Source organism: Colletotrichum scovillei, assembly GCF_011075155.1.
Source record: "Colletotrichum scovillei strain TJNH1 chromosome Unknown Contig00001, whole genome shotgun sequence".
Classification (NCBI taxonomy): Eukaryota; Fungi; Ascomycota; class Sordariomycetes; order Glomerellales; family Glomerellaceae; genus Colletotrichum; species Colletotrichum scovillei.
The window spans coordinates 3,237,188-3,359,083 of record NW_023336259.1 but is presented as its reverse complement, the minus strand read 5'-3'; the positions used below and the strand labels follow the sequence as shown (position 1 = coordinate 3,359,083).

At 53.6% G+C, this 121,896-nt stretch overlaps 37 protein-coding genes across 37 annotated transcripts; 19 read left to right on the top strand and 18 right to left on the bottom strand.

Annotated features, from left to right (window-relative positions):
• Positions 1-1,022: 1,022 nt before the first annotated feature.
• Positions 1,023-1,862, bottom strand: HER10_EVM0004554 (carboxymuconolactone decarboxylase; the record flags this gene model as incomplete). The annotated part of the gene is made up of 3 exons (XM_035474195.1): positions 1,023-1,187; positions 1,230-1,535; positions 1,590-1,862. 3 exons carry the CDS (start codon positions 1,860-1,862, stop codon positions 1,023-1,025), a joined length of 744 nt encoding a protein of 247 aa, XP_035338278.1.
• Positions 1,863-2,470: 608 nt separating this feature from the next.
• Positions 2,471-5,145, top strand: HER10_EVM0001123 (uncharacterized protein; the record flags this gene model as incomplete). The annotated part of the gene is made up of 4 exons (XM_035470881.1): positions 2,471-2,494; positions 2,603-2,707; positions 2,767-3,451; positions 3,503-5,145. The coding sequence occupies 4 exons, from the start codon at positions 2,471-2,473 to the stop codon at positions 5,143-5,145; spliced, it is 2,457 nt and encodes an 818-aa protein (XP_035337956.1).
• A 421-nt stretch (positions 5,146-5,566) lies between these two features.
• HER10_EVM0001726 (glycosyl transferase family 8) lies at positions 5,567-9,724 on the bottom strand. The gene is made up of 6 exons (XM_035482869.1): positions 8,549-9,724; positions 8,436-8,463; positions 8,272-8,378; positions 7,619-8,203; positions 7,042-7,562; positions 5,567-6,986 (listed from the first exon to the last, which is right to left on the bottom strand). Exons 1-6 carry the CDS (start codon positions 8,585-8,587, stop codon positions 5,825-5,827), a joined length of 2,442 nt encoding a protein of 813 aa, XP_035338012.1. The 5' UTR covers positions 8,588-9,724; the 3' UTR covers positions 5,567-5,824.
• A 2,075-nt stretch (positions 9,725-11,799) lies between these two features.
• Positions 11,800-13,104, top strand: HER10_EVM0003349 (uncharacterized protein; the record flags this gene model as incomplete). The annotated part of the gene is made up of 3 exons (XM_035473029.1): positions 11,800-11,913; positions 12,426-12,978; positions 13,037-13,104. The coding sequence occupies 3 exons, from the start codon at positions 11,800-11,802 to the stop codon at positions 13,102-13,104; spliced, it is 735 nt and encodes a 244-aa protein (XP_035338168.1).
• Positions 11,891-15,916, bottom strand: HER10_EVM0006690 (cation efflux family protein). Its single transcript, XM_035476269.1, has one exon. The coding sequence runs from the start codon at positions 14,746-14,748 to the stop codon at positions 13,342-13,344; it is 1,407 nt and encodes a 468-aa protein (XP_035338476.1). The 5' UTR covers positions 14,749-15,916; the 3' UTR covers positions 11,891-13,341.
• A 314-nt stretch (positions 15,917-16,230) lies between these two features.
• On the bottom strand, positions 16,231-17,628 carry HER10_EVM0001267 (hydrolase). Its single transcript, XM_035471022.1, has 2 exons — positions 17,417-17,628; positions 16,231-17,334 (listed from the first exon to the last, which is right to left on the bottom strand). Exons 1-2 carry the CDS (start codon positions 17,480-17,482, stop codon positions 16,486-16,488), a joined length of 915 nt encoding a protein of 304 aa, XP_035337971.1. The 5' UTR covers positions 17,483-17,628; the 3' UTR covers positions 16,231-16,485.
• A 403-nt stretch (positions 17,629-18,031) lies between these two features.
• Positions 18,032-20,863, bottom strand: HER10_EVM0011253 (ABC transporter). The gene has a single exon (XM_035480689.1). The coding sequence runs from the start codon at positions 20,668-20,670 to the stop codon at positions 18,271-18,273; it is 2,400 nt and encodes a 799-aa protein (XP_035338900.1). The 5' UTR covers positions 20,671-20,863; the 3' UTR covers positions 18,032-18,270.
• Positions 20,864-21,164: 301 nt separating this feature from the next.
• On the bottom strand, positions 21,165-23,599 carry HER10_EVM0006535 (uncharacterized protein). The gene is made up of 4 exons (XM_035476118.1): positions 22,869-23,599; positions 22,703-22,794; positions 22,415-22,615; positions 21,165-22,364 (listed from the first exon to the last, which is right to left on the bottom strand). Exons 1-4 carry the CDS (start codon positions 22,964-22,966, stop codon positions 21,514-21,516), a joined length of 1,242 nt encoding a protein of 413 aa, XP_035338459.1. The 5' UTR covers positions 22,967-23,599; the 3' UTR covers positions 21,165-21,513.
• Positions 23,600-24,126: 527 nt separating this feature from the next.
• Positions 24,127-24,960, top strand: HER10_EVM0012273 (clathrin light chain; the record flags this gene model as incomplete). The annotated part of the gene is made up of 3 exons (XM_035481671.1): positions 24,127-24,169; positions 24,222-24,445; positions 24,499-24,960. The coding sequence occupies 3 exons, from the start codon at positions 24,127-24,129 to the stop codon at positions 24,958-24,960; spliced, it is 729 nt and encodes a 242-aa protein (XP_035338990.1).
• A 355-nt stretch (positions 24,961-25,315) lies between these two features.
• Positions 25,316-25,780, bottom strand: HER10_EVM0006734 (uncharacterized protein; the record flags this gene model as incomplete). Its single annotated transcript, XM_035476312.1, has 4 exons — positions 25,316-25,377; positions 25,432-25,492; positions 25,567-25,651; positions 25,776-25,780. 4 exons carry the CDS (start codon positions 25,778-25,780, stop codon positions 25,316-25,318), a joined length of 213 nt encoding a protein of 70 aa, XP_035338483.1.
• Positions 25,781-26,055: 275 nt separating this feature from the next.
• Positions 26,056-30,688, bottom strand: HER10_EVM0011084 (SNARE domain-containing protein). Its single transcript, XM_035483138.1, has 3 exons — positions 30,078-30,688; positions 29,390-29,949; positions 26,056-29,336 (listed from the first exon to the last, which is right to left on the bottom strand). Exons 1-3 carry the CDS (start codon positions 30,098-30,100, stop codon positions 28,849-28,851), a joined length of 1,071 nt encoding a protein of 356 aa, XP_035338891.1. The 5' UTR covers positions 30,101-30,688; the 3' UTR covers positions 26,056-28,848.
• Positions 26,183-28,636, top strand: HER10_EVM0002134 (pentatricopeptide repeat domain-containing protein; the record flags this gene model as incomplete). The annotated part of the gene is made up of 1 exon (XM_035471859.1): positions 26,183-28,636. One exon carries the CDS (start codon positions 26,183-26,185, stop codon positions 28,634-28,636), a length of 2,454 nt encoding a protein of 817 aa, XP_035338056.1.
• Positions 30,689-31,169: 481 nt separating the features above from the next.
• On the top strand, positions 31,170-33,305 carry HER10_EVM0002471 (calmodulin). The gene is made up of 7 exons (XM_035472180.1): positions 31,170-31,572; positions 31,705-31,761; positions 31,844-31,859; positions 32,011-32,136; positions 32,205-32,275; positions 32,326-32,467; positions 32,530-33,305. The coding sequence occupies exons 1-7, from the start codon at positions 31,570-31,572 to the stop codon at positions 32,562-32,564; spliced, it is 450 nt and encodes a 149-aa protein (XP_035338089.1). The 5' UTR covers positions 31,170-31,569; the 3' UTR covers positions 32,565-33,305.
• Positions 33,306-33,883: 578 nt separating this feature from the next.
• HER10_EVM0003353 (uncharacterized protein) lies at positions 33,884-36,953 on the top strand. Its single transcript, XM_035473033.1, has 5 exons — positions 33,884-34,085; positions 34,148-34,271; positions 34,337-34,525; positions 34,579-36,685; positions 36,747-36,953. Exons 1-5 carry the CDS (start codon positions 34,076-34,078, stop codon positions 36,831-36,833), a joined length of 2,517 nt encoding a protein of 838 aa, XP_035338170.1. The 5' UTR covers positions 33,884-34,075; the 3' UTR covers positions 36,834-36,953.
• Positions 36,954-37,145: 192 nt separating this feature from the next.
• Positions 37,146-38,704, top strand: HER10_EVM0004380 (uncharacterized protein). The gene is made up of 3 exons (XM_035474028.1): positions 37,146-37,358; positions 37,427-37,519; positions 37,684-38,704. The coding sequence occupies exons 1-3, from the start codon at positions 37,194-37,196 to the stop codon at positions 38,485-38,487; spliced, it is 1,062 nt and encodes a 353-aa protein (XP_035338265.1). The 5' UTR covers positions 37,146-37,193; the 3' UTR covers positions 38,488-38,704.
• A 602-nt stretch (positions 38,705-39,306) lies between these two features.
• HER10_EVM0010647 (uncharacterized protein) lies at positions 39,307-41,078 on the bottom strand (the record flags this gene model as incomplete). Its single annotated transcript, XM_035480100.1, has 3 exons — positions 39,307-40,381; positions 40,439-40,802; positions 40,874-41,078. The coding sequence occupies 3 exons, from the start codon at positions 41,076-41,078 to the stop codon at positions 39,307-39,309; spliced, it is 1,644 nt and encodes a 547-aa protein (XP_035338854.1).
• Positions 41,079-41,398: 320 nt separating this feature from the next.
• Positions 41,399-42,414, bottom strand: HER10_EVM0012668 (NADH:ubiquinone oxidoreductase 11.5kD subunit). Its single transcript, XM_035482058.1, has 3 exons — positions 42,298-42,414; positions 42,102-42,241; positions 41,399-41,995 (listed from the first exon to the last, which is right to left on the bottom strand). The coding sequence occupies exons 1-3, from the start codon at positions 42,323-42,325 to the stop codon at positions 41,849-41,851; spliced, it is 315 nt and encodes a 104-aa protein (XP_035339028.1). The 5' UTR covers positions 42,326-42,414; the 3' UTR covers positions 41,399-41,848.
• A 460-nt stretch (positions 42,415-42,874) lies between these two features.
• HER10_EVM0010156 (secretory pathway protein Sec39) lies at positions 42,875-45,764 on the top strand (the record flags this gene model as incomplete). Its single annotated transcript, XM_035479625.1, has 3 exons — positions 42,875-44,354; positions 44,405-44,561; positions 44,612-45,764. 3 exons carry the CDS (start codon positions 42,875-42,877, stop codon positions 45,762-45,764), a joined length of 2,790 nt encoding a protein of 929 aa, XP_035338811.1.
• A 1,731-nt stretch (positions 45,765-47,495) lies between these two features.
• HER10_EVM0006968 (RNA recognition domain-containing protein) lies at positions 47,496-48,808 on the bottom strand (the record flags this gene model as incomplete). Its single annotated transcript, XM_035476536.1, has 5 exons — positions 47,496-47,899; positions 47,987-48,064; positions 48,127-48,482; positions 48,564-48,687; positions 48,757-48,808. 5 exons carry the CDS (start codon positions 48,806-48,808, stop codon positions 47,496-47,498), a joined length of 1,014 nt encoding a protein of 337 aa, XP_035338514.1.
• A 1,781-nt stretch (positions 48,809-50,589) lies between these two features.
• HER10_EVM0003627 (uncharacterized protein) lies at positions 50,590-53,712 on the bottom strand (the record flags this gene model as incomplete). Its single annotated transcript, XM_035473294.1, has 4 exons — positions 53,125-53,712; positions 52,966-53,057; positions 50,936-52,914; positions 50,590-50,852 (listed from the first exon to the last, which is right to left on the bottom strand). The coding sequence occupies exons 1-4, from the start codon at positions 53,287-53,289 to the stop codon at positions 50,590-50,592; spliced, it is 2,499 nt and encodes an 832-aa protein (XP_035338203.1). The 5' UTR covers positions 53,290-53,712.
• Positions 53,713-54,654: 942 nt separating this feature from the next.
• On the top strand, positions 54,655-55,477 carry HER10_EVM0012976 (short-chain dehydrogenase; the record flags this gene model as incomplete). Its single annotated transcript, XM_035482350.1, has 2 exons — positions 54,655-55,102; positions 55,167-55,477. The coding sequence occupies 2 exons, from the start codon at positions 54,655-54,657 to the stop codon at positions 55,475-55,477; spliced, it is 759 nt and encodes a 252-aa protein (XP_035339060.1).
• Positions 54,669-56,611, bottom strand: HER10_EVM0006054 (acetyltransferase). Its single transcript, XM_035475651.1, has 2 exons — positions 56,012-56,611; positions 54,669-55,956 (listed from the first exon to the last, which is right to left on the bottom strand). The coding sequence occupies exons 1-2, from the start codon at positions 56,178-56,180 to the stop codon at positions 55,553-55,555; spliced, it is 573 nt and encodes a 190-aa protein (XP_035338408.1). The 5' UTR covers positions 56,181-56,611; the 3' UTR covers positions 54,669-55,552.
• Positions 56,612-56,839: 228 nt separating this feature from the next.
• On the top strand, positions 56,840-58,894 carry HER10_EVM0006554 (uncharacterized protein). The gene is made up of 2 exons (XM_035476137.1): positions 56,840-58,146; positions 58,199-58,894. Exons 1-2 carry the CDS (start codon positions 57,479-57,481, stop codon positions 58,704-58,706), a joined length of 1,176 nt encoding a protein of 391 aa, XP_035338463.1. The 5' UTR covers positions 56,840-57,478; the 3' UTR covers positions 58,707-58,894.
• A 570-nt stretch (positions 58,895-59,464) lies between these two features.
• On the bottom strand, positions 59,465-62,712 carry HER10_EVM0002975 (uncharacterized protein). The gene is made up of 3 exons (XM_035472666.1): positions 61,805-62,712; positions 60,966-61,741; positions 59,465-60,906 (listed from the first exon to the last, which is right to left on the bottom strand). Exons 1-3 carry the CDS (start codon positions 62,338-62,340, stop codon positions 59,639-59,641), a joined length of 2,580 nt encoding a protein of 859 aa, XP_035338139.1. The 5' UTR covers positions 62,341-62,712; the 3' UTR covers positions 59,465-59,638.
• Positions 62,713-67,952: 5,240 nt separating this feature from the next.
• HER10_EVM0008262 (WD repeat domain-containing protein) lies at positions 67,953-71,233 on the top strand. The gene is made up of 3 exons (XM_035477790.1): positions 67,953-69,128; positions 69,187-69,314; positions 69,367-71,233. The coding sequence occupies exons 1-3, from the start codon at positions 68,788-68,790 to the stop codon at positions 70,731-70,733; spliced, it is 1,836 nt and encodes a 611-aa protein (XP_035338636.1). The 5' UTR covers positions 67,953-68,787; the 3' UTR covers positions 70,734-71,233.
• A 302-nt stretch (positions 71,234-71,535) lies between these two features.
• HER10_EVM0008819 (F-box protein) lies at positions 71,536-73,915 on the bottom strand. The gene has a single exon (XM_035478328.1). It carries the CDS (start codon positions 73,307-73,309, stop codon positions 71,627-71,629), a length of 1,683 nt encoding a protein of 560 aa, XP_035338689.1. The 5' UTR covers positions 73,310-73,915; the 3' UTR covers positions 71,536-71,626.
• An 873-nt stretch (positions 73,916-74,788) lies between these two features.
• Positions 74,789-79,624, top strand: HER10_EVM0005549 (RecF/RecN/SMC N terminal domain-containing protein). Its single transcript, XM_035475162.1, has 5 exons — positions 74,789-75,255; positions 75,316-75,409; positions 75,470-78,428; positions 78,484-79,161; positions 79,213-79,624. Exons 1-5 carry the CDS (start codon positions 75,225-75,227, stop codon positions 79,228-79,230), a joined length of 3,780 nt encoding a protein of 1,259 aa, XP_035338358.1. The 5' UTR covers positions 74,789-75,224; the 3' UTR covers positions 79,231-79,624.
• A 378-nt stretch (positions 79,625-80,002) lies between these two features.
• On the top strand, positions 80,003-81,747 carry HER10_EVM0006147 (TFIIE alpha subunit). The gene is made up of 3 exons (XM_035475740.1): positions 80,003-80,449; positions 80,501-80,596; positions 80,658-81,747. The coding sequence occupies exons 1-3, from the start codon at positions 80,343-80,345 to the stop codon at positions 81,679-81,681; spliced, it is 1,227 nt and encodes a 408-aa protein (XP_035338413.1). The 5' UTR covers positions 80,003-80,342; the 3' UTR covers positions 81,682-81,747.
• Positions 81,748-82,350: 603 nt separating this feature from the next.
• On the top strand, positions 82,351-84,270 carry HER10_EVM0009738 (uncharacterized protein; the record flags this gene model as incomplete). Its single annotated transcript, XM_035479214.1, has 3 exons — positions 82,351-83,215; positions 83,280-83,459; positions 83,513-84,270. 3 exons carry the CDS (start codon positions 82,351-82,353, stop codon positions 84,268-84,270), a joined length of 1,803 nt encoding a protein of 600 aa, XP_035338773.1.
• Positions 84,271-85,358: 1,088 nt separating this feature from the next.
• HER10_EVM0002422 (MAPEG family protein) lies at positions 85,359-86,124 on the top strand (the record flags this gene model as incomplete). The annotated part of the gene is made up of 4 exons (XM_035472134.1): positions 85,359-85,393; positions 85,504-85,661; positions 85,768-85,942; positions 86,040-86,124. 4 exons carry the CDS (start codon positions 85,359-85,361, stop codon positions 86,122-86,124), a joined length of 453 nt encoding a protein of 150 aa, XP_035338082.1.
• Positions 86,125-86,467: 343 nt separating this feature from the next.
• HER10_EVM0001515 (zinc carboxypeptidase) lies at positions 86,468-88,154 on the bottom strand (the record flags this gene model as incomplete). The annotated part of the gene is made up of 2 exons (XM_035471260.1): positions 86,468-87,502; positions 87,558-88,154. The coding sequence occupies 2 exons, from the start codon at positions 88,152-88,154 to the stop codon at positions 86,468-86,470; spliced, it is 1,632 nt and encodes a 543-aa protein (XP_035337993.1).
• A 2,209-nt stretch (positions 88,155-90,363) lies between these two features.
• HER10_EVM0002777 (Sec7 domain-containing protein) lies at positions 90,364-95,638 on the top strand. Its single transcript, XM_035472472.1, has 2 exons — positions 90,364-91,292; positions 91,384-95,638. The coding sequence occupies exons 1-2, from the start codon at positions 90,689-90,691 to the stop codon at positions 95,382-95,384; spliced, it is 4,605 nt and encodes a 1,534-aa protein (XP_035338121.1). The 5' UTR covers positions 90,364-90,688; the 3' UTR covers positions 95,385-95,638.
• A 336-nt stretch (positions 95,639-95,974) lies between these two features.
• HER10_EVM0010681 (SRP72 RNA-binding domain-containing protein) lies at positions 95,975-98,373 on the bottom strand. Its single transcript, XM_035480133.1, has 2 exons — positions 97,291-98,373; positions 95,975-97,234 (listed from the first exon to the last, which is right to left on the bottom strand). Exons 1-2 carry the CDS (start codon positions 98,031-98,033, stop codon positions 96,049-96,051), a joined length of 1,929 nt encoding a protein of 642 aa, XP_035338858.1. The 5' UTR covers positions 98,034-98,373; the 3' UTR covers positions 95,975-96,048.
• A 46-nt stretch (positions 98,374-98,419) lies between these two features.
• HER10_EVM0004371 (uncharacterized protein) lies at positions 98,420-100,919 on the bottom strand. The gene is made up of 2 exons (XM_035482951.1): positions 99,570-100,919; positions 98,420-99,512 (listed from the first exon to the last, which is right to left on the bottom strand). Exons 1-2 carry the CDS (start codon positions 99,769-99,771, stop codon positions 98,941-98,943), a joined length of 774 nt encoding a protein of 257 aa, XP_035338263.1. The 5' UTR covers positions 99,772-100,919; the 3' UTR covers positions 98,420-98,940.
• A 2,750-nt stretch (positions 100,920-103,669) lies between these two features.
• Positions 103,670-106,662, top strand: HER10_EVM0011269 (uncharacterized protein). The gene has a single exon (XM_035480705.1). The coding sequence runs from the start codon at positions 104,614-104,616 to the stop codon at positions 106,096-106,098; it is 1,485 nt and encodes a 494-aa protein (XP_035338904.1). The 5' UTR covers positions 103,670-104,613; the 3' UTR covers positions 106,099-106,662.
• Positions 106,663-106,728: 66 nt separating this feature from the next.
• On the top strand, positions 106,729-109,138 carry HER10_EVM0009045 (uncharacterized protein). Its single transcript, XM_035478547.1, has 2 exons — positions 106,729-107,193; positions 107,257-109,138. Exons 1-2 carry the CDS (start codon positions 107,119-107,121, stop codon positions 108,439-108,441), a joined length of 1,260 nt encoding a protein of 419 aa, XP_035338712.1. The 5' UTR covers positions 106,729-107,118; the 3' UTR covers positions 108,442-109,138.
• A 581-nt stretch (positions 109,139-109,719) lies between these two features.
• HER10_EVM0004619 (uncharacterized protein) lies at positions 109,720-111,194 on the top strand (the record flags this gene model as incomplete). Its single annotated transcript, XM_035474255.1, has 3 exons — positions 109,720-110,107; positions 110,202-110,258; positions 110,317-111,194. 3 exons carry the CDS (start codon positions 109,720-109,722, stop codon positions 111,192-111,194), a joined length of 1,323 nt encoding a protein of 440 aa, XP_035338283.1.
• Positions 111,195-121,896: the final 10,702 nt, after the last annotated feature.

Genomic DNA, 121,896 nt, shown 5'->3' with positions numbered 1-121,896 from the left:
AGCCACGGACAGACAGAAATGCAGGGGCTCTAGGGGTGCCATTCTCAAGAGGGAAAATGCCTGGGATGATGGTGCTGTTGCATCCAGTGGCCGTATCCGGCTTGGGGCGCGAATCTTGGTGTGTGTATCAATCGCACTCCTCGGACTTCGGCGTCGGAGCTGCTGGTGATGCCCTCAACTCCTTTCATGGGTGTGTATACACTATGCGTGTGGTTGGTGTTCATGGGTAGAGTTAGCTTGGCAGCCCACCATCCCGGTCAAGCTACGACCTTCCCTACAGAGTATGCTGCTGTACGCGATGTACTGATCTCCACGGCGCGAACCCATTGTGTGGCCCGGAAACCCAGCGCCAATCTTTGGGGATGGGGGAGGGTTGCACGACATAGGGAGCCCGTAGCAGCCAGGTATCTCTTCCCCATGCTGACAGCTGGTTCGCTTGGAGAGGGACAAGGCTCTATACAACGGGTTTCAATAGGTATCCATGAGAACCCCCCCGTCCGTATCCAAGAAGCTTGCCTACGGCCGTATGTGAGTGTGTATGGGTGATGTATGTATGCAATGCAGGCAGGGCAGGGCCACCGTCCACGACTGACCCCCATGCCCTGCAGCGCGGCAGCTGGCTCCGTTCGTACTACGGTCTATCATATCACGGGAACACAAATATCATAACTCAACTCGAACACTTGGGTGCCAGCGTTTGTGGGCCAGTCAATCTTCGCCGTGCTCTCGTCGCTAAGTGTATCGCTTCCGGCCTCGTCTATTGCGGAATTGTGACCGCGGCGGAACCTCTTGATTGCCCGCCGAGCCTCATCCCCAGTATCGCGATGTGTGATGTGTTGCAGGAAGCATATCATTCTGCCTACCACGAGGCTTTCCTCGGTGCTGGGAAGCCTCGTGAGGGCTTTTTTACTGTCACACGCTGTCACTTGATGTGACTTAGCCACTCTAAAGTCTCTATATCGAGATAGTCTTCACTGCCATACCGTCGCCCCGTCTATCTCGCCTTGTAGCATACATAGCCATCATACAGTTGCAACCTCGCTTCGCCAGCCCCATCCACCAGGTACACCATCACCGAGTTGGCTCATGCCTGAAGCTTTGCATATGTCCATGACGATGCCTCTCACAGCCCTCACCTCCTCGGCAGATGCGCCGCCGTTGAGAGCGCCTTTGAGATGACCCTTTAGCTGAGGATTCACATCCTGCGGTATCAGCCCGGCAATGAGAACGTAGGATGTCTCTACTGGAGACAAAACGTTGGTATTGCTGAGTATGTACCCATACATCAGCCGGGCGGTCAAACCGAGGTCTTCCGTGCCCGAGCGGTCCATCTGACTCATTACCCGTCTCGATATCTTGCCGTAGATGTTATCCCAGAAGCCCTGGCCGCGCTGCAAGATCTTGGAAGAGGGCGTGTGATGTATGTCCACATGCCGTGCAGTTGGCGATGAAGAAAGCGGATCATTCGCACCTTGCGGCTCATCCAGTAGGTGCTCCGGTGTCACTTTCTTCAACTCCATGAGAGAATTGATGGTCTACTTCATGTCAGTGACTGTTTTCAATAGAGAGATACAGTATGAAATCGGTACCTTGGGCAGGCCCCCAACTGCAGAAGCCTTGACGAGTGCTTCACGTAGCTTCCTCAAAATTGTGAGCTGTTCCTCCGGGCCCGGCTTCACATCATCAGGACCGAGGCCGTGTTTCATGACATGATTGTAGACTTGCGGTATCTCATCTGGCCGATTCAGTATGGTCAGAGTCGTAGCAGCAATGAAATACCAAGCATGCTTGGGAACATGTGGCTGATTCCTTAGCGACGTAAGAAGCGCCGGAGTAGCAATGGGCATCAATGCAGCTGTCATTGTGACCATGAATGAAGCACGAGGGAGGCAGAAAAGTGAGGTTTACGACCAAGTTGTCATTGTCGCATTTACCAAGGCAGACAGATAACTTTCCAGAAAACCACTTCAAATTCCTCAGCATGGAGATGGGAAACGACTCCGGCGTCTCCTTTGGCAAGAACTATCCGTTCTCAAGCGGACATGAGAAGAGCGTCGTCCAACTCATCGCGGAAGACGACCACTGTCATCCTTATCGGGGGCTCAGTGAGCCAGATAAGGAACGGCGGGGCCGGCCTGTCGTTCGAACCGTGCCCGGAGTCGGCTTAATGTAACCCCGATTCGAGTGCCTTGTGTAACGAACCATCACGTGCTCCACCTCCAACCTTCCCGCGCTACTGCGTTGAGGTAGTTGGATACTGTGGCGTCACTGCTCTGCTCAGGTAATCCACCGCAGCAAGTGGATGCTTGTCATTAACGTGGCATCAACTACGGCCTCCGAAAGAGACGTACTACCACGCCAACACCGCGCATCCGGACTTTCTTTGGCCTGCATCAACAACATGGGCACCTGAGGGCTTCCCTCACTCCACATCACCAATTCCCGTGCTAACAGCCCATCAAAAGTCAAGATGAGGCTCGCGTGGTACGCAGGGGTAAGTGATGCTGTTGGAGCTATCGAACAAGCTCCGTTGGCATAGCTCCGTCTCCGCCAGACACGCCTGGCCATCTCGGAGCTGTAACTTGCTGACCCAGAGACATAGGTTTCCACGGCCCTGGCGGCCTCGGTCGTCGTATCAGCCTTCCACCAACGAGCCAACTTTTACTCGGCCATGGTCTACCTCGCGCAGAGCAACTTCTGCTTATTGGTGCGTTATCTGGCCTTCCTCGTGATCCCGCCGCAACCGAAGCTAATTAGTGCCCTCAGGTCCTGGTCAACTTCATTTACCTCATCTACGGTACCCTGATATACGGCCTGCAACGACTCTTGTATGGCCCGCTGCGACAAGTTGAAGTCGAGCAACTTTCCGAAAAAGCCTGGTTCGCTATTACCGAAACATGCCTCGCGATGACGATATTCCGGGAGGAGATTGGCGCGTGGTTCCTCGTCATGTTCACCGCACTGGTGACAGGCAAGGTCTGGGGCTGGATTGGAGATGGCCGCGTTGAGGTTCTCGAGCAACAGCCTCCTGCGAACCCGGGTCTCTTCCACATTAGGCTCAGCTTGTCACTTCTCTTAAGCTTGGTATACGACACTTGGCTCCTTCGATACACTGTCTCTACAGTCATCCAACAAGCACGTCCTAACATGATGGTCATGTTCCTCTTCGAATTCGCTGTTCTGGCAACATGCTCAGCACGAACCGGAATTCGGTATTTGGTGTCAGTGATGGAGCAGAACATTGTCAAGACGCAAACGAGATTGCGCCTGGAGGAGCGACGAAGACAAGTTCGCGAGGAGCGCGAGGAGCTCATCCGACAGCGCGAACAAGACGGTGCGGGTGAGGATCAGCCCGAGCTGCCTCGCGAGGAGGACATTGATGAAATGGACATTGAGGTTCCTGGATGGGAGGCGAAGGGTCAGTGGATCCTGATCCTGGACCTTTTCGCTGGTAAGTTACACCGAATCTCTGCGGCCGTGGCCATGCTCTGACCGTATCCAGATTGTGTGAAACTGGCCATCTACCTAGTGTTCTTCGGTATCTTGCTCACATTCTACGGCTTGCCGATCCACATCATGCGTGACCTTTTCATGACAGCCAGATCTGTCATCAAGAGGGGTTCAGCGCTCTGGCGCTACCGCAAGGCTGTCGAAGACATGAACAAGTATCCTGACGCTACCGAGGAAGATTTGGGACGGGAGGATACGTGTATCATCTGCCGAGAGGAGATGCGTCCCTGGGACCCAAGCAACGGGGCCGTCGAACGTGTGCGACCCAAGAAGCTTCCGTGTGGACATATTCTACACTTTGGATGCCTCAAGAGTTGGCTTGAGCGTCAACAAGTCTGTCCTACCTGCCGAAGCCCTGTTGTCATTACGAACAACAACAATAACGGCGCCGCACCGCAGAATCGGGACGCGATGTTCGCTAGAATTGGTCTCGGCGGTCTCGGAGCTGCGCCTGCCGTCCCACCTGGTCAGCAACCGCCTGCGAACCATGCACCAGGCGCCGCTCCCGGCGGCCAACCAGCTCAGCAACCGCCCCGAAACGGCGCAGCGCGAGTCTTCCAGCTTGGCCCTCTCCGCCTCGGTTTCGCCCAGGGCGAGAACATGCAGCAGTTGGCACAGCAAATGGGCGTTCCCCAGGAGGCCATCCCTACACCCTTCGCTCAGGGGGGTCCTGCTGGCCCTTTTACGCCCGCTGCACAAACGCCAGGTGGGAACAACATGCCAGCTATCCGGCAGCAGATTCAACAGCTCGAGCAGATGATACAGCGTGAATGGTCAACTCTTCAGAGCATGCACCAGGAACTGCAGACACTACATCTTCTTACAGCAGAGCTGAGCCGTATTCGCCAGCTGCAGCAGCTTACAGAACAGGCCCAAAACGTACCCCAGAATCCTGGACCGACCCCGCCGGTGTTCAACCTGGGCCAGCCACAGCAGATGCCACTTCCGGCAATGTCGTTATCGCAAGTGCCCATCCATCATACCCTGCGTGTGAACGGCCCAGTGGTGACACGGCATGGAGCCGCAAACCACTCCAACGCAATTCCGGCCGGCAGTTCTGAGCTCCCAGAAGGCGTAGTGATCCCACCTGGATGGTCACTTCTTCCTCTTCAGCGGATAGAAGGCGCCCCCGGGTCTCAGCCCTTCCCCGAGAGGCCCTTGTCGGCGTCGGGCGAGACAGCCCAGCCTTCAGAGGCGCCTGTCCCGCAAGCTCCAATCGTTGGCGCGACCCAGGATGCCGACTCAACTCACGCTGCTGCGAATGATTTCTCAACGCGCTCTACCACCCACGAGCAAAGACAGGAGCCCGTTGGCTCTGGTCATGATGTCTCCACGAATCAGACCGACCCGCCGCCGGTCCTTGCCCCGAACCCGGTGCTACCTAATTGGGGCGGAGCGAACCAGCTGTTCGGCAACGGACGTGGTATGGCGGGATTGGGCAACAACGCCCCATCGGAGACGTCTATCGATGAGCCCCCGAGATACGATGAGGACGCGCCTAGAAGCTCGCCAGAGAAGACGTCCGCCACGGCCCCCGCGGTGGCCGAGGGAAGTGCCGAGGGGGAAGGCGGTAGTAGTAGCAAGGGCAAGGCCAAGGCTGTCACGGTCGAGGAAGCCGTTGACGACGACGAATAAATACGGCCAAGGAGCAGGCATTACGTGGCGTTTGGGGCGGTATTCTTTTGGTTGAGGTGTAAAAATCATACCAATTTTCTGTAGGATTACTAGCGAATATTAAGTACGCGAGATAAGCGCTCTTCGAGTAATCGTTTGCTGTCCATCGTATTAGGCATCATGACTGAGTATGTCACCTGTGTGCTGGCTTCAAACAACTTGATGATAAACTGATCATTTGTCCAACGTAGTTCGTACACCTGATGACTATGAATCGACATGAGACAACTGCATGATTGATGTTTGGAATTTGATAGCTTTTCCCGAAGCTTTTCCCGAAGCTTTTCCCGAAGCTTTTCCCTCGAAAACCGAAATGTTTGACATAGGGGAAGAAACACGTCTAGACGCAATCCTTGAACTGGCGAGATGATAAAACATATTGCCTACGCAAGCAGGGTTATTGACAAGATATGTATATATACCAATTCATCGAATCCGACTCGCCATTCTTCGTCCCGACATTATGACCTTCACGCCCCGCAAATGAAATGGACGGCACCTCGGAAACATCGCCACCAATATAATACAATGAAGCTCCCCCTTTCCATGCCATATGCCACCAGATCCATCCTTCGTAAGCCTAAAATACTGCTGCTGTATGATGTAATTATTAGACAGGAGTCCCATGCTTCATTACCCATTATGTGTCAAGCACATCGCGCTGTTCCTCTGTAGGAAGTGCAGGCGTCTCCCACAAGGGAGCACCCTCTCCTCTCTCCCAGGCGGTACCCGGACCTTGATACGCCGGCTCTTGGATCTGTGCCTGCTCACCACCCAGATTGCGCAAAACACTCGTAGTCGCGCTGCCTTTCACCGGCTGCGGACTGAGTACTACTCCTTTAGACGACTGCGCAACATAAGTAGGTGGAAACACTCTCTCCGAGCCGAACGGCAAGGAACGTTTCGGGATCTCTCGACTCACACCCTCGGGTCCACCTTCACCACCACCGAGCTTCTTCAACAAAGCCTCTGACTGCTGCTTAGCCAATTCCTGAAGCTGTGCAGAAGGGTCCTTGGGGCGCAAGGGCAGGTTAGTATATTCGCAAAGACAGTCTGCGGGAGTCCACCGAATTCCATGCACACATACCCAGTCAGTCTGCGGCGGCACGCCCTGGGCGACCGGCAGCTCCTCATCATCCTCTCCGTCGCCAGGTTTGGGGCCACCGCCCCAGAACTTTGGCCGACGGATAGGTGCAGGAGTGACTGGAAGACTAGGTCTGTCGACTACGCTAGGGAAGTCTGTGAGCTTGAGCCCATGCTCCTTTGCTGTCTTTCCATCAGAGATTCCCACCGAGCCCTGGCTCTTCCCACGACGATGCTTCTGGAGACCCTCGACGTAACGCTCGATTTCGGGTACTTCATCCCAAGCATTCGTACGTGTAAAAGCGGTCCAAGGGTCCGACGGGCTGACTTTGATAGTTGGAGTGGCTGGGGTGCTGGGCTCGCTCTTTTGACCAGTCGTCGATGATCCTAAAAGAGACGGCTCAGCGGGAGCCTGGGATGTGGAAGACGCCGTGAAAGACGCCGCGTGCTCACCAGTCGGCGTGCTCGAAGATTCTTCGGCTTCCGGCTCGGCCAAATCCGCAGTGAAGACTCTGGTCGGCTTGGGTTGGTTGATCTCCCACGGGAAGAGGTGACGAGGCTTCTGCGTTGGCTTGTCCTTCGGAACCTCATACCACATGTTTCTTGGGGGACTCGGGTATCGTTGGGGGGGCACAAATGGAGCGGGGTCCTGAGACATCTCATACGTCTGTGAAGGGAAGTTGAGTGCCTCTGGTCTTGAATCTGCCGGTGGGGGTTGTCTGGTATCAAGTTAGTATCAGAAGAAAGAGCTAGTAAGCCATATCATTGACGAACCTCTGAGCGTCCCATGCTGGCGGAGGAGTTGGCTCTCTTGGTTGCTCCACTGGTACTGATTCACCCCGCCCCTCATGTGCTGAAATCTGCTCTGATCGAGCCTCAGCTTGCGTTCCAGCAAAAGCACCAAATGAATCGCTCGAAGGGGGTAACGAATGGCCAGCCTGATACGCGATCTCAGGCTGGGATCCTTGACCATGATGGGGCTGTTCGTGATGAACACATGGCTGGGAAGAGCCAGCATCGTGAGCATCATGGTGGGAAGGGCCATGAGCCGGATGACCCGAGGAAGGGGGCGCCGTCTGGTAGTGTGTGCCACCGTGGCTACGGGGCGTTTCCGCCGCGTGAAAATGCTCACCCGTTGATGCTGCTTGCGTAGCTTGCGGCTGGAATTCTCCTTTAGTAAAATACTGTACAATCTCAGGAACCTGCTGTTCTTGATGTGTCTGCTGCTGCTGAACAGGAGGATGCTCCTCCTGAACCTGTGGCTGCTGCTCTTGTGGCGGAGCAGGTGCTGTTTCCTGTGGATACGTAAGCTCTTGTTCTGCAAGAAAGAAAACCACGTTGGGAGACACACGGCAACTCTGTAATGCCGGTCGTAAACGGCCCACCACCTTCCAATCATGTCTTCGAATGGCGAATCTCCTTTGCTCGCTTGTCGACCTTGGAACCACGGCTTATCGGGGCCAATAAAATGCACCATGTTGATGCTGGACTGGAAGTGTCGGTACGCAGGCACGTACTGGTAATGCGCCGAGGGTGTGACATTGTAGGTGAAGCTGATGCGGTTGTACGTATTCTTGAAGTGCATATTGAGGAGACCTTGGTCGGCACCATCGAAAGAAATGCCCCTCTCCGCCATCGCCATGAGAGCATAGTAGTCTCCCATGTTGGGGCTCAAAACCATTACACCAGTGTTGAAAAGATCCGGCCATCCGATATCGGGTGCGGCAGAGAAGGGCGCGGCAATGTCGAACAGTTCGTCAGGAGCTCGGTAGGCGACGACATCGGCATCGATGTAGACAATTTTGGAAAATTGAGTCTGGCGCCAGAGGTTGACTTTGGTGAAGGCCGAATGGAGATCAGGCCGGTTCATGAGGTACAAGTTCGCTGGTCGAGCATTGCGAATGCGCGGCACGGGTATGACATGATCGTAGACAGCCTGCAACGGGGAGGCATCAGTACGTTGTATGGAGAGATCAATTGGCCCCAAAGTTGTCGCGAGCTCACCTTGAGTTCTGTGATAACCTCGGCAGATACGGTATCGAGCGTGACGAGCACGACCAGCTGTTTCGAAGTGCCGGCATCGCGGAGAGAATGAGCAAGAACCAATGCGCCTGGTTACGAAATGGTCAGCAAAGCTTTGAAAAGTAGATCGAGGTCCAGAAACTAACCTGGAAGGTATGTGTCGTTCAACAGAAGCTATACGAAAGTGGCTGTCAGCTCTTTGTTTACTTTTTTTTTTCTGTGCTCTCTGAGCTTTGCGATGGCGGTTGGGAATACGAACCGTCGCATAGACCTGTTCTCCTCCACGAAGCGGCGCCATTGTGTGTGTATGGCGTTGAGAGACACAGAACTAAAGAGCAGGATCAACGATACAACGACAGAGGATCTGTTTTTTTCAGCGAGTGGCCATGAACAGTATATTACAGGTGTTCTCGTAGGAGGTTGGAAGTGTTGAGTGGCACGACAAAAGTTGTTTGCGAAGTGACGGCAGCGGATGGGCGTGGCGGGGATGAGGAGCCGTGCGTCCACGTTCAAGTCGAGGCCCGGTCCAGGTTCAGTCCAGGTGCGAGCTGGTGCGGAGAGAGAGGGAGGCGTGGAGGTGGAGGGCAGCTCTGAAGTGGGTTCGCTGCAGATGTCGGCCAGGGTACCTTGGCTATGCGAGAAGTAAGTAAGTATCCGCGGAGGAGCCTGACAATATGATGTGGTTCTCTTTCGTATTCCGCCATGTGTCCGGACCTACCTGGGAGACGACGTTGCGGGAGAGAAGAGGTAGACGAAAGGTGGGAAAACGGGAGGAAGGAGAGCAAACCCGGAAAGGGACGTCACCGGCACTGGTTTATCAGAGTGAGGAGAGTGAATCAAAGTCAACGCCTGTCGCGAAGAGGCATGCGCAAAATGGGACGTAGAGGGTCTAGACAGCCAAGCGGTTGGTCTGTGGCTCGTAATCATGTCATTAGCGGGAAATCGTTGTTAGTCGCGATGCCTGTCATTTTCCGTCCTGTACGAAGACCAAGAGCTTCGGGTCATTGTGCAGCAAAGCTAGAGTCGCACATCCTGATGGGGACGTACCGGTAAAAAACAAAGACGGGCTAGCAGCAGCTTTGGTTCAACGCTTCAGGTATCTCTACCTCTACCTGAGTGGAAAGAGAGCAGAGCTATTGGTATCGTACTCCGTAGCGAGGTCGATGATGCGAGACTGGGGACCCAGGTAGAGGTTCGCGGCCTTGGATAGGACAGAAAGGGCGGCGTGGGTCGTTGGGAAGCTGCACAAGCAAGGCCGTTGCAGCTACGGAAATTGCAACTGAGCAAATACAGCTGGGATGTTATAATGTAACTGCCATTCTAGCTGTAGATGGATGAGGGCTAAAGGAAGAAAGAACCTTTTTGTTCCAGATAAGCTATTCGAAGCAAAATAGTCCAAGGTAGGCATGCGTGTATTCTTTTTGGCAGATGGAAGGATGGACGTAAAGAAAAGAAGGAAGCGAAAGCAGGAGCTTCGACGAGGTACCTAAGATACCTACTCAAAGTATCTACGTACCTGAGGTAAGGAGCATCTGACGTCTGTGAAGATACCTGATGCGCAAGCTTCTGAGGTACTTGGGCACTTGAATTGCGCCGTTCCAGCGGGTCTTTGCATGCTAAGGTACCTTTAGTCCCGGCGCGTTTGGGAGCAACCCACCTTGAAGGTTCGCGCGCTGAAAAGCAATGGACTCGAACGGCTGCCAAGGAAGGTCAGAGCTTGTGCACCTTTTCGGACTGTGCCCCGGTCTGGTCATACCTCTCACTTGTCGCTGGCGTGAAATTTTCCTCTTCACAAAGGTCTTCTTTCCTGTATTCCCATATTCATTTACTTCAATGTACGAATATCCCTTTGATGCTCAGCTTCGTTGAGGGCCTCGAACCAAACGTATAGTGTTCGTGTTCCTCAATCCATTCCCCTACTATATGAGAATTCCAGAGGTAGAAATGAAGGCTCAACGGCCATACGCGACTCAGATATTTCAGGCCATTCTTGCCGAGGCTCGATACTCGTTCCTTCAACCTTGTCTTGGGTTCGTCAGGAACGTCCCATATAAATATGTCACTCGCCCTTAGGTCCCACAACTTGCAGCACGGTAGTGGAACTGGAGGCACGAGACATTGCTGCAGCTTCTGCTAGCCCGGCACAAGGTTTCTCAAGGAAGAAAAACAGTCCAGCTCCTATGATGAAAAAGCTTGCTTGAGGGTAACAATGAGGCAAAGTAGAAGAATATCAGAGTAGGTAGGAGAACTGAGAGCTGTTGAAAATAACTAGAGAGTGAAACTTTTTGAAATTGAAATGTAGGCAGAGTACTCTAGAAGAAAAAGATTGGCAAGGCTGGCACGCAGACCCCTTTCTTCTCTCAGACTTTGGACCTCCCTGTCCATTTCTGGTGCCTTTAAGCCCCCCAATCACTCGATATTTCTCTTCAGCTTTCGTGACGCATTTCCTGAACGTCTCGGAGCTTCTTGCTGTTTCTCAAGGGATATGCCTCTCAACTTCTTGCTCGTCTCAACAGCAATTTCCCTCCATTGCTGGGCATTCAATGAGCATTTCAGTCGAGCAATTCCATCTTCATGCTTACAGAGGCCAAGTATCAAACCGTCTGATGTATTTCCTCGGACATCCTTACCATGGAACCCCTCGTGAGATGATCTAGGTTCTTACGTGCATAACCATTGCTAGCCGCCACAGTCATCCTGGTTCATCACTCAATCCTTTTCTTGCTCCGATAATGGGCATTGCACTTTGACCACCACATGACGGCGATCCAACCTGGGTTAGGTTCCTTACCCAGCACGCTCAGATAGTGTAGGTATTCGGAGGCGGAAAACTGCCCGTGGGCAGAGGTCACCAACCCCTCCTTCCCCACCCTCCAAGCTAATGAAGCTGTCAGCCTGAAGCTGGGAAAGTCTGCGGACCATGTCCGTACAGTAGGTAGTTCCTCCATCTTATAGGTAGTGGTCTAAGGTAGTTGAATGGAGGGCGGATGGTTTCATGACATAAACGCAGCTTCCCCGCATCTACCGGCTGCCTTCCTTACCCCCCGAGACCCAGACTCGCATTGCCTGCCATTGGGAAGTTGCGAGGTTGGGAAAAAAGGATTATCAGGAGAAGGAAATGACGTGAGGTGAACTCGGGAAGCTCCTTGCACCTCCCCTCCCGCATGTCTCGCCCACGGCTACTGGACCTATCGTGCTGTCCCATCTAGCAATCCGGGACATGGGGGCTTCCTCGATCGGAGAAAGATGCTTCCCATCAGGAAAAAAGACAAAGGACCCTTGGAAACGCGAACCGAGCCATGCGCCGGATTAATCTACACAAACTCTCCATCACCTCTCGTCGGGTCCTCTCTCACCTCATCCGTCCACCGGCACCTTTTCCTCTCACTCTTTGCCCCGCCTTACTACTGCATACCACTGCATGCCTGACGTGCCTCCCCAGCTCGCCTAATATCCCGTCAGTTCTAGGTATGCTGCAGACAGACTGCTGCATCACACTCGTCATCCGCAATGGAAGGTCCCGGTGCTCATGACCACCACCAATACGCTATAGACGAGATCATCTACCCGCCCAGTCCTGGTTGGTCAATGTCAGAGCCAGAACTACAGACACAAGCCGTCATTGTGAGTCTGCATCTGATCTTTTGTCCATCACCGAGTTCCGTATCTGCATTCCACCATCGTTGGGGTGGGATGCCAGAAGACGTTGGACACGAGTGTGGACCATCTGGTGATATTCATCTTCTATTACACTGTGTAGTAGCATGGCACTACCTTTGCCTACTCACTCACCCCAACACTTTACACAAACGTCACATGAGCTGAGGGATGCAGTGAGGTGGGCAAAGCAAGAAGGACCCTGTGGACCACCTCCGCATCTCGGTGCGGGGATCCAACAGCTCTCGCAGCTCAAGCTGATGATCTGCATCAAGGGTCTACCCGGCACGGCACTTTCAGTCCTGCAGTCACTGGACTGGTCGTCTTCCAGACTCAGAGCCTGTTACCTATTTACCTACCTACCACATTGGGGCCTCACAGCATTTTGCATGTTCATAGCCCTGTCCGTTCTCTCGTGGAAGCGGTCCTTGCTGGAACCAATCTCAATTATAATGTTCAAACACACTCACTTCTTATAGCCATTACGGCCAATCACTGCGGAGCCTAGCCCGCGCCGCCCAGACTTTTTCAGTCTCCCTTACGAGCTCCGCCTAGACATCTACGAGCTCCTACTCCTCAACCCGGAGCCCATTATCGTGTCGAGCAACCGCCGCCAGCTCCACGTCAAAGTTGAGCCACCGGAGCACCAAGTCGCCTACCTACGGGCTCCCCGCCCGAGACCTCGCGTCGTATCGCTTACCCATAGGAAACCTCACGTCGAGATCCTACAGACATGCAAGCAGATCGAACAAGAAGCCACCCCGATACTCTATGGCCGCAATGACTTTGTTGTCGGGCTGAGGCTACGGGCGACGCAGAGCCACCGAATGGACCCCTTTATCCAATATCTGCGTTCATCGACACTGCTTCAGCTACGCTTGGTCACATTTCGGCCGGGCTGTTGTTGTGATCAGTGGCTCAAGTCTCTTAGTAGTGGCCGGAATGTCGCAAGCGTGATAAGCCGTATGCAGCTCATCGAGCAGAGAGATCACCAGCAAGTATTTTGGGACATCGAGACAGCCCTGTGGCAAAGTGCGTATCCCCCATTTGCCCAGGACAACCTGAGGATGCTAACGTTAAGTGGATACAGATGTTGTGGGCAAGAGCAGAGTCTGTGCCTTTTGCCATACCACTACTGGGGAGCGGATGTTCATATAAACCATACACAGTATATCCGCAGAGGCTGGCCCTCGCATCATACTGGTGTCAAAAACCTAATGAGCCGAAATGGTGTTGTTATATGTTTATGAAAAGCGCTTGTCACTTGAGTCGGCCCCAGAAGGAACATTGGGAACCATCGGCGCTCTGTTGCGGTGTAACTGTCATAATAATGCTCTTCAATGTTTCTTGTGAGAGCTTCGCTATCAACTTTTTGGCGTATACTATTACACATCTTTACAGGTCCTTCTTGAACGCATGCTCCGGCTTGTGTGTAGTCTCGTAGTCGATATGTACGTAGGCCCGCTCCACATCCGGTAGACTCTCCAACTTGACTTGCAGCGCCTCTGCCACATCGTGCGTCTGGGCCAGCGTGTTGGCGGGGTCCATGACTATGTCCACTTCGGCGATGAGCCGTGGGCCCGAGTGATAGACACGCACCGTGTCGATGCCCTGAATGGCAGGGGAGTGCGTCAAGCAGACGTAGGTGATGAGCTGCTGGGTCTCGATCGAGGCGGTCACACCGACGAGTAGCAAAAACTCGGCGATGGCGGTTCGCAACCAGATGCCGGATACAATCAGTGACAATATTATGGCGCCAGTTGGGTCGATATACCACTTAAGTTTTGAACCGCCAACAGATGTGAGGATACCGAAGCCGTTCACCAGCAAGTCGTTGCGGTGGTCGGACCAGAGGATACGAACCTGAGAATACCGGTTTCGCAGGGAAAAGCAGTACAAGAAGAGTACAAACTTGGTCGCGAAGGCGCAACACACGGCAACAATTGGCTCAATGCGGAAAGCCTTTGTCTCGTTGGCCGACTCTCTCTCGGTAGCCAGCTCGCGCGCAGCAAAGGCGATGATGATGAGCGAGACTGAGATCATGAGGAAGCAAAAGACGATGTTTCCGACAGTCTCAAGGCGGGCCTTGCCAGCGGGGAAGCGGCGCGGGTTCACCCTTTTGATCGCACGGCCGGCCAGGATAAGGGTCAGATTGCTCATGGGGTCAAAGATGGCGTCGGCCATTGTGGTGATGAGCGACAGGGAGCCGGTGCTGATGGCTGCGTACAGCTGTAGAGCTGTGAGGAGGATGTTTGCGGCGAAGGAGCCCCAAACGGCAATCCGGAACTGCAGCTGGTCGTCGCCGGCTTCCTGGCGGGCCTCTGCAACATGCTCGTCGACGGACTTGAGCATGCGCTCGATGGCAGCGTTCTGCGTTTCGTAGAACTTCTGGACCTTGTGGCCCTGACGCCAGGAGCCGTTTGGCGAAGTTCTACCGCTGGCTTTGTCGGAGGCGGGTTGACTGTCCCGTTTGCGCGAGGTGTTGGCTCTGATCTGGGCGAGGTCCTCCGGCGTCTTGAAGGCCGCGGAGAGACCGTAAGGATCCGAATCGGATCGCAAATGGGGCTGGCCTTCGACATCGGTAGCGGCAGAAGAGTGTCGGGCGATGGGTTCGTGTTTCTCATCGTGCGAGGCGGGATGATGAGGCGCGGCCTCTATGGCCGTACTAGAGGCGTTAACTGCGGCATCCTCGCTGGAAAGTTGCATCGAGCCTCTGCGGGAGGTGTTTGCTAGATGGGATGGCGTGTGCAGCCGGAAGGGGTGCGGATGCATGGTGATGCTCATGGATAGATCGGGCTCCATGGTGGCGGCGGGCGTCAGATTTATGAACCGTAACTTATGCGCAGTAAAGGATACAAGGTGTTGATACGACGTTTCCCAAATCCCTTTTTTCCAGTGTATCGATATAAGCCAGGCTGACGGGCTGTGAGATAAGAAGAAGGGTGGCGAAGGAGACGTATGGAGGATGATGCAGAATGGAGGTTCGGTGTCTGGGCCATGTCGCCTATGGTATTTCAAAGAGCTTCGAAACCTGTGTCGTTACCCGACAAACAAAGCCCACACCTTCTCACCCCTCTGAAAGCGGGCTTATGGGACAGACATCATGTTTGGTACGGAGAATTGCAAGCTCCTGGGGGCAGGATCGCTGCAGGATGTGCGGGGATAGCGGGTGCAACGGGATGCGTTGTCGTCGAGCTGCTGCCGTGTGAGGCGCGCTTCTTCCCCGCTGGCGCTGGCGTCTCTTGCTTATTCTGCCGTGTCGTTGATTAGCTCGCCAAAAGTGCCGGGGAGGTGGAGGTTAGACATGGAAAGAGAGAACATGTTCATGAGGTAAAAATGATTGTGGGCCAATCATTTGCCCACGGGGAGGAGGAGGAAGAAGAGGTAGACTATCGTCTCGAGCGACGCGACTGAGATGATGGACAGGTCTAGACTTAGTTGCATTAGCATATTGTAGCCACGAAATGGTAAGATGATGTTGCATAACAATAGAGAAAGTCGGTGGACTTGCCCTCAGGACGTATGGAGAACTGTCTGGTCTTCATCTTGAGGTTGTTAGTGACCAATGTCGAAGGGAAAGCATGGAAGATAGAGTATGCAACGCCCAGCGAGATAGCTCAGTGTTTGAGCGCTGTGAAATGGGGTCGGCACAATCTCTGTGCTGGAAGCCATAACAGACAGTTCAAGCTAATGCTTGAATTCTGTACGTTGGCTGGCGATCTCGATGACTTCATCGACCATACTCGTTCCCTTTCTGAGACTTTCGAGCCGACTTGTGAGACAAATGAAGAGATTTGAAAGCAGATGGTCGAAGCAATTTGCTCCGTGGTTCTTCCAATCGATAGGGATAGAAAGCGAGAGCGGCCTTTGATGGTCAGCACACAGTAGAGAGGTGGAGAACTGCTGCATTGTCGCACACACTCCAGAAGCAGTAGCCCAAACAACCCCATCCACGATCCGTAGCTGAGTAGGGTACAGAAATGAATGAGATGAAGTTGAAAATCCCGGGGATGCGGGTCAACTTTATGTTTCGAAACAAGCCGTTACCTGGAGGGCTCCCCCGGGGACCTCGACCTGACGGAACTGGGGCGTCATTGGATTCGGGTCCCCCGTTTCTCATGTGCTTCGGGCACAACCGGAACCGGGTCACATCCCACCCGCTCGGCAACCTTGGCATCGCTTTACACGAGTACACCTTACCTCAATAGGCTTGTGAAGGAGACCATCAAAAGGATCATTTGAGATGTATTCGGTCCATGGCAGGGAGATCTTGCTAAGTGAGAGTAGAAAAGACAAATAACTTGGATCATATTACTATTCTGCTAAAAGGAACTCATACATTGATCCTGTGAAATAACGGCAACGTCCATGCCAACGGTATCCTCTCGGCTCTGGTATTGCATGGAGACTGGCGTAGGGACAGGTATAACCTGCACCTTTCCAAGCACAGCCATATGACACAATCCACATGTCAAGACGCAAATACCGGTTCCATGGATGAGAGGCAGAGGCAGAGATCCCGCGGGCCCGTCCAGTCTCCTACAACTTGGACTCAGGCTTCGCCGCCGCAGGCTCTCCAGCCCTCTCGAGGATCCAATCCCCAACATCTTTGAAGAACTCGTCCTTACACAGGTCCGCGTGCAGCTGGTGATACGCCCCCTCGTACGGCTTGTGGTGCCCGTCCTCGATCGTCGTCTGCGCGCCGAACCACTTCTTGCTGGCGTTGAAGCACGTCGTCTTGTCCTCGGTGCCGTGGCCCAGCCAGAGACTCTTGACGTTGCCGCTCAGCGTCAGCTTGTTCTGCGCCAGCTGGTCCGTCCGCTCCAGCATGCCCGCCAGCCCCTCAAGCGTGCCCGTGTTGTGCATGAGGTCGTCGTCGCGGATGCTCTTCTGCGCCGCTTTATCGCGCGTGAGGTGCTCGGCGGGGATCTCGTTGACGAGCTGCTGCTTGGGCAGAACCTTGCTCGCGAGCTTGCCGAAGAAGACCTTGAGGAAGCTCGGCTCCTCGCCAGGCGTGAAGGCGATAAAGGGGCTCTCGAGGAGCCAGCCGCGCACCTGGCCGACGAGATCGTGGTACTGCGGGTCGCTAGCTAACGCGAGGACCTGACCGCCGCCCATGGAGTGGCCCATGACAAAGAGCGGCGCGTCCGTAGGGGGCGACGGGATCTTGGATTTGATAAAGGCGGCCACGTCGGCGAGGACGCGCGACGTCGGGCCCGTGAGGCCCCGATCGGACTTGGTCGCGGCGCTGCGGCCCCATCCGCGCTGGTCCCAGCTAAAGACCTGGATGCCGCGGCCGGCGAGGTTGGGGAAGAGCTCGTCGTACCGTCCCACGTGGTCGCTGAAGCCGTGTACGAAGACGAGCTTGGCCTTGATGGGGCCCTCGGGCTGATGGTGCAGCGTCAGCCATGCCCGGGTGTTTGTTCGTCATGGGATAGCCCAAGGGAGTAAGTGTAGAGTCTGCACTTACCGTCCAGGTTGTGCTGTGAAGCTTGTGGCCGTCCACCTCAAAGGTGCCCTCTGTCTGCGTGGCCATAACGACGACGATGATGCTGTGAGATTGGTTGACAGTTTACACGCACAACTATATGATTGTAAATATAAACATATAGCGGAATTCTCACGATGAACCACGGGTTATGAGAAGTGATGAGGTGAGATGAAATTCACGTGTTATTGTTGGGGTTCGGATTCAAGACATCCAAGGTGAGTAGTGGTGGTGGCGCTGTGGCCATGGGCCATGGCACTCAAAGAGCTGAGCTCCGCTTGCAGACATGGGGAGCTCGGAGCTCACTGTAAACTCCAACTTCTCCAATGAAACCTTCCAGTCACCGTCCGTTTTTGGCTCAGCGACACAGGTACTCGAACGCCGACCTGCCGTTTGGAACGGCGTCAGGTTGAACAATGAAGATTTTTGAACTAGACTTTTCTAGCCGGCAAGGTGTCAGGAGCCGTGCTACTCCAAGATAGGTAGACGACTAGAGAATCTCATACCATGATGCTGGCAACCCCAAGAGTACCTCACACATCATATTCATATTCTGACTCCTAGCGATCAAACGTATTCAAAGTATTGAATTTGAGCACTCCATCAAGATCGAGCGGAGTTATTCTATGATGCTGTGTAACCGATGAATAGTTTGTAGTACACAAGACGGCAGCACGGTGTGAGCTGCGCCATAGTAGGAAGTGATTCGCCGTTGCTGTCGAACCGCTGCTTCATATTTGAGCAGCCTTTTTGATATAAAACACAAGAAAATCACACATTTACCCCCTTCAAAGCAATCCTACTCTTGTCCAGAGATCAAGTGGGATATGCATTCTTCACCGCCGTGCCTCCTTCTCCCTCGTCTCCTCCTGCAGCTGCTCCTCAACCTCCTCTTCACCCTCCTCCCGCTCTAGGTCAGATTCGATTTCTTCCTCTTCTGTAATATGAGCCCTATCGCTAGAGCGAGGATCGGGAACGTCGCCGCCGCTCATCTGCCACTCCATGAGCTTGCTAAAGGCGCTGTCCTTGTCGGCAGAAAGCTCTGTGTACTTGCCAATTTCGGCAACTCCGCCGTTGTTGGAAAGGACAATGATCAGGTCAGACCGCTTGATAGTTGACAGTCGGTGAGCAATAGAAATGGTCGTGTTTCGGCCTCTGAGAAGCGAGGTAAGGGCGGCGTTGACAAGCGTTTCAGACTCGGCGTCCAAGGCAGAAGTAGCCTCGTCGAGGATAAGAATATCGGGGTCCTTGATCAACGCTCGCGCGATGGCGATGCGCTGCTTCTGACCTCCCGACAGTTGTGAGCCTCTGGCTCCCACCTGCGTGTCCAATCCAGAAGGAAGGTCACTGATAAAGTTGCAATTCGCCTTCCGCGCAGCTGCGATGATTTCAGCTCGGGTGGCGTTAGGCTTGCCATAGGAGATGTTGTCGGCAATCGAGCCAGAGAACAAGACAGGTTCCTGCGCAACCATGCCGATGCGGCGTCGCAGTGACTTGACATTCATCTTGGAGATGTCAACGCCATTGATAGTGATAGAGCCAGAGATAGGATTGTAGAATCGCAACAGCAGGCCGGCAACGGTTGATTTACCACCACCGGAAGGCCCCACAACACAGACATTGCTGCCCGAAGGAATTTCAAAGTTGAGATCGTTGAAAATATTGACAGCAGGTCGTGTAGGGTAGGCAAATGAAACGTTTGAGAACCGAATAGGGCCCTGTGCCGACTTCACCTTGAGCCCGACTGTCTGTGAGATGCCGGGCTTTCGGTCTTGCAGCTCGAAGAGGCGGCTGGCAGCACCCACTCCTTTCATCAGCTCTGAATAGAAAGACGAAAGGCCAAACAGACTGGATCCTGCAAAAGCCGTGTACATCATGAAAGATGTCAGATCTCCTAGCGTCATGGCGCCGTCGCGGACAAAGTTACCGCCAACAATGAGCATGGCAAGGATGGTCATGTTACCAGCCCAGCCCGTCGAGGCGAAGAAAGTGGCAGCAATTGTAGATTCTTTCTTGCCCAAGGCAAAGATCTTCTTGACCTGGCGGTTGTAACGGCCAACTTCTTGGACCTCTCCAACAAATGCCTGGCTCGTCTTCACGTTGCCGAGGCGTTCTTCGGCAATCTTCGTCAAGGTACCGAGATTCTTCTGGATTCCCTTGCTCACGTTTCTGATTGCGCGTCCGTAGAAGAAGGCTCCGACTGCGACGGGCGGCAACATGATTAGGAGAAGTCCAGTCAACTTGGGACTAAGCCAAACCATGACACAGAAACCGGCTCCTCCGCTGAAAAGAGCCCGCAGACCATCGCTGATGTTCTGGGTGATTGACTTGCCGACAATGACGGTATCGGAACTGAGTCGCGAAATGAGGTCTCCAACTCGGTTTGCATCGAAGAACTCAGCATCCTGTACATACGTTCGCCGATAGAGGGACGATCGCAGGCGGGCGACGACCCGTTCGCCAACGATACGCAGGAGAATTACGCGTCCAAAGTTGGCCATGGCTCCGACGGTCAAGATGACACCCAAGGCTGTGAAAAATTGCGGCATGGTCAGGCCAAACAGGCGCGCGTCCTCAGCAGGGTCTTTGGTAGCCATGTCGAGGATTCTGCCGACGGAAAACGGGATGGACATGGTGACTCCAGACGAGATGACGAGGAAGATCATGGCGATTCCCAGCCACCGCAGCTCCGGCCGCGCAATCTTGATCAATCGCCAAATCTCGGAAAATCCGGCCTTGCCGCCTTGCGACTTGCCCTCCTTTGACAACTTGGCACTGAGGTTGACCTGAGCAGCCTTAGCAGCCCGCTCGCTCTTTTGGAAGTCATCAGGTTGTTCCGGGTCTCGTGACGTGGGTTCGGTCTGGTTCGCGTCCTTGTCACCGTCTCGCGTAGCCGGAGTTTGCGTTGTAGCCTGGGAGTCTCGTTGCTTGGAAAATCCGTTCGAGAAATAGCGCAAGATCGCGATCGGACCGGGCAGTTGAGGCTTTTGGGAGAGGGGAACGGGTCGTTGTAGCGAAGGTCGGTGGATGGCAGCAGAGCGCGCCGCAGATAATGATTGAACGGGCTTCGAGCTGAAGGTTCTAATCTGTGACAGGAGAGGATGTTGTAGTACGGGCGGTATCGTCGAGGTATTGCGCAGGCTGGGGAGGGTTGTCATCAGCGATGCCAAAGTCGTCGGGCAGCTCCCGGCGCGGTGCGGGAGCAACACCGCGGATCGCACTACTCCCATAGCCATGATGGAATCGGAAAAGAATTTATCTCATGGGAGGCGCATAGTCAGAAAGCGATGAGGGAGGGTGCACCATTATACGAAGAAGCTCGACGACGGGTTGCGCATGAATACAGCCACGACCTAGGTAGTTTAACGAAAGGACGGACCGGAGAGATTCCGTCATCGGTTTGCACTCGAAATTTACAGCGCTCGATACATGGCCCGTACCTTACCCGGAGGAATGCTGACAGCGGACGGCTCACTGCTGCCCGCTACTTACCTGACCTTAGCAGGGTCCCTCGGTGATAGTCGGCCCGGGCATGTCTTTTCGCCGACCTGGATGCTGCCGTCACTCCGCAGCAGCCGAGGATCAAAGGGAACAGCACTAATAAGCAAATAAGCTACTTGCGGCAAAAGAGTAACTTAGATGCAGTTCGCTTTTAACTCTGGTCCAAGTGCAAATCCTTGTATTGCTTCACCATCATCAAGAAACCGAATCGGCTCAATTAATTGCTTGTCCTGTTTTGTTGTGATTCCTAGCTTCTTGGTTTCTTACATACTATAAAAACATGAGCTGGCGATTGGCCTCGACTCTTCTGATTTCCACCTCAAACCATGTTCCCAAGGATGGCCAGTACCTAAAAGGTTGTTGCCTGCTTCGAATTAGGACTCAGAGCACAACTGCCCAGGTTCTGTCCCATAGTGAGCCCTCGGGTGTTCGACCAATCTTTGTAGCTGGTCGCGAGAACTAATGACGCCTGCTGTGTGCTCTCTAGTATAATACTACATGCCCATGTTTGCCCAAAACCTCTTAATATCGTATCTGTGGCATAACGAGTAGTCGGGGTGGCGCATTCTACTGGTTATTCACGCGCTGCCATTGCTTTCCTTACGCAGCATTTCTGCTACATCGGCATCGATTCCATCGTCACCTCCGAGGTCAGGGAACTCGTCTCCGTCGATTCGGCGTCTCTTCTTCGCGCCGTTTGCCGAGACAGGGATAGATTGGTACTGCGAGGCAAGGGCTGACAGCATCTCAATGCCCGAAGCTGCTGGAGGCTGGAAACCCTGGCTCGATGCTGAGCGAGCGCGATCCTCTTCTGCATGGTGAGGAACAGGCGGCTCATCATGGACAGGGGGAGGGGTGAGCGCCTCTACAGACGGCGGCGTGAAGGCCTCCACGGGGGGAGGTGTAAGCGCCTCGACTTCTGGTCTCTCAGGCTCAGGGGTCTTGGATGCTCCGTTGCCAGGGGATTGCGAAGCCTCGTGAGTCGGCAGTCCGCGCATAATGGCTTGCTCAATCTCACGTCTCTTCTCCTCCGTCTCTGCCTTACGTGACATCAGGTCGGCATGCTGCCTCTCGTCGTTTGCGAGTGCCTCCTGGCTTGCGCTGAGCATCTTCTCCAACTCGCCAATGAGGCCCTTTCGGGCCTTAACGCATTCTGCCACAGCGCCCTCAGCACTCGCCAAACTCTTCAAGAGACCATTAAGTCTTGCCGCGTAGACGGGGGCCGATGGGACAGGTGTCGAGGGGTCGGTAACCTTTTCAAAATCCTGGTTGGCGGTGCTCACAGCCGTCTTAGTAGGCAGGTTAAGCTTCGATACATTGGTATAGGAGGTGACGAGCGGAGTGAGCTCTGCGGGAACGGAAGGACCACCACCGCCAATTCCGGGACTAGCGAAGTTTGCCTTGGCGGTTCCGCGAGCCTTGTCGAGTTCTGAAGCATCATCAGTATATGTTGCTGTCGTATGTGGGGAAAATATTTACCATCAATGCCACGTTCGATGGCCTGTTGAACCGGCGGCTCGAAAATGAAGCGGTCTTTCCAGACGTCGATGACCCTTCTGAGCTTGTTCTGGATCTCAGCCGGCGCTCCCTTGTAGGCTAAAGCTGTCGCCTCAGCGATGACAGGAGAAAAGGCCACAAGGAAGTCGTCCTTGTGCCGAGCCTTTGATTGCTGGGTGACCTCTGTGAATGTGTAAGAATCATTCTTTTCATATATACATGAGTCCTCATCAGGAAGACAGGGGTTTTGCACTGCTTGTAGGCTCTTACCATTTGCAAGATAGACCAAGCTTAGTCTCTTGGTGCTTGATGAGTCTCGAAGACGCTGCATCCATAGGGCAACTGTGCGATCTGCATGTCTCCTGTGAAGAGGCCAAAGTCAGTTTGCACTGAAGTGAGAAAGATATGGGTGTCAGAACTCATCGGCTTAGCTTACTTATGGAACATGATCCATTGCGCAGCAGTCGCAATGCTGTCATGGCTCTCATTGAGGGCCGATAGCTTTGCCAGCACAGCATCGTCGTTGTACGCCATTTTAGTATGGGTGCTGTAGATATGTAGGAAGTGGTCTCTGCGACGGTGTCGGTAGTGGGAAGGTGCCCAATTGCTTTACTTGAAGTAAACACGAACTGAGGACGGATATGTTTCCTTGCCCTTTCCTTTGATAAAAAAAAGCAAACCCCAGCCAAAATTGAATTTTGGGTCGCTAAGGTTGATGTGAAGATGACTTAAAGAACTTCTGTCGAAGTTTGGGGAAAAAAAAAACACCTCTCCGAAATGTAGTGCTTGAAAAAGTTTCAAACGATATTAGACCAGCGAGGTGGTGAGGTAGGCAAGGTAGGCGAGAGAGCGGAAAGAAGCAAGGCAGTGAAAGAGTGGGTGGGACAGAGTGAGGGAAAGAAGGATGGGAAGGTATTCAATCAGTCAGTCAATGGAATCTCTAGGCCTGAAATCCCAGTAGCAAACACCTGACCTCCCAAAGCTGCTTCCGCAAAGCGTCCAGATCAATGCATCTAGCAGCCCTCCTGCACAGATGGCCAAACAGTATGACAGATGGATTGGAGACCCAGAATTACGACACTTCTGGTCAGTGAGATGAAATGGTGGACTTTGCTGGTGACGAGAGAGATGGCGATATGGGAGTCAGTTAACGGAGGTCAACCAGAATCAAAACAACGCTGATGGCTCAGACGTGGTCGCTCCTGCTCTCTATAGTAATGCATTAAGTAGAGATTCATCTCGCAGTATCCAGTATATGCATATATCGATAGATTCTCCTCACTCTTTGATTCCTAGCCACAGGGGGCTGCTTGGACCACATGGGTGACACTTCATAGGAGGCGCATTCTACTAACCGATGGGGACAGCTTCAAAGTGGATACCTGTTACTACACACTGCACACGGCAAGCACCGCAAGACATCCCATTCAAGGTAGCCTCCCGTTGTCCCTATCACGTATCAAAGGTACCTTACATTCCATACTTCACCTCAACTTGTTTCTGCAAGCCTACAGCCGCGATTGCATTCAAGCGTCTCCAGGAAGAAAACTCCGTCACTGACAACCAGGTTGTACAGCTTTATTTCTGGGTGGAATTTCATCCCAACCGGTCCTTTGGCATCTGATCCCCAGTAGCCACGTCGACAACCTGTCCATCTTTCCTATTCTTCAACAACCCACAACCCAGACATCAAAATGGCCGACAGATTCCCTTCGCTAGAGGATTTCGATTCGGGTGGTAAGTAGTCTCAGCGCAAATGTGCTTCCTCGGGCTGACAGATCGCATTCAGCCCAAACCGATATCAAGGACACCGGCGCCGAACCATCTACCGACGATTTCCTTGCCCGCGAGAAGGCGCTTCTTGGCGACGATGCCGATCAGTTTGCTACCGGTGATGATGCTATCGCCTTTGGAGCGGGCGACGATGATCTCCTTGGAGGTGGAGGTAGCGGAAACGTCATCAGCGAGGAGTCGACATTCGAGTCGCAATTCCCAGACCTTGCCCAGAACGAGGTTCGTCATTCCACAATTTCGCCCCACGAACCATCTAACAGATAAATACATAGGCCATCACTGGCGAGATCCCCGGCGCTGGCATCACCGCTGCTCCTAGCGTAAACTACAACTCTGGCTACAACGCCTTCGTCGAGGAGGAAGAGGAGCCCGCGGTCATCCGTGAGTGGCGCGAGAAGAGAGATGCGCAGAACGAGAAGCGGGCACAGCAATTCGCCCAGCAGCGTGAGGAGACGATTAAGGAAGCCAGAGAGAACATTGACGATTTCTACAACAACTACAACGCCAAGAAGGAGAAGGGCATTGCCCAGACGCAAAAGGATGCCGAGAAATTCCTCGCCAGCCGTGAGGATACTGTCTCTGGCGGCACGAGCTGGGAGAGAATCGCGAAGCTGGTCGATGTCAGCGGAAAGGGCTCTAAGGGTGGCGCCTCCGGCTCCGGCAAGGAGCGCTTCCGCGAGCTCCTCATCAGTCTGAAGAAGGATGAGAAGGCACCTGGAGCCAGCGGCTACTAGATGCTGCGAACAAAAGATGAATGAGAGGAGCGGCTGTAGCTGTCCAAGAGGGTTGGGTGACGCTCAAGCACTAGATTTTGACGTTACTTGCGGTGCCGATGCGCATGTGTATTCTAGATGACCTTTTCTGCCTAATGAATGGAGCGGGAAAAGGTTGGCCATTTGATTATTTTGACAGGCATAGTCAAAAAAGAGAACTCCCACGATCGACGTCATTACGTTTCTCGGTTATCGTCAACATGTCACTAAGGATGAATGGCCTAGCGAAGTCCATTTGGTCTATTGGTCGCCCTACGAATCATACAGTCCGGTCCCGAGCCTCTCGCTACGGGGTGGTATCCATCGCGAGCATCGTCTATTCCTTGCCGAAGTAGGTGTTGTAGCCGAGGACCTTGCGGCCCATGCCGTAGAAGGAGGCTGCTGGATGTGAGTATTCGTCCCAATGAGGTTCCGAGCAAGTAACAAACATACCACCAAGAGATCCCCACAGAAGGGTAACGTAGGGGATCATGTACCAGCGGGAGCGAGGGTTCTGCGATTATTGAGTCAGCGTCCGTCCGTCGGCGCTGGCGCCAATTGCGCAGATCCAGGATCAATTCGACATACAATCTTCCAGACACGGGTGTGGTCCTTGTAGGCGGCCTGGTAGAACTTCTGGAGGTCGGGGACCTTGTTCTTCGCGTCGACGATACTGTGTGGACGTCAGAAATGCCCTCGTATGATAATTGTTCTCGACTTCAACATGGACGGCGATTGACGGCGACAGCCTTCCGTCGACCGCCGGTCGGTCGCTCGTCTGCTGAAAAGGCACGTACCCCATTTTGATCGATTCAATTGCGATTGGCTTCGGATTGGTGGTGGTTTACAGCTTCGAAGGCTTTCTCGTATGTCGGCTTTGAAGGACGGACGGAGCAATCAGGAAGATGGGCTCATGCCTTGCGTGGGCCGAAAGGCCCCCGACTGACTCAGCAGGACCCGCTTTCCAGACACAGGCCGACGAATGGCGCGGAGCTCAATTCGGTTGACGGATGGATATTGCTTGGGGAACTTTTTGGCCCAGATCTGAATTTCCTCCAAGCTTGCCATTGTTAGATCCCTCCTGCAAATTCAGCCTCGCGATGCAGCCCGCCACCGAACCTTAGCTTTCGTTCAATGTGCCAGCTGCTATGCTTAATGCCCCGTCTCGACGCAATTGTGCTTTGCTGGTTCTTCACGCGGGGCAATGCAATTGGCCTCGCAATGCCTCTGTCACTTGAATAGAGCAGCATGCCTCGGCCGGCGGCAATCACATCAAGGACTCGGCGCAATTCGACAAACAGTCCCAGCGTTACCGAAAAATTCACGCAGAAGCTTCGTTACCTCGAAACACTCGTTACGCGCTCCCAACCTTGACCCGCGCGCATCTACTCTTCCAAGATGTAGCCCAACTTCACTGCACCCAGTCGTCAATGCCCGCGACTTGAGCAGCACGACCACCAACACGGACAGTCCGCCGAAACCTTCAGATAGTCTGCCTTTTGGATCGAGAACAGCCCTTCTTCAACCTCGAACCATTCGAGGTCGTCTCATACAACGAGAACCCGATTCCGGCACCAGCATCGATCCAGAAGGAGGCATCTGGCTTTCCGATAAATCCTATGTTGAACTCGGCGGAATACCGGAGAACGAGGACGACCCTTCACTCTGGCTCAGCGTGCTTGTTGCCGCAAAGCAAAAACAGGGGAGAGGCGGTGTCCTTGCTGTTTGGGAGGCTGTGAAACGACGCAAGTCATGGAGGGACGTGACGAGCGAAGAAGCAAAATCGTTATGGAGCATCATTCTGGAAAACGTCCTCCACGACGAGGACAGACTCAAGGACGTTGTATTATTCGCAGAGCGTCTCCTTGATGCTAACTCTGCCCGATGGCCGTCGTTATACCTGACCACAGTCTCGTACTGTCTCCGGAAGGGCCAGTACCGGCGAGCACTGCAGTGGCACATGCGGCTGATGCCAAACTTTGACCCCGGACAGGAAGCCTTCTCTGCCTTGTTACGAGAATTCGCGGCTACCAGCGACCCCGACATGCAACAGATATTACAATCTCTGTATCTGACAGCCATACACCGCGGGTTATACAATGAGATCATCCCCCTCCTCTACGAAAGCGGCCTTTCTCAACAATGCGCCGGATGGCGTCAGGCGTTTATACATCACGATGATCTACCCCCACCGAATATCGAGTCACAGCCGTATTTGAGGTTTCTCGCCCGTTACTACCCAACCATCACCCTCGAACTAGAGGAACAGGTCGTCATTGGCTTGAACTCCAAGGCCTACTGGGACGCCCAGGACGACTCATTATGGAATGTCATTCATGACACACATGGCGATGAGAGTGGGCCTCCGGGAAGACAGCATAGTGACAAACTTGGAGCGCGATGGTTTGCAAGCTCTTGGGTGCCTCTTGACTTTGCGATTCATGCTGTTCATGCCCTCGGGGTGCACCACATCGGCCCTCTATCACTCCAATCGATTGCCTTGCGTGAACCGACAGCCAAAGGGGTCTTGGCCCGGATCGAACAGCTACGGGCAGTCAATATTGGCATTGGGCATTCAGCTTACGCGTGGGTGCTGAAACGATTCGCCGAGAATAATGAGGACGAGCTACTCGCGGAACTGCTGCGTACCGACATACACCCAGACGTCTTCGACGACCCCGCGATGCTTGCCAGCATCCGTGACAAGGCCTTTGATGAGGGAGACTGGAAGACACACCGGCTCTTGCTGTCCGTCCAGCCCGCAATGGTGGAAGACTCGGTCGACTCTACGTCGAATATCTTGTTGCACCATCTCGTCGACGAAGGGAGGTTCAAACAAGGGTTGGCTTTGCTGGATGAAATGCGAACGATGGATATCGGGGTCCACGCATCAACGATACAGCACATCTGCGCGAGTCTTCTCGATCCCTTGCCGTGGAACCCAAAAACGACCACACTCAACCAGGAGGCGTTTTCCACGGCCATCGCCTTCCTTACACGCCTGACGCTGTTGCAAAAACCTCTACATTCGCGCTACTGGCAGAAGGTACTCTTCGGACTTGGCAAATTCGGTCGCTTCGACGTGTTGGAGGACATCAGCCTTGGCATATTGGACACGCACCGGCATCTTTGTATCTCCAGTGCCGGACTGCTTCCAGTCCATCCACTGGATGCACCGCCGCTGGGCGTAGAGAGCTCGGCCAGAGACGTTTTTGTCCCGACAGACTTGCCCATATCCCATGAGCAGCACCCGATGCGCCGAATCTTTGATAACCCCGCTCTACACGCCGCCATTGTCCGCTGGGGATTCAAGGCCGGCGGGTTGCGATGCCTCGACCCTGCGGGGGATTTCCCCGCGGATACGGAGGCTCCAGGCGGTGGGTTCTCCCTCGCTCGGGGCGTGCGATTGCTCGCGGTACTGAGTGATCGAGGCATTCCGTTCCGAACGTCTGTTGTCCAGGAGGAGGTCGTCAAGTGCCTGGCTCGGGCGTACCTAGCCCAACCCAACGGCGCGCCCAGGGTGCATGCGGGATTGCCCCCGTTGAACCGTATTCGGGAGCTTTTCAACAAGGCGGCCGGACGTAGGCTTTTGCCAGACGTTGCAGAATTACAAGACCTCATGATGGAGGCACGGGGGAAGCAAAAGAGAGGACAATGACTGCCGCCGCGAGAGCAGTTCGCCTCTTGTAACACCATGTAACAAATAACACTCATTCCCAAGACACAGCGACGCTGGATGATCTTGATTATCATTGCAGGTCGATGATGGATTCCATAATCGCTAGACATTTGTTCTAAAATAAGAAAATTCGTACATTTAGCTTACACCAACTTCTTCGTCTCTTCATTGAAGTACCCGATTGGATTCCTTCACTCGTCGTCACCGCCTCCGCGTTTCTTGGGTTTGATGACCAACAGGATGATCATACCCGCGATGATGAGGAGGAGAAGCAGGATGATCTTGCGCTTCGTCGTCTTCTTTTGGTACGTGTCGGCGATGACGAGCTCCTTCTCGGCTCCCTTTACGTCGGTGGTCATCCGTTCCACGTTGTAGTCTATCCTATCCAACATGGTGCCCTGGTCAATGACCATGTTCTGCAGGTCGCGGAATATGTCGGCGAGCTCGATAATGCCCTGCGCAATGTCCTCGATTTCGCGCTCGCGCTGGATGATGGCCGCGTCGTTGGACTGCAGGAGCTTTTGCTGCGTTGCTTGGAGCGTCGACTGTGAGAAGGACCTGTCGGCGTCCGACTCGACCATGGACGGATCGAGGTACGAGTTGGAGGGTTGAGGTGTCGATCCCCTTTCGCCTGGCACGCCTACGCCGCCCGCACCGAGACCGCTCATCCCGCGTAGTTCTGCACATACTGTTAGCATACCATTTTCTCCTTTCAATTCACGTGGTACTGACTTTTCAAGTATGCGCTCTGCTTCTTCCTGAACAGCGCGCTGGCTTCCTGCACCCGCGAAGCCAGGGATATCTGGATATTCTTCGCCATGGTCTCCTCCGCGCTGGTAATCGTCCCGGAATGCTTCGAGTCCCTCACCATCTGCTCAACTCGTTGAATGCAACCATGACAGTCATGGAACCCCTTTGTGATCTGTTGCGTGAGCCTCTCAATCTCCCGCTCCTCGGCCTTTTTCGCATCCTCATCGTTGAACCCCGGCAGTACGTGTTTCTGGTGCAGGCGCTCGAGGGCCTGGCTCCTGGTAGCTATATCGGCGAGGAGGTCGGTGATCTCGTCGGATATGTCGGCCCAGCGTGGGGGCAAGAGGTCCATCTCTATGACGGCGTCGCCATCATCTTCGAAGGCGCCGGCCGAGAGAAGACCGCGCGTGTCGTCGTTGCCGCTGGCATAGCTGGTGTTCCCCGGGAAGCTATCGCCGAAGCCATTCCCACCGGCCGCGCTACCGCTGTACTTTGTCCGTTTTGTCGGATGGTGCGCGTACGACTGCCGATAGGAAATGTAGCTGTAGGTCGGAATGCGTTGTTAGCAAATCAGTAATCGAGCTGTTCCCGTCTAGCAAGCTGAAGTCGCAGTAGCCCAGGTGAAGACGATGCGGGTATTGAGAGGGCGAACAAGGGCGACTGGACGTACAGATTCGTGCGGTCTCGCCACATAGCGGACGCCAGAGTAGGCCGCAATGGCGCTGCTCAGCCTGGTGTCCTTTGTCGCTCGCTGCGCGGGCCGCTCAGGGTCGCCGTCATGAACGAGAGGTCGCAATGACGGAACAGGACACCATTGGCGTTGGGCGAGCACAAGGTTGCGGCGACGTGGATGGTGTGTGGTCGAGGGAGTCTTTTAGGAAATGTACGTCAGATTGATGATATAGTTGTGCCAAGGGCGGAATTGGTTTAGCTGTCTAATACCCGTAAAGATCCTAGGTCCGGCCGGCTTTCAGCTTCGAGTCGCACTTATTAATTAGCAGAAAGCAATTTGTGGTTAATTTGGAAGATATCCAAGTCGAGTCCTCAACAAAAGACAAGCACGGATACGTAGGGAAGCTCTTGGATCACGAGTCAAGGTGATAGGATGAAAAAGTAAAGTGAGTTGAAGTGCGTGGTGGTAGTGGTGGTGTTGGTTGATTATGCCGCCCTGTGTAGAAATGCGCCGACAAGCTTGCATTAACTCGCTGATGAAATGGACAGCTATCGCATGCCAGGATGGGAGCCTTTGGCAATGGGGACGGATTGCGTCAGGTCCACGGGTCTTATTCGGTTGTCTGCGGATTGAGCCGCGTGTGGGCCGCGCCAAATCCCAATGGCTCCGTACCGTCGAGGCAACCTGCCTCTACCGCAGTAAGAGGGACTCTGTAAGGGACCTTCAGGTACCTACCCAGCTACCTTGCCTTACCTCAGGTAAGGTACCTTGGGTTGGCGATGCGGCACTGCTCGACGTCAATTGGTGTGCTGTTCTTTATGCATCCGCCGCTTCAGGGTGTCTTATGTCAGCTTTTTCCTCCACTCTGCACTCAATTTAGGTGAAGATGGAACGCAATGGATGAGAAATAGGTAGGTAAGGTACGGAGTACAAGTGGGCCAGACAGTGGGCGCAATGGGACGCCTGGACACCTGGCACCTTCCAGACCGTCCATCCAATCCGTCGTCCTTTCATTCAGGGGCTTCTCTAGGTAGGTACCCCGTAGCTTAGGTTGGGTGACACCGCCAAGTGCACAGCGACCCCTGGTACCATAGATTGGCCCATCAGGCTGGGAGACGCGCTGACTTGACACGCTGAGAGATGAAGCTACCGTCCTGACAAGACGCCCGCTGCCCAGTGGTTAAGGCAACCTATGGCTCTCCCTGTCAGCCACAGACTTGAGCAGGCGGCCTGTCAGCTTCGACCCTTCGACGCCCGCGGCCCCCCTATCGCCCGACGTTCTCCCCCGGTCCGCCCCATCTCTCCCCACGAGCGGCGCACTACAGAAAAGCTCGACCCCCCAAAGGCATCCAGTAGCATCTAATCTGGCCAAGGCTTCCGAATACTTTCGTGAACATCTTCCAACTCCATACCATACGGCCCCATTCGACGTAGACCGCTTCCAGAACCAGTCCCGTATTCTCACAATAAACCATCGTCAACATTCGCCATGGTCAGTTGCCCAAACTCCGAGCTCCGTCCTCTATCCCGCCTTTATGCTACCTCTCGTGAGGTGACCCCGCGACTGAGGGGCTACCGACGCTATTTTCGGCGAGCTGAACTGACATGGCTACCCTCAATCTAGGCTGACTCCCTCACCGAAGAGCAAGTTTCCGAGTTCAAGGAGGCCTTCTCCCTCTTTGTAAGTCCCTTCGAGTTCGTCCCGGACGAATGTCCTTTTGCTCAAAAGGTATTTTTGAAGGTTAGCTGACCCATTCATATAGGACAAGGACGGCGATGGTCAGTACCTGGTCCCCCCTTTCCCTTTCTCTCGACCCCGCGCCCGTACAATTTCGACTCCTGCGACCGCTTCGATACGAGAACAGCATTGGGACATTGTCGAGAATTGATCATGTGGATTTCAGGGCACGGAGCTAAAGAATACGGACAGGACAAATTACAACCAAGGAGCTCGGCACCGTCATGCGCTCCCTGGGACAGAACCCCTCCGAGTCTGAGCTTCAGGACATGATCAACGAGGTTGACGCCGACAACAACGGAACGATCGACTTCCCTGGTAGGTCTACACAACAACTACTGGCAATCACGCACACGAAAGCGACTCACTGACGAATAACCTGACAGAGTTCCTCACCATGATGGCCCGCAAGATGAAGGACACCGACTCCGAGGAGGAGATTCGTGAAGCCTTCAAGGTAAGAAGAGCTAGTGCAACGCGCAAGTGGATAATGCTGATCAGAGGAAGGTCTTTGACCGCGATAACAACGGCTTCATCTCCGCCGCCGAGCTTCGCCACGTCATGACTTCAATCGGCGAGAAGCTCACCGACGATGAGGTTGATGAGATGATTCGCGAGGCTGACCAGGACGGCGATGGACGTATTGACTGTAAGAACGCGACATCCGTGTTCACGCTGCTCGTTGCTCACGTTGCTAACACACATTCCCAGACAACGAGTTCGTCCAACTCATGATGCAGAAGTAAGGCGTCAAGTTGGTCGAGCGGCTGTAGGTCGAAACCATTCACGGTGACATTGGCCGCGCAGCATTTGTTCCTTGCGAGAAACGACACGAACAGGCTTCAGAGGGCCAGGCTGGTCAGAAGGTATTCTTTTAGACCGTGGGAGTTGGCATACGAGAATAACCAGCGAAAGGACGAGTTTGATATTCGGACGGTTGAGGGGGCTCTATGCATTCATCTCGCTGCCAGCACGCTTGCCTGTTTCATTCCCGTTCTATCACGATGCTTATTTAACGAACACACTCTCCTACACCGACACAGACACAAGACACATTTTGAATGATACGGGAGTTACGCTTAGAAGGGGGTCTCCTCCAGGGCGGCGAATGCAAAGGTCAATCAACCCGGCGATTTCATCGAGTACAATTGCGAAGCTTGACGTTACTTGTGATTTGGTACCCGGCGTGTGTATGCTGCCATGGCTTCTCCGCGGCGAGCATCACATGCTGAAATATGACGCCAACGACTGCGTTGAGCACTCGCTGGGTGGGCAAAGTAGTCTGTTGCACCCAGGCTGACATTGACTGCGGGCAACGGAGGCACTGTGTAAGCTTGTTCATCAAAGTACGGAGTCATGGAGATGGATAGATGATCACATTGTGCCACACGTATTATCCATGGCCTGGTACATGCTGAGCCAGAGAGCTAGGTCGGCTGGCAGAGCAATCTAGCTTGACAGGGCTACAGGCACCGCGCCGATCCGCCCCTCTAAATATTCCGAGTATGCGTATCGTATATTGAAGCAAACCTGGGACTGCCATCAGTTGTCGTGACTATCTGCTTGGTATAGTGCACGTGAGGTTGGCACACGATGTTTCGTCAATGAAAGCCCCTGCTTCTAGGAATTTGACATTCAGAGTTCAATTTGGTACTACACACTTGGACCGAACGAAATGTGAATCGGAAGTAGCATAGGAAATACCTGGTTGGAAGCTCTTCAGGTCTTACAAGACTCGGGAACATGAGGTGTTATCTTGGTGGTGAAGCCAAGGCACACAAGCCAAGATCCCGTTAGCTTAGAAACATGGATGCCAGCTACCTTAGGTGCCTTAAGGTAGGTTACAGAGGTATCCGTAAGGTACTACGCGACACGCTGAAGGACCCCTAAAACCCCCTATCAGAGGTCGATGGCCTTTGAAGTAACAAATAATTAGTTTACGCCTGAAATGTAGGGCCAAGTCCACACGTCGGCCCCACACTTGTGACGGCGCTGCACGGTGCACCTCCAATGCCAGGCCACGGATGCATGTCGCTCAACCCGCCGGGCCTGACATCCTTGGCCCCGTCTATCTGGTCTATTCGTCGGTCCTTAGCAAGTCTACCGGAACACGACCCTCAAAGGCCTCCTCGATAATCGCGACTCGCCCTTTCGAGAGCTCTCGACGAGCTTGCAACCCCCTCCGTGCAATCCTCTCCTCCAGGCCCCAGCTGCCTGTCCAAGGCCCTCCGCGGGCCCATTCCCCCGGTCGCCCAACATGAGTTCTTGTATGATGAAACCCCTCTGTACCTGTGACGGTGGCCTGGAGCTGACCTAGGTGACACTCCAGTGAAGCAGTTCATCCGCAACGTTCGCGCCGCCAAGACCATCGCCGACGAACGAGCCGTTATTCAGAAAGAGAGCGCCTCCATCCGAGCAAGCTTCAGAGAAGAGAGCGGCGACCACAGCGTGAGGTGCGCAATGGACTGTAACCCGAAAGAAAACCCACCATGGATCGGGGCTGACGTTGAATCACTAGGCGGAACAATGTCGCCAAGCTCCTATACCTTTTTACCCTCGGTGAGAGAACACATTTTGGTCAGATCGAATGTCTGAAGCTGCTGGCCTCTCCACGATTTGCCGACAAGCGACTGGGCCATCTCGCTACCAGTCTGCTGCTTGACGAAAACCAGGAGGTCTTGACGCTTGTGACAAACTCACTGCAGAAGTAAGGACTGGCAACACATTATGGCCATTGACACCATAGCTAATATGGAATAGTGATCTCGCCCACTCGAATCAGTATGTCGTCGGTCTGGCCCTTTGTACCCTGGGTAACATCGCCTCCATTGAGATGTCGCGAGACCTGTTCCAGCAAGTCGAAGCCTGCGTCAATACATCGAACCCGTATATTCGAAGGAAGGCGGCGCTCTGTGCCATGCGGATATGTCGCAAGGTCCCAGACCTGAAAGAGCACTTCGTCGATAAGGTCAGCAACCTGCTGGCCGACCGGAACCACGGCGTCCAGCTGTGCGGCCTGACCCTGGCGACCAGCTTCTGCGAGGCCGACGAAGAGGAAGATGCGGATGGTGATGAGGACATTGTCGAGAAGTTCAAGATCTTTGTACCGAACCTGGTCAAGACACTGAAGGCTCTCGCAACCTCTGGATATGCTCCCGAGCATGACGTCACAGGTATCAGCGATCCGTTTGTGCAAGTCAAGATCCTCCGCTTCTTGAGGGCCTTGGCTACGGGCGACGCACATGTCAGTGAGCAGATCAACGATATTCTGGCACAGGTTGCGACGAATACGGACTCCTCCAAGAACGTCGGAAACTCCATCTTGTATGAGGCCGTCCTCACGATCCTCGACATTGAGGCGGATTCTGGTCTTCGCGTACTCGGTGTCAATATTCTGGGCAAGTTCCTGTCCAACCGCGATAACAACATCCGTTATGTTGCGCTCAACACTCTTATCAAGGTGGTCGCCATCGAGCCAAACGCTGTCCAGAGACATCGCAACACCATTTTGGAGTGCTTGAGAGACCCGGATATCAGCATCAGGAGGCGAGCGCTCGAACTCAGCTTTACGCTTATCAACGAGAGCAACGTGCGGGTCCTCATTCGGGAATTGCTTGCATTCTTGGAGGTCGCCGACAATGAGTTCAAGCCTACCATGACCAGTCAAATAGGCATTGCTGCCGACAAATTTGCACCGAACAAGCGCTGGCACGTCGACACAATGTTGCGAGTGTTGACGCTCGCCGGCAATTATGTTAAGGAGCCCATCATGTCATCATTTATCCGACTGGTGGCCACTACCCCTGAACTGCAAACCTACGCCGTTCAGAAGCTTTATATCAACTTGAAGAAGGATATTACGCAGGAGAGTCTTACACAAGCGGGAGCGTGGTGTATCGGCGAGTACGGCGATGCCCTATTGAGAGGTGGGCAATATGAAGAGGAAGAACTGGTTCGTGAGGTTAAGCAGCACGAACTCATCGACTTGTTCACGACTATCCTCAACAGCAACCACGCGACCCAAGTTTCGACCGAGTACATCGTGACGGCGCTCGTCAAGCTTACGACGAGATTGTCGGATCCCGCGCAACTGGATCGCATTCGCCGGTTGCTTGAAGTCCACCAGACAAGTTTGGATGTTGAGGTTCAGCAAAGAGCTGTTGAGTACACCAACCTGTTCTCGTACGACCAAATCCGCTCTGGCGTTCTTGAGAAGATGCCGCCTCCTCAAATCAAGGAGGAATCCCGCGTACTGGGCGCGGCGACCACCACAAAGAAGGCTAAGGCCGCCAACAGGAAATCGAGGGTCGTCAAGCCAACCGAACAGGATCTCCTATTCGACCTTATGGACACCCCTCCAACAACTACACCTGCCGCCGGTGGCGCCTCTAACACCGACCTTCTCGCCGACATTCTGGGCGGTACCTCATCGCCCCCTACATCGACATCTCCCGGCCCGCAACAATCCCAGGCAGCCTCAATCATGGACCTCTTCTCTCAAGGTCCTGCCCAGCCAGTGGGCTCCCCTGCACCAGTTATGGGTGGCTCGAACATGGATCTGATGTCTTCCATGTCCGCCGTGTCAACCCCTCCGCCCCAGGCGCAGGCCACCCCGCAGGCACCCGCAGGCCTTCCTGTCTACGACAACAATGGTCTCAATGTCAGCTTCCAGATCCAGCGCAATGCTGAGGGTCTCGTTCAGGTTATCGGTCGCTTCAGAAACTCAGGCCCGAGTCCTTTGTCGAACGTGGGATTACAAGCAGCTGTTCCCAAGACGCAGAAGCTGCAGCTCATGGCCATTTCGAGCACGGATGTTGGTCCTGGTGCCGAAGCCACCCAGAGAATGATTGTGTCTGGAGCCAAGGGAGTATGTTTCTTTCCCCTCTTTGCTCTTGTACTTTTTTGTCACATTGCTAACTTTCTCTCAGCCGCTGCGACTACGTCTGAGGATCGGGTACGGGCATTCGTCTGCCGGAGACGTGATGGACCAGGTGAACTGGACCGAGCCGTCCTGATTTGGCGCATGTTCTCTTTGGGCGGTGGCGTGGACTTGTATGCTTACGATGACAAGGCAAGCGTATTGAAGAATAGAAAGATCTGCGAGGATGAAAGATTGGGCGCAATTAAAAGCACACCGTCGTTGAAATCACCTGCTTCTGACTGGACTTGACCCGTGATGACATAACATATATAGCTCTGTTGTCGACGTAATATTTTCTACATATGCGTCGTTGTCGTTGTGTTGTAGTAGTGCTTGGCCAAGTGCGGGACAATGACATGCACACATCACCGAGCTCTCCGACCTCGATGCAGGCATCCATCCATCCATCTCACCTACCTCTGATAGCGGAGCCAACATCAATTCCCAAAATCAGATGTATCAACCGCGTACAGGCCCCGTCACCCTCAAATACAGTCGTTTCCTCGTCCGCCTTCCTCAAGTTCGTGCTTACACCTCCACTTTTCGAAATATGGGCAAGGAGTCGGGGGAAACGTCGACGTCGCATACCGAGCGCACGGCGGCTCAACCCCGGGATTCTGTAGGGAGCCGCCCACCCCCAAGCTGTTATGCTGTCAGCAGTACCAATGTACTCATGAAGGAAGACAGACATTGCACAGCGTTACACTTGTTAGAGTCAATGCCGTAAACGAGGAAATCCGTCTCTTCCGGCTTGGGGTAAAGGAGGGGTCGAGGATCGAGGTACGTTCGGCATCCACAATTGGCCTGCCGCCTTCAAAGGATGAGGTTTACATACGCGACTTACATGGCGCGGAAACATCCCCATCTCTGGTCGTGGCTCCCGGGTTGCCTCTCACATGGCCAGGCTCTCGATCAGACGTGACTAATTAATTGCGGGAAAATAGTTCCTCCCAGGCCAATGGCTCGACACCTACGTCCCCGGCGTGCCCAAGGCAGGGGGCTTCACCCTCACCAGCCCGCCGTCCAAGGCTGTCCTACCGAGATCCGCGTACCTCGAGCTCGCGGTGCAAAAGTCGCCGGCGAACCCGGCCGCTGCTTGGCTCTGGGACCAAGCCGTCGACGACGACGAAAATGAATGCCCCTCCCAGGTAGAGAAGAAACCAGAGATTCAGGTCCGCGTCGGCGGGTCCTTTGTCTGGCCGCCCCCGGGAATTGCTGACTTGGCCTCCCTGCGGCGAATCGTCTTTATTGCAGGCGGCGTCGGCGTGAATCCACTGATGAGTATCGTGAGTTACCTGGCTGAAGGGATTGAAGGGAAGGGCGGCTGCCCGTACGACGTCCAGTTCATGTACTCGACAAAGGTGCCGTCGTCGGCGTCGCCGCCAGAAGAGTCTGGCGAGGGCAGCCACCTCGATTCCGAAAAGATTCTCTTCATGGAGCGGCTGGCGGCCATTTTCGGCGGGGAAAAAGTCCGTGGTCAGATGAGGTTGTTCCTAACCGGCCTCGGTCCCGGTACCGCGTCCGGTGAGTCAGTTCTACAGTGCAACGAGATGGACGTCCCGTTCAAGAGGCGCCGTATGGGCCTGGAAGACGTGGCGGAAGCCTTGGGGCCCGAAGCGGAACGCGGTGGTGCGTTGGTGTACGTCTGCGGGATCCCGTCCATGACTGATGAGTTGGTCGAGAGCCTCACATCGAAGAGCGGGTTGAATCTCAGACCTGAACGGGTTCTGTGTGAGAAGTGGTGGTGATGTAGAGCCCTCGGGGGTTGTCTACTCCTCACGAGATTGGTTTGTTCCTCCTCGGGCCCAAATGGTGAGATATAGCTCTGAGGAGTGTTCAGGTTCTACTTGTGGTGTGTGAAATCGGAATTCTTACGCAAATGTTTTGGATAACTCAGAATCACCAGTGCAAATAAACTGCTCATAGAGGACGACGAAGTGACTGATAAGCAGAGGGAAAAGTGACAACAACGGGTTTCTGCAGTGTTTGATTTGAGCGTATTTAAATTTCATGTAGGAAGTCGCTGGTTTCCGTCTTCGTCAACGCCATTGATAACGTCGTATGGTCCTTACTCCGACGAGGCTCTATCATATTCAAAGGCAACATTCAACCCTCACGGAAGATTTATAACGCAATCAATCCTGTTTAAACACTTCCGCGTTACTAGCGACGTATTCAATAATGTATACCTTATGACAGACGCATAATAGCTAAGATAAAACTATTCAATGTCTATATATCTCTCTCATCAAGTCAGCATCAAGAAGCCTCTAAACCATTTAAAAGAAAGTTATATTGCCATTATATCGATCCTTAGAGCTTGTTTTCGGTTGAGTTGTTGTATTTAGGATGCACTAATGACGGTTCACTTCTCGTTCGTTTCTTTGTTTAGCAAGGCTTTGAATTTCGGTCTATGGAAAATCTTTGCGTATGCCTCTCATTTTTCATGGCCAGTAGCTTCCAACATCTCTCAGAAACATACAGGCCTTCTCTGAACATGGTCAGTGAATTGGCCACTGAAGTGCTCCTTTCCTTTCAACAAATTCGTGCCTATGATCAAAGTAGTCCTACAGATAACCCGAATCTGTCTTCTTGAACCCGGAAGTCTCATTGGCCTTCATTCCTCTCTCTCGAACACTCCACTTGTTGAGATTCAATCTGCCACGTCTGCGACGCAAAGGCGATGGACTCCTCTTGAGCCATTCCCCTTCGGAGAGGCTCACGTTGTCAAAGTTATCGACAGTTGACGTCATGCCAGGGTCAGAACCGACGCCCCTGGGGTCCCGAATGGAATGGCCTGAGAAACTCAGACTGCTGATGGACGAACCTCGCAGCCTCATGGCGTTCGCACGCGCTGCTGCAATATAATCTTGCCTCCCAACCCTGTTAAATACCTCCAAGCCACCCGTAGAAGGAGGACTCATGTCATAGTCGGACGAAGACGCTGAAAGGCCTCGAGGCGGAGATGGGAGAGGACGGCGAGGATCTATCTTTGGGAGCTCTTGAGACAGAGAGGGCAGCATCACCTGTCTAGCAACTCCAAGCTCAAACTCTTCACCACCACTCGACTCGTCAATGTACGGTAAGAGCGATGGCGCGACTGAAGGTGCTCTCGTCGATTCTAGTGACTGCCTGCTAATCGATGGTTCAAAATCAGGAAGCATTGGCAGAGGTCGAAGAGGGTCTGACACCTTTCGAATCTCTCGCGCTAGCTTGTTGGGTTGAGGCATCTTGGTCGGTTTCGGGGCCGGAGGAGCGAGCTTGGGTGGTGTTTCAAGGTAGAAGTCTCTCTCGGCAGCCGAGTTCTGCCTCTCTCTCATCTTGTTCCGACCTTTGTTGCTGTTCTCAAAGACCAGACCGTCAAGGGATTCGAGGCCAGATGGTCTCGGGTGGGTTCGAGTATAGCTTCCAGTCTCATTGTGGTTTGGCGTCTTTGGTCTGTTAGGCAATTGTCCACTCTGTGCATCTGAGGCCATCAGTTCCTCATAATGCGCCTCTGAGACCAAGTTTAGCGCCTTCAAGTTTTCCCAAGTGCGGTAGAACAAGCGGAAAGTAGCGAATGGAGAGTCGACAGGGTCGACAAGGGCCCAGTCGTAGAATGTGAGATCTTGAGGTGACTCCACGAGGCCGCCGGTTGGTGATCTATGTCATGAATCAGCCTAGTCGAAGTGCTTGGTGGATTATGAGAAGAAATCTTACGTGATCCCATATTGATCTTGACTGCGAAAGTCATCAAGTTGAGGTGCCCTCCTCCTTCGTCCGTAGGATCGGAAAATCTGAAGGTCGATGAGGCCGCCATCCATGGCAGCGGATGTCTCGGAGCGCGGCGTGAAGTGAAAGAAACGTTTTTCAACGCCTTCACGCTTGTAGGTGACGCCACACTCTCGATAATGCCACTTGGTATCGGGCTCGTACAGAGCATGACTAACGATCTGGCTCTGGGTAGCTTGGGACTTTATACCCCAATCAACTACCTGACGGCCGTTCATAGTCAGTCTGAAGTACAGATATTTGCTATCCGTGGGAGGCTTGTTGATTGAGTACCTCAAGTGGAACTGGGATCCTGTATCACCTATGTCAATTCTGGCCAATTGGTGTAATGCACTGATGAAGCAAGCTAAAGTAGTGACAGACCTGGCGACGAGGGAATGTAGACGGATGTTGTCGGTCTGCATTTCTCTGGCGTCGAAGTGAAGCTGGAAGCCGTGGTCGATATCGGGCTTGCTGTATGAGGACCCCGAAGTCGGACAGAGGAGGACTCGGGGTGAGGGAGCTCGGGCAATCCCTCCATGTTGGGACCGGGCACGATCGAGACGTCGATGCCCCTGAAGCTAGGCATTGTGTCTGTGTGGCTGACGATTGGTTATGCCTAGGGGAACGAGTTCGACGAGGTCTACCGTGGAACCAGCCAAGTTTGCAGAACAACACTCGAAGGAAAGGAAGGGAATGGTGATTAGTGGTAGCTATGAGGGTAGTCGAGGGGATGTGGAAGAAGCAGGAATTTGATCGGGGTGGTATTTTGGGAATATGCGTCTGGAGGAACTGGTAGGTGAGTTAGGAGTGAAGCGTCTTGAAATTTTGGGCTGAGTGCGAATCGACGACTGATTCGGTTTTTCTTCAGGGCAGGTGCGGCTTCTGGTGTATTGCAGACTGCACCTTCCCTCAGTACGTATATATGCTACCTTGCTCTCGCCACCTGCTCCTGCCGCCGTTCTTCGCAAGTTTCGCCGGTAAGGTTAAGCTCCATACTTAAGTACCTACGTTGGCAATTGCTTCCCTTTCGTCTACCTACATGCGCAGCCTTCTCAGATGGCGTATGGGAAGCCCACCGCTTTGAGGCTAGTAACAGCATAACACCACCACCACCACCACCATACATATGTTCAATAACTCCTCAACGCATTCGAATCTTCTGATTCAGGAGATGTGTATCGTCTCAGTTGAATTGGCATCTCCCTAGATCCCCGAACAGCACATAAGCAATACATCTCCATGCACTGAAAAGAAAACTAGTGTTGATCATTTGGTGCTTGCAAAAGCTACCTATTCGGTTCGCGCCATGTACATGTTGTCTCGCCCTTCTCGAGCCCGGCTTTAACTTTATCTCGCTCAACTCGACCCCGTCACGACCTTCGTGTCGTCCTCCTTGCCGAGTAGCCCCAGGTTGCGTATTTGCCCCGCGCTCGGTGCGTTGTCTCGTGCACTGGCGGACTCGGCCTTTCGGTAGGCAGCCTGGAGCGCCCTCGTTCTCGCAGCCTGCATGTGTTCGTGCCACTGGTTAGTGATCGGTCCTCTGGTGGTGGGAATGCCGGGGTTGAGGGTTCGGGTTCGAGGGATTGAGGGACCGAGGGGTCTGACAGACCTCCTTCTTGTGGTGCAAGCACTCGTAGTAATCCTCCAGAGCCAAACCGCACTTCTTCTTCTCTGAGTGGTCCTCGCCGTTGGTGTTGACAACGTAGCAGCCGAGCAGCTCCTGCCAGTAGGGGAAGCACCGCGATGGGCCTAGCAGGCGTCACAGGATCAGTACGGCATCAATGGCAACGGGAATGGGTAATTACCTCCGTGAAGTCCGTATCCAGAGGCCATTGTGGATATACAAGCGCCGATTGGTGGTTTGATGAAGCTTCAAGTCGTCGGGTACTGTCGTGGAGACGCAATCGCGAAGTCGAAAGTCTGGAAGGTGGTTGTGCCAATGGAAGAGTCCGCGGCTGTCTGGCAAATATTGTCCTATCAGAAGGTACCTGATTCCAATAGCACTTCCGCCGGGACCGTGAGTTCTCGGGGCTAGCGCGCGTCTATTCCTCCCTGGACTGACACGCTTGCCAATCGGAGCACCTGGCACTCAATCCACTCAGCACCTCAGGCAAGGTACCTTTCTTTAGGTACCTTATGACGAAAGCTAAGTGCATGCACCCCAAGTCCCAACTGAACACGCTTCGGGGAGTTGGACCTTGATGCCCGTGCCTGTGTCCACTTGCACTTGCGCTTGCACCTGTCGACTTGTTCAACGCCCCGATATACCGACATCGGTTCGCGATAGCTCCTCTGACCAACTGAGTCCCGCGCTTCATGGTCAGCTCACAGTAAAACTTCCCGACGACATACTAGACTGGACATGCCTCGGGTCCTTGCAGAATGAGCCTCGTCCTGTCCCCGCCGAAGCTTGTGCTTTTGGCTGTCCACTTAGCCATCCACGCCGATATTGAAAGCCTGGCCTTTCTTGCCTCTCGACATGCCACTGTCCTACGCAAGGACCTTGTTCTGCGCATCCTCTTGACCTATCTGCCCGAGACAGTTAGTTCTAGCGATTACCTTTCCTTTTTAGAGGAGCTTTCGACTGGCGAATTCATCGACCGCGAAGCTGAGAACATCGACTACTCTATCGTCGAGAACTTGTCGGACGAGGATGCTGCGAAAAAGGTTCGCAGACTCCACTTGCTACCGTTAGCTAGGAAGGATATCACGGTCGAAACCGACGACGATCCATTGACTTTATTCCTCCTCCACCGAGCACACCGTGTCGACGAAGAGGCCGGCCTGCTCAACCAGCTTCCCGAATTACTTGGCCCTTTTATACAATATGCTCCAGGTATCCGGGTCTGGATGGTTTCAACCGTGTTGCCATTGCTAAGGAGGAATTACGAATACTACCCGACGGAAAGCGTGCCGTATACGTTGGCCGAGTTTCAGAGTCTCCCAGATGGCGCCGCCATTGATGCTCTTTTGTCCCAGACGGGCGCGCAGCCGGAGGATTATACTTTGATAGGGAGAGATCTCAGAGGCATGCTTGTGCCTTGGTTGCATGACGACGCGCGGTGGAAACGCTTAGACGAGACTGAATCGACAGAGGAGGGCGTCTACAGTGCGGGATGGGAACGTTTCCTCGAATGGCTTCTTTCCAAGAGCTCGAGCTCCTGGAGAGTGGCTGTTGCTGCCGTTGAGCAATGGGGAGGCGCTGTAGACGTAGATCTGGGAGAGCATGATGTTGTGTGGCTCAGTGAGCAGCAACAGCAGCATCTCGATCGCCGCTATGCACGAGCAATCATGGCGTGCGCTTACCTGGTACCAGAGGCCAGCGTAGAAGCGCTCGAAGGAGCACACCAAATGTTGAGGAAGGTCATGGACCTACTAGGCCAGGATGATATGATGTCACTTCGCGAGGGTGCAGACACGTTATCTGCTGTTGCGTATCTGGAAGGTGATGGGATCCTGAACCACAAGAACACTGCCTTTATGCGAGACGACCTGCTCAAGGATTCGAACCCTCTCACCAAGCCGTCGAGAAAGTCAACACGCCTTCTCCATGGCCTGATCCTCAGCGCATTCATACTGACGCAGTGTGGACTACCTTGCACTATCAAGAGAGCTGGAGACTTGGCGTTCATCCAAGATGAAAGAGACCAGAAGGCCGAGGTGATTCAGCTGATACATACATTAGCAGAGAAGGCTCCTAAGAATGACGAAACATATTGGATCAAGGCACGAAAGGAAGTTATTTGGCTCCGAGACTGGGGTATTGCCCCCACGCCAGAGGGCAAGGTGATGGGAATATTCGCCAAGGTCAAGTCGGAAGTTATCGAGACCGAGATCTTGAGGGCACTCCTGTCCAGTGCACGTATGTGTACCATACACTATCCATGACTCTGCTTTGCTAACCATGGCTAGGGTATTCGCTCGCAAGGTCCCTATATGAGGACGCCACCAACAAGCCGCTGTCGCCGCAAATAGTGCAGGAGACCATCGTAGCTGCTGCGCTCAACGCGTACGACAATGCGTCGAACCCGAGCCGCGCGAGGGGCGGCCTCAAGAAATGTGACGAGATGTGCGTAGGAAACCCCGTACCACGACGGACTCTCGCTAATCATTCCCCAGTATTAATGCCTTCCCTCAAACGATTCACAAGTCCCTCCCTGAGCGGCGCCGTATCGACTCCTTGCTGAAAGCAACGCATGCCCTCAGCGAATACCGGCTGGTCCTGAGGCAAGGCGAACCCTTCACTCCCATCGTGTTGCGTGTCCACTCAGATCCCGTCTCCATCATTGGCAAGGTTCTAGAGCAGAACCCGAAGAGCTACACTCGCATTCATGACCTCTTGGATGTGGGCACCAACATGGTTCGCGCCGGACTCGTGGACCGCAACAACAAGGTCGCCGCAGCTACAGCTCAAGCCGAAGAGAATGGGCAGCAAGTCGATGCTGCGACACAACGCATCACAGGCATGTGTATCGAAGCAGCCTTGAAAGAAGACGACTTTGAGACGGCGTACTCATACATCGTCAACCGGCTCAGCAGCGGGGTGGATGCATCAGCAGGCTCCACGGTAAAAGTCGACGACGACTGGTCCTGGAGGGCTGCCCTGCAGGCCGGGCAGTACATCAGGAGTGCCCGAACAGTACGCCCGACACACCTGGGCAACGCCAGCGGGAATCCCGACATCAGGCACCTAGAACAGCGCATCGACTGCCTCGCCACAGCCCTGAGAATCGCGCCTCCCTCGCAGCTACAGGAAATTCTCAAAACGTTCCGCCGCTGCGAAGAGCAGCTCGACTCGGCTATCAAAGAGGACGCTGCGCGCGAAGAGGACCTGGGCGCTGCAGAGCACTCTAGTATGCCCGGCGGCTTCGACGCAACCCCCGCGGCGGTGCGATCTCACCGGTCGTCAGGCGAACGGCAGGCCCGCCCCTCAGCCGCGGTTGCGACCAAGGCCGGAGATGACGCCCCCATGTCGCTGTTCGACCTCTCGCGTGCAACGGCTCGCGCGGCGACTCGCAACTTCACCGCACTCTCGACGCTACAGCAATCTGCCGGTGGTGGCGCCGCCGCTGCCGCCGCTGCGGCTCCTGCGCCGGGCTCATCAGGCTCGGCGCCTGACGGTGAATGGGATGGGCATGATGATCACCCCAGGGCGAGGAAGCGCGACCAGCTACGCGAGGCAGCCATGGGCACGTTGACGTCAGGCGTTGGCTGGCTTATTGGTGCGCCTGCGCCTGCGCCTAACCAGTCACAGGCACCAAGAAACGACTGAGGCCGAGTACCCGAGCTGAAGATCATGTATTCGCAGCCGTAGTTACGACTAAATGATGAATGATTCCCAAACTTCTAGACGACTGGTGCAACGCCATGGACTGTCCGACTCCTTTTAATGTCTTTGTGTTATATTAACGTACCAAGCCATGATACTGCCTATCTGGTTCGTGCTGTTAACTACCATTCAGGTACAAGTTCAAGTTGTGTAGCAGTTACTCTTCCCAGCGGGATGACGTGAAAGATCGGACAACCCCTTAGGCGGTTCCATGTTGGGAGAGTTGAGAGACTCCAAGCGATTGGCATGGTCCAAGCAGACTATGCTCGTGCTTACTACGTTCGACATTGAACGCTATTTTGACGCAGATGACAAAGGTCTCGGTCTCTGTAGGCCGCAGGCTGTTAAATACAGCAGACCTCATCAAGGGTTGAGCCACGATGCGTTTAAGCAACGTCTCTGCAGCAGTAGGGGAAGCCCTGCCAGAAGCCGTGTGGGAACGGGAGGAAATATTTCCAAACCAACATGCGAAAGGCAAACCCCGCGCCGTGACTGAGACAGCAGACAACTAGATGGGGTAGGCCTGAGAGGTGGGCCGCACTGCGCGTTGGAACTTAGGCTGGCCGCCTGCGCAAAATCGGAAAAGCTGGCGAAAAAAAAAGGAAGTAGAGTAAGTGGCGAAGCAAACGTAGGAGATGGACGCCAAGGCTATGTCAGGCATCCACATTCCAAGCGGAACGAATTTTCACTGCAAGAGCGATGTCTTTGCTAAAGCGTCAGTTTGGTTCAGAGCATTTGGGGGGAGATACCTTTAAAATAAATTTTGTGCTTTGTTATCACGTAGGCCATGTGACGCTCTAAACACGGCCAAGAAGCGCTGGAGATGGGTGATCAGAATGACGCGGCGAAGCAAGGGCCACGACTTCGTTGAATCCCGTACCACTGATTTGTGCTGACATGACGATGAAATGAACAATAGAGGGTGTGGATGGCGGGAAAAGAGGCGTTTCATTTACGATATGAGGGTTGAATTTGAATAGTGGCGTTCAGGCGGCACAGTTACGTTTTAGTTGAATTAAGGGACGCGGTTGTCATTCATGTTGCATTGCTGGTCAACATCTTTATCATGCTGAAAATTGCATCGAAAGAGCCATGTCGGATTTGCGAAGCCGTCTCAAACTCGACTCGACCCCGATGTGGGACGCGATAGATAATGGTACAAGGTGGAAAGTGGTGCGTAGAAACAATCGTGGACCGCCGCAGGCCCACGATGTGGTGTAACGAAAGTGCTGGTCCACGAGGGGGAAGTGACTGTCACTCTGGCCAAAGCCTGTCGATGCCTGCCGTTTTTTTGCCGTGTTGATTGTTTGCCATAGCTACCATAGACACCGCCAAACATTCGTCGACTGCAGAGACCGGGTTGAGAAACAGCACCCAAATAAAAGGCAGCTGGTTCTCGCCTACAGCCATTGTTACCGATAAACCGAGGTTAAGAAGCCGTGAACCACGCAGGCCGAAAAATTCCCATTTTGTGATCCATCCCATACTAGTTGTAGTGCACAAGAACTTCATGAGACGCAAATTTTGGGATATCCGCCGTAATCGATCGAACTAGGAAAGAGGAAAGGGATGATCCGTCAGTCGCCATCAAACCGGGCATATTGACGACTCCGGAAGAGAGCGTTAAGAAATTAGCGAGAGCCTATACACGTTAGCTTCGAGACCACAGCGAAATCACTGGGGTTGGGATTTCCAACCTCCATAGGCCTCACGGCCCTCGGAGCGGGCAGGGGCGTCGGCGTAAGCCGCACCTCCGGCGGGAGCATCGCGAGGAGGACGGTCACGGCTGCTGCTGTAGGTATCATCACCACCGCGCTCGCGTCTCTCGTAGCCAGCAGCACCACCGCCGCGGCGGTCATCGCCACCGCGAGCATAGCGGTCGCCACGGTCCTCACGTCCGCCACCGCCGCCGCCGTAGCGGTCGACACGGCCGCTGCTGCTGTAAGAGTCGTCACCACCACGCTCGCGTCTCTCGTAGCCGCCGGAGCCACCAGCGCCGCCCCGATCCTCACGGTAGCTGCGGTCGTAGCCACGATCCTCACGGTAGCCACGGTCGTAGCCACCGCCACCGCCGCGGTCTTCGTAGCCTCCACGGCGCTCGTATCCGCGGTAGCGGTAGGGGTCATCGCGGCCACCTCCGTAGCCACCACCTCCATAGCCGCCACCGCCGTAACCTCCGCGACGACGGTCGTCGTAACGGTCGTTGAATCGGCCTCCACGGCCACCTCCGCCACCACCGCCCTCTGTTGAATGCCGCATTAGTGACTTCTCCTAAAGTAATCCTATTGACAGAGCAAATGCTTACCACGCTTGGGGGGGCCAAAGTATTTGCCAGGGGTGGGAGTGCGAGGGCGAGCACGACGAGCCTTCTCGATGCTCAGGGTGCGTCCCTCAATCTGCTCTCCCTGCAGACCCTCCTTAGCAGCGTCGGCCTGGTCAGAAGTGACCATCTTGACGAAGCCAAATCCACGAGACTCCTTGGTGTGGGGGTCGCGCATGATCTGGCACTTCTCGACATCACCGTACTTCTCGAACATGCGAGTGACCTCCTGCTCGGTCAAACGGGGGTGAATGCCAGTGACGAAGAGGTTGGAGCCAGGATTGATGGCGCCGTCATCATCACGGTCGCCACCTCGGGAGCCAGTCTCATCCTTGGCGCCACTGAAAAGGGAAACAGTACGTGTCAGCAATCGAACATTGTCTGAACAAAAGGGAATTCATCAAAATTTTGTGTTTGCTTACCGATCGCGGTCGCGGTCACCGTTGCCAGAGGGCGAAGCAGAGCGACGACGTCCAGAGTCTCCGTCATCACGCGCAGGGCGAGGGGAGGCGCTGCGGTTGTCGCGCTCGTAACGAGGAGCCTCGTCTGTGTCGCGTTTGTCTGTCAGCGCCTCGTCGTGCTTTGGGGGGCGGTCTGTATCGAGAAAGAACGAACCATCGTAGCGGTCGCCGTTGGCGGCCTCGTAATCCATAGCGGTGGAAGCCATAATGATCTAGTGAACAAACGAGTTGTTGTTCGTTGACAGTGTTTGATGTTGGTTGTGGATAGAATTGGCCAACGACGCGAAAGCCGGTGACGCAGACTCTTCTGTTGCGGCGATTGGTCAGAAGGGAGGATGCGAAGCGGATCGGACCCAACAAGAAGGGGAACCTTGGGGAAGTAAGGAAGGGGATGCGTACGTGGGAGAGAGAAAAAAAGAGACTGGACGAAGATAGGAAAATTTTTGTTACAATCGTCGATGTAGTAATTATACGACGAAAGGCATCAATTGAGGAAGCGACGAGGCTTTGAGATGCCGATTGTGGGAGGGAGGGAAAGGTGAAGAAAGTGAGGTGAAGGAAGGGACGTTTGTGGTCGAGGTACAGAGAGGTAGGTAGAGAGGGAGAGAAAGATGGTCCACGGGGTCAATGGGTGAGGTGTGTGTGTGGTGTGTGTGGTGTGCGTGTGTCGGGTGTATGGGCGCGCCTGCCTTGCCTGTCTTTGCAGCCAGGTAGTCAAGGCACTAAGCATTGCCTGTCTTACCTAAAGGTACCTACCTTGAGACCGTACTACCACTATTCACAGCAGCAGCGGCAGGTACACCCCAGGTCCGGTGAATGTACCTACCTTACCTAGCTTGTGACGGAAGGGGAAGGCGCAGGGTTGGTGCAGCACCTGAATGGTCAGCTTTCTGGGCGAATTCAAGACTGGAACATGAGCAAGGCGGACAAAATGCAGCTTTTGCAGCAGGCTAGGTACCTACGTTATGCAACCTATGTATGGTACTCTCAATGGCTCGGCCCTGTCTTCGCTGTTGGTGAAAAGGCAGGGCGAACGAAGGAATGGGCCAGAAGGAAACCGCACCCAATGCCTACTGCTGGACACCAGGAAGGTGGGTGGTGACGGGTGGTAGGATACCTACAAACAAGGCACGCACCTTAACCATCCGTGAATCGATTCCATGAGTTGATTGATTGATTGACTACCTGCCTACCAGTGCCTGTGCTGAGGCAGGAATTGTGGGTGTTCGGTGACAGGCACTTCCTGGACCGTGGGTGAGCACGAACAGCAAGGGAAAAGACACAGCCAATTGACTGCATTAGGTACGGTTACATCTCCCTGTCGCCAGTTGGCCAAAGCGCGGACCTTTTCTGATTTTTCAATCCAATAAGACTTCCTGCGCGAGCGATGACCATACCGAACCCATGCACAATGGGCATTTCTTGAATTGGATATTGACATGCATGTTACTTGATCACATTCAGATTTTCTGGGCCCATGGTTTGGTATTTTCTTTCATCCACCCATCGAGAGGCTAAATTTGGCCGAGGAAGTTGATACTCGTCCACCGGGCTGTTTACCAAACTACCTCGCGACACTGCAGGTCGCTCGCCTAGCTGAGGTACGCAGTGTCCAAAAGTCCGAATACAGGGATAAGCGACAATGAACAATATCTTTCATTGACAAAGGGGCAGTTGCCATGGCCACAACATGTGAGGAAGGTTCAGGAACCCTCAAACATTCTGAATTAAAGAACAAAGACAAGACAATTCCCTGGCCGGCGTAATGCAGCGTCCGCAGTCTATTCGCAAATGTTTTCATTTTGGCTGCAATGATGGAGCATTTTGCAACGTAAGTACTCGAGATTTGGGTAGATGCGTTTGGTCGTCAGCATACAGTATAATACGACTATGATGGTACGACCACCTTGCTGAATGGTTTTGATCAATGGCCATCTTGAAATATGGAGAACGGCATCTAAAGCGTTCATGCCAAAAGGCCCACGCCTTACAGATCCTCAATGACTACTTGTTGCTCTGCGCCAAGAACACCTCCGCTCACCATCTCAGCCTCCAGCGCCTTTCCGACATTCACCTCCGCAAACGATGCAGGCTCGTCCAAGAAGCTCAACCCCTCAACAGCCTTGCCCCCGCAAGCTCTCTCCAGTGCCAGAAAGGCGAAATGACCTCCGACGACCGGTCTAGCCATAAAGTGAGGGCCGGGCCAGCCACCAGTTCCTTCTGTTTCGTAGAGATCGGTGAAGGGTCGGTCTTTTGTCACATCATGGTCAGTAAACAGAAACAACATGTCGTCCAAGGTAGGAAAAAGTGACGGGTTCAAGTCCTCGACTTACCAGTTGTGGTCTCATTGACCCATGTCGCAACGCTCTGGAGAATCTCCATCCGGGTCTCCTTGCTTGACACCGCAGCAGCGAAGAACTGCCAGTCGCTCTTCGTGTAGAGGTGGCGACTATCGAGCGGGAGCCCGTAGTGCTGCAATACGGCATGGTACCAGTTGCTCTGCATACTGTACACCTTATCCGGGACAAACGTTGACTGCTTCTCGACGCCAATGGCCTTTTGGATCCACTGCGTCACTCTTCCTCCAAGCGTCGACTTCTTCTCCTCGGGCAAGTGGAAGCAGAGCAGCGAGTCCGCAAAGAGATTATAGATGGTCGTCCAAGAACCGTACCAGGTGTACGCCAGCTTGGCATGGGTGCCGTCTCTGGAGATGCCAAAGCCTTGCCACTGGTCAATGTAGTCGGCTGCAATGTCCGCGTAATACTTTGAATCGTCCGTCTTGCCGAGAATATTGGAGATCTCGGCCATCGCCTTGATTCCAATTATACCCTTGAGGGCCAGGTTCGTCTGGTTCGAAAGCCATCCAGCAAAGTCGTCCGTGCAGAGTTGATTGGCCGGAATCAGTGATTCGCGAACGAGGTATCCCGTCCACTTTGTCCACAGCTCGTAGGATCTGGACGCCCATTTCTCGGCTTCCTTTGAGCCCCTCATAGCAGTGACCTCCGAGCGACGGTCGATGCCAAAGGAGTCCATGGAAAGCGCCCATGAGCGAGCACTGCTGGTCTCTGCCTCGAGAGAGACGTGAGAGTGCGCATGTTCGTTGATAGTTTGGAGAAACGCTGGCTGCGTATCGTACTTGAAGGCGTTGACAAGTGCCAGTGCCATGATGAGCATGTTTCCGCACTCCTCGACAGGCATGTACTCATCGTTTCCGTCAGGGTGTCCAGTCGCATTCGGGAAATGAGCACCCAGGTCATGCATGCTGTAATCATTCGGATACTGTCCGCTAAGCTGATGTTCAAGCAGAGGCTCCAACAGGTATGCCAGCCAACGAGGGTTCGTGTACAGGAAGAACGGGAACGCAGGGAAGATCACATCGACGGTCTGGAAATTTCCGTTGGAAGAGATCTCCTTGAGGAAGAGGATCGGGTCGTCGGGGGTTCCAGAGAATTGCGTTGCGCCGAGGACCTGGCGAGCTGACAGGGCGGCAATGTCCTGGTAATCTGATGACCCAGAAGCAAACGCATCGATGGCGAGCTGATTTGAGTAGTTCCCAGCCAGTAAGCTAGCCGCCGAGAAATCATCGTAGTGGTACTGGATCAGCTCGGCCGGGGTGGCAAAGTAAAAGGACCACAACGGGCGCATCTGCGTCAGTCCTCTTGCAGCGGCGAACTGGACCACGGGGTCCTGGACAAGAGCAAACGTGAATAGTACACTATCATCCGACGTCGACTCGCTGCCCGTCTTGCTACTCAGGTGAAAGGTCTTGGAGAAGGCAAAGACGGGTTCCTCGTCCATGATCTTCCTGTACGAGGTATCGATCTCGTTCGTCAGAGAACCCTTTGTCGCAAACTGTTGGCGCAGCTTCGCGGACGTGCCGGCTTGGTGGTAGACGTCGGCCGGGCCGGTAAAGTGCAGAGTACCCCATTCAGCGTGGTCGGCGAACTCGGTGAGCAGTTGCGGGTACTGTCTGCCGACTTGCCAGGTCTTTAGAGCAGCAGCGCTCTGCTTATTCGAGGCCTTTGCTTTGCTCAGTTCCCAGACTATGCTATTGTCCCGGTTGCCGCTGACCCACTCGCCATTGACATCGGTGTAGATGTTGATGTCGAAAGACCCTTCGGCGTGGACAGTCAGATACGCAGCAGGGATCGATTGTCGAAAGGTCGAGGTGGGCGTAATGGGTGAGAGAAAGGAGAGCACAACTTTGACCGGCGCGGCAGACCCGGGAGGAGGGGGAATCGAGTAGGTCAAGTTTGTCGTCGAGGCGTCAAAGGTTGCACCTAGGTAGGACGGGACAGATACGTTGTAGTATCTGAAGGCATGTCAATTTACAATCACGGAGATAGGTAGCGGCCAAACCCACTTGGAAGATGGGGGCAATGAATCCTGGGGCCGTCCCAGCAATGGGTAAATGGTATTGGAGTCGGGCACTGAGGCCATTACCGAGAATCCGACCTGATGGGATTATCCCCAGTTAGCCAGACCACGCGCCTGAAGTGGACGGCATGTCAGGAGAGCTTACGCTGGAGCCGGTCCAGAAGTAGGGCCAATGTTCCCACGGCGCATCGCGAGCATTGCCGAGCCAGGTACTCAGGTACGGGTTGCGAACAATTAGAGGAAGGACAGGAGGAGTCAATGTGGAAGCGCTGGCCGTCGCGGCGACGACTAGCAACGAGGAGAAACGCATGATGGAATGAGCTTCCCGAGAACCAGCTCCGAGAACAAACGGATTCTTGGCGGGATCAAGCAGTAGAGGAGGATGTGGCCAAGGAAGGCAGCGGGAGTACCAAAGTGAAGTAGGCAGGAAAGGTTGCACCTCCTTGCGACGCAGACTGTGAACTTCGCGAAGAGTGAGGATGGCGACAGTATTTGACACACAAGGGGAGCAGGTGAAGAAGTTGAGGAGAGGTCAGGAAAAGAACGACTCAAGCAAGAAACGGCTTCGTCTTCTTCTTCCTCGGCTTTGTTTTACAAGTAGCTCCAAGCACCGGCTGACAGCTGTGGCACACAACCAACCACGAGAGGTACCTGGACTTGGGTTACGTCTAGGAGCTCCAAGCCGACACGGGAACAGTTGGAGAAATCTGGGGTCGTAGCTGAAGGTAACGCCTGGGGGTCACAGGTAAAGCACCGGATCAGCAGTGCGGTTGCAGGAGAGGGCCGGATGTACGTCAGGAGAGCGGGTCAGGTGCTTGCAAGGCTGCATCGCCGCATCGCACACAGGCTATTCGGGCCCCATCGTGATCCGCCCAGGTTGGGGATGGCCAATGAACGCAGCAGTTGCGACCCGACCGGCTCCAATCAAACGTCAAGTGCCGCGCCACGAGCCCCCTGTTTTGCGGAGACGGCGGGGTTGCTTTGTGCGGGGTTGAGAGCTCTCAACTTTGAAGGAAGGCACCTGTGCCCATTGTTAGCTACCAACTACCACTACTTCGGGGCAGGCATGTAGTTATGTAGTGTAGTCTCTTCCTTTCTAGATCTGTCACCTGGTTTTTGTAAGCTTTCTGGAAGCACAAGTTAAAGTAGCCCCCAACGCCATCTTATGTTTGCACGTTTTCCAATGTTAGGCGAAGTTTGGATGGAAGCCTGAGCAAAAGTTGACGAGATTAAACGACAATCTCCCTGCAACGTATACAGACTACGCTACTAACCACGGGGATAGTATCTGCATCGGATCGAGCCCAAATAGCAAGTGTAATTCCATTGCGATAGCTCACCTTCCATATTCTACCCCTCTAGAACAAATGTGATATTAGTCGCTGGACTTCTCAAAGGCTTGGCCATCCACTGCTGGCCATGATTCATCTTGTTATGGGGAGTTGCTCAAAAATCTCACCCGCGTCGGGCCGGGTCAACTTCATGCGAACATAGATGATCTAGCTGCGTTGACAAGACATGATTGGGCGCGGATCTGCGTCGGAAACGCGGGACACCTTGCACTATTCTACACCTAAGAGCTATTTCTCGAACATGCGCTCGTGAACTTCCTCAAACTTCGCAGATAGTCTTCGCCTGCACTAGCTCTCTAACACGACAACATACTGCTGATAAAATGGCATCGCTTGACGGGAAAGTTTTCGCCTTTACTGGGGGAGCCAGCGGTATTGGCCTTGCAACGGCTAAGATCATCGCAAAGCGGGGTGCCACTGTGTGCCTTGCAGACATCGACCCCGAAGCTCTTGAACAAGCCAATACCTACTTCACGGAGCAAAAGACGCCTTTCTCGGTGACAAAAGTCGATGTGTCCGTGAAGAACGAGGTGGAGACCTGGATAGATGGCATAGTAAAGCAATTCGGGCGGTTGGACGGCGCTGCAAACGTGGCCGGCGTCATTGGCAAACACCACGGCATTCGAGCCGTGGCGGACCTTGAAGACGACGAGTGGCACAAGATCATTGCTGTCAACTTGACAGGTTGCATGTACTGTCTCAGGGCGGAACTCAGAAACATAGCGGACGGCGGTTCCATTGTCAACGTGGCCTCGATTCATGGCATCAAGGGTACGCCGCATCTTCCTACTGCTCAAATTCGTGAAGCTTCCCTCGTCTGACTAGCTCTTGATAGGTTTTGCCAAGCACGGCGCATATGATGCTAGTAAGCATGGCGTGATAGGGCTCACTCGAGCGGCAGCCAACGAGAACGGTGCCCGAGAGGTTCGAGTCAACGCCGTTGCTCCAGGCGCCATCTACACACCATTAATGGAGAAGGCTTGGAAATTTCATGATCGCGCAGCCGACGCCGCCTTCGACGAGCCAACGTCTTTTCAACGTCAGGGCACTGCTGACGAGTGCGGGAACGTCATCGCTTTCCTGCTCGGCCCAGAGAGCTCCTTCGTGAGCGGGAGCGTCTATCAAGTCGATGGAGCGTGGTTATGAGCCACAGACGGCTCGGCGAGGCTTGCGAGGAAATGATAGTCGGGGTTTTTTGCTAGAATTGACGCTGTTTGCTCTTCACCAGACATCAGATGGGTCAACCTCGTGCTTCTCCCCATCGTCTCTAATATGCTCGAGCTTGACGTCCCTCTTCATTGGCTTCCTCATATCATAAGCGTCCTCGCCGTCTCGGGTAGGGTCTGTAGCATGGTCGCCATAGTAATCTTTGACCACGCGGAAGACGCTGTAGCCCATGCCCTTGTAGAATGTGATTGCCTTGTGATTGCTTGTGCGAACAAACAGGTCAACGAACCAGGCATCGTTGGCGTCGGCTGCGGCTTCTAGCTGTTCGGAGAGAATCTTGCCAATACCCAGTCGTCGCGCCTCTGGCGCAACGGTCAGAGCGGTGATGTGGGCATGCCAGGGAAGGTAGTGTTCGGAATATTTGTAGACATCGGGTGATGACTCCAGCTTGCCCATGACTAAAGCATCAAGTCAGACAAGTCGATCAAAGCGTAGCTGTGTTCTCAAACATACTGTAGCCGATGATATTGCCGTTCATGTCCTCGCACACCTGGAACATGGCTGGCCATTTGGCATGGTACTGGAGGTAGAAGGCAAGCTCATACGTCTCGGTCAAAGGGTCGAGGTTGCATTTAGAGAACTTGTTGACATCGTCAGGACGGAAGCGGCGAAAAGTTGCCATGGCTGCCGAAGTGAATGCGCGGCGGGCGATCAATTCAAGCACGGAGGGGCTCCAGGCGGCAAGGGAGGGGTCGATGTCGGGAGATAGCAATCGTAAAGGAGCTATAGCAAGGTGGCAAAGAGTGTGTAAGACGGTTTAGGAGAACAAAGTACTCAAGCAAAGCTTCAGGGCAGGAGGTCGAGTCGAAATCGGTGTTACTGCCTCATCAATAGCTGCCGTGGAACGGGGAAGGAGCTTTTCGGAGCCGTGTTGCGGCTTCCAGGTTGTGTTCGGTGGTACCAGATAAGGCACGATAACGGGCCTGACTCCACCACATTCCACCTCTGGCTGGAAGCGAATGGAGGGGAAGCACGAAAGACGGGAGCGTGTTTTTAATTTTCTTGTGCCGACTGAGGCTCCGGCGCGTGCATCTCTGCTAAGTATATTTTTCCAGTTGAAGCAGGTGAAAGATACATCGGCCAGATGCAGGGACCACGTCTGCCACTGCCTGTATCAGCAGGAGTGACAACTTCCCCCTTCCGGATAGATTCAGATTCAGTGTCAGCGGTCAAAGTTCTGAGACACAGCACTAGGGGTCCGTCGGCAGTATTGGGTACCTGAGGAGCCTCGAGGCGCCACAGAAAGACGAGTATGATCTTCATTTCTTCATTTCTTCGACAACATTTTCTCCCGGAGATTTCTTTGAGCCCATGTCCACCACCAGAACCCAAAGGCCCAGTGAGTAACGCACAGGCGCAAGGGCTCTCTCCCTCATTACAACATAGCCGCCGGATCGCATTAATTGGACCGCTGGCGCCGAATCGATGCCAGCCCGCCTCTGAAATTAATAAAACCAGTGATAATCTCAACCTCGCCCACGGCCACCAGGCCAATACACAACACTCCCTGACTTTCGTGCATGGGATGGGCCGCCAACACTGATTTCTGCTCCGCTTAGACTGTTGTTTAGGTAGCCCATTTTTTGCACGACTGCTGTTTTCCTGGTGCCAGGCCGTCTCTACACGCTTCCCGCACCCATCTCCACCTGGATCTTCCTTGCCGTGTATTTGATGCGACAACCCCTGTTGTTTATCACTGCACCAGCAACCCCGGGACAGACAAGCAACAACATTGCATTCATATTCGACTATTTGGGCTGCCAGCACACGTACGTTGCGGAGCGTCATCGACTCGGCCTTTTCCCATCATAAAGTGCTGCTTGGACGGCTTCACCGAACACGTCCGCTGCTGCTCTCGCCGACCGACCGATCGCAACTTTCCCTTCGTCACACCTCGTCACACCTCGTCACACCGTCAAGATGCCTCAAACTCCGGGACACTCGCGCAATCATTCGGGCGTTGACGGCTCGTACCAGTACAACAGCGTCAACTCCTCCCCTCTGAATAGACGAACATCGAGGTCCTCCGCCGATCCCGCAACGCCCTTGCGCAGCAGCTTCAACAACCAAGACGCCCTGGATATCTCATATGCGAGCGGAGGCATGGACGGAGGCAACGGACTGGGCAATCTTGCAGATGAACTGGCCGACGCCTTCTCTGACTCTGAAGACGAAGGAGAATACTACGAGGAAGAGACAAACAACGACGAGAACAACGGAAGTGGGACACCAAACATTAATGTTGAAGAAGCCACCTTTGAAGGAATAAGGGACAGCGGGGTCGATGTTGCAAGTCTCGGCGAAGCCGGCGGCAAGGGGAAGAACTTCAATCTGGGGCCACCACCAGCCGCTCAACGCGGCCATCGACGAAGCGGGAGTGAATATGACGGAAGCGAATATGGATCCGAGTCTGATCTTGACTCTCCCGGCATGCTGCCCAGTCTCGTTGCCAAGATGGATGCTGTCGAGTCTTTGGCGAGGAGGGGTACTGAGAGTAATGGAGGACCTACGGATGGTGTCTTCAGCCGGGTAACGGAGGGCTTGAGAGACTTGGGCTCGCAAGCCGGCGTCGAGGGCAGTGCGACAAGGCAAGTTCAAGACGGTTCACCCGCAGTTGTGGTCATTGACTAACCAAAGTAGACTTATCACCGCTCATTCTGCCCTTACTACCCACTTAACTCATCAGACCCGGCAACTACACAACTTGACCTTCCCGCTCCTTTCTCCACTCGTGCCACCGCCGGACTCGGAGACCATCGATGAGCTGCTACCCCTTTTGATCGAGCTATCCGAATCGATGCCGCGACCAACAACGAAAGCCTACGACTCCCTCACAGCCCTCCACACCCTCACCTCGGACCTCGTCCAGAGCCTCAACTACCTCTCAGACACACTGCACATGTCCAGGCAAACAACCACAACGGCCACGCGTCGGTTGAAGAGCGCCAAAGAGCTGGTGGCCGAGATCAAGAGGGAAGAAGAGCTCCGGGAGGAGGGTGAGAGGTGGATCAACCGAGGTAACTGGAGCGAAAGGTTGGCCAACCGCGAGTGCGCCGGCGTATGCGGAGATGTTGTCGGAGGGTTCGAGGAAGTATGCAACAGCTGGCGGGCACGCCTGCTGGAGCAAGCCGGCGCTGCACAGGCTTGAGTACGTTTATATGCGCCCTACGAGATGGAAGGTCTGATAGGGACGACTGGGGTTACTGCCAGTGCGGGTTCGAGAGGCGGATTACTCACGTTCCCAGAGGTTGGCTAATACTGGATATTGAGGTCTGGGTCAGGCGGGCGATAGAAATCAAGGGCGTGCTTTTGGGTAGATCCGGGATCTTTGGCGGAATTCCCAGCGCTCGCGTACTTGTTAGACTATATGAATTTTACGAGTCGATGAAACACGAAGAGCTATGCCTCAGCAGGTATCGTTGCATATATGAAGGGAAGGAAATACTAAGAGCGGACAGTAGAGTTCTGGTTTTTGAAAACAGAACTTCTACTCTATTCAGACTCTCTACTCTGTTGCGACGCAAAGTCATTGGCCATATGGCAGGAAGCACAAGATTCAAAGTCAAGACGGTTGAACGTCGTGCTACGTAATACTGCAATAACTTCAGAAACCCCTGCCGGAAGCTGGGTAGCATCACATTATCACGCAGGGCCAGGGTAGGTAAACATATGATCGTAAAAGGCGCAATGTCCAGCTTCTGGTTATTCACTTGGTGGATGTGACTACTTTTTGCTTTCACGTAGTTGGCCGGTGTCAAAAATGAGGAGTTTCGCTTTACAGCTTTAGCACCCGCAATTCGGGTCAGATTTGTAGTTCAGCGGCTGCTCCTGCGTGACGTAAGATTAATTTATTATCATTCTGCTCTCTCTTTCCCTCCGATTCCGTCAGGTGTATAGGAGTTTTATATCGACGCTGTAGGGAGAGGTTCCAATATAACAAGGCTAATATTAATGCACAGAACTGTAATGGTATCAAGTAGATCGGCACCAACGGCACCTCCGGAACACCACCCTTCCATGGAAAAGCAAGAAAATTTGCAAGGGGCAAGCAGAAAAATTGAGCACCAGACTTGTAACTAACTAATCCTCCTCCAGTCTTACAGTGTACGCGGGCCGGGATGGCCCTCCATCGGGATCATCGAAACCGCCCGGGATTAGAGGTCGACGCTGCGCACTGACGGGACCCCGGCTGAGCCGACTCGACTTGCTCGCGCGGCTGGCGCGGCTACCGGGGCGGTCGGAGGGGACGTCGACGTCAAAGTCGGCGGGGGCGTCGACCTGGACCTCGTCGCGGGCGCGGTTCATGGCGGCGAAGCTCGAGAGGGACATTTTGTCGTCGACGGATGGACGGTGTTGCGACCCGGCTTGCTGCTGCTGCTGAAACTGCTGCGCGATGCCGGGAGCCCTCCGAAGCCGGCCGTCTACGGGCGGCGCTTGATTACCTCGCTTCATGCCGGCCTCGGACTCGTCGTCGACGAGGACGACCATCCAGACGCCTACGGCGCAGTTGCTGCCCAGCAGGGGTGTGCAGTGGATCCAGCGGACGCGGCCTTCGCTGTTGGACTTGGTAAGCCAGCGGACTTTGGCGGTGACGCCGTGGCCGTCGGCGAAGGCTTGGGAGAGGCCGTCGCGGACGCGGTTGGAGCCGCCTATCCTATCCATGAAGTTGGACTGGAGGATGCCCGGGAGGCGGAGGGAGGGGGAGGCGAAAAGGATGCGGAGGCTGGGGTAGGGCCGGACGAGGAGGTAGTGCTCGTAGACGCCGGAGAGCTTGCCGCTCGTCAAAGGCACGGCTGGGTTGGACTGGTGGACAGAGGAGGACTCGTCCTGGATTAGGATGCGTGGCTTTTGCCAGTTTGTCGAGGATGCGGCCTGGCCTTCATCTTGCGGAACGCGGTGCATGTTTCCGCCGCGTCTGCGTACGGTTTCGAGTTCGTTCATGTTAAACATTTCGCTGAGCTCCTCGAACTCGTCCTTTTCTTCCTCGTTGTCGTATCGCTGCTGCTGGTTTTGGCCGTTGATGGTGCCGACGGCCTCCTTCTCGACGACCAGGTTCTGCAGGGCATCCAGACCAGAGCTTTCTTTGGCAAGACCGGAGACGTCGACTTGAGCGCCAATGAAATAGCGGACTGTGCCGCGACTATCGTATAGCGGCGCCACCATGAGGAGGTTCATGAACGGGGAGCCGTCTCTGCGGTAGTTGAGGAAGGTTTCGTAGTGCTCCTTGCCAGCCAGGATCTTGTCACGGATACGTCGTACACTAAAGGGGTTGGTCTTTGGACCTTGTAGGAAACGGCAGTTGCGGCCAATGACATAGTTCATGCCGTATTGAGTCGTGCGGTGGAATTCTGAAAGTGACGGTCAGCTGCTGTGGAAGATGGATAAGGAGAAGGATGTATATACATACCCTCGGAAGCAAAGACAATGGGGTTGTCGTTTCTCGAAGGATCCGTCAAGCAGAACACTTCTGCCAAACCCTCGGACATTTCTCTGAGCTGAACCGGGAGAGTGCCTGTGATGCGCCTCTTGATCGACACGCTAACGGTCTGGATCCAAGTATGGGTGATGTAGGCGGGAAGATCTTGCTGAACAAGCACGTCGAAAGCAGCTTCGGCCTTCTTTCTCAAGGAGCTGTTGATTGTGCTATCGGTGTTTGCCATTGAGAATTCGTGCCCGGGCAGAGTGTCGAGGCCGCCCGCGATCGCGTTGGCATACGCAATGGCCCGGAGTGCTTTTAAGCAGTCCAAGAAGTAAGTCAATAGGGGGAGCGATTCGGGTCGGGCATGGTGAAGGAAGTCGGTGAAACGTTGGAGGAGTAAGTGATCATCAAAAATGGCCTGCAGATGGTCTTTTGAGAAGAGGAGCTCGGAGCGGGTTTCCAGCGAGTACTGTCCGTTGTCACCATGAGACGGGACTACAAGATCAAACGAGCCGGGCTCGACTTCCTCTTCTGCCAAGGGCTCGAGAATCTCGTCATCGCCAGCGCCTTTCGTCTGGAGAGCTGGAAGTGATGTGTTATTTGTTTGATATGAGGACGATGTCGAGTTGGCCCTGGACCTTGAAGACCGTGTCCTCGGGCTCCTTGGTGGGCTTGAGGACATCTGCCGCTGCTGAGCGTGGAGAGGTTCGGGAGACTTTACTCTGCCTCTTTCTCTTGGGGGAATGTCAGGAGAACGAACAGCACTTTGGTGAGGTGTTAGCCGGCATTGCTCTCGACTTATACGATAGGTACATCTCCCCTCTTACCTTCTATCTGGCCGAGGAGCTATGGTATTGGGATTGATGGGCCCATGTCCATGATGTGCGGTCCAGTTCCTATCCTCGTCATCCTCCCAAGCCTCTTGGAACCTCGACGGGTTCAAGGGGCGGTCCTGATGCATCTTGGTGACTGGACGCTTCAACGGAATGTCGGGAATATCGGCGCCGCCTTCGTCAAAGTCTACTTGTTGCTGCTTCTGACTTTGCAGAGACGTGACACTGAGAGAGCTGTAGCCGTTCATTTGAGGTTGGGTGAGTTCACCGTGCCTGTGTCGGCGGTGGTTTGTGCTGTGAGCGGCAGCGACCTGAGCCATGTGCTTCTTTCGCCGGAATAGTGCTAATACAGAACGTGGTCCAGAATGATCACGGGCCGGAGATGTATCTGTTGATTGGGGCATTATCACGGGCGTTGGGGGATCGGAGAAGGATTTATATTGGGTTTGGACGAAGGCTGATCGTGGGAAAAGAGGATGAGCATCAAATGTCAAAGGAAGATAGCCGTGGGGCGCACCAGCCATGGGCATCCCACAACGTCATCCAGCCAGAGAGCAGGACGGCGCCGTAGAGAACAGCGGGGAGGCGATCAAAGGAGAGGGGCTCGGCAGAGACGAAGCAGATAGCAAGCTAGGAGGGTGTGCGAGACCAAAGATCGACGGACGCCGATACTAAACTATTGACGGGCGAGGCGGAAGAAGCGCAAGCGGGCATGTCAGGCACATTTGCCTACATATGGATAGAGCCAACATACTTTTCGTCAGGTACCCGCGAACCCGTCCCCTGCCCTCCTTCAAGGCTGGGTCCCCAGCAAGGCGCCAACATGGGCGGCAATCAAACAAGAATGGGCGAAAACCCACAGCGTTGCGTTGCAGTAGTCTGCGCGAGAAAGAGGTTCCCACGATGTGTGGTTATGGAAGGATGCCATTCGACGGCCGAGCGGAGAATGATCGCCCACTAGCAGAGCTGAGTATAGCTCCTGACCTTGCAAAAGAGATTTCTGAAGGCTGAAGAGGCCAGAACCTGGACGCCGGGCAGTCTTTGTTTGGTTTTCTGGCAGAACCTAGACACTTGCTGACGGGTTGGGGTTAGTCCCATTGCTCATCTGAGCCACGGACACTGCACGGCCTTTGGGGGCTTTTGGGTTCGGGTGAACCAAGCCGTCGTCATCCATAGTTTTCTTGTCAACGGTTCGGCGATGCCAGAGCCATCCTGATATGTCAAGAGAAGGCTAAAGGGGGGCGACATGAATGCTCCGACCCAAATCGGCACTTGCAAAACTGTTTCGCGCGCTCTGCAGTGTTACCAATCAAGACGTCAGGCCTGGTATTAGCCATGCTGAATAAGAAAATAATAGACGGCGATGTCAAGTCAGGACATAGATCATAGACGGGCTTTGACGGGGAAGCACAACCAGCTTCCTAGCATTAGGTTAGTTTCGGGAGGTGGTAGAGTGACCAGAGTGCATATGCAATATGGTTACCTTCTTTCGACAATGTACCAGTACACACCATTCTGAGCATTCTCTGTCTCCGTGGCCGTTTACTCCCCTGCTACGCTTGCCTCTTCTGCTGCCATCTTGACTCAGGCGCTGGCCGTGAAAGATGCCAAGGTATGTAGGTGTACCTCTTGCTGCAAGTTGTGACCTCCCAGTGGAGGGATTTCACCATGTTCGCCGCAACAGCAATGGTCGAGAAAAGGGCAAGACGAAACTTCGGCAAGAGAGTTGCCTGGGGTGTTCTGTAGAATTCAGGCCGCCGTGTACGGATACACTGCAGGTTGACTATGGCAGTCTTGTTGACCACCATGCCACAGTACATAGCCAGTTAATGTAGGATTGGGCGTGAAAATGGAAGAGAGCAACACTGTCTGTGCTACGTCAATTGGCAAAGACGGGGATGCTGGGGGTTGAGAATCGAGATTTCTTCAGCGAACCGTGGGTAGTTGCAGACTCGGACTCTCTTGGCTTTCTCCAGTCTCGAGGCGGCCCCAGCAAGGATTTGTCGAGAAACCTCCAGGAGTTCAGGACCCCCATGAATCCCACGCTTCGAGACTTGGACCAATTCGGCTCCGGCCCCACTGCGGCCCAGGACCCGGACCTCAACCAGTGTCCTAATCGGGCAAAAGGGCGGCGCTCACGGCCTGGCGAGTGCCATTTGACAGTCGAGCTAGCAAATGGGACTATCTCCTAATCAACCTTCGCGTCATATCGCTCGCTCCAATGTTTGGGACCGATACCATGGAGCATGACAGAGCTTACCGTGGGAAAGGAGCCAGACTGTATTTCTTCGATGCCCGTGCTTTCTTCGATCCCCTCGATCCTCGGAGCTGCGATCTGAAGCCTGAATCGGCGGTCGGACTATATCATTTTCGAAGATGGCCTGGGGATGATTTCGAATTTCCTGTACAATTAATTCGCTACCACAGAGTAATTACAAACGGTCGAGAACAACCAGAATGCGTTACCTGAGTCGTGAATCTGCATTGCCGGTATTACGATCTCTTGTTGATCGCGAACAGATGGATGGTCTCCCTGATATTGTACCGTGAGTTTGTCCGCGTCTTTGTCAGTCAACGCTGTTCGAGCGGGACGTGGGGTTTCGGTATCACGAGGAATGACTCCTCGGCATCCGTAGGGCTATCACTTTTCGCATCGAGCAATCGACTTTCAACGCAACAGGTCATATTTTGTCGACGATCTGCGGATAGCTCAACTGAATTGCATAGAAAGAGCACGCGGCGAGATAGATCGCCAAGGTCCCGAAGTAAGACACCCACGCGGCAAAGCGGAACAAAGCTCATGTTGCCGGCGGCATGGCAGAAGAGCAGATCAGCTACCGGAGCTTCGGAGACTGGGCTGAATGAGCAATGGAGCCTGGAGGAGATAAAACCCGTGACGGAAAGGCATTTTCTCAGGAGTGCCAGTAACTATGTCATCTTCAACGTCCCACCAAAATGCGTCCGGAACCAAGCGTTGCCGGCTCGTGGCCTTGCGAACCTCGGAAGGCGGAGTATCAGTATTGTGGACGGTACGAAGTATTACTACAGTACGGATTAGCGTTGAGTGGCGGGTGAACCTAGTCATTCTGTCAATCAGGGATGACGCTGTCTGTCACTGTCAGCGCAAGGCCACAGCCAAGATGCGAGCCGAGTCTGTTCTAGCGCGTGGTGGGCGAAGGTCACTCATCCTCTCTGGTTGTGGATGGATACAGCCAGCGACAGTCCGTACATATCATTGCCTACGAAGAGGTTCAAAGGCTCCCAGGAGTAATGGCCAAAGCACTGTTGGTTTCTCGGACAAGGATGCGAAAAAAGACAGGACCCGGAGATTGCTTAGTTTCCCACGTTCCTTTGGACCCCTTCCGTCAGTGTAAGTATCCCGGGAATAGCTTTGTAAACAAGGCGAGAGCCGTTGATCCAAGAGCCTCAAGCAAACTCTATCTGTATCCGTACTCTGTACGCCGTTGTCTGTATGTACTTGAGGTCTCGCATTTGGCCCTGACAGCTCGTGTAAGCGGGGAGAGATGATTTCCGCCGGGGAGCTGCATTGTTCGATGGAGCAAATAGCAGGTAGCTTCACACGAGCTGTGAACGGCTGGCGGGGTTCCGAGAGTTCGGTCGAGCAGGTATGTCAGGTACCCCCATAGGAACCGGGGATTGAGAGGGATCTGCTTGTTGGGATTGGATCATTGCATGTGGCCAACGAGTCAAAAGCCGCCTGTCAATTCGGGAAGATTGGCGGCAGGCACTCGAGGAGCCTCTGTCCCGAAAAGGCCATGTATCCTGCGTACCAGTCTGAGGATAATCTCAGGCTATTTCCTGATCAGCTCTTCTGCAGGGGAGTGGGGGTTGAAAGTGCGCCGTGCGTGCTGCGGCGTATGGATCGTTAAGTAGCGAAAGGTTTGGGTGCTGGGCTATTGAGTGTTGTGCATGAAGGAATGCTGGAAGGGTTTAGACGACATGAAAACCTAGCCAGCTTTTCGTATCCATAGATCAGCTCAAGGTTCTTGCATTTACCTTAGGTCGGGGTTTGGAGCGTCACTGCCTTCCAGTCCACGAAAGCTCAAGTGCAGCTTCGACCTTACCTTACATAAACATTTTGAGATTACACTCAAGTAGTCCAGAGCAGCACGTGTCTGCTTATCTAATACACACCTATCATACAGTGGATAGGAACAGTGCGCATTGACAAATCGAAACCGTCCAGCAACAGGATTTGTAACCCCTTTTTGGAAGCGCGAGAGTGCTTTACGCGAAGAAACGCGTCGCATCGCGTAGCTATCGCTGCCCACCATTGTTTATCTTCGTCCGTTTGTTCAGCATTAAATGACGTAAGGCAAGGGACCTTAGCTCGAGCGTTTAAGCTCCATGCCCGAAACTAGAATCAACCAGCATGGAGAATAAGTCTCCTGAATCCTACACTTAGTTCCTCATCATGTTAGCAAGACACGGCCGACGATAATCCTGCTGTGGGCTTTTGGAGGATGAACAGTTGACGGCTACCACTATTGTTTACGAAATTCCATCGGTTGGCTTCTGCGACATCGCGGAGGCTGGTTTTCTTAGTTTTTGGCCTGGTGTATCCGTAGGTCCCCACTCAAGGGGCCAAAACCAGAGCGCCCAGCACGTGTCGACTGGCTGTGAATTCCCGAAGGTGCTAAATGGCAAGGCGCGGCAGGTGCCCAATGGCCCGAATTTGGACCATTGAAACTTAGCTTAGGTTGACCAGAAAGAAAAAAAAAAACACACAAACAAAAACAATTCTCCCAGCCCCCCCTCTTTGCGCAAGGGAGGCGGAAATCGTGTTAGCTGGAATGCAACGCGGCCTTTATTTTTCTTTTGACGAGACTGGCGACGCGACATTGTTCATCCCGAATCCCAAGTAATAGTATGGAAGCGCGATGGAAGAGGGGAAAGCGTGAAGACATACTTTTGTCCATACACACAAACATCCAAAAATTGACGCCAACTCAGGTTTACGTGGACAACACGGGGCGTTTCATCGCGACTGCCATCCCATTTTGGTCTTGTCTCGTCCCGTACCGTCCCATCTGTGCCTTGCATAGCTTCTTTTGTCTCTGGTTGTGGGTGGGTGCGAGGACGTTTCCCAATCTCAATCAACACTCCTGCCAAAGCCTAAGGTACTCCGTACTCAGGTCTCGATAACTCAGCGTGGCTAGCGTAATTAAAACCGCATCGAATGATGATTTATACCGTAGGTAGTTCGAAACCGTAGATTGCGTGCTTACTTCCAAGCAATTTCTCACAATTGACGAGCTTGACACTATTGTCAATCTTATTCTGGCTTTCTGTCAACTAGGCGACAGGTAGTCCTTGGCTGATAGTGAAGGGTGCCTTTGACAAGTGAGAGGCAAGAAACACGCACGAGTCGAAACAACATAATATTGTGATGGCGAAGTATTGTTATGAGATCTACACGTAATAGAACTATAATGTGCAAGCAAGCAAGCCAGGGCAGGAGCAACTATTGATATAGTTTCCTGGACGAAGGACTTAAAATCAAAAGTCAACAACCAAAGTCGAGGTACTCTATATGTTTTCTCTACTGTTTGTTCTACCTCATGTTGCTTGCACGGGCTTTACAAGAGGAGAGAAAAGAAACATCAACTCTGTGTTCAGTTCTAACATTCGGTCGCGCTGACCCTTGAACGACAGGCGACGGGACGGGCTGTTTGTTGTTGTTGTTGTTCGCCATCCCCAGTCTCGTCTGCCCGTCCCGGTTCCCCCTTGGGTTGTCGGTCAATGTTATTGTCCCCCTCCCTCCCCACCCTGCCGTGCGGGACCTACTGACGCCAGTCACGCCAGACGCCCTTTCTCTTCCCTCGCCAGTCGCGTCCAAGGGCCAAAGTGCATCACCAAGGTACCTCTGGAAACCACCAAACAGTTCCTAAGTTGTATAATAGTCAAAGTACCTGAATGGAAGTGCGTGATGCGTGCCCGCGTACCTTACCCAGACAGCGGCCGAAGGGACCACCGCTGTTGTTCTTGTTGCTCTGCCGTCTACGCTAGAGCCTTAACAAGATTAGCGTCTCTCCCTTTGCCGCGACTCCCCCAGTTCAACCTCCTCGACGCCCTTGAGTTTCGTGGTTTCCATCCTCTTAGTGAGAGTCCCCTCCCCCCGCCCCGACAACAGTCTGTTGTGCCCTGGCATGCTTGCCTGAGTGAGGTTGGGTGATATTCCACTGTGACCAGCATTGGGACGGGTTGCACCTTACTGGCTGTTGGACCCCTTCCCGTCACGATTAGAACCGCTGCACCTCACCACCGCGGTGCTTGTCGCCTTGAGGTACATACTGACCTTGCCGCACCTACCTACCTCACCTGGTACCTCCCTTACCTTGCACCTTCCTACCCGCCCAACCACTCATCATCGTGCCTTCCTCCGCTGCTGGCTCTTGCCGCTTCCTGCGACTCCAGCCTGCACCCCGTGGCCTCAGACATCTCGAATCTGCACTCAATCCAACGTTCGACAGCCTTTCACCACCCGTTGACGCCCATCTTGCTGTCTCCTCTTTCTTCTCTCTCTCGACTAATTATTTCTTCCGACCCGTTTTGCGCCATTAATCCCAGCATCTTGTCGCCGGCGCCCAAGTTCTTGCGACCGCCTGAGGGAAAAGCATGCGAATGACAACGATTTGAACACCGCCGTCAGGGATAAGGTGGTGATTCGTATGCCGCGCCGACCGACCAAGACGACTCGCCGACAATTCGAGCAACGACTTCATTCTCCAAACGCCGCGAGCGCATTATTTGAATAGCTTTTGTCGCCCTGGTTTGCCGACTGCTACGACACGACCACCGCTCTCTGAGGCCCGCACTGGTGTCGGTGCTTGGTGTGCTTTATCATTCCCCGCCACATCCCCCGACGACGCTCGTCCCAGCCGCCTTCGCTAGACTTCAGCCTCTTCGCGCAACTCTCACGGACGATCTCCGTTGCTTGTTGCAAAAAAGTCAAGATGACTCTCCCGACCGATTCTTCGGCTGTCCTCGGCGCTTCTGGTTCCATCAAAAGACCAGTAGCTGATGCAAGCAATTCAGCAACCACGACACCCACTCGCTTCGCAACACCTCCCCCTCCTTCCGACAGAGGTCTAGTCGAGAACCGCCAATATTTGGAAAATACGAGCCAGCGCAAGATTCAACACAGCAGAAGACCTAGTGAATCGGCTCGATCCAGTGCTTTCGACCCCGACGCCGTTGACAGTGCTTTGCTACGTGAGATGCACCACCGATCACAGAGGGAAAGCACACCTGGTGCTAGCCCACATCGGAAGCGCCAGAGAATCAATGGCGACAGGTAGGTGCACATCACCGTGATCAATTTCAAGCACTATTTGCTAAGTCGTTTGTGCCAGATTTATTCCAACACGAACTGGCCAGGACCTCCAAGCCAGCTTCAACTTGCTACACGAAGATGGCTCTCCAGCGACACCGTCCAAACAGAAGAAGCGTACTCCTCACGGAGAGCTACACTTTCAAAAGAGTGAGCCATCTACGCCCCTCCACCCGCAGAAGACAAATCTGACCGTTCTTAGCTGAGGAAGCAAACCGGACATTTTCGACGCTGCTCCGCGCAGAGCTCTTCGAAGGCTCAATACCACAGGCAACACCGCCTACTATGTCTCCTGAGCATACTTCATCCACTGCATCGCACTCTGCCAACATTCGAGATTCGACGAGGTCTCGCACCCCGCCAAACAACGCTTCCACCAACTCTCTTCCATCCTCTCTAACGCCATCGACCCCCCACAAGAATCTGTTCTCCTACATGTCGCCGCGGAACCTGAGCAATGCGGGTCATCTAACACCGTCAAGGACACCGCAGAGCCGGCATGGTCCCAATCTCGACACTCGTTCCGAGATCTATAGCCTTTCGCCAGTTCGCTTCAACAGTCAACAGATGCTGCTTAGCCCGCGGAGGCAACCGAGGGCGGTCAGTAAAGTGCCTTACAAAGTTCTCGATGCGCCTGATTTGGCAGATGATTTCTACCTCAACTTGGTAGATTGGGGCAGTGCCAATGTGCTTGGGGTCGGGCTCGGGTCCAGTGTTTACATGTGGAATGCTCAGACAAGTCGCGTCAACAAGCTATGTACGCTCGAGGATGATACAGTAACGAGCGTGTCATGGATTCAGAAAGGAACTCACATCGCTATCGGGACCGGCAAGGGCCTCGTCCAGATCTGGGATGCTGAAAAGACAAGGCGACTGCGAACAATGACAGGCCACACGGCACGAGTGGGCTCCCTGGCTTGGAACACTCACATCCTAACATCTGGCTCTCGCGATCGCCTGATCTACCACCGCGACGTACGGGCCCCAGACCAGTGGCTCCGAAAGCTCGTCGGCCATAAACAGGAGGTTTGCGGTCTTAAGTGGAACTGCGAAGACGGCCAGCTTGCCAGCGGTGGCAATGACAACAAGCTCATGGTGTGGGATAAGCTTTCCGAGACACCCCTGTGGAAGTTTTCAGATCACACGGCAGCTGTCAAGGCCATTGCATGGTCACCGCATCAACGAGGACTGTTGGCTTCGGGTGGAGGTACGGCTGATCGACGCATCATCTTTCACGACACAGTCCGCGGATCTGTCATCAACGAGATCGATACTGGCAGCCAGGTCTGCAATATTGCCTGGTCCAAGAACTCCAATGAGATTGTCTCGACGCACGGTTATAGTCAAAACCAGATTGTGGTATGGAAATACCCTTCCATGACGCAGGTGGTCAGTCTCACTGGACACACGTATCGTGTGCTTTACCTGGCTATGAGCCCGGACGGCAGAACCGTTGTGACCGGCGCAGGAGATGAGACTCTACGATTCTGGAACGCATTTGGACGACGACCTGGGGCGAGAGAGGATAGTGATGGCGGGCGACTATCTGACTGGGGCGTCATCCGGTAGAAAATTGGAGCAGCAGGCTCCGCATGCGACATTATACCAACATCTCCCTTTCTATTTGGCTCGAGGGGAGGTTAATAACGGCTTCGGACAGGACTGGTGGCAGGCGGGAATATGGAGCGAGCACTCGAATTCTGTTTCTTGGGAAATGTTGATGGGCAAGAGGAAACGTAAATACCCAGTTACCGGTTGCATCATATGCATGGAATGGGCGTCATTCAGATTGGGGGTTGGGGCTTACAGGACATCGTTGTTTCTCAGGTTTTCATGTTTTTGGGGGGAATGTGATTTAACAAAGCCCTTTTATTATCTGGCTTTACAGCGGGTGGTTCATGAGAGGAAACGGCCAAACGAACAACACAGCTCAGCTCAAACGGCTTGAGAACATGGGACACGTGGAAGGTTGGGGTTTTGCTCAACGAAGAGGAGATGCTGAAGTCATCTTTATCCATCCATAGGCTCAAGCGCTCAAATAGCATCTATCACACAGTATTGGTCGAGGGGTGGGTGATATGGGCAACCCCTCCTCGGCCAAGCGTAAATGGACAAGGCAAATTTTGCTCATCTCATGTTCTCGACATGGCAATAAGTTCCGAGGTGCATGGCCCATGAGAATGTAATATCACGATCGCGGCTAGAGATGTGGGGGGAGGTTTGTCCATACACAGACGGAGAGACCATAGCTCGGCCTCGCTGTTCGGGGTCAAACCAATTAGCATGACGAGAAAGAGTTTACGGATATTCAATGGATATCGATTTGATGAGACAAAACAGGCAGACCACGTACTCCTCGTAGTGACATGATGATCGTTTCGCGCTTAGAACCAAAATTCAAGGGGGTCATAATAGGTAGTAGCACCCAGCTCTCAGGACGGCTTCCTCCACAACATGACAACTCAAGATGCCCCCGCTGCCTTTCTCTCCTTGGCCACATCTCTAGCACCCCCATCAATCCCACTGGCTACCCCCTGGGCCGAGAGCTCTTCGCTCAGCAGCGGAATCCGATCGGACTGCGCACCGGCCTTTATGCTCTCTTCCATGACCGTGTTCTCGTGCTTGTAAGCCGAGTTGAGATTGCCACTTGCTCCGTCTTGGCTGTTTGTGAGGTGCAGCTCGCTCGGCGCGGACCCTTCGGGATTCGGCGTCATCAGGGGCGACTGGCCACCCATTTCGGGTGTGTTCTGCCACTGTTTGACCTCGGCCCTCAGTGCTTCGAGCTCCTTTTGGAAGCGTGTGCCAAAGACGTCGATGTAGTAGGTTGCTCCATTGTATACGCTCCAGGTAAAGACGATGGAGAGGAAGGCCGCCGAGGCATACCTACTCATGAACCACAGGGGGCAGGGAAGCATGGTGAGTACCGCGTACGAATACTGGATCAGCATGAAGGCAGATTCTTGCAGGGCGTCTGGCAAAGAGAGAACGACTTTGCCGATCCAGGTCTTGGAGTATGACTTGCGCAGCCAAGTGAAAGATGTCGGCCGACCGGCAGCAATCTTGTCACGCCGACGAACAGTAATGAAGAAGTAGTAGGAAAGCTGCCAGATAGCGTAGGGAACAGAGCTCCAGGCAAGCATAGAGACGATATTTCCATAACCTCCACTCGAGCCAGCAGGGGAGTGCTTCAGAGCCCAGATGGCAGGTAGACGGCTGGCCTGGAGATCCGCTGGCCACAGGTGGACTATGCAGTGGAGCGTTGCGCAAGGCATGATATGTATGAATAATGAAGTGACCTTGTCGAAACTGTGGAAGACGAGCGAATTCCTCCACATGATGATCGCTACCGCGTTATTGCCGAATGCGAGACAGTAGGTGGCTAGGAAAAGTCGTCTCGAGCCAGGGAAGATCCAGATGCTGAGAACAAGGAGCAGATTGACGAAGTAGCAGAGATCGGCGAGGAAGTAGTGGTATCCTCGGCGATGGTAGGTGAAGTATCGAATAGGCATGAAGTACAGCACTTGGACGGTGTACCACAAGTGAAAGTACTCGGGCCACCCGCCCATGAGAAGACCGCTAACGAAGATATTCATGACGCCAAAGATGAATGAGACCTTCTCGCGCATCGTGACCACCCTAGTGTCGTTCCATTGCTTTCCCAGCTTGTCGACGCTGGTGCGCATCCGCTTCCTGTATCTTTCCAACTGTTCGTCGGCGGTGGGGACGCGTCGCCGCCACTCGTCGACCATGCGCTCACGCGCATGCTGGCTCTTGTTCTTGAATGCATCCCTGGACTTGCGGACCTTTTGCGTCTGGGCTGAGAAGCCTTTTTGCAACTTCTCCAGCTGCTGTGGGAGAGCAAAGTTATCGAGAAGATCGAGTACAGAGATGCGGTCGAGGGGCGGGAAAACGTCCCAGTCCTCTTGGTAAGAACTGCTGCCGGAGAAGGACCCGTGTCTCGAAAGCTTGGGGCTCCCCGAGTTCACAGGACCAAGGGTCGGGGTATGAAGACCATCGTGGTCAGGAGGAGAACCGCTGAGAGCGGATTGTGTCTCGGTGTGGTCGGGAGTGAAAGCAGCCTCGCTGTCCGTTTGGACATCCTCGCCTTTGGCGCCAGGTACATCCACTGGTTTTGATTCTTCCATCTTTGACAGGACCTGAGACGGTCCGGATGAAGTCTCGGCTTGATTGTCTTAGTTCTCTGTCGGTGGTCTAAAGTAACGTTGAGCCACACGTTAGTCTTTGTGGGTGAATTCGTCGGTCCATGATGGAGAAATGCGCGTTTGCAGAAACGAAATGTGAGGGATACAGGAGTTGAAGGGAGAGCTCACCTGTTTGAGGAGTTCACCAAGGCCAGGCCATGAGTTTCAAGATCCCCGAGGCTTGGAGCAGGTGCTTCGACAATGCGCCTGATAGACACAGCTTGGACGAGGCAAATGCAGGAACGGGTTTGGTGTTGATGGAAGGTGTCTTGTAGAAGAAAGATCTCGACAGCAGCAAGGGCACGGGATAAGGTAGCGCTGGCTTCGACTAGTAGGTACTAGGTGGTCGATGGTGACAAGCTGCACGGTAGTTTGGCAGCGTGACTCGGAGATGGGAGGGCGGGGTGGACACAAATGACAAGAGGTAGGGGGGTTGAGGATGGTGGAAAAGATTAAGGTAGGTCTGGAACACGTTGAGGATGCTGGCGATGAATTACACGTGTTGACTGATTGACCGCCACTGTTGATGTCGCAAGACTTTAACTGGCTGCAGCTGCAGATGTATTTCTTGCCTGGCGACGGGGAGCTGGACCAACATTTCCAACAGGGGTCGCTCCGTGATACGTCACAGGGCATAAGAGCTCCGCCATCTAAAGCTTATCGGGTGATCCGCATCGCGCTCTCCAGTGTCAAAAAACGGGACGGTCTAGTACCGGAAAATTTCACGCGTTGAAGCAGGATCTGTCCCTGGCTTTCATCTCTATGTTAGATTTCCTGTTGCTTTCATGGCCGTAACCACAACTCGAGAAGTCAGGTTACACTGCCGAAGGGAGGCAAATCTATAGGTCCCTACCTAGGTACTTAGTGTACTTCATATGTGTCTTTGACCAGGCCAGTATGCACTGAACACAACGGTACTTGGATTTGAGGACAAGTTGAGACGGGAAAGACAGACAGTCCTCAATACTCCGTACTTCAGTGGCTGCCCGTGAAATGTGCAGGTGCTGCTGGCTGCTTCTCTGGTTGGTTAAAACCAGAAAAGTCCCAGTGGGGGTTTAGCTGCAGCTGACATCTCCTGGGTATTGCTATCTAGGTAGATACCTGGTATCCTTACACTTCCGTCTAAGGTACCTTACCGAGAGAGGCACCCACGGATACTCAAGGTAGGTAGCCCAAGTGGGGGACAAAATCGATTTCCTGCTCTTCATCTTGATAAGTACCTCTTTCACTACTCATATCATAACTTCTACCTTTCTATTTTTAAGTCCTTTTTAGGTATATATATAGAGGAATATACTTAAATTAATAAATATGAATGCTAATGATAATAGTAGTGGAACTGCTTGTCGCAAGTGTCGAGCGGAAATCGATTTTGTCACCCACTTGGTAGCTTAGCACTCAGTTACAGTCTCGGGTGGATCACGTGAGCTGTCGAGCCACTACCTACGCTTGCGCTCCTACCAGCGCGTAGCAGCCTCAAGTGTGTGGCCCGTAATTATTTGCCTGTCGCGTCAAGGTGCAGCAGCACTCAGACGCGCGTGGGGAAATCCAAGTAGACTCAACCACCGCGACCTCGCTGTCGACAGACAAGATACCATCCCTTCCGAGTGCTTCTTCGCGATGCGCCAGGCCAGCTCGAGGCCCTCAACACTCGACTTGACTACTGCTGTATAACGTAGCCTCTGCCTACACCTCGTCCAATCTAGTACCGCATTCCAGGCCTTGGGCATCCGCCTCGACCTTCTTTGCCCTCGTCTTGCGCGCCTCATTTCGTTTGCGACGAGGCGACCTAAGCCCACCACAACCAGACACCCATAATCAATCCTCGTCGCGTGCCTAGCGACAACCCATCGACAAGATGGGAAAGCTCATTCGCCTAGAGCTTTTCAGTATGTCCAAGTCCAGCATCATTCCTATGCCACTCTCGCGCTGACCATGTCATCCCATAGACTTCAAGTCCTACAAGGGCCATCATATCCTCTTGTTCGGTGATTCCTACTTCACTTCCATCATTGGGCCCAATGGATCCGGCAAGTCAAACTCGTGAGTCTTCCCGATTGCATACCCTGCCTTGACTTGCAATTAATGTGCATCTTCCGACAGCATGGACGCGATATCCTTCGTGCTTGGTATCAAGTCGTCGCATCTTCGATCAGCCCACTTGAAGGACCTGGTCTACCGTGGCCGCGTGCTGAAAACCTCGAAAATCAACGACGACGGCTCTGCTGAAGCGAATGGCAGTAATGGTCACTCGAACGGCGACGGAGACGAGTTGTCGCAAAAAGCCTCCAGGACCGACCCAAAGACTGCATGGGTCATGGCTGTATATGAAGACGATGCCGGTGACGAGCAAAAGTGGAAGCGCTCCATCACGAATCAGGGATCTAGCGAGTACCGCATCAACGATCGTGTTGTCACAGCCCAGCAGTACAACGAAGCGCTCGAATCCGAGAACATCCTGATTAAGGCCAGAAATTTCCTTGTCTTCCAAGGAGATGTTGAAGCTATTGCCGCGCAATCACCGCAAGACCTCACGAGACTGATCGAACAAATCTCCGGAAGTCTCGAGTATAAGGCCGAATACGAACGATTGCAGACTGAGGCTGAGCAAGCTGCTGAGAACCAAAGCTTTCAGCTTCACCGGAGACGCGGCATCAACTCCGAGATCAAGCAATATCAGGAACAGAAGAAGGAGGCAGATAACTTCCAGAAGAAGACGGACGAGAGAGACGAAGCTATCGTCAAACATGCTCTGTGGAAGCTCTATCACTTTCAACGTGGCATGGATGAGTCTACTGAGCAAATTCACGACCACCAACAGAACTTGCAGGAGTTTCAGCGCAACGTCGAATCCTTCAGACGGAAACTCGAAGCCGCCCAGAGAGAGCAGCAAGCGGCGGCAAAAGATGTCAATGGAGTGGAAAAGGCCATCAACGCCAAGAAGCGCGAGTTTGACGAATTGGAGCACCGGCTCATCCCCATTGACGCAAAGATTGAGGAAAAGACCCGCAATATTGAACAGGGTCGCTCGCGAATGGAGCCGGTGCGCAAAGAGCGCGACAAGCAGGCCGAGGTCATCAAGGAAGACGAGGCCCGACTCAAGACAACCGAGAAAGCCCAGCAACATTTCGAGAAGCAGCTCAAAGAACGAATGAAGAAGCTGGGCAAGGAGCTCAGTGACGACGACCGCAAAGAGTACAACTCACTTCGCTCACAGGTTGTCCAAAAGGTCGCTGGCAACCAAGGCAAGCTCGACAATTTGATCCGCCAACAGAAGACTGATGAGGTCACCGTCAATACCCTCAAGGGCAAGGTTGACACCCTTTCGGCCGCCCTGGAGAAATACGAGGGTGAATTGGAGACTCTCGGTGAGCGCAAGTCATCAACCGAAGGGAACATCAAGGCCCTGTCTCAGGAAATCGACACGAAAAAGAAGCAGTACCATCAAATCCAGTCTGAGCGTGTTAGAACCAGCCAAAGACGCACGGAGTTAGAGGAAAAACTTGAGACTGTGGCCAAGCAACTGCGGGAGGCTGATGATGGACGCAGACAGAATGACAGGGAAGCCAGGATGAAAGAAATGGTCAACAACCTGAAGCGACTCTATCCTGGCGTCAAGGGAAGGATCGGTGATCTCTGCAAGCCCAAACAGAAGAAATTCGATGAGGCTGTTGGTATTGCACTGGGCCGCGACTTCGATTCAGTCATTGTCGACACGGAGAAGACTGGCCACGAGTGTGTCCAGTACCTGAAAGACCAACGCTTCCCGCCCATGACCTTCATTCCTCTCGACAACATCAAGGTCAACGCGGTGAACTCGGCTATTAAGGGCATCTCGGGAGCCCGGTTGACTATTGACACCATCGACTTTGATGCTGCCTACGAACGTGCCATGGCATACGCCTGTGGCAGCTCTGTGGTCTGTGATAATGAGAAGATCGCAAAGGTCATCTCGTACGAGAAGCGTATCCCTGTCAAAACGGTCACTCTGGACGGCTTGGTCATCCACAAGACGGGTATGATGACTGGTGGTCGTGGTCCTCAGGACAAGGGTGGAAAGAGGCGTTTCGAGAACACTGACTTGGAGCCTCTGAAGAAGATGGCAGCCAAATACAAGGAGGAAATCGAGAAGCTTCCCAAGTCTGGTCGGCGTAGCGCTGCCGAGGAGTCTCTCCAGATTGAGATCCACGGCCTCGAACCCCGTCTTGCGGCTGCCAAAGCTGAGCTGGCGCACTTGGAAAAGAACTACAACTCGAAGAAGAGAGAGAGGGACAACGAGGAGAGGCAGCTTGATGAGCTAGACCCCAAGTACGAGGAGAAGAAGGCGGAACTCGAGGCCACAAAACGAACGGTCAAAGAATTCTCGGATGCCATTGCACAAGTGGAGGATGAGGTGTTCTCGGATTTCTGCAGGAGGCTCGGTTTCAGCGACATCCGGGCTTACGAGACAGAACACCGCGATATGCAACGGGAAGCCGACGAAGAGCGGACCAAGTTCGAGGTGCAAAAGTCTAGGTTCCAGAGTCAACTTACTTTGGCACGTGACATGCATAGCAACCTGGAAAAACGTCTGAGGAAGCTGCAAGAAACTCTTAAGGGGGCTGAGCGCGACCTACAGAGTTATCAACGGGAGAAGTCAGACATTGAGGATTCCAGTCACGAAATTTCTGACGAGCTCGATGCGCTTAGCGAAACGCTCGAGGAGTACCGTGGCAAATTGGAAGAGAAGAGCCAAAAGGTCTTCCAAGCCAAGGCTGAAGTACACAAGCGAAGCAAGGAAATCGACGCCAGGCAAAAAGAAATCAATGCTCTCGAGACTGTGGTGCAGAAGAACAGCGCGGGCAAGTTTGCTTTGCTCAGGCGGTGCAAACTTGACCAGATCCAGGTGCCTTTACTCGAGGGCTCGCTTGATAACTTGCCAAATGAGGACAATATGCTGCGGCAAGATGCCGATGCCATGGACGTCGATGAGGAGGTGGACGACGAAGACATGATGACGGCTGCTCTCGAGAACCATGGCATCGAGATCGACTACGATGCCCTAGACGAGGAGATGAAGACGGTAAGCAAAGCCTTTCTAACGAAGCCTAGTGAAAATTTGCTGACACTCAATGCAGTCTGATGATGCCAGTGTCGAGGAGAAGTTGCAGGATAAGATTGCATCTCTGGCCTCAGAACTCGAGAAGCTCAACCCCAACATGAGGGCGATTGAGAGGCTCGAGAGCGTTGAGTCGAGGCTGAAAAACACGGAGAAGGAATTCGAAGATTCCAGAGCGGCTCTTAAGGCGGCCCGCGATGCGTTCAATCACGTCAAGGCTCAGCGCTACGAGCTGTTCAACAAGGCCTTTACGCACATCCAAGAACAAATCTCGCACGTTTACAAGGACCTGACTCGATCAGAGGCGTACCCTCTTGGTGGCCAAGCGTACCTCGATATTGAGGAAGACACAGACACGCCCTATCTTTCGGGTATCAAGTATCACGCCATGCCGCCGCTGAAGCGATTCAGAGACATGGAGCATCTCTCCGGAGGTGAAAAGACAATGGCTGCTCTCGCTCTGTTGTTTGCGATTCACAGCTACCAGCCAAGTCCGTTCTTCGTATTAGATGAGGTCGACGCTGCGCTAGACAACGCCAATGTCGACAAGATCAAGAAGTACATCCGCGAGCATGCTGGACCCGGCATGCAGTTCATTGTCATCAGTCTCAAGACCGGTTTATTCCAAGACAGTGAGAGCTTGGTCGGCGTTTATCGCGATCAAGAAGTCAATAGTTCTAGAGCGCTGACTCTCGATGTAAGTTCTCCATCACAAGCAATTGCGAATTCATCACTGACTAGGAAATAGCTTCGTAAGTATGCGTAAGGCAGGAGACGGCGAGATTTTTGGAGGCACATACAAAGGAGAGGATGAACCTAGTACATTTGGGCGATGCAATGTGGGTTCTCTGGGGCTCCCGGCGCGGGTAGTAGAGGAACGAGTTACGATACCAGCTCTGCGTTCTTGGGGCTTTTCGGTAATTTTGATTTGGGGGAGGAGAGTGTAAGTCAGCTCTCTACAGCTGCTTCATATCCCGAATCCCAGCTTGCTCAGGCGGTTCAAGGGTAGCTTCGCGGCCACGCTGAGAACCGGCAGGGCCGTAAATGGAGTTTGGACTGTCACACGGCCGGTGGAACGTTGAACTTCATGTCAATGGATGGTTTCTCTTATTCTAGCGTCTATTCTGCCTGCTGATTTGGCTGGAAATCAAGTGGTCTGCAATGCCGTGTTCCGAGTGATCCCTTCCAGATGGCCTGCTTTTCTGAGTGAATGATAGACGGCATCCCGATCGTCGACTGGTACGGCACGTCTATCATATGAGAGCGAATCGCTATTTGAAGCGAATCTACGAAGATCCTACTTCAGACTCGAGATGTTACGTTTGCAGTGCTGTTGCGTATTTTGTACTCCGTAACTAACTTTGTGAGGCACCGCGGTACTGTTCCGCGAAAGTGCGCTATGCAAAGTGGATCCCTGTAAGACCTGCAAGGTACGGGGTAAGGTACTTACGAATACTCCATACGCTACGGATAGAAGAAGCTGGGTAGGCAAGAACTAGGTAGCTTGCCTTACAACCTGCGGTTAGGCCCGCCCCAGAGTATCTGCGTGCTGCCTAGACCTTTTTCTCAAGAGACAAAGTGCAATTCGACTACGCATTTGTGAAAGACGGCGCAATCCCACTTCTGCTTCTCGCAAGACAATGTCCTTAGGCTGACCACTTCGAGACTTCTGCCTTCGATCGAATCGCAGTAAAGACAGGCCTCCTTCTGCTGGTGGCAAGCGCATGCGCAAGTGCAAGCCGCTGCTGCTGAAAGCCCACTCTGCCATGGACTTCACTTCCTAAGCTCGCCAAGCAAACGTTCTCTCGCCTCACCACACCTCAAAGCAAGCATCACCACTCGATATCCCCCTGCGAGATTGGATAATCAGTCGACAATATGGCGCAACCTTTGGATCTCGCAAAAACTCTCGTCAAGTCTGTTATGCGCGCCTTCTACGAAACGCGCTTCATTTTGATCATTGATGCCTTGATCATTCACTCTGCGTGCGTCTGCCGCTCCTGCTTTACAGCACGACATTTGCTAACTTGCGACAGCCTCCGAGACGATGACTTGGCGTATCTGATGGCAACGAACACAAAGGATCTCCACAAGGCGTGTGGAAAGCTTAGAGAAGACCGATTTCTAGCTGTGTAAGCCTTGCGCCTAAGTTCCCTCCTGCGATTCCAGAGACTGACAACGACGACTACTTAGGTACACGAGACTAGAATATCGAGAAGACCCCAAGAATCCCGAGGCGAAGCCACGTCCTGTCAACCGAACCTACTACTATATTGACTACCGCCAAACAATTGACGCCATCAAATGGCGCGTGTACACAGTCGACAAGCAAATCCAAGGCACCACGGTGCCGGCCAGCGAACGCAAGGAATACTTCTGCGGACGGTGTAAATCAGAATGGACGCAAATGGAGGTGCTAGACAACGTTGGCCCTACCGGCTTTGTCTGTCACCGATGCAATGGCCCGCTTACGCACGATCTCGAGCGCAACTCCACAGGCCACGAGCAGTCGACACGACTAAACAACCAGTTCAAGTTCATCACCGAACTGTTGCCGCGCATAGACGAGATGATTGTTCCAGATAACACCTTCGATATCGCGATCAGTAAAGCCTTACCAGTTGTCCGCGACGCCAGTTACCAGAGCGTAACCACCATCCCTGTTTCATCCTTGCAGCCAACATCAGTCAAGGGTCTCGATAATGTTGGGCCCAAGTCTATGTCAGTCAGCATCTCAACGGCGGACGGACCTTCGGAGGCTGAGAAGGCAGCGGAGAAGGCCCGCAAGGAGAAGGTCGCACAGCAAAATGCACTTCCTTCGTGGATGTCTAACAGTACGGTCACGGGCGAGTCCTTCTCTGCCGAGGCCAACCCAATGCCCGCCACCAAGGTTGAGGAGGTGGATGACAAGGGGGCTTTGTCAAAGTCAGCAGACAATCCGGAACATGCAGAGCTGGATGACTACTTCGCCCGACTCAAGGCCGAGCAAGAGGCTGAGGCAGCGCGAGCAATGGAGGAGGAGGAAGATGACGACGATGATGAGGATGAAGACGCCTTCGAAGATGTCACACCGAGCATCGCAACCCCGGCGCCGGCTATCAAAGCTGAGCCCTCGCCAGAGTCTGAAGGAAGAGCTGTCAAGAAGGTCAAGGTGGAAGCGCCAGCGGATGGGGATGACGGCGAGAGTGACGAAGACATGGAGTTTGAGGATGTCTAGAGTTACGAGGAAGGCATCAACGCATCAAAGTGCCTTGGCGAAGAAATGGCCTGAAGATACTCCGCACGACGACGAAGTAGCTGAGAATTTGATGAAGGTTGGCGGTATTGCCCGCCGCCCCTTGCATCTCAAGTAGTCTTCTCTCAGGCTCGCGGAAGCATCTCGTTGTTGTAAGAATAGGATACACAAACGGGAAATACGTAGAGTGCCTGGCAAATGGAACACGAACGAGGAAATCTTCCTTGGGCCAGAAAGACTAATTCAGAAACGTATCTGAGGAGAGATTTGGTTGCAGAAGTACGTGATGCCTGCTAAATCATATGGTACAGGGACGATGATGTCAGCGTCTTGAGTTGAACGAATCGCCGACAGCGCGCAGCGTCCAAAAAATCACCTACTCTTCCCTCCACATCAACCCCGCGACAAGCTTCAGTCGCATTGCAAGTGCAGAGCAAGACCCTCCAGCCGTTTCAGTAGGAGAACCAGTCAAGCACAGTGGGGAAGTACTCTCATTCACACTCTGCCAACGGCATCCACATCGCATGAATGACAACCACCGGACGACTTATAATGCATTCATATCGCTCATGACCGAACAAAAGGCCGGCCATCTCGCATTACCATAGTCGTTCTTTGCAGCAACTCACGCGCCAACTCTGGCTAGGGGCTATGACTGATCTCGATTTTCCCTCGATCTATCTCCTTCCCACTCACCTAGAGGCCGATCAGCTACATGAGCTCGAAGGAAGAATCCCGAGTCTGACATATGACATTAGCGAGGCCGAGATCATTGTCGGGAACATCTTCAAACGAGAGAGAGCCCTTTTTGAACTCAGGCGAATGAAGGTACTGACAGATCCGGTGGATGTAGCAGCTATCGCAGATGCGCATCTCGTCACGCCTAGGAAGCGCAAGAGGACATCTTCTGGAAGTGACAGCGACTCTACCGTGTACACGGAAGATGGACAGAGGTTCGGATCAGGCATGTCGCAGCTCGTCGGAATATCGTCAGCTCCCGAGGAGGCCGTCAGCAATACGAACACTGTCAAAGTCGTGAAGCTGGCCTGGCTCCAAGATTCGTTTGCGCAGAACAAGGTTCTCCCGCTTCATGACTATGTTCTCTACACGGGCATCAAGAAGGAGGAAGACCGCGCGCCTGTCACTATTAGGGGAAGTGACATATTGTCCCGCGCTGCCGCCGACAGTGCGTCTCAAACACAGGGCAGTCTTTTACCGCAGAAGAAGAAGGCGCAATCTCCCACCGGGATGCACCGGTCAGTGCCTTCGTTGATCAGACAGACAACTTCGGAGAACGCCTCAACACTAAAGTTGCCACCTGTTCCCCAGTATCTCAGAACGACGTATGCTTGCCAAAGGTCTACGCCCGTTGATCCTCCAAATGCAGCATTCATTGATGGGCTTAAGACGATCAGAACCATCCGGAAACTAGGAGGCGACCAAATAGGAGTGAGGGCGTACTCAACCTCGATAGCTACAATATCGGCATATCCTCACGAGATAGCCAGTCCGCAAGGTGAGCAGACATTTGTCGAGAGGAACTTGGATCAATGCCTGACATATTTTAATGTCCCATGTAGAAGTTGCGAGGCTACCCGGCTGCGGCGCTAAGATCGCCGAGCTGTGGCATGAGTGGAAAGAAACTGGTAGGCTTCCCGAGGCGGATGAAGCCCAGGCGAACCCCAAGTTCGCCGTTATACAGGTATTCTACGATATCTGGGGGGTTGGTGATGCTACGGCTCGTGATTTCTACGGCAGAGGTTTGTGTTGCCGCCTTCTTGAGCCAGAACATGCTGCTGACCGGCACTTACAGGGTGGCGAGACTTGGACGACGTTGTCGAACATGGCTGGGCAGGCCTAAGTCGCGTGCAGCAAATTGGCGTCAAGTACTACGACGAGTTCAAGCTTAAGATACCTCGAACTGAAGTCGAGTCCATCGCCGACACGATCCTGGCTCACGCCCGCAGTTTTCACCCGGACTTTCAGCTTGTCATTGTTGGCGGCTACCGGCGTGGCAAGCAAGGTAGTGGGGACGTCGACGCGGTGATAAGTCACCCGGACGAGTCTGCCACTTTGAACTTTGTCGACAAATTGGTCATGAGCCTGGAAAAGACTGGACATATAACGCACACCCTCGTGTTGAGTAAACACAATAGCGAGCGGGGTCAGCAGCCCGTCAGCTGGAAGGGCAACGAGTTCAGGGGAAGCGGCTTCGATTCACTCGACAAAGCACTCGTGGTTTGGCAGGAACCGGGTACGAGTGGGAAAGGACCGCAAGAGAGGCCGCACCGGCGGGTAGACATCATCATCAGTCCTTGGAAGACGGTCGGATGCGCTGTCCTGGGCTGGAGCGGAGAGACGACTTTTCAACGAGACCTGCGCCGGTATTGCAAGAAGCAGAAGAGCTACAAGTTTGACAGCAGTGGGATTCGAAGCCGGCTCGACGGTAGTTGGGTCGACCTAGAGACCAGCGATCTCGGGCGGGCCCCGGACATGTTGACAGCCGAGAGAAGGGTTTTCCAGGGTCTGGGCCTCGATTGGGTTCCTCCCGAGGACAGGTGCACCGGCTGAATCGTTACAGAGCCTGAGAAATATTGAACGGACCTGGCACCGGTTGATCCGACACTCTGGAACCTCGCCTACCGTCACCGGCGCCTTCGGAAGTGGCTGCAGATTATCTGCCTCCCGAGCCCTTGGCAAGCTCGTGGTAGTAGTCCTGGGTACGGATAGATATCATCGACCCCAGAGATCCTAGGGGCCGATCACATGGCGAAGCCGGTACTAAAATTGCGTGCTAACTCCCCGTCAGCATCTTATTGGGAGAGAAGAGCTGCCAAACGCGCAAAAGTCCCGAAACGCTACCAACCTTAATCACTTATAAGGAACCTACGTCTGGGCAATAGCGCAGGGTTCAATGTAAGGTAGTGTCATTATGGGAATAACCTCATTTTCCTTTTTCACACATTTGTCGTTGGAATGTCCAAGGCAGCACAAAGATTCCGTACGCTGCGGAAGAATCTCGTGCACTTTCTTCCTCAAGCAAGCAATTACTAAGGTGAGTCCAAAGTCCGCATCAAAGTCCGCACAGCGGGACGTCAAAACGGCCCCGCTCATAGCTCGCCGGACAGACAGTGATTGGTCAATCGCAGCCATCATCGGCAATCGGGCTCAAAATGTGGCCGTCCTCCACCCCTGAGATGCCCCGACAGTCCTATTCTTTCATCTTCCAAGGGCTACGTTTGTATCCGCCTACACGGAAAACATGGCTGGCTCGGTGCCACGGCACGACAGTCTGCCCAGCCTAGAACGCAAGGAGGCTCAGGTTACGAACAGGTAGCCCGGGATAGAGAGCGGAGCGGAGGACCACCTCAGTTCTTTCGGGCATGGAGAAAGAAAGCCCAGACCAAAACATCTGGCGTCTCGAGCTAAACGGATACGACCCCCCCCAGGCAAGGACACGTTCGTTACGTAGCTCTCAGGTCGCATATTAGTAAATATAAAGACTATGGTCATTGCGTTGTCGTTTGCCTGTCATTCCTATACACACAACCAAGTCGCATCCCGCCAAACCTTACTTTGATCAATTACATGCACACCCAGATCAGTAATCCAGCAAGCTCATTCTAACCACCTCTCCCTTCAATCACCCTGTCGCCATCATGCCTCTCACTCTCCAGGTCCCCGACGAGTACGGGTACGTATCGCAAGCTCTCTCTACGGTTCTCTTTCTTTGTGTTCCCTCTCCACAGACAGACACAGATATCTTTGAAGCTCAGCATAGCTAACCAAATCCCTCCCCAACAGCTACGTCCTCCTCGTCGCCGCCTCAACCTTCTTCATCAACACCACCCACGTCCTCCTGACAAGCAAGTACCGCAAGGCCAGCGGTCTCGTCTACCCGGCCCCCTACGCCTCCAACGAGCAGGCCGATAAGGACCCCAAGGCATACCAGTTCAACTGCGGTACGGTTTTCCTCCCGCCCTTTCCGCCCCTCTGTTCCCTTCCCATTGAAGCAGACAGGGAAGGAATAGAGAAGCCGGAATCACTAACGGCAACGCTTGATCACAGCACAACGCGCCCACGCAAACTTCACCGAGAACCAGCCCTCTTTCCTCGGCGCCCTTCTCATCTCCGGCCTCCGCTTCCCCGTCGCCAGCGCCGTCCTCGGCGCCGGCTGGACCCTGTCCCGTATCCTTTACGCCTTTGGCTACACAAGCGGCGCTGGCCCCAAGGGCCGGACTCGGTACGTTTTCGCCCCCAAGACCTCTCCTCTCTCCACCTTCTTGAAATTTGTCTCCCCAGCTCTGATACTCCTTGCTGACTCCCATATGAATTCGCAGTGGCTCCATTGGTTCTTTCCTCTTCGACACCGCACTCAAGTTCACGTCCACCTACACCGCTCTCGCCATGATAATGAATTGGTAAAGGAGTTTTCGCACCTTGGTACGCTGTTTATGGAAAACGATCCAATCTCTTGCTTTACTAGCCGCTGTAAAATCATACAAAAAATGTTGGGAATAGACGACCATGGTGTCCCACAGTAATGTCCCGGTGAACCGACCCATTGCTTTAATAACCGCTGCGTACAACCGTGACTATTATACCTGAACAAATTCCTACCATCGCCATAACTCCATGTCGTACACCCTGGTTGCTGTGCCCCGCTACTGATTTCTTTCGCTCTCCTGCTGCTCTTTGGCTTGTTTTTCCCAGAAAGAGCCATGGAATAGATGAAGCTGAAAAACGAACATTCAAAGCCTCTGCCTAACTATTTGCGCTTTCTGAGTCGGCGAAGCTCCAGACTGCGATCCGGTTCGTCGGATGTTGGCGTCAAGGCTCCAACGGACTTCTCGATTCCGTTGTTGCCCAGGAGATAGTCTCCAAAGTACTTCATCGCGCTGAATATTTCTTCGCCGACGGGAATAATGTTTTCCCTGGGAAGAAGGAAGCCGTAGCTGCCGGTATCCCTCAGCTTGATCTGGTAACTATAATGCGCATGCAGTTCATGGTAGAACCAGTCAATGGCCGATCCACCGCCTGTCTCAAGACGCTTAGCGCCTGGTGCAGAGCCCCGTCCCGCGACAGCTCCTTCGCACGCTGATGTGACCGAGTACAGCTCTCCGTTGGACAGACGGATGGCCTTGGCAAGCCCAGCGGCGAGCTCTTCGAGATTCTCGACATTGGGCGGATCGACGTCGCAGGAGTATGCGAAGGGAAATAGCACCTGTTGAGAATAGGAGTGCAGGTCAATGAGACCAATAAACTCGGTATCCTCCAATGACGCATTCCTCGCCCAGAGTGCTATAGCTCTGGCTTCGGCAGCCTGCCATGGCTGTTTACCGCCATAGCTTTCAGAGCAAGGGTCGTTTTCGGAGTAGTCGCCCCATTCATAGCCAAAGGCGTGGTCGAGGTCGAAACCGTGGCACCAAGACATACCCGTCTCTTGCCGGGACTTGCGCCACAGTCGGTCTGTAGTCCAGGTGTACTCGATACCGTCGGGGTTGACTGCCGGGATGAAGATGAAATCGAAGTGCTCTAGCAGCTTGGTGATCATGGGCTCCCTGCCGAAGGCCGTAATGAATGACCAAGCGACATAGTTGGTAGTTGTCGTGGAAATCCACTCTCTTGCATGCATCCCTCCCGCAACAACGACCGTCTTCCGCTTTTCGCTGCCTGGCGCCCGGGTCTTCATGCCAACCTTGAGACCGAGAATATCTCGTTGTTCAGAGGATTGCCCAATGGTTATAACTTCGGTGATGGCTGGGAACATAGCTTCGGTTAAGCGCATCCATTGGACAATTGTCTAGAACATATTAGCTCGAACTCCGCAGTGCTTGCACGGGCGTGAGGTCACATACATCAAGCCTCTGGTAATCCTGGAAAAAATAGTTCTCGTTCCCACTTTGCGCGCTCTTGAGGTTTGCGCGACCATCGGGGATGCGGTAAGTCTGGGCCGGGACATCGACGGCCGGATATGTGTCGTACACAGCGGCTGCCACATCCGATATCAACGTCGAGTAGGCTGATTTCAGAGAGTCGGGCAGAAGCCCAAGCAGCGATCGAACATTATCTTGACGAATTCGAACATCGACGAATTCGTGATTGAAGGCCCAAATGTCTAGAAAGGTGCGGGCGGCGGCGGCGGCAAAGGCAGACTCTTCCTCCGCGGTGGTGAGATTGAAGCGCAAGACGACTTCATTGATGTGATCGTCTCGCAGGCTTGTTCGAACGTGGGATGTCAGGTGGCTAGCTTTGGCAGGATGGGGTCCGAAGACGAATTCAACGACGCCATTCCGAAGTCTTTTCAGGAAAGGAAAGAGGTCAGACTTGGCTCGCACGGCAGTAGTGGAGGCGTCGTGGCGGTATTCGGGGTATGCGTCGAAACGTGCAGCGGAGGCGGCGGGGACCAGAACGGCGACGCTGGCCAGCGAAGACAAGACGACGTGAGGCCGCATAGCGACGAGCAAAGCTTATTGTGGTGGTCGGGTGTGGAAGATTACTGACGTCAATTCAGCCCGACGTCAGGGAGTGATGGATGTGGGCGATGCGACCGAGGGTCAATTGCGATGATGGGGGTTGTTGTAGCGATAGAATCGCGACACTCTCAGGGACCTGGAGGATGTAGGCTTGGAGCGAAGTTCAGGAAAATGCAGGTGAGCGAGCGATAAGGAATGCAACAGCACGGCTGACCTTGCCTCACCTTGGAGTTGGCAGGGAACAGGCTCAGGCAGCCGCTTACTTGTAGGTTGGGTAACTGGGTTTGGCCGTCGCAACACGATCCTTGTCGGTGACGGGATCACTGCACATGTCATTGACTCCAAGGGACGAGGAAGCAATGCTGGGTATTTGTTAGCCAACATATGATGTCTCTTGGCATTGCAGATGCGACTATCGCAGCGAATTCGCAGAGATGTCATCGCGACCCCATGTCTTCCATTACTTGAGGGATGCGAGGAACGCTAGAAAGCGGGAGGCCACAATCGAGGTACCAGAACAGCGCAATTGGTGCTTGTACATCCATGGATATTTGGAGACATTGGATGCTTAGCTAAGGCACCTCATAGGTATGGGTAAAGGTACGCATGAGGCATGGTGTCTTGAGTACCTACCTAATGGGAGGTGTCTCTTGGCTGGACCGGCACTCCCGTCGGGTCAGTGAATTTGTGCCAAAGTTCAGAGGTTGGACTAGGTACTACGTATCCCTGATCCTCTTCACCTGGCTTACCTAACGAGGTCAATCTTTGAACCCCTTGCAAGTTGCACCTGGAGTCCTGACGAGAGTCCTCCACTGAGCACTGAGTAGCAAGGTGGGCTTCATATAGTGCCCGGACCGCAGCCCGGCCAGCGTATTCTTCATTTCAGACTGGTGGTGTCTGCACTGGTGCTTCATCTCAACATTGCCCTTTGCTCACCAAATTGGCAGTCTGAGGATCGCCAGGCCTGACCCTGCTTGTCCTCCTTTGTCTACCTTAGTTCTTCGTCAGTTTCTCATTCCCCCATGGCTGTCTACAGACTCGTCACTCGTCGTCCAATATGCAGTGCGTGTATTCCTGCCCATGGTAACCTCAGTTTGGTGTAAGACACTCAAGCCAACGTACCTATATGCCGAACTACCTTAGAAAATTACCTGAGGTGTTAGTAGATGGGAAGAGATACACAAGACTACCTACTACCAACATCTTGCCCAAGTTACCTAAGCCCCGTGCTAGGTTCTCTACCACGTTATTACTGACCTGGAGGCTAGGAACCTCAGCCCAGCCCCCCAGCTGCTGGGTACGTGTGCAAAAATGCGTGGCACCTCAGCCTGGAACCGGCCCACTCCAGTTTACTGCGGCTCGACTGCATCAGTCCAAGGATGTTATTAGTCGTAAATTCGCAGCGAAGGTAAGGTCGTCCGTAGCGTATTCTGAATAGTCTAGCCCAGCGATTCTCCCTCCCTATCCGTAGCTTCCTGACTCTCGCCGCTGTCCGTCGAGTGCCCGTGATGTGGCATAACCTTGTATCAAAGTCGTGTCCTGTTCCGTACGGGATACTGAAGTGATGAGTACTACCAATGTGCCATGTTTTATTATTCAATGTATCTGCCGTTTGTGGTCTGTCGCCTTATGGCTTCTAAAACTCTTCTTTCCTTCCAGCCCCCCCCCCCCCCCTTTTCCCCCGGTACCTACTTCGTACCTTACCTTACCTATGAGACTGGGACGACGACAGCGCACGCAAACGCCAACCTGATGCCAATTGGGTCGTATGTGTACTTTTTTCCCTGTTGATCTTTTTCCTCACATCAAACGTCCTTCTCTACGCATCCAGCCTCAACTGTACCTACAGGACGTTTCTTTCTTCGCCTTACTTTCGACTTCTGGTGCTTCACTTAGATTCCCTCGCCTCGGGCTCACGTCTCGAAAATACTTCCCTACGCCTTTTCTCGCTCTCCTCCCCCCACATTCAGCTGTCCACAGTATTACTCGGTCTCCCTCCCTTCGTCCTCCTTCCCCTAAAGGTACGAAGAGGTACCTTGCCTCACCTTGCGCGGCCAGGTACGCCAACGCCAGCAGAGGACCAGCCTACGGATAATTACCTACACCTACCGTATCCAGCAACCAACCTAAGGACCCCTACCCCCAAACCCGGTCGTCCTGTCTCTTGCGTTGCAATGCGCTTAGCCTAACATAAACAACACCCTTGCCTCACTTCACCTTAACTCACCTCGCCCCGTCTCGCCTGGCCTTACCAAACCTGACCTCACCTTGACACTGCTTACTCGGTCTCCCTACCGTCCAATTCTCCTCCTTTGTGTTCAACTTCCACCGCGCATCCCTCATCTGATAGACTCGCCAATGTCTCCCGCCTCCGTACTCAACAATTCCACCTCGTGCTGATGGCTTAACGTCCGGATCATACGGCATCCCACCGCACCACCCAGACGTGACCGCGGTCGTCATCCTCCCACTTCTGACGATATATCCCTGGCAAACCATGACCCATCGCCGTCATGCCTTTCCTACGCCGTCGCGGCAACATGGTCAGCGAGACCGATATGAGGCGCCATACCATTCTTGAGTCCGAAACTGCGCCTCAGCTACCGCCGCTCCCTCAACACTTCCCTCCCCAGCGACCTCAATCCCACCACCAACAGCCCGACCAGCTGGCGCCCCCGCCACCGCTGCAGTCTCTCTCTCGACCCCAATCACAACAGCACAAGAAGCAACAACTCGGCGACCACTCGAACCCGATACCCGAGCTCAAACTGCCATCATCGCCCCCGCCGCCGCCGCCCACCTCGCAGCCGGAACAGGAACAGAAGCAGAAACAGGACCAGGAAACTCAAGGGGATCAACCGCGACCCTCTGTGTCCATTTCGGTACAAGAACCTCCGTCTACGTCTCTGGCCTTGCCTAGGCCATCCGACGACGATGATGGCGCTCTCAATCCACCGAATCCCAATGACCCTGATGCGCGACCGGATACCCCTCCTATCCAGGAAGAGACACCAAAGCACCGTCGTTTCTCCATATTGAGGTTCCGCAACGCATCCGACTCGCAATTATCGGTTAGGGCTAAACAACAGGCTGAAAAGCCCCCTCCTGTACCTCGCCGTATGTTTCTACTAACCACTCCCCCCAAACGGCTCTCGCCAAGGCAAGAGCCGGGTCTTCTTAAGACCACTTTGCTGACCAGCTACACTAGCCCCTGAGATTATCACGACAGCTCCCACCGCCGACCTCCAGGTTCCCCAGAAGAAGCAGTCGCGCATGCGACTCGCGGATCGCTTCCGACGCTCAGGCGAATTGCCAAGACACAGCGAGGATGGAGGCGGAAGGGCCATGACGTGGAAGTCAACGAGAAGAAAGACGGGGTTGGAAGACATGGTATCGAGAAACCGGCCAACCCTCGTGACTTTTGAGGAGCCTGGCCGCCCAGCATCTTCGAGATCGCCGACGAATGGAGAGCATCATGACGTGCCCAACCTATCTCTTCCCAATAATCGAGCCTCAGAATCGTCGCGCTCCGACGCTAGCTCAGGAGAACACTTATATGCTACAAACACCCTAGGCAACTCGCCTCCGGCACCCTCAAGCTCCAGCTTTTTCCGCCTACCCCGAAGGAAACCCAAGGCTGCAGCGCCAATGTTTGACTTGTCTCATTTACCACAGAAGGGCAAGCCTTCGACTGACAACCCCGCCACGTCATCTTCGTCTCTCGGCGGTCCCCAATCGGCCGCTGCTTCTACTTCTAGAGAGGGAACCCCTCGTCCTCAGCAAGGCTCGCGGCCTCATTCGAGTCACAGCACAAGGGCCAACTCCGTGGCGTCCTCTGCGCATGAGCAGTCTGCGAAGCCCAATGCTTCACCCGCTACTGCTCTGTTCAGACCAGGATCGACAAACTCGGGACAGTCCTCCCCTACGCGTGCCCGCTTACAGCGCCGTGGCAGATCGTCAACGATGAGTTCTCTAGGAAGGGATTCCACGGATGGTCATCTTGACCCTGGAACTGGTCGAGCATCGACGTCAGTTGGGCGCAAAAGCTTCGGTGACCTACTTGGGCTGAACCGACTACGCCAAAACTCCGATCTTGGTCAGGGTCGACAAGGCAGCCTGACACCAGCAACGCCTGGATCCAACACTTCAAAGAACAACTCGTTGCAGATTGCCCGCGAAGCCATTCCTCTACCCGAGAGGCTTGAGGATGAGACGCCCGTCAAGTACCTTGCTCGAATAGAGGAAATATTGAGTCGCGGAGTAATTGCCAGTGCGTTGTCCAAGGGGAGTGATCCGTTCTCAATAGCAGTCTTACGGAGCTATATGCGCCGCTTCAGCTTCTTTGAGTACCCAATGGATATGGCTATCCGAAAGCTGCTCATGGAGGCCGAACTACCGAAGGAGACGCAGCAGATAGACAGGTGTCTACAGGCTTTTGCGAACCGTTACCACGAATGCAACCCTGGAATCTATGCCTCTCCAGATCAGGCGTACTTCGTCGCATTCTCACTACTTATTTTACACACTGATGTCTTCAATAAGAACAACAAGCACAAGATGCAGCAACCCGATTACTTGAAGAACACCAAAGGGGAGGGTGTTTCGGACTCGGTCTTGAGCTGTTTTTACGACAACATTACGTATACCCCTTTCATTCATGTCGAGGATGACCTAGACCTCAACAGCGATCGGCTTTTGGCAAACAGGGCCAAGCGGAAGACGATTTTCCCAGGAGGCACACCGGAAACTACGACCAAGCGGTCAAGCCGGGAGCCTCTTGATCCTTACACACTTATAATAGACGGCAAGCTGGATATCTTGCGACCGAGTCTCAAAGACGTAATGGAACTCGAAGACCATTACAATTACTTAGGGACGGCAAAAGATCTCAACGTAAAGGAGCTTCAAAGAACTTTCTTCAGAACCGGAGTGTTGCAGATTGTGTCAGCCAGATCCCGGCCTGATGCGTTCCGCGATGACAAAGGCTCCAGCAACCCGGCCGAGGCGGCACAGGGCGTTGTTGACATCAAGATCACCAAGGTCGGGCTTCTGTGGCGCAAAGATGTCAAGAAGAAGAAGACGAGGTCACCGTGGCAGGAATGGGGAGCCATTCTCACAGGCGCTCAACTCTACTTTTTCCGCAACACCACTTGGATAAAAAACCTAATGCACCAGTACGAGTCTCATGTCAAGCAGGGTTTCGATGGCGAGCCAATTACCTTCAAGCCGCCTCTTCCGGAATTCAAACCAGACGGGTATCTGCCAACTAAGGAAGCTGTTGCGCTCGTCGATTCCACCTATAAGAAGCACAAGAACGCCTTCAAATATTCTCAGCCCAGCGGTTATGTGGAGGAAGTTCTCCTAGCCGATAATGAGGAAGAGATGAATGATTGGCTAGCCAAGCTGAACTATGCAGCGGCTTTTACGACGTCAGGCGTTCGCATGAGAGGCGTCGTGGGAGGCAATTACGAGGGCCAAAGCCGGCGTGGTATTAGGAGACTCGGCAGTTCGGCGTCTGCTCAAGTCATCCAGACTCCAACAGGCGATGTTAGCATTGTTAGAGGCAAGATTGACCACAAAGAGGCCGAGTCCATCCAGGCGCAACGACGGCAGACTATGATGGATGCAGTCGCCAAAGCTGATGAAGAAATTGCTCTGAAGGAGCAAGAATTAGAAGGACACTTGAGGAACGCCCGGCACCTTCAGATCCTATCGCCTATTCAAGGCAAAACCAGAGACCAGATCTTGTCAGCTGCAGCTCACATGGATGTCAAGATCAAGTGGACCCGCATGGACATGTGGAAATCAATGTGTCATCGGGATGTTCTCCTGAAGGATCTAGCTGAGGAGCAGAGTCTTCGGGGTCTCACTCCTACTACAACTCAAAACGGCCGAGAGCCTCGTGAGACATCACCCTCTGCCAAAGAAAGGCCTCCTATTCTCGACGCCGTGTCGGCAAATAGCGTGGCACGCAGGCGCAGGCGATCATCCGCCGCTGTCTCAACAATTCAGCCTTCGAAAACTCCGCAAGCAGAGCCCGACTCTCCCGTCACTGAAGCTTATCAAACCCCGCCTACCAGTGCTACTTTCAGCCCACACAAGCATCAAAACTCATGGGACTCGAAGGTTTCCAAGTCGACAGAGCGTGTTCAGCCTCAGAGACCTGGTTCCAGCTCCAGCCAGTCATCTGGCGAGCCGACTTTCTACAGCCCGCAACAGCATTCAACGCAGAAGAGAGGCAATGCCACCGAACAGTCTGCAGACAATGACCGACATGAAGACGTTGATGCAAACGAACGGGCGCTACTACAGCAAGCCGGTCTACTAGAGTCGGGCTCTCGCGGGCGAATTCCCCCGGAACGGAAGCGAACGGGGTCTTTCTCTGAACCAGGAGATGCCTCGGAGTCGCGAGATACGCCTGGCTCAATCGATAAACAAGACAAGACCAAGATCCGGCGAAGTCTCCAACGCACACTCAGAGAAAGTGCTGGCCACCTTTCACACCACCGCAGCAGAAAGGGCAAGGAAATCATCTCCGGCAGCGGCGCAGATGACACTGGCCGTGAGGACGTGCTCACCAGGGGTTCCGGCAGTTTTGTGGTACATGGAAAGAAGGCGTCCGTTATCAACTTCGGCTCCGAGCTACAGCAACTTACTCCGGAGGAGCGCATGAAGCAGCGTAAGCAAGACGAGCCTGCGTCCCCAGTCAGTGTCGCAGAAGACTACCACGACGCTTTGAATGATTCGCTGGAACCCACAGAAAGAAGAGAATCAGCTGCCAGCGCCAGCACTGCCACAGCCAGGAGCTTTCGTGAACTTCATCGCAAGTATTCTTCAGCACACGCATCCAAAGCACCCGCCTTTGGCGGGCACCTCTTGGTGCCATCCGATGGCGAGAGCGAGGCAGCAGTCAGTTTCTCTGAGGGAAGAAGGACACCGCTTCCTCCAATCGAGAACGAGTCTGGAGATGAAGAAGAGAGCGAGGCAGCTGTGAGCAGTCCGCAAATCGTTAGCCCACGGCCTATACCCAGCCCTCAGCTGATCATAAGTCCACAACCCATCTCTGCTGCTCTGGCAACTCCACTGGCAACCGCGTCCGAGCCTTCGACGCCCTTAGAACCCCAGATGGAGGAGAAGGAGGAGGAAGACGAGAGGGGTGCTGAGATGCAACGGCTGCCTAGCCCCCCTGTGCAAGCAGTCAAGGCCTAGCTAGGTCTCATAATTTAAAGGGAGAGGCAAAACTTTCCGAGGCGATTTTTCATGTTGAAAAAAAAAAACCATGCCGACATTGTAGAACTAGTTGATATCGGATGATGCGGATCTGGGGATGAGTCAGGAGAAAACGGAAGATACCAGCGAGCGAGAAAAAGAGTAGCTAGTGATTTGATAGAGAGGGATGAACGGGAAGGGGCCGTATGACAGACAGCATCATCATTAAAGGATGCGCAGGTAGGGGCCGGCAGCGCTCCTTGGCTGTCATTCAAAATTACTTATTTCTACTGTCAACAACCATGATCCGATGAACTGGCAAAGTGTAACCGATCTAGAGCCATAGGTGTGTACTGTGGGTTCATGGCTGATGGGTGAAAGGAGTCTGGACTTTGAGGCCAATGTTGTGACTGGCGATTAGGGGGCCAGACTTGGAAAGAGGTACATGGTAAGAGTAGATAGCGCGCGTACTCAATCATACAATATCTCTTCCCCGACATCTTGGTACCAGTCTCTCAAACTCAGGTCATATTCATGGATTCGTGATCATGGGAGGAACAGTAATGAACTTTTTGATTTTGGTAATGCAGCCGTGGTGGCAGGACAAGCATGGCCTTCAGCATGTTCTTGACAGAGGGGCTAGTAAGTCCTACAGCACATTTCCTCATTTCTTGCCCTTCTTCTTCTTCTTGTTCGACGATGTCGTCGGCGCCTTCTCGACTTTGACAGATCCTGCGCCACCGGCCAACTCCAATGTCTCCTCCTCCTTGACGAAGCCACCTTGCGTCGCTTCCTGGGCCTTCTTCTTGCCCTTCTTACCCTTGGGGCGGTACGAGGATCGGTCGCGGAGGGGCAACCAGCGCTCAGGATCCATCTTCTTGCCCTCGACATAGTCCTTGGGCAGCTTTCTTCTTCTCTTCTTCTTGTTGCCTGCGTCGGTGGGCTGATCGAGGCGGCGTTTCTTGGCCTGGCTGGCTGCCGGCGCAGTGGTGGCGACGCCATTGCTGACGAGCTCGTCGACGTTGACCCCCCGTAGGAGGTCGTCAATGGGAGCCAGACCAGCGAGGTGAGGCGTCACCTTTGCTCTGTCTGATGTGGCGAAGGATGCCACGAGGCCAGCGGCGGCGATAGGGTCCGCAACGGGCTTCTGGCAAAGCTTCTCAAACGCAGCGCCAGCAGCTGCAAGATCCGTGGGCTCAGATGACTTGAGGAGCTCCGAACCGGCGCCACGGAGGAGAGAGTCGACGTGGCGCCCATCGTGCTTCTCCCAGAAGGACGATGCCTTTGTTAGCTCTGATCGTATGTTGCTATGGCGGCCCTGCTGGCTATAAAGAGAGACAGTCAAGGCAACCAAACCGGGAGAGAAGCGCACTTCTGAAGGACCTTGCTTCTCCAGGTTCTGCAAGAAGCGCTCAAGGACGGACAACGCAGCACCAGGGTTGTTCGCTGTGAGGTAGAGCTGTATTATGGTGAGGAGCAGGCCGACATCTGTAGGGCGCTTCTCAATCAAAGGGAGAACCTCTTTCACTTCAACCACCTTGGAGCGACGCAAAGCAAAGGCTGTGGCATTGATGGCCGAAAGACCGTTTGTGTCGACGGACACTGTTGGCGAAGCCTTGGCAAGTACCTTTGACGACTTTTCATACACGCCATCAAACTTTTGAGCTTGCAGACCAAGAATGTACTTATTCTGCTCCAGCTGGCTTTCTTGATAGTTGAAAAGCTTCGCCTGTTTTCTGAGGGCTGCTGCGGTGTCGAACTTGCGCTGGGCCAAATATGGGTTATCTACCTCGGTCGCAAGAGCGGAGGTGTTGTTCAACGCAATCAGTCGAGACTCGGCGTCAGAGTCCCTGAGTAATAGAGGTAAGCGAAAACCTCCTTTAGAAAGAATTTTGGGCCAACCTACTCTGAAATGGATAGTCGCTTCTGGATCGCAAGAGCTTCCTCGGTCTTGCCTAACCTAGTGTAGACATACACCTGCTGAACCATGATGGGGGTCATCTCGGCCTTCTTGTCGTCTTCGGAGAGCTCTTCGGAGTCGTCACAGAGGCGCAGTGCTTTCTGGAGCAGCTTCGTAGCTTCGGAGAGCTCGCCGCGGGCAATCATACCACAGGCAATGTTGTAGGCAAGCTCGAAGGTGTCGGCATCTTCGGCGGCGGGAATCGGCGTGTCTTCTCCGTCAAGGCTGTTGGAAACCTTCCATTCCAGCTGGGCGGCGGACGCCAGCTGGTTGATCTTTAGATCGCTCTCCTCTCCTTGCTCATCCTCCAACAGGCTGCTGTAGACGTCGAGCGCGTCCTTGAAGTCTTCGGCTCGATAGGCCACCTGAGCAACCAGGTGGCGGAAGCTTCGCTGGGGCTTGGAATTGGCAACCTCGCGAGCCTCTTGTAGCTTTCCCGTCTTGTAAAGCGCATAGGCCTTTTCCAAAAGGCTAGCGACCTCGAGTTTGTCGCCGCCGTCGGCAATCGCACGGAGGGCGTCGTCGAAGCGGTCGAGCTTGAGAAGCGCAACAACGCGGGTGCGTTGGGCAACGATGTCAGTCTTGGAGGCTTTAAGAGAAGCATTGGCAGCCTTTAGGACCTCTTCATGGTCTTCGATGGAAGCTGCGCGCAGCAGAGCGCTAAGGTTTGCGGCGGGGTCTGAAGGCATCGTGAGGTGAGGGGCGGCGTCGGCAGCGAAGAATGAGTGGTGGTGATTCAGTAGGGGCGGTGCTGCATGTTCTGCCGCTCCTCTATAGCTTTTATCGACAGCCCGATGGTAGTCGACTCGAGGCGACAGTCAGCGATTGACTTGGGGTTGTTTGGCCGTCAATCTAAGCGTCGTCGTCGTGTGAGCACGTTGCGAAAGGCGATATCGAGTTGAAGACACGCTTGGGCCCATTCGAGGTGGGTAAGGAATCGACGTCGATGTGGATGGTGGGGCAGAGCCAGTGACGTCCAGCGCTGTCAGCTCAGGTGTCCCACTTGTAGTCCTCCACACAGATTGCGTGCAGTGGTACTCGAGACTACTTCTGGGTTTGGAGTGCCCTCAAGGCTGCCGGTCTTCTTTACTTTATTTTTATTTTATTTTTCCAAATGTGGTTTTTTCCCCCTTAACAGCGCTTGTCGTATGAACCACTCCCGACAGCGATATTAGTCTTGGTCAGATTTGCAGAGTTCAAGGTCACACAACCTTGCCATTTCTGATCCGTGTATCTATCTATGATGCCCCGGGTTTATGCGGCTTTGATTGAGGGCTTCATTCATCATCAATCTGTAGATTATTGCTCTTACCCCGCGGTTGCATCGCAATGCAGAGCTCCTCGCCTAAAACCTGTGCTATTATAGATACTCATATCTGGCCTTCCTGTCCGCCTATATCGGCGTCGTGATTTGCGTATATCGTTATTTTCGTGAATCATATCCCATCCAATTACTCCCCGTTATAGCTGTTTGGGTTGGATTTCGTGGTCCTTCATCATATGTTCCTGCGCGTTGTTCAGACTGCTTTCTGTGGCTCTGTGGCTCCCAGTATCCATAGGCAGAGTAAACGCCCTTATCAAGATGTGAGTTCATCGTCACCCGAAAAGTCCCCACAGCCTCTTGCGTTTGACCTCCGGTTGATGGTAAGGTCTCAACGGGTATGTTGGCGCCACGCTGAACTGATCTGTCGATGCCGGCTTTTCCGATAGCCTTCGTCGCAACCTGTTGGGGGCAATTTCGCCAAGCTTGGTGCTGCCTGATGACATCGTTGCCATGGACATACGTTTCTCGGCTTTGAGGTGCTGTGCATAGCTAGGTTCTCCAGGTTTGGTCTCTGTTCCGTTCGCCTCCGCCGCAGACTTGAGAAGGTTGCGCTCGGGGGCTTCCCTGTCCTTCAACTTGGACTTGCTGTCTGCCGCAAGCATCCTCTTCGAATGCTTGTGCTTCTTACTTGACCCGGATGAGCTAGACTTCAAGGACGGAGTGCTAAGTCTCCGTGACAGGTCATTGATCGCTTTGACAGCGTCGACACGCGATGAGTTGGACAGAGTCTTGAGTGACTGGTAGTCAATGACGGGGTTCTGGCCTCTGGTCATGAGATGAAGCAAGTTGGTCGTGGCCGATGTAAGACGTTTAATCACTCTTCGCACAGAAGATCGAGCCACGGCTGTTGTGATACATTAGTACATGAGCTTAGAAAGCCGCTGCACGCAGAAACACTCACCGTCACCCTTTTCAAGATGAGTCCCAGCCACGGACAGCTTTGAAGAGTATACACTTCGGACCTTGGACCTGTCAGAGCGAATGCTTCTTCGAAGTTGTCGAGGCTGCTTGTTCCCACGAGCTTCCTTTAGGCCCTTCAGGAGACACAGACACTTGGAATATGTCTCCAGAAGTGAGTCGATGGTGTCGCCAAAGCCGGCCATTTTGAGCTCGCGATTTTTGACTGAGTCGGTCTCATTCAGTGTTCAATCTGCAGAAGAGGATGAGCGCTGCATTTCGGATGTTTCTACATCCAAATCATCTCCTCAGGCTGTTGATGAGGGGAGTCCAGGCATTTGTGTCAACGAACGAGGCTGGGCTATTGGTGGAGGGCGCGCTGTTAGGAGCCACGGAAATCGAAGCATTTTGGTTGGTCCTGTAACCGCCGTACCAAGCAATCCTAGTACATCATCGGCGGATTGGCCGGTAATACTGAGGAATTGCTTGGAGGAGTACTCACATTCCTTTTCTCAACTCCGATAAAGCGTTGACGGCACGTGGGAGAGAATTCATGTGGTCCCAAGGGTGGAGAGGATGGAAGGAGACCAAAAAATGCCATGGGCTTAGATCCCACCGACATTATCATCACGATATTGCTGACACGCACAAAGTTCCTAGCTGCCTGTAGGCACACACGTGGCTACAATTGGCGGGAACCTATGGTGTGTGAGAGAGAGATATATCGAGAGAGGGAGGGAAAATGCCTCTTTGTCAAAGATCAATACCTACTATGAGGAATAACCCATCGTGGACGGCAATATGCAGCTAGCCCTATCGGTTCCATGGCATAACCTCAGCTCGTAGTTTCGTTAAAAACACAACTATCAAACGGCAACAGGTGCAACGAGCATATCGACTTGTAAAGGGGATGACATCGACCCATTTGAGGTGTGCGTACGATGGAACTCAGCAGCCTGCCGCAGGTCTTGTCGGGGAAGGAGGCATAGCGTTTGCACTTGCACTCGGTCTGCCGCTCTGCTCGAGGCTTCGAGCTACTTGTTATCGTAGAAAGTCAGCTCGTTCGCAAACTGTCAAACGTCTGCTTTGAGTTGGCATATGCCAGATGCATGTGGTTAGAGCTTGCCACGCGTGCCACGCTCGGCATCCTTGCCTCGATGAAATGGGTGATGGGCGGCCTCGCTCAGCGCCGTGGCGGTGAGTTAATCGAGCATATCGGGTTGGCATCCGTTATCCGCCGGTAGAGGCGTTGAAGCGTTGATAAGGCACATGGGGCCAGGGACCAAAGCAGGGCTTTCCAAATCCAGGGTTGCCAGAGCCGACAAGGGTCAGTATTGAAGACAATGTCCATAAGGATAGGTAAGGGAGTTGGCACGTTGGGTTCGAATAAAGGTCGGGATCGGATGGCGTTTCCGCAAGGAAGCCAGTCGCCATGGTAGACGACAGACCAATGGCATGCTCGGAAGGTCTCACCGAGTGTCGCGATTGTGTACAACGTTCGGTGAAATACACTGTACCTCGACGAATAAGGTGAAGTTGGGTTAACATTCATCGTTGTTTGACTTTGTGAAAGCAGCAGGACGTGATGTCGGCAGCTCGAGGCGGTCGGTCTCGTTCATCTGCACGATACTAAGGTAGAGATGCAGATAGCGGCCTACCTCACCGATGCACACATTCATGTTCCGGTCTGCTGTGCACCCTGGGTTATCTGCACAGATGCCGCCAATCGCCTTGCAGTGTATGTACGGAAGTATAAGTGCACAGCACGGATGGCGGGGCGATGCATCGTCGCAATACTGGTGTCTCATTGTCCAATGGCCTAGGTATCCGTAGGTGGGAATGTTGTTAGTGAGCCCAGACGAAGGGAAAGATGTTTTGAAAGCAGCAGAGACATGGGTATCAGCACTCCGTACCCAGGGAAAGAGTCATCTCAATCTGCGCATGTGAGGCTGCGATCCAGGTAATAAGGTATCGTAGGATCTCTATCGGAGTTGGCGGAAACCTGCATAGCCGAAAGTCGGCAGCAGTACCATCTTGACGGGAAGGGAAAAAACGTTACCTGACCTCACGGAGTGCGGGCGCTGGAATCTGGCAGTTGGCAAACGCGACTCACGCGGCTCTTTTCCACCAAAGGTATCTGGTGCGCGGGTTCCTGATCCAACAATTACCTAACAAACCTGATACCCAGCATGCAGCGTCATGAGGTGCGTGATAGCTACCTAGCAGTCAGGACTGAAGACTCAGCAAAGATTCGACTATGTACTGAGCAGTTCTGGACCATCAGGTGTCGAGTGCAAAAATTCCACGTCCGAACCGGCCGACTGCAATCGGACCCCTGCTCAATAGCGCCCGCAGCCGTTCCATCCTCTCACGGGAGGCACTAGGTAGACTTGATTGCACATGTGAATGATTGATACCCACGGATACCGGTACTGTGCTCCGTACCCAACGGCAGCAGCAACTCATAGGCAGAGAATGTGAGGCAAGGTGAGGAGGTACAGACCAGCGAGCAGGCACGCCGCACACATGGAGGATATCTGCGTCTTCCATTGGGTTGGTAAGACTTTGATGGTTGCAGTGCGTCTTATCTGGTTGGTCCCCCACATGGACCACTCAGAGGCTGTCTCTCGAGCATCTGACGGGCGCACATGGGTGGGCGCCGACGGGAGAGCGTGGGAGGGCTCTTGATTTTCCTTGGATGCTTGCCTTTGGTACCTTGACGAAACCAGGAATAACCGTCTTGCACCACATGGCAACCGTCTGGCGCGAGTGAAGATAGATGTCGGCACCATGGCGGCGAATTGCGTGCGGGCTGCGGGCGTCGGGTGAGGTCAAGGCCAACCTCGGTATCTTACTTGCCTTTTGGGTTTTTTTATTCTGTTAGTTTTCCTCCAAACTAGTTACTCCCCTGGACAAGCATGTACGGTATTCCAAGACGTGCGCAACAACTCGCCACCGTGTTGCTGGTGTTGATGGTTTGGCCGTGAGGTGTTTGGGGGTTCCATTTGGTTGAGCTGATTGATAACCTGAACTGTCATGTCGAAAAAAACGGCGCGGCGGGCATGCCACGGCTGGTGTGGGATTCCTGCCTATTATCTGACCTAGCTTCCGTAAGTATCTCTCCTGGTGGGAAATACATGGAGTTTGGAGTGTGTCTCAGCCAAATGATAGGTATCTCTAATTAGCTTTCCAGGGGAACGGCCAGTGCGATTGGAATGAAGGTACCCGTGGACCCAGGTAGGTTAGGTAAGGAAGCCCCCAACCTTCATGTTTCCCCTGCGAATGAAATCATACCCTCGGCCCCTCCCCCTTCCCCCCCCCCGTTCCCCCAGTGGTCCCCCTCACCCCCAATCCCGCGCGAATAATCCACTGTCCCGCCTGCCGCTTCCCGCTTCCCCGTATGATGTAGTAGTGTAGGTAGTGTACCTACTCATCCGCACACCATAGTCTCGTCCTGAGGTAGAAGGTAGATGGATGGGCAGTGACCATCAAAAGAGAATGAGAGGAAGGGACAACAAGAGAGAAACTTGGAAGAAGACGGGAACTACTCTACGAATGTTACCAGTGCCTTGTTAGCTAGCTACCTTCGCAGCAGCCATCCATCTCAGGTACGCCGTACGGGCAGCCGGAACCTAAGGTAGGCAAGGTACCTTAATCAGGCCAGCCTCGCCCTTTCGCACTTTGCGACGAACTCCAATTCCCTCATTCTTCCCGGCCCTGACGAATCCGGCCCTCGAATCATTGACAGATACCTGCCATGGCCCCCGTCTGCACTGCAATGCGCGCCCGGCTGCATCACTCACAGCCCTTTCGATGGAATTAGACCTCACCTCGCCATCCTCACCACGCAAGCAACCCTGATTTTTTCTCTTTTGTCGTCACGTCTTTTGTACTCACTCTCTGCCCAAGCCTCCTCTGCACGTCGGGAAATCCTACACCCCCCGGTCCATAGTGTGTGCTGTGGGAGTGAACGGTTGGACGTTCGAAAAGAATATCCGTAGGTGCTGCAAAACTTGACAAACCGCTCCCCTTCTCGGCTTCTCTCCCTAGACTCCCCCCTGTCACCCTGCGGCCTACCCCCCCCCCCCCCCCTTACCCCTTCCACACGACACGCCTTTTTATCTCCATCCAATGCCACTTCCTTCCCGCTCCGCCCACGTCTGCAACTTTTGCTCGTCCATCTCTCGAGGCCCACTACCTTCACCCTCGCCCTTCCTAGGTATTCTCAACCTGAATCGCCGCATCTCATGTATTACAATCGCCTTGTCCACCTTACGATACCATGACTCTCCCGACCTTATTCTCCCTAATCGCAACCCGTCTCGTTCGCCGCTCAAACTGAGTACCTGACAGAGTACCGAGTACGCAGTACAGTCATTGTCTTCTAGCACCAACAAACAGCCACGTTCACATCCGCGTCTACAACACACGTTGCCCGCACAAGTCCTGCCACCGCTATCCGTGGACCGTATCTTATTCTCACTCCTCCGCCCCGCTGGCCCCATCATCATCCCGTGCTTCTTCTGCTGTACGACGAGATACCCATCTCGTCGCGTATCGCAACTCCCAGCTCGGTTCCTGGTATTCTACTGTACCTTACCCCAGACATCGAACCCCGAATCTAGGCACCTCGCCCAGACCCACGCCTTGATCTTCCCGGTCCCGGTCCACCTCCCGGTTGTTGGCCTGCTATCTAAAGAGCCGTCCCCGCCAACCCTCACAGCATCCGACTTCCCCTTCTGTTTACTCACCCTTTGCTACCTTATCAAGCCCGTGCTTCTTGGTTGGCCTTCTGCATTTCCGACCACCACCGCTGACCTTCAACCGTCAATATTCGCCATCCATTCCATGGCTCAACCATTCATCCTCGCTGCATCTTATTCGGTGTCTACTGCGCGCCCTCTCTGAAGTACTGAAAACCACCCCAACGGTGACTGGCACTCTCGACTGTATCCACACTTTATTCAACAACATCTGCTGTTTTAGCAGCCGCTGGTCTTATCTGAAGAAAGCTCATCACGAAGAACATCAACCCCAACTCACCCTTCATGTCGACGACTTCATCTCCCTCTCCGTTGCAAGGCCCAACGGGCCGTGTCGATGAGAAATCTCTACCCCAGGGTCAGTGCCGCTACATATTGCTCGTACCTGGTATCAAAGGCCAACGATGCGCCTGTGTTCACTTTTCTCTCAACCGATCTACGCCCGGCGCTAGTTGCGACTGTGGGCACATGGCCTGCTATCACGTCAAGACCCCAGAGCCGTCATCGACCAGAGAGGAGGTCGAACTTCTGAAGCAGCGACTTCAAGCCCTCGAAGAACAACTTGACCAGCAGAGACAAGGCGGTCTTGGAACCGTCGTTGCCAGAGTGAGCGAACTGGAGGACCTTGTCGACAAAAGCCGTGAAGAGATAGGCCAGGAGATCAAGGGCTCTTATCGCAACATCAACAGAGTATGGCAGTCTGTAGAGCAGCTTGAGCGTCAAACCTCCCACCTCCGGGAAACCCTACGCTCTCAGTCAGAACACATGGAACGTGTCAACGGGGAGTTGAAGAGCGTCAGCAATCGTCAATTGGAGCTTTTTGACGCCGACGAAAGCATCGAAGAGAGACTGGATCAGCTAGAATCGGACCATGATTCTTTAGCCAGTCGAGGTGGCCAGATCCCGAACATGACAGAGGAAGCAATCTTGTCACGGCCAGACGCTGTGACGGCCTCCAACCTGCAACAGTCGCTGGGAGCCACTCTGTATTCACAGCCCGAGGCCGAGGTCATTCCAGGAGAAACCATCCGTACCTCGCCAGCCCTCAGCGCCGCCGATTCCAACACAAGTTCAAGCAACTGTGGGGCTTGGACAGTTCATATTTCGCTTCTTCCGACAGCCTCTCAGCCTTTCCCATTCGAAAGGGACACCAACGCCTACAAGCGCTGCTTGTCCCGAGGGCTCCACCGGACTGTAGTAGTTGGCGGCCCAGATAGTGACTCTTTTGTTGAGGCTGTCACAAAATCCTTCGGTAGCCTACTCAGAGGAAGATCATGGATGCCTCTACAGGCCAAGCTGTGCGACGCAGAAAAGCTCCAAGGGCTTCCCATGCTCAGGCCACTGGACTCCAGACTTGTTGACAGCGACTATGATCTCAACTTTCTCAAGAGATTCTGCGGCGTCTGCGAGGCCAACGGCAAGATCGATTCTCTGTATATAGCCATGCGCCAGGACAAGTTTTCATGGCACTTTCTACGAAACTCTCCGATATTCATAGAGGGTCTCGAGAATTGCTGGATTTACGATCACTTCTTGGATCCAAACGACCCAGTTGAAGATGACCACATGGAAGAGCATGATCGACCCTCCGCCGGAGACATTGTCCCGAGTCTTCCAAACTTGAAACGAGCAGCATCCGAGATGTCACGAACAGCTGGCTTAACAGCTGCAACGACAGGCAGCGATTCTGACGGCTCTCGAACCAAGACACCCCGGACCTCTTGCCTGCCAAGTCTAGTTGAATCGCGGAGGCGTTTAGAGACTGTGTGAGACACTTGGTCTCTTCCCTTTTTCAACACGTTCCCCCGTCTAGCTTTGGCCTGTGGGATTTGTTTTTACTGCATTTTAGACGCGTGGTTGGCGTCCAGGGCCCGTCTCTTCGAAGCAGCAGTGGCGAATGTTGCGCGCTGCGCGCTGCACTGGCGCCAATGCTTCACGAATGAGGTCTTTCGAGACGATAGAAGGCTGATCCACCTGATAGAGGACATTTATACCCATTTCGTTTATTTACGCCCAAGGGCACAAAGAAGCACTGTCTTGGTCAGTTTCCTATACATGTACAGGGGAATTGGGAGATCCGGAAAGAGACAAAAAGCCTTTGAGAAAGTTTAGTGATAGTCTTAGGTAGGATAAGGTAGTCTTGATCTTTTGAACAAAAAGTCATCTGTCACAATGCTGTGCCTTATTTGAGGTGTAATGAGACTGCAAATTTCGGTGTGGCAGGCTTATTATTGTTTTGCTCAACGTCGATGGCTCCTGCCTGTGAAATCAAGTTGGTATGCCGGTAGAGCCCGAATCGGAGGACCTTCGGACTAGACGGAAGTAAAATTGGCGGGGAGAGCAGGACTCGGAGCCGGTGAGACCTGGCAGGTGCCGGAAAACAGTGCCTCCTACCTGGCACAGGTTCTCCGTGTCCACTAAACCAAAAGTGGAGATGGTGCCGCTGAGCACGGTCAGCCTCATTCTCCACAACGCTAAGCGGCCGAAGGTCTTTCGGCCTGTAAGCTCCGACTAGTAGACGTCGGGTTGATCAACGGCCCTTTTATCACGTAGTTTCTCTTTCTTTCTCTACAACCTTGGCCAATCCTTCCTTCTATAAACCCGCCACCTTTTAAGTTGGGGGAACATCGCCGCAGCTCAGCCTTCCCCTTTGAAGTACTCAACTACGACAAATCAATCAAGCTTGAATTCGCGGGAGCGCGTCAAGCATCTCGCGATCAGCTTCCTCATCCTCACCCCTCCACCATACGAGCGCACGCCGTCGCAGATCAAGTCCAGAACGGAAGCGCTATGGACTACGATATCAACATGGACGATGTCGCCGACGGCTTTGCACCTCCGACAGCGATGATTGGTGACGGCATAGTACGTAGCGCACCTGGTGATGCAACTTCTACTTGCTTGCTTGTTAACCCTTAACGTCAACAGAACATCGCACAACCCGCCACAGCGCCGTCTCCCTCGAACGAACGCGACCTCGAAGATTCTACCATAGTACGTAACAAGGTACACATTCGAGGTCTGGACACATTGACCACGGATGATATCAAAAACTACGTGAAGAGTCATTTTGGTACTCCAGAGAGAGTTGAGTGGATCGATGACGAATCCGCAAACCTGCTTTTTGGGTCGGAAAGTACGGCACAAGAGGCTCTGGCAGCATTGAGCGCCATTGAAATTGCCGACGTAACCCAATTGCCTCCTAAGGAGACGATTCCAGCCAAGGCCGTCGCATCCCACCCAGACGTCAATCTTCAAATTCGATTTGCCGTTGTTTCCGACAAGAAGATACGAGGCGCTGCTGAGCGAAGCCGGTTCTACCTTCTCCACCCCGAATTCGATCCGGAGGAGAGAAGACGACGTGAGGGAAACAGAAACAGATATCGCAATCGGGACGGAGATGATCGTCGCCGCAATGGCCGTGGAAGAAGTCAACGCGACCGAGACTCAAGCCCTGAGGTGTTCCATGCGAGCATGTATGATGACGATGAGGACACACTGGCAGACCGCAGACCAGCACGCCACCCGAGATCTCGCTCAAGAGATTCGACGCCGCGTGGCGAGCGATCTTATGCGTCTCGCAATCAGGAAAAGGAGCTGTTCCCTGGGCGGTCATCACGAGCAGGAAACCGGCAACGAAATCGTTCCGCTTCACCTATGCGGGATCTGGATGGTGACGCAGCAATGGACGTTGAGGTAGCACGCGCGTCGAGGGCCAGCAATCGAAACAATAGGGAAAGGGCATCAGGCATCAGGGATCGTCTAGCTGAAGACAACAAATCCAAGGAACTGTTTCCCATAAAGGGCTCATCGATGGGCAAGACGCATATGGACAGGGTCATGGACGGCGCGGACGAAGCCACGCGAATCATGCAGCAGAAGATGAGCGTGAGCAACGACCGTCATGGCAGGAAGGACCTATTCGATCGGGACAGAGTCGATAATGCAGGTTCCAGTGCTGGATTCTCTATCAAGGGCGCGGCGGGTGCGAACGTCAAGGAGCTGTTCCCGAGCCGCTTTGGAGGTGGTGGCAATACCGGAAAAGAGCTATTCGCTGACAAGTTAGAGGGCCGTGGCCGTCGGCGACAGAAAGCAGAGGACCTGTTTTCGTAGCGCGTCAATACCTGGAGTGCGTATGCAATCATCTTGGTGGTTGGCAAGATGAAGGAGACTATCTTTACGACGAGTTTGGGAACACAGCCGACGGCGCACGCTGTTCATTTAAATACCATAGAAGTCTGAACTTTCGCCATGGGCTAGCGCGATAGAAGGTGAACTTCTTCATAGCAACTGCTGCGTTCAGGCTGGGCATTGTGTGTTGAATCATTGTTCTATAGCCGCGTATATCGTCCTTCGTCACATTCTTCGTAGTTTCCAGAGGGAGTTGAAAGGATTCTGGGATGGCTGTCCAACTAGAATACTCTTACGGCTGAGTAGGGAGGCAAGAGCTGTGTCGGTAAACTTTCAGGCCATTGAGGTCTTGTTGGGCAGCTACTCTTGTGCATTCATCCCGGAGAACAGAATACCGGGGCGGAAGCAGCTCCTGGCCTTGCTCGAAGTTCCCGTATCATGTAGCAACTGAGGAAGGCACGCCTAGTCTGATGTACTCGCAACTTCCAATCGGTCGAACGCGCCTGACTTCGACCCCTCGCCTGCCCTTGCTCGTTCCTTCCTCCCATCCGCGTACATGGCGATATCTCATTCAAACTTCACCTTCATACCTCACCCGCCCTTCACCTCAATCAATCACCCACGGTGATTTTCACACAGAACCCGACCTCTCCCCTACTCTCTCATCTCAATAGGGTCATTCGCCTTCCGAATAAGTCAAATTTGGGCTGTCAATAACAGTCGAGGTACGCGTCAGAAGGCCGTTGAGAAACATTACCTTTTCTACGTCTCTTACGAACGATCTCAAAACTCACCACTGGAGGACTCACCAGGCTTCACCACGTTCGTTGTCTTCACGCCAAAGTACTCGATGCCGGTTTGGTTAACACACTCTTCACTAGCACAATCCAGTTGCCAACGGATACCTGCCATCAGCCAGCCAACATGGCGGACTTCTTATGGACAAAACCGTTGCCTCCCCGACGAAGAAGATCAGAGCTGACGCTGAGCAATCCGCCTCCCGATGAAGAAGAATCTGTTGCGCACCTCGGCGTTCCCTCTATTCGATCGCGCCAGTGGAAGCCCATTCCCCGCATTGCGAGTCTCGATGTTCTAAGTGCTGCTAGATTGGGCACAAGCAACTGCCCAAGCATCAGATCAGACGGCTCGCAGTCATCCTCTCATCGGCTATCGCCATCCCCGGCAGAGCCAACTGAGCCAGCCGATATAGCCTGGTATCAAGAGCGAGACGAGACAGATCGTGCTCTCTCACTGGAGCAGATGATTAATGCGTTACACTACACGATGATGACCAAGAATGTCCTCGACCCGGTTCCAAGAGAGAACAACTCCTACATCTTGCATTTGTTAGAGGGTTACTGGGATCTCCAGGAACGGCTGAAGAAGACAGAGCAGGAGCTCGCAGAGGAGAAGGAGACAAAGTTGAAGAGCCTTGAAGAGTTCACCAAGATGTCTGAGGAATGGGAGTCGAAAGAAGCCGACTTCCGCGCTGAGATCAAACGTATGGAACTAGTTCTTGTCGATGTAGCTCCTGCAGGTGTTGGTGCAGTGGTTCTGGCGAGGTCTTGCAGTCTCGTCGACAGAAGCGCAAAATCCTCGAGACTCTTCAAGGCCAGGGTCGAGAAGGCTAAAGAAAGTCCCCAGAAAGGTATTTATCACTTCAACAGCGGGGAGCACTCCTGTTCCGTTTGCTGACCGGATACGCGCAGGTGATAACAGCACCAGCAAAGTCGACAGCCTAGATAACCCGCGAATCTCTATGGGCTCTGGAAGTCCCCTCCTGAACCATCGAACCTTCTGTAAGCACATGGAAACGCCCACCTTCTCATTTATACCGTGTACATACTAACAGGCCAGTGTCCATGAAACCCAACTTGGATGACAATGCCGATGTTGAACTGAGCAAGGGTCTGAGAAAGGCTGAACGACGACAACAGCGGGCCTCGAGGCGCAGAAAGAAGGAGGCCCCCTTTCCGCCGTTCAACATAGCATGGGATAGCTCATCGGAGGAAGAAGCAAATAAGCCAACATCGACTCAGAAGACAGCCAGGTTAACTGGCTTGGAGTCCGTGAAGCCTCAACCATTACGACGAGCGGCACCATCCGCGCAGATCGCCACCCCAGAATCGTCCGCGGAGGAAACCGCCGTTCCTGAAACCTGCGAGTATGCCGATACACATTACCGGCCTGACGACGCACCCCATACCGGCGTAGAGTCGGCTGAAAACGGATCGGCCGCAACGGGCATGCCGAAGCATGAGCGGCCGACGGGTACCGACCCGGATGTCATGACGGCCACTACTGGCCGAAGAACCTTAGGGACCAGCCGCCATAGGAGAGACTTCTCCTTCGACGCCGGAGAAGATAGCGTTCAGCTGCAGGCCCTGTCTGGAAAAACTGGTATTTCTCACGGAAACGATGTTTCCGTGGGCGGGCCAGCGGTTGCCCCTCTTCAGCGCCCCCTTTCGTCAGATGAAGTAGCTTCGATGGCATCAGTCACTGCAGGGCCTTCCAGCCAGCAGTACCAGATACTTCACAGTCAAACACAGGAGTCGCCGGACAAAGACGAAGGCAATACACTCAAAACATGCCCTGGAGTTGAGCAAATGGGCGCAGAAGGCGGCAGACGGGCCACGAGACCTAGTCTTACGGATAGACGGCGAAGCTCGCGCTTACACAAATCGTCGTGCGAGTCCTTAGGCAACGACCAGAAAGCCTTCAGCGATGAAGCCTGAGGACACGGCATGGCTAGCTTAACGGATGGAAGTACCACACACGCAAACCAAGCACACATGGCAGCAAGGGAGGCCTTGAAGCGGTTGGGCAACGAGGGACAGAACCAAGGCCGGCCCCCAGGTCGGTCCAAAGGCTAGAAGCAGGTATCGCGTGGTTGTGATGGTTGCGGTATTTTGCTCCGAAGGGGCGGGGTTTCAATCGCAATGTACTTGCTCAAGAAGGTACGGTAGATACGCTTGCTGCGGTGTTAGGGTCATGTCAACTATCTCTCTCTCTCCTTTCCTCCCTCCTTGCTTCGCTGGGCCAGAACATCGACACTCTGTGTGTGTCAATCGCGCCGAAAGCCCATCAAATACAGTCCAGATCGAGCCATCGTGTGGACATGACGTGTTCCATCGGATGCTTGGTGAGCTTACGCCCCCCATCATCGAAATCCTCAATCCTTACTCGCGCTTGCATGAAGCCGTTTCTGTCGGGGAGCTGGCGTATGTATGTGCCATGCCAAAATGGGAGACTAAGTTCCGCAAAAGCTCCAAACTTGGCTTGGGAAAAGGGAAAATGGATATGCCACGTGAGCTCCTGGCCCCCCCCGCCGGAGACTACTTTTTTTTCCTTTTCTCCTGTCCTCCGAGAGGCCCATGACCCTGGCCTGAACAACCACCAGGGTTCCGGAGAGAAGCTCGCGAAGCGAACGGGAAGAATTAAACCAACCCCTGGGACAGATCATCAGGCGAGGCCGTGGAAGAAAGAGGATACGACTGCGGGCCGTGTGCAACGGGCCGAACGCGGATGGATGTGTACAAGCTCACGGCTCGAATGGTAGGAGGTATCTTGTGTCATTTCCTATACATCATATATTCACAACATCTTCCGCCATGAACACACTTAGTCGGATATTATATGTGACCAGAATGATGACTCACAGCCTGGTAGTCACATGACACAATACTTGGAGTCTTCTGATCGATAGTGTCGATTTCAAATACACCAGAATTTGAAGTGATAAAAACACTGGGTAGATGGGTAGGCATCAAGACAAACTCCTCGCCAACCCCAGATCAGTAGCAATATCCGGCACGGCCAGTGACACAGAATTGGGCATGGGAAGAAAAACCACTACCAAGCAACAGACTAGTGAAAGGCGTCAGAACCCAACGAAGCCATAAACAGTCGGGAGAGCGGGGGCCTCTCACGCCCCCCTCGGCGGACGGAGAAAAGCCAGCGGAACGCTACTACCAAAAAAGCTCCCGCTAGTGCCCAGGCTTTGCCAGGTCAGGCTCAACATTATGTATAAAAAACCCCCAAAGAGTCTAGACTTCTAGACTTTGGAGGGGGGGAACCGGCGTCTAGGCCCCGTTTGTTGGGGGCCGGACGGAGGAGGAATGCGATTCTATTAGCGGAAGACCGAGTGGCAGAGAGAGAAAGAGCGAGGGAGATGCTGCAAACAAACTTGCACCGATGCGGTCACTTGCTCCGGAGGCCCGCCTTTCCAAGCTGAAGCCATTATGCGCGCACCACGGAGATGGTTGGACACGGACACGGCTGGACGCGGGAAGGGGACTTGGAAGGGGAAGAAAGAGGGTGTGTGACGGATGAAGGCGAGAAGGGAAAACGAAAACGGTCTTGTAACCTTGAACGCCGGCGGTTGATTAGCGAAGGCGTTTCGTTACCAGATTCCTGGGTCATTCTGTTGGGTTTCCCTAGTCTAATCCTAGGCCATCCAGAGCCCCCCCCCTCCCACGAATCTGACTTTGAACCATGACTATCTGGAAATACGGGTAGGACTATGAAAGCAATGGTGTTGTGTTATTCGATGACTCGACCGTTGCGGTTCCAAGCCTGCGGCGTCTGCATCCTTCTAGGTGCATATTGTATTGCGCGGCGGCTTGATGGGCCCGGGGATGACCGCGGCCAGGGGTTGTGAACCGCCATTTTATTCGCTCAACGAGACTCTCGAACACATCGCCAGAGTAGCCTCGAATAGCGTCTGGCTGAGGCGTCACTGTGAGGGTCTCCTTCGCCATAGTCATGTGCGGAAAGCTTCTGACATCTGGGTAGAAGGATATCGGATGAACAACTAGGAGAGAGGGAGAAAAGCTTCCACTCCTTCCACCGCCTCGACTTGACTGTTGAAGTGACTTCACAGAGCTATCATCCTTGATGACTGAATGGGGTCTTGGGAAATGATACTTATTCATAGCGACAGCTGATGTCAACCACGGATTGCAACTACATCCCGAGATCATTATCGTCATCAGCCTCAGCATCCATCACTTAATGAGAACCAAGGAAGAAGAGAGTAGAGACAGCACGACGCGAACCAGGATGGCATGGTCGCCATGGGGAAGCGTTCTCTCTCCAACCCAGAAGTCTGAAGCAGGGAGTCATAACTGTCGTAGACTTCAAGCCATTCTTCTTTGCCTCCCGCGCATTGGCTGCCATACAGCCGCCGTGTATGACCCGATCAGGGGGACACTGTTTGCGTCCGTTGAATATGCGAGCGGGCTAAGCGAAGACAAGAATCTCGCGCGACGGGTAAAGTATAACATTCTCCCGCGGCACCGTGGCACCTCAGGGTCCGACACAAAAGGGATATCTTCCAGCAGGAAAGATTTCAGAAGCGTTGTGACGGACGCGTGGAACGTCTTGATAGTCTGCGGCTAGAGAACCCTGTGGACTGATGGGTGCTAATAGAGGCGTCAAGGGTGGCCGTGAACATGGACTGATTTGCTACACAAGGTAGTTAGTTAGCTGGTTCCAGTTGCCAAGCCGCGAGGCACCGCACCGAGAACAATGGCATTGTTTACCAAGTTTGGCAGGCGTAACCTCGACGTCTATTGCGTGTTGCCGCGTATGGCATCGGATCTGTGTTAACCATTTTGTGAGTTCAAGATCCCTCTTCCGAAGGAGGTCATCCTCGTCCTCATCGTCCTCACATTCGATGTCGTCTGTTTTTTAGTCTGTGCCATCGGAACCCGGGGCGTACAAAACCAGAATGTCAATGCAGTTGAAGTCCGTGTGACAAGGCAAGACACGCGTCTGTTGGACAGCTCGAGCCTCAAGGGTTCTTTGGACCTGTAAACCATAAAAAGAAACTCTTCGCCTCCCGACGTTGGAAAGTTAGGAAAGAAAAAATAAAGATGACAAATGTTAGAAAATCTGATAAACATACAAAAGTCAAACAAATGCTGTCATGTATTGTGCGGCTGACCGAGCGCCACTGTTGTGAATCGGACCAAATGGTGGCTTGAACCGGCTCCCTGATAATGTGCCCTGTTCCCTTCAGACGCATAGTTCAGTTTACTTCAATTCTGTCCTGTCGCATAACAAGGAGACGTGACTGGGGATTCGTACTGCAACGTTGAGAGGGGTGAGGCACCGGTGGTATTTTGTTATATCTGTGCACACGGCATGAAGTCATGCTAAAAGTCCTCTAGCGTCTTTGGCGACGAACGATACCGCGAAGTAAAGAGTGAGACGCTTGGGAGGTGTTGGCGCCCTAATGGCCTAGACACGAGCCGCGGGCGACGCGTACCATCGTCTGGTGGCATCGTGTAGTTTCACTGTGATTGCGTCGTTATGCAGCCACTTTTCTCCTTTCTTCACTCCCTACCTACCTCTGTCTCTCTATCTCATCGTCAGCTCAGGGTGATAATTTACTATGCTTTTCGATAGTAAGAGGTTCAGCTTTAATGCAAGTAGGTAGGCGGCGGCAGGAGAGTGGATTGATGGTGGTCTTCGCAGTATGGGCCTGCATTGACGATGTGGCTGGCTGTGTACGTGTGAGAGCGTGTTGCGTCGATGGCAGCGTCAAAATGAGATGTGATGCTGTCGTCGTTTGTTGGGCACCGACTAAGTAAGGTACCTAGGTATCGACTTTCTGTCATTTTGCCTTACAGAAAAGGTACGTACTTCGGATGTGCAGGCGGCAGTAGGTGATTTTAGCTCACCCGGAAGAGGCACTCTTGGCACTGACTGTTTGACTCGAGAGTCACCACACAGGCACGCGGCGCGACAGGTCTAAAGATTAAAGACTGGAGGGATCAGGGTGGGGCGATATTTGTCATGATGGAAATTTGTGCCCAAGATAGGTTCACCACCAAGCATGTCTCGCTCTGTTCGCTCTACCGGCTTTTCTACCCGCAATAACTACACAGTATTTGCACGTCGATTCAGGACTAGTGGCTAGGGTCTCTTTTCAATCCTGTACCGGAGCCAAGCTCCGTGAAATGTGGCGTTACTAGAGGCGTGTGGCTTCAACCAGCTGGAGTAAAACAGGGACAAACTACGTCCTGACGCCGTTCTATCTAGCTGGCAAGGGTCTCGGGAGATTGTGTTCGTGAGGAAATCTGGCGGCACCCAATTATCGAGATGCATTATTTGGATGCTACGTCCGGCGATGATCAGGGGCCATTCTAACTGAGATTTCTGTTCTCGTATACGGGTTTGGGCAAGACGTCACATCACGGATGCGCTATCAGGCAAAGGACAAGCATACGTCCAGGTACTTGGTAGGGAAGAGAGAGAACCAGGGAAGAAGCTGGGAAGTGAGGCTGAGGCTGTGAGGCGTCTTCGAAACATGGGTATCCGTACGGAGTATACCGTATGCACAGAACAGAGAACCAGAAGCAAGTGCCAGGCCATGGCAAGGTGCCTCATCCGCCGATAAAGTGTTCGTAAACGTCGTGCGGCAGGAGGGGAGGGCGGCGAGTACTCCGTAGAGCGAGCGAGCGGGGGGAGGGTAGGAGAGTGGGAGGTGGATCGTGGATGGATCTCCATCATGTCTGGGCTGTGTGGCTCCTCGTCCTGAATGAGGAAGGATTTGGCTCAGATTATTTGGCTGTGACGGTTGTTGTTCCTTTTTCCTGTTGTCTGTTGCACGCCGGGATCGAATCGGGGTGAACCACAGCCGCGGATATGAGTAGTGATATCCGTTCTGCAGGTCTGAGAACCGGTGAGGGACCAAATTTTGGAGAGACTGTTTTTGTCATCCCTGTCGTGGAACCATCGGGTCGGGGGCGTTGGTTTACCGATGTAGTTGAGGTTGCATTCCCATTTGCATTTGCATTTGATCTGGAACTCGGGGTTCGATGGGGGATCGTGTTTCCTTCATCCATGAGATGAGATGGGATGGGGATGGGGGCCGGCCTGTTTGTCCATCTCAGTCTTTGCACAACAAACAAATAAACATACATGGTGGGCATCGTGTGTCTAGGACAGGGAGGGGCACGGGGGTATGTTTTGCCAATCATTAGCATCCCGCCCTCGCAGCCTCAATGTCCTTATTATGTACTCGCATTCAGGTTGGACGCATGTCAGGCATACGTGCTCGAGGAGAGACAACAGCGTGAACTGGTAACCTGTTGCTGCCCTACGAGAAGTTGAAAGGTACGAAACGATGCGTGGACGCAAGGACGTATCGTCAGTCATCAAGAATGTTCGGCAGGGGCTTAAAAAAAAAGGAAATACGGTCTTTTCTGGCGAACATATTGTTTAGTGTTAGTGCTATGTACGGAGTACCTACGGGGTATGAACACCATTGGAAGGAAGGTACGGAGTATGGAATGGCAGTATGCACGTCTGCACCGTACGTGCGGTTACCTCGCTGAGCACCAACGGGCAGGCAGACAGGCGGCAGACGGCAGCTGCAAGATCGGGAGACCCGTCTGTTCGCACAGCTATCCAAGGAAGGAAAGGTCTGGTTAGGTAAAGCAAGTCAAGAGCGGATATGACGTGCGGACAATGGATGGGGCATTGGGGGGCATGATGGATTCTACAGTAATCCCCCTGCCGTGTCCATTACAGGCGTGAGGCCTTGCAACGGGCAGCAGAAGCTGTCCACACACTCCACAGTCAAGAGTCCATCAGATATGACAAGTCTGATGTGAGAGAGAGAGAGAGACTGTGTTCGGTTGGCTTGTCCTGTTGTGTCAAGACGGAAACAACGCGCACAGCAGCTACGCCAACGGGAATCTCGCTTGACGTGTCAGGACTCAGGACTCGCTCACTCTCACAGGGCCTTACCCGCGCACCTTACCTTACGTACGGGTACCCAATTGCAAATACCTTACCCGCCTGGCCCTGGTCTAGCCTCTTGTCTCAGACACACAAGAGACCCAGTCCAGGGGCGAGAGACAGCAGGCACCCGTATAACGGCTGAAGGGCTGAGTGGCTGGCCGATGGGTTGGCACGTTGCAATCTCGATATGATGCTGCGCATGCGGAGCACTGACCGGGAGAGAGAGTGCGTGTGTGCCAGGTGTGTGATGTAAGGTAGCCAAAGAGGCGGTGGGTAGGTAGGTACCGAGTAGTCCATAGTGTGCCCGTACTCCGTAGATATTCGTGACCTGTACATAGGTAACGGCCTGGTTGGTGCATCATGGATGATGAACAGGCCAAGTTTTGTTTCCCATCCACCCTGTCTGCCCCCCCCGTCGTCGGGCTGAGATTGGAATTGAAGCTTGCCTGTGCTTGCTTGCTTGCTTGCTTCATCCCACGCCTCCTCCCCGATCGCGTGGTCTTCACTATTACCTAGTCTGTTCCTGTGTCCAGTGTGTGCGAATATTTAGTAGCTACGTTGGTGGGGACCCGGGAATACTACAGAGAGCTTCTGCAAATCCCACTCTCCGTCTCTTGTCGACTTCAATGGTCCGGGGACCGAATCTTCGTACATACGTAGTAGGAACACCACGAATATCCGTACTTACGTACCCGCACTGGAGAGCGGGGCATATCCCCATATACCGCATGCATTCTGCTTACGCTCTCTAAATGGCGACGGCCTCGCTCACCCCTGCCCGTGAGGCTTCCCGCTATGAGAGCTGGCTCCATCCTTGTCACCTCCCAGCTCCCAGTCTCCTGTGTCCCCTTGTCCCCGTTCGCCTGCGCTTATGCCGCTGGCCGACCGTTGATCGACGGGAGCCCATTGGCCCGGGGCGCAGGGCATGGGGCGAACATGTTCCATGGCCGTCCCGACCCAGAGTCGTCTATCTTACGAATACTACTCTATATCACTTTGTATCCGTTCGGATCCAACCCAACTCCTACGGATACTGAGCATTCCGTAGGGACTATTCCATTGAGAACCACAACTGGGCCCAGATGCAATCGCATCTCAGATTCAACCTCACATCGTTTATCCAGCTGCTGGCCCAGTGGCTCCCCAAGAAATTGGGTCTGCCCCCCCATGTCCCTTTTTCTGTACTCTAAGGTATACCTACGCCGGGCCAGTTTCCACCTGATCTCACCCCTCCCCCCTTTTTCTTTCGTGGCCGTTTCCTCATTGACGGCCAAAACCTGTCTAACCCCTCCGGGCATGATCACCAACTGCAACGGCAGCCGTATTCTCACAGCGTCGCAGTGGCAGCCAAGAACCGCCTAGGTCCCCCCGCTGCCCCTCCCCCCCCCGTACTGTACACCCTCCACTGAAGTCATGTTGAGATTGGATCCTAGTAACGCAGATGATCGCCGGGCTTCCGATGTGATGTGGAATCATTTCGCCAAGGAAGTCTCTCAGCTGCTGCTGAACCCCTGGACCGCGGATGCTCACAACCTGCGTGGGACTCGGGAAAGCGAAGAACTGCCATGTTCCTGGGGTAAGCATGCTTTGGTTTCAACATCCGTCCGTAGTGTATGAACACACTCATTTTTCCCTCTCGTCATGTGGAGACAGCAACGGTCTCTTTCGCCCGTATGATACGCACGTACTTCCAATCTTCTCATTTTATTTTCTCTTGGTGAAGGTCCTGGAAACACCTCCCCTCGACCATCTCTTTCTCAACCATATCGCTGTGGTTCAAATGAAGTAAACAGACCGGGATGCACCTTTGATGACACTGGTGATGATGCATGCCGAGAATGTAACCAATGACGACAACGTCAAGGAGGAGAAGTGATGCGAGATCTGCAGTTGTAGAACGAAGAGGAATGGCCGCCATTTTTTTTTTGTTCCATTCAAATGCACGCTGTGTCGCGGGCTACGGGTGTCGACTTGGCCGAACGATCCAACGTCTTTTTCTCGTGGTTGCAAACGGCCCGTATGGCTGGGTCTAGTCTTCCTGGTACTTTCTGGATATGGGTCGCCGCGGACCAGGCCCTCACCCTACTGGTGACCGTCGTGGTGCTCTCTGGGCGGTAGTCTGAAACGGTCAACGGTGACTTGGTACCTAGCTGCGCCGGCGCTTCGGACGACAACGCCTCTCACCTTCCCTAGACTCACGATTGGTCGAGCTGAGATGGAGGACTCGGCATCGTCCATGCGTGCTCACACAACCCGTGTGATTAATTACGAAGTGGGTGTCACTGAGACAAGACACCGGAATACTTTCAGATACTACGCTTGGAGAACGATTGGCTGGTTTTCCCTGCTTGTTGTTGGCCAAGTTTACTTCGATCGTTCGCCCTAGGTATCCGTAGATCTGGTATGCGCCTGCTGGTGCCTTGATCAACCAGGTTCGAAAACGACTGGTCCCTCGCGTACCGGCCAGCTTCCTTCTTTTGGCTCCAAGTTGTCTTTTTGGCTTTATTCTTTTCATACCGCGTACTCCGTACACATGGCCATGATTCGCTTGGTCGCGAGGCGAGCTGAGATTCCGTTACATATAACGTAGATCTTAAGAGACGCAATAAAGTGACAGGCCCCAGGGTTGAATAGGGCGAGTGTGCGAGGCTAGCTGGGTGGCTGTCCCTGTTGTGTTCAACTTTTCTGGGTCAAAAGAGCCGCAGATCCTATTTGATCCCATCAGCACGGCCTTGGTGCCAATTCGCTGCCAGGTTGCTGCCATCCGCTGGTTGTACTCCGTACCAGGGATCGCCAACGGGACACAAACATTCCGAGGGCGGGTGACCAGGGTCCGGCGAAGATCAAGGTGCACCGTGGCACCTCGTTTCCCCCCCCTTCCCTCTTCTCCTGTGCTTGTCGTCGCCCCTATTGATGGATGACCGAATGCCTTGCCAATTCCTCAACAGTCAGTGGGAGCGCGAGCGGGTGCGTACGTGCGATGCGAATGCGTGGGTAGACAGCGACAACGATAATGACGCCCGGTAGCGATGCAGAAGGCAATAGACATTAGACGAAAATAGTCCTTGGGCCTCGGCAGCAGATGTGAAGATGTGCGAACTATCTGTCAGAGTGATTTTGATTGATTTGATAGACGTCGCTGTCGCGCTGCCTTGGCCACGTCTGTGCTCCTTCTTCTCTAGATGTTTTCGGTTACAATTCGTCATTCCTCAAGAGGATGGACGGGACATGGTATCCGTACGCGGGAAACGGGAAGAGAGGAGAAGAGAAGAGGGGTCTCTTCAACTCGTCCTTGCGTCGTTTGAAGAATTGTCAGGGCAAAGCCACAAGAGCAATGGTAAGTCGGGTCGGGTTGAGTTGACCATCTCGAGTCGAGTCCGTGTCTTTGACGTCGTCTGGTGTCCGGATTTAGGGATCGGCCTCGAGGAAGAGAGGCGGTGGTGGGGGCTAGACGGAAATGGAAGGGAAAGATGGGAAAGATACATTAGCCGAGGTCACTTTGTCACTTTCCATTCCTCCCGTCTAGGTACCTACCTTACCTTACTCTCCGTCTCCTTCCCTTTTTCTTTCCTGCCTTCCTAACGCCGTCTTCGTCGGGTCTCGCCTTCCCCGTACAGCCAAGATAGGTACATGAGGAAGGTAGGTAGGTAGGTAGGTAGGTACCTTAGGTGCAGGGCATCTCGGGGAAACATTTGTGAGGAAGGCACTCTGTACGCAGTACGAATTCGCATTGTCCATGGGTCTTGGCTGCCTACCTACGTATGGACCGATGACGGGAACAAAGTTTCAAAATTCGTATATTTTCATACTCTAACTTGCAAACAGGGGATACCGAGGCAATGTTCTTGTTACGTCTTGGACTTTTCTCCTCCCCCTCTGGACAAATTTTTGAGGAACTGTAGTGAGATTGGCCGACATGTTTATTTGACTTTTCAGTGAGCAAGGGAATGAAGACGAGGGAGGATTCTCGGCCGTGCTTCATCCCCCTCTCCCCTCCTCCCCTACCCCCCACTGGCTTACCCTCCAATTACATGCGGCTAAATCTTCACGTCGATTCCGCATCTGGTATTGCATCAGATTGATTGACCGAATCATCCTATCTTGGCACATGTTCCGTTGCCGGAAAGTGCCCTACAAACTCCGTACCTACTGCGGTAGATGAATGCTTGCGTCTACTCCTCCGTGCAAGGTTTTGCTGAGGAACGAAGCCATCATGAGATTGGAGTACAAACGCCCATCTGTTTACGAGTATGCAACGAACGTGTACGTGTCTGCTAGGTAGACAATGCTTCCTCGACTCATTCGACACTCGAGACTCATATGCGTGAATGGATGAAAGTAGGCACACGAGAGATTCCTTATCCGCCATGCGATGCAATGCATGACGGCCGCCCCATGTCGCGCCGCCCGCCTTCTCCCTCGCTTTTCTTTGTCCCCGCCGCTCATCGCTCTTCCCATCTGCCCCATTCCGCTGCCATGATCCTCGTCATGATCGACACTGGTAAAGCCCACCCGCTCATCTGCAGCAGAACATCCCCGATCTCGTGTTTGGCTGCGAGCGTTGACCCTGACCGAACGCTCTGTCCTCCGCCTCACCTGTACCTCTTGTCCCTGTCTAGCGCCCTTGATAGCTACCTGAGCCACTGCCATCCTTACCTGTCCGCAATTGGAGCATCTCAGCCA

Excerpts from the sequence above, each read along its gene's own strand:
- HER10_EVM0001726 (XM_035482869.1), bottom strand. The coding sequence starts at position 8,587 with ATGGCGCCGCTTCGTGGAGGAGAACAGGTCTATGCGACG. Across the intron at positions 8,204-8,271 it reads AGGTTATCACAGAACTCAAG|GCTGTCTACGATCATGTCAT; the intron begins GTGAGCTCGCGA and ends TCCCCGTTGCAG. Across the intron at positions 6,987-7,041 it reads CCAGCATGGGACGCTCAGAG|ACAACCCCCACCGGCAGATT; the intron begins GTTCGTCAATGA and ends ACTTGATACCAG.
- HER10_EVM0006690 (XM_035476269.1), bottom strand. The coding sequence starts at position 14,748 with ATGGAGCCCGATCTATCCATGAGCATCACCATGCATCCGCACCCCTTC.
- HER10_EVM0001267 (XM_035471022.1), bottom strand. The coding sequence starts at position 17,482 with ATGGCCACGCAGACAGAGGGCACCTTTGAGGTGGACGGCCACAAGCTT. Across the intron at positions 17,335-17,416 it reads TTCACAGCACAACCTGGACG|CCCGAGGGCCCCATCAAGGC; the intron begins GTAAGTGCAGAC and ends CTGCACCATCAG.
- HER10_EVM0011253 (XM_035480689.1), bottom strand. The coding sequence starts at position 20,670 with ATGGCTATGGGAGTAGTGCGATCCGCGGTGTTGCTCCCGCACCGCGCC.
- HER10_EVM0006535 (XM_035476118.1), bottom strand. The coding sequence starts at position 22,966 with ATGGCGTACAACGACGATGCTGTGCTGGCAAAGCTATCGGCCCTCAAT. Across the intron at positions 22,795-22,868 it reads CAATGGATCATGTTCCATAA|GAGACATGCAGATCGCACAG; the intron begins GTAAGCTAAGCC and ends GCCTCTTCACAG. Across the intron at positions 22,365-22,414 it reads CATCGAACGTGGCATTGATG|AACTCGACAAGGCTCGCGGA; the intron begins GTAAATATTTTC and ends ATGATGCTTCAG.
- HER10_EVM0011084 (XM_035483138.1), bottom strand. The coding sequence starts at position 30,100 with ATGTGGCGAGACCGCACGAATCT. Across the intron at positions 29,950-30,077 it reads TGGCGAGACCGCACGAATCT|CTACATTTCCTATCGGCAGT; the intron begins GTACGTCCAGTC and ends TCCGACCTACAG. Across the intron at positions 29,337-29,389 it reads GCAGAGCGCATACTTGAAAA|AACTACGCGGGATGAGCGGT; the intron begins GTCAGTACCACG and ends CAGTATGTGCAG.
- HER10_EVM0002471 (XM_035472180.1), top strand. Across the intron at positions 32,137-32,204 it reads CGGAACGATCGACTTCCCTG|AGTTCCTCACCATGATGGCC; the intron begins GTAGGTCTACAC and ends ATAACCTGACAG. Across the intron at positions 32,468-32,529 it reads CGGCGATGGACGTATTGACT|ACAACGAGTTCGTCCAACTC; the intron begins GTAAGAACGCGA and ends ACACATTCCCAG.
- HER10_EVM0003353 (XM_035473033.1), top strand. Across the intron at positions 34,526-34,578 it reads GTGACAAACTCACTGCAGAA|TGATCTCGCCCACTCGAATC; the intron begins GTAAGGACTGGC and ends AATATGGAATAG. Across the intron at positions 36,686-36,746 it reads TTGTGTCTGGAGCCAAGGGA|CCGCTGCGACTACGTCTGAG; the intron begins GTATGTTTCTTT and ends ACTTTCTCTCAG.
- HER10_EVM0004380 (XM_035474028.1), top strand. The coding sequence starts at position 37,194 with ATGTATCAACCGCGTACAGGCCCCGTCACCCTCAAATACAGTCGTTTC. Across the intron at positions 37,359-37,426 it reads CGGCTCAACCCCGGGATTCT|ACATTGCACAGCGTTACACT; the intron begins GTAGGGAGCCGC and ends GAAGGAAGACAG. Across the intron at positions 37,520-37,683 it reads AGGAGGGGTCGAGGATCGAG|TTCCTCCCAGGCCAATGGCT; the intron begins GTACGTTCGGCA and ends GCGGGAAAATAG.
- HER10_EVM0012668 (XM_035482058.1), bottom strand. The coding sequence starts at position 42,325 with ATGGCCTCTGGATACGGACTTCACGGAG. Across the intron at positions 42,242-42,297 it reads TGGATACGGACTTCACGGAG|GCCCATCGCGGTGCTTCCCC; the intron begins GTAATTACCCAT and ends GACGCCTGCTAG. Across the intron at positions 41,996-42,101 it reads GCTTGCACCACAAGAAGGAG|GCTGCGAGAACGAGGGCGCT; the intron begins GTCTGTCAGACC and ends GAACACATGCAG.
- HER10_EVM0006054 (XM_035475651.1), bottom strand. The coding sequence starts at position 56,180 with ATGGCAACTTTTCGCCGCTTCCGTCCTGACGATGTCAACAAGTTCTCT. Across the intron at positions 55,957-56,011 it reads CGGCAATATCATCGGCTACA|TCATGGGCAAGCTGGAGTCA; the intron begins GTATGTTTGAGA and ends TTGATGCTTTAG.
- HER10_EVM0006554 (XM_035476137.1), top strand. The coding sequence starts at position 57,479 with ATGCCTCAAACTCCGGGACACTCGCGCAATCATTCGGGCGTTGACGGC. Across the intron at positions 58,147-58,198 it reads GTCGAGGGCAGTGCGACAAG|ACTTATCACCGCTCATTCTG; the intron begins GCAAGTTCAAGA and ends TAACCAAAGTAG.
- HER10_EVM0002975 (XM_035472666.1), bottom strand. The coding sequence starts at position 62,340 with ATGCCCATGGCTGGTGCGCCCCACGGCTATCTTCCTTTGACATTTGAT. Across the intron at positions 61,742-61,804 it reads GCTCCTCGGCCAGATAGAAG|TGCTGTTCGTTCTCCTGACA; the intron begins GTAAGAGGGGAG and ends ACCTCACCAAAG. Across the intron at positions 60,907-60,965 it reads CATTGTCTTTGCTTCCGAGG|AATTCCACCGCACGACTCAA; the intron begins GTATGTATATAC and ends CGTCACTTTCAG.
- HER10_EVM0008262 (XM_035477790.1), top strand. The coding sequence starts at position 68,788 with ATGACTCTCCCGACCGATTCTTCGGCTGTCCTCGGCGCTTCTGGTTCC. Across the intron at positions 69,129-69,186 it reads CAGAGAATCAATGGCGACAG|ATTTATTCCAACACGAACTG; the intron begins GTAGGTGCACAT and ends CGTTTGTGCCAG. Across the intron at positions 69,315-69,366 it reads AGAGCTACACTTTCAAAAGA|CTGAGGAAGCAAACCGGACA; the intron begins GTGAGCCATCTA and ends GACCGTTCTTAG.
- HER10_EVM0008819 (XM_035478328.1), bottom strand. The coding sequence starts at position 73,309 with ATGGAAGAATCAAAACCAGTGGATGTACCTGGCGCCAAAGGCGAGGAT.
- HER10_EVM0005549 (XM_035475162.1), top strand. The coding sequence starts at position 75,225 with ATGGGAAAGCTCATTCGCCTAGAGCTTTTCA. Across the intron at positions 75,256-75,315 it reads CATTCGCCTAGAGCTTTTCA|ACTTCAAGTCCTACAAGGGC; the intron begins GTATGTCCAAGT and ends GTCATCCCATAG. Across the intron at positions 75,410-75,469 it reads GGATCCGGCAAGTCAAACTC|CATGGACGCGATATCCTTCG; the intron begins GTGAGTCTTCCC and ends ATCTTCCGACAG.
- HER10_EVM0006147 (XM_035475740.1), top strand. The coding sequence starts at position 80,343 with ATGGCGCAACCTTTGGATCTCGCAAAAACTCTCGTCAAGTCTGTTATG. Across the intron at positions 80,450-80,500 it reads GCCTTGATCATTCACTCTGC|CCTCCGAGACGATGACTTGG; the intron begins GTGCGTCTGCCG and ends AACTTGCGACAG. Across the intron at positions 80,597-80,657 it reads GAAGACCGATTTCTAGCTGT|GTACACGAGACTAGAATATC; the intron begins GTAAGCCTTGCG and ends ACGACTACTTAG.
- HER10_EVM0002777 (XM_035472472.1), top strand. The coding sequence starts at position 90,689 with ATGCCTTTCCTACGCCGTCGCGGCAACATGGTCAGCGAGACCGATATG. Across the intron at positions 91,293-91,383 it reads GCCCCCTCCTGTACCTCGCC|CCCCTGAGATTATCACGACA; the intron begins GTATGTTTCTAC and ends CAGCTACACTAG.
- HER10_EVM0010681 (XM_035480133.1), bottom strand. The coding sequence starts at position 98,033 with ATGCCTTCAGACCCCGCCGCAAACCTTAGCGCTCTGCTGCGCGCAGCT. Across the intron at positions 97,235-97,290 it reads AAGCGACTATCCATTTCAGA|GGACTCTGACGCCGAGTCTC; the intron begins GTAGGTTGGCCC and ends TCTATTACTCAG.
- HER10_EVM0004371 (XM_035482951.1), bottom strand. The coding sequence starts at position 99,771 with ATGGCCGGCTTTGGCGACACCATCGACTCACTTCTGGAGACATATTCC. Across the intron at positions 99,513-99,569 it reads TCATCTTGAAAAGGGTGACG|CCGTGGCTCGATCTTCTGTG; the intron begins GTGAGTGTTTCT and ends GTATCACAACAG.
- HER10_EVM0011269 (XM_035480705.1), top strand. The coding sequence starts at position 104,614 with ATGTCGACGACTTCATCTCCCTCTCCGTTGCAAGGCCCAACGGGCCGT.
- HER10_EVM0009045 (XM_035478547.1), top strand. The coding sequence starts at position 107,119 with ATGGACTACGATATCAACATGGACGATGTCGCCGACGGCTTTGCACCT. Across the intron at positions 107,194-107,256 it reads CGATGATTGGTGACGGCATA|AACATCGCACAACCCGCCAC; the intron begins GTACGTAGCGCA and ends TAACGTCAACAG.